This window comes from Vicia villosa, linkage group LG2 (assembly GCF_029867415.1).
Source record: "Vicia villosa cultivar HV-30 ecotype Madison, WI linkage group LG2, Vvil1.0, whole genome shotgun sequence".
Taxonomy (NCBI): Eukaryota; Viridiplantae; Streptophyta; class Magnoliopsida; order Fabales; family Fabaceae; genus Vicia; species Vicia villosa.
The window spans coordinates 27,252,671-27,396,849 of NC_081181.1; the positions used below are offsets into that span (position 1 = coordinate 27,252,671).

Below are 144,179 nucleotides of genomic sequence, written 5' to 3' on the forward strand. Positions count from 1 at the left end.
AAATATGGAAGAGAATTGTATGCGGTTGATTTAAGACTTATGGAGGTTTATCGTGTAGTCGCTATGATTTTATCAAGCTTCTGATAAATCTCCATTGAATTTAAATCCGAGAACATCTTTCACTCACCATCGATCTTTCTTACTTACTTTGATAACATACTTGACAAGTTTCAAGATGGTTATCTTTAACATCTAACAACTAACTTTAATTTCCGCAATTTATTATATTGCTCTTTATATTTTGCTTTATGCTTTATCATTTCATCATATTTACATTCCGCTATTTTTTCTTTGTCCATTTGGACGTATTGTTTATGTTTCCGCTATTTTCTCTTTGTCCACTTGGACCATACTTTACTTTTATGCTAAAACATTAATAAACAACAAAAATCTAAAAAACTCTTAAGGCTCTCTTTTGGACTATTGGTTATTATCCCGAGCATTTTAGAGATTCGGACTTATGGACTTAGTGCCTCTGGACCCTTATTCTGTTATTACTCTGTTGTTATTCTGTCTGTCTGGCATTGGATTGTTGTCTGTTTGTGTGTGCAGGTATTTCCTTGAAAGCCCTTGATGGTTATTTCCAAGGCATTGAGATAAGGATTTTACCCGAAAACAGCCGTTACTCTGCCCGATTTTCGTCAGAATTTTAATGTGCTTAATGCAAAGTGGTGCTAAGATAATAAGTTCATCTGGATCCCCAAGTGGTAATATTTTGGTTTGGTATTGATAAGTCCAAAGGATGGGAAATCTACCTTGACTCACAATGTCAAGTGTTGGCTTCTTCTTCGGTTAGACCGTTTCTTTCCTTAGCTTTTATTTTACGCAATAGGATAGCCTCTTCATCTCCTCCCATTCTTAGATTTTCAAAATCTTCTCCCTTTTTCAAAAACCTTCTTATGTTTGCAATCTTTTCAAAACCTTTTCTTTAAAAATATCTTTTGCTCTTAGTGGCTTTTTCTTCAAAGTTTAGACACTGTTAATTGTCGAAACGAGTGGTTATACCCCACGATTTTGAAATTGATTGATATAATGAGATATTTTCCGCGTGAGAGAGCTAGTGGCATACTCGTTGATTTTATCTGAGTTGGAGCCCTTCTTTCATTTGCGATGCAAAGAACTCATTTGTTCTCATGCTCAAGATCAATGGCGGAGTATTTCTCTCCGACGACGATAAAGTGTTTATTCGTTTTCTTAAAACGTTTTTCCCTTTAAGCGAAACTACATTAGCTCTGACTTCTCCATTGCACCGAGGAGGTATGTAGGCACAAGGCTTAATGCCTTGCCGAGCTTATTTTAAAAATAAAACAAACCCTTTTTTTAGCACACACGACACAGATTTTCAAAAAGGTTCCTGTGGAGTACCACAGATATGAGGGGTGCTTAAAACCTTCCCCTCATATAATCAACACTCGAACCTGAGTTCTCTTTTTGTTTTAAAAAACAACTTTGAGTTTTTCGTTCTTTTCCCTTTTCCTTTGAAAAAATAAAGCGCGGTGGCGATTTCAAAAGAAATATTGAGTCGAGTCTATTCCATGGCTTCGATCTCAGATTTTCCCCGCTACAGAAGGAACATCTAACCTTGGCTTGATGTATAAGAAAATATTAAAATACAAGATATAACGTTTATGTGATGTAGATTATTCTGGAGATAGAATATAATGTAAAAGCACTTTTGGAAATTTTCAGTTTCTGGGTGACAATCTCTTCTCTTGGTCAAGCAAAAGGAAATAACCTATTGCACTATCAACTGTTGAAGCAAAATATATATCAGCGTCACTTTGCAGCACTCAGATGCTCTAGATGAATAGTCAACTTAAAGATTTTTAGATATACGAGAGAGTAACATTCCTATCTTTTGTGAAAATATTGCTGCTCATTCTTCATCCTTCATTGTTTCACTCTCATTCTTCATCTTTCATTGTGTCAACCATACTCGTATCTCTCTAAATAATTTCATCATGGCTTCCAAAACCTTCGTTGGTAATGAGGAAATCCTTGAGGTCACCCATGATGCTCATCCAAGTTCATTCAAGCTACATTCTAATTTAAGTAAATTTACCACAAATGATGTGGATAAAAAGGAACACCTACTGGAATCCAATTGATGTATATGATGCATTATGATTAGAGTTGTTGTTGGTTTTGTATTGGTATGATGATGATCTTGTGATGTGTGATTAAATGGAGATTTTAGAATTTTGCTATGAACAGATGTGAAAGGAATCGAAGGGATGATTTGGGTTTTGATTGGGATTTTGATCGTGTTAGGATGATGTAGTTAATAACCATAGTTTTAGGCATGTATTAGAAGGCTTAAATTTTTTAAACTAATGGAAAAAGTGGGTTTTAGGGTCAAGGAATTCAAACCTAGAAACACAAAATCGCAAAAAAATTCTGCATAAAAAAGCCATGCGTTGACTCGAAGGATCTTTGCATTGACTCATGCATGAAAAATACCCAGTATGCGTCGACCGGAGGGTCGACCTGAGCGAACCCGAGAGGGACAGAATTATCTTTGCGTTGACCTAGGGAGGTTATGCATCGGCTTATCACATACCAATTTTTGACAGATTTTCCGAAGGCCGTAACTTGAGTTCCCGGACTCCAATTGATGCGCCATTCGAAGCGTTGGAAAGCTAACATAATGAATATACCATGGTGGAATAAAATTATTCAGGATGTAGTCTCCTAGTATTTTTATTAGGATTAAGTGATGAGACGAGGTAGTGATAACAAAGTAAGTAAGCTTTTTGTTATGAATTCACGTAACTATGTCATGATATAACTTGATATGTGTTTTCCTTATAACAATATGATGTTATTGAGATGAGGATGTGTATTCTCCTTATGATGAGATAATGATGCATTGGGATGAATTAACAATAAGTATGCTTTTATTATGAAGTTGAATTAACCATGTCATGTCGCTACTTGACTTGTGTACAATGATGTTTGATGTTATTGTGATGATATATGTATGTATGAAACATGTGATGAGGTATGATTAACATGATGAATTGATGTTTTTATGATGATGTGTGTATGTATGAAACATGTGGTGATGTATGATTAACATGATGAATTTATGTTGTTATGATGATGTGTGTATTATGAAGCATGTGATGAGGTATGATTATTATGATGAATGAAGATGCGTCTTGACTAGCCGTGATTGTGTTTTATATGGTGTTGCGCATCATGCATTCATAGCATTTGTCAAGACGAATAGTTCGGTAGTGTTTTACAGGATAATGATCCAATGACAGTTGTAGGACGATCCAGTCCAGTGATGGCCTTAATCCCATAGTGTAGATTAAGTGAAATTTGTCATATGCTCTGATTCCATGGGAGAATCGGTCCTATTGGTGGAGATCTTTGGAAAATAACGATGACTCTGTCATTAGTGATGTTTTGGTACCACATGCATGAGTCTTATGAAGTAGCATTTCATTATTTGTGGCATTGCATAATACTTGGATTAAGTGATGTCTTTGATTGATTCTTGGAAGATCATGTTTGGTATATTTTAGGTGATGTATTGATTGATTCTTGGATTTATGAAGTTGTGACATGAATAACTGGTGATTGTTGTTATGTGATGAAATGTAGTAAATAATGTTATATGATTGTTGTTTCCTTGATATGACTGCTATATCTACTCCTTATGTCTTTTATAGTGATTATGATTTACTCACCCTTTCTGTTTGAATGTTACCTCAATATGGGTAACATGCAGGTGATCAAGTTTAGTGCAGGAAGCATAAGAGGTAGCTTCGAAGTGCTCTATTTAGTTTTTGTTAAGTCTATTGGGTCTTGCTCTGATATGTAACAACGGGGTTGGAATCGATTGATTTTGAACCTTGAGCATTTTGTTATTTTGAAGATTATGTATTACTTTTATAATCATGAAGTTATAAACATGCAGTATGATGATCTTGTCGATGTTTGAACTACCTTTCATGGTAATGATTAATTTATGAAGAAGTTTCTAAGAGATATTTATTCCGCTGCAAAGTTTGAAGTAATTTGATTCATGGCATTAAAGATGCTATTTATGTTTAAATATTTTACAACCCGTGTTACGGAGCAGGATTAATTGTTATATGAAGTTTTATGAAGATGTGACATCCTTGCTTTGTTTTATGTTTATTTATTTATTAAAAGTATTTTTCAAATTCGTGGGGTTTTAGAATGGTGTTACAATTAATGAGGATATTGATCATCGTCCTCAAATAAATCTCCATCGTCTATTTGATGAGTATCAACTCTAAAGACACTACCATTAGTGATCCGCGTGAAACATAAAAACCTTCCATTATAAAAGTATGCTAAATATCAAAAATTGATAATGAAATATCATGAAGCGCTTGAAATTATCTTCATCCACCACTTTAAGGTTTGGAAGGGCATTTTCCATGAAAAGTTCTCTATGATGGATTGCAAAAGCACAAAATTATTTGGGTTTAAGGTTTGTGTTCTTAAATATTTATTTGAGCAAAACCTCATGTATATATCTAACCCTTTTTTGTTTCATATTAAAAACAAATGAAAACAAAAGCAATTGAAAATATCCTGGTACCCAGTACTTGATCTTCCCCAAAATTCAATGATTTGAAGATCCTGTTAGACGATAGGAATGGTCTAGAGGGGGCTGAATAGACCACCTTTTTCGACTTAAGAAAATTTTAGCTTTTGAAACGTGACTTCCCTGAATCACTTAATCGTCTAAGAGCGATTATGTTATCGGGGACCGGATATGTGCACTAAACCGAACGGATGAAAATGTCAAGTTATGAATTACGTTTTAACGAATATATCGATTGTATTAATTGCACACTATATGGTATATTACTCACAATGAGCGTTTTCACTAAAATTTGAACAAAAATTTGATTGAGTAATTTTATCGAACACTTGGTGATCGATATTTTACCTAACCTTAGTTTTTGTTCAACAATGGAAATAAACGAAAAACAAAGGAAAACAAGATAAAGTAAAAACGATAAGGAACACGATATTTGTTTAGGCAGTTCCTCTATCGTCCTCGCAGGAGTACGTCTGCCCCTAATTTTAAATGAAATTAGGAAAGTTTTATTAGATTGCAAAATGTTTAACAAGGATAGAAAGTACCAATCACCAACTACACACATGCAATAAAATTGAATACAAATCGATCCTCCCCTTGATTCAACTTGAATCAAGTTAATGTCTATGATCTTCACCGATCAAGACCCCGATTATTCCTTTCTCAATCCTCCGGTTGTAGCAAGTTTGTTGAGCGGATCTTCAATCCCTCAATCCCTTATGCACGGGTGAATTGATTACCAAAGCGAATCGATCATCAAAAACCTTCGAGCAAAATCTTTGATGAAGAAGGAAAAACCCTAAGGTTTTATACAAGAAACACCCTCAACAATCTTCACTCGAACAAGATGAATGTCTACCGTCGAATCTCGAACAAGACAAATATCTACCGTCGAACCTTATCAACACACGTTCCTTACTTCGATCGAGAAAGATGATTATGTGTGATTCTCGATCAATAAGCAAAAGGTTGAAGATGAGAAGAAGTTGAGTCTATCTTTCACGTTTCTTGTTGAAATGCTTGAGAATGATCACTTGAGTATTTATACCACATACAATGCATAGGCCAACTTGAAAACAGCAGAAAATCATATTTATTAGCGACAGGTCGACCTGCTCTCTACATAGGTCGATCTATTGAGTGTGTTGTACATGAAAATGAGCAATGTGTGACACTTGCGTCGACCTGAAGGGTCGGCGTGCGCATTCCCGTGAGTTCCTCAAACTACCATGCGTCGACCTAAGGAAGCAATGCTTCGACGCATTCTGTTTTTGCACTTGAGTAACCAAAATTTGATGCGTCGACCTGAGGGGTCGGCGTGCGCATTCCCGTGAGTTCCTCAAAATACCAATCCATCGACCTAAGGAAGCAATGCGTCGACGCATTCAGCTTTTACCTGAATTCCTTCACAAAGGACTTGCAGTAGGTCGACCTATATTATGTGTGAGTCGACCTATTGGTGTCTTATGACCAAAAGTGCTTGTTTTGGTTGCATTTGCTCGATTTCTATGATTCCACTTAAGTTGTAGTTGATTCACAATGTTTTGACATCATGAAAACTACACCTTGCCCTCACATACTCCCCCTTTTTGATGATGGAAAAAATTGTGAATCTTTGTCGAGGCGTTGCTTAACCGAAATGCTTGCTCCCCCTTTCTGTATGCTCCCCCTTTCTTGGTGCGTATGTTTTCCATTGCTTGCTGATTCACTCAGTTTTCTCCCCCTTTGACAACATCAAAAAGAGATAGGCGATATTATACATATATGGCGGAATAATATAATTCAATTTTGATCATTACTAAGCTCCTTTTTGCAATCATAATCGTAAAGCAAACATTCACATAAAATATCGCTTAATGATGAAATGAATAATAGGGCAACATAACATAAATAACCAAACACGTATTGAGCACATAGCTCAATTAATATCCTTACACAACCAGAGAGTACGGTAGAACGGTGTTCAGCATAAAATAAAACAAAGACACATAATACAATAAAAATTGTTCATGAAAGTGCGTAAATGGTGAATGCATGAAAAAGACAAAAGAGAACACTAGGCATTAGCATCATCATCTTCTTCTTGAGCCGGTGGTGGTGGTTGAGCCGAATGAACCGGAGGAAATGGGTAGTGTTGCATGAAGGCACTTGTGAAGGAGGAGATTTGGTTGCTCTGTGCATCCAACATACCATAGAGCGTGTTGTACCTTTGCTCTTGAAGTGTTGAGTAGGCTGTAAATTGAGCATCTTGCTCAGTGACACGAGTGGTCAGAGTAGTTAGGCGCTCATTCATCAAATTTTGATTGTCAATTTGTTGAAGACGCATAGCCTCCATCAATTGTGTAATGTTTGAGCCGGCAGTTTCAGCACCCACATCTTCATCTTCATCTTCACCTTCAATATCTTCCTCTTCATCAATGTTCATTTCATCCTCATCTTCTCTATTGAGGTCCGGATTGTTTCCTCGTAGAACAGCTCCATAGGCACCCGTGGCGCGATTGTAGAAGAAGCCCATCATATTCAGTGTCTTCTTTGTGAATTCTTGGTCAATGGAGATGGTCTTCTTGGGAAGCCGCTGAGATGGAATATTGACTTTATTAAGCACCCATTGGATGAGAGATGCATATCCAATAGCGGTGCCTCTACCTGACTCCTTTAATTCAAACATACGCTTCACTATAAAATGAGGCCAATTTACCGGAATTCTACTCTTGATCAACCAAACTAAGTACACTTCTTGTTGGTCAACACAAGAATATCCACCTTGTTTAGGTCGGATGATTCGTGCCACAATCCATTGTAGAATTCTATCAACAATGTTTAAGAGACCTGTAGTAGCGGACCGAGGGAACAAATTGCTTTGAACTATATGGTCAGCATGAGGGCGCCTCAACATGTTATTCAGAGCAACATTGTAGTTAAACTGGGTCAACACGTTGGTATCAGTTACCGTGACGGCATTCTCACAGAGTGGAAATAGACCTAATTGCCTCCAAGTGTTGTCGGTGATGGCGTATGTGGTTGTACCCATCTGAAAGTTGAAGGAACTGCCTTGGAAGTGTCCTTGCATACCATTATAGAAAACCCTAACCAAATCCTCATTGTACTCATGGTTTAGTTCAAGAAAAGTACCCAAATTTTGAACTTCAAGTAGTTCCATTACCTGTTGAAGATGAAGTCTTCGTAGAGTTCCTGTGAACAGCATGAATTGTTTGATGACTTTTCGGTTTCTGAAATGGGAGGAGTATGATTCCACAAGTGCATCAGGAATAAGAGACAAAGCATTTTCAATGTCTGGTTGTGGTTGAGAAGAAGAGTCCTCTCTGCTTGCTCTCTTTCTCAATGATTTGTGGGAAGCCATGGATGAGTGAGAGGGAGGAGATGAGTAGTGCTTAGGGTTTGTGTGAGGGGGTCGGCGCAAGGAGAGGAAGGAAGAGAATGAATTTGCTTTGTGTTCCCTTTTTAAATGTAACCTATTTTTGAAATTTTGCGAATGATGTGTCGACCTATGCAGTGGATGCGTCGACGCATTAGACTTAAATTTTTAAAAATTATTTTTTAGTAGGTCGACTCACATAAAGAGTAGGTCGACCTAAGGCTTTCAAATTTCAAAATTTGGCTGTATGCAATGAATGTATGCATGTTATGACCAAATCCTGCATAGAATAGTCATATTGATGAACAAATTTCAACTTTACCATAGTGATATATTAGCATGAAGTGAATTTAAGGTTGAAACGATATTACCTTTACACAAGGGAGATGAGAAACAAGCCCTCACATATCTTTCAATGAACACTTTAAAAAATTGTGAGAGCATAGATAATAATAATAAATAAAGCATATGCAACTACTCATAGTTGCAACCTATCCGATATACCAAGGACGCCAAGTTCCCTACGGATGTGAAAGAAGGGCTCGGTAGCTAGTGGTTTTGTAAAGATGTCGGCAAGTTGATTTTTGCTATCAACATGCTCAAACACTACATCACCCTTCTCAACATGATCCCTAAGGAAATGATGTCGAATTTCTATGTGTTTAGTTCGAGAGTGTAAGACCGGATTTTTGGTTAGATTTATAGCACTTGTGTTATCACAAAATATAGGAATATGATCAAGCTTGACATTGAAATCAAGTAATTGTTGTTTGAGCGAAAGTATTTGAGCACAACAATTACCAGCTGCCACATATTCCGCCTCGGCGATTGACAACGCAACGGACACTTATTTCTTGCTATGCCAACTAACCAAGGAATTTGAAAAGAAGTGACATGTTCCACTAGTGCTTTTCCTATCCAATTTGCACCCGGCAAAGTCGGAATCGGAATATCCAACCAAAGAGCAATCACTACCTTTGGAGAACCATAAGCCATGCTTAGTTGTACCTACAAGATACCTAAGTATGCGCTTAACGGCTTTTAAATGAGACTCCTTGGGACATGATTGATATCTTGCACACATGCACACACTAAACATAATATCGGGACGGGAAGCGGTAAGGTAAAGTAGGGAACCAATCATACCTCTATACCTTTTTACATCAACCGGCTTACCATGTTCATCCCGATCAAGATTTACCGCGGTAGGCATATGAGTGTCAATGGCCTTGGACTTTGCCATATCAAACCGTTTGATGAGTTCTTGACAATACTTAGTTTGACTCACAAATGTTCCTTATTTTAGTTGCTCTATTTGAAGTCCAAGGAAGTAGTTTAGTTCACCCATCATGCTCATTTCAAATTCTCCTTGCATAAGCTTAGAAAACTCCTTTACAAGACTCATGTTAGTAGAACCAAAGATAATATCATCCACATACACTTGAACTAATATTGAATGCTTTTCATGTCTCTTAATGAATAGGGTGGTATCAACTTTCCCTCTTGAGAAACCTTGATTAATTAGAAAATTGCTAAGTCGCTCGTACCAAGCTCTAGGAGCTTGTTTTAAACCATACAAGTGTCATACCCTAATTTTTGACCCCCCTGAGATGACATATCTTCAGGATTTTCATCAGGCCAAAGCAAGTACCCAGAGCAGTCACTTCTTCATCTGGCATTTAATCAAGGATGTTCAAAGACAAGAAAACTCAGGCAAAGGATCAATCAATAGAAGGATTGGTCTCTAACACAATCATAGGACTCAAAAGTTTCACTTTGATATTCATCTATGATTGATTAGACACCCAGTCATCTGAGTACAGGTTTACTCAGGTCACCAGACTAGGGTTTTTGAGCCTATCAAGGACTGAAATCAGGGATCACCTTTGGGAAACCCTAAAAAGCTCCAAGACATCTATTAAAGACTTCAATCATCTTCAAATGATCCATACAATAAGATCCACTGGACATCAAACCTCAATTCAAGATCCACAGTCACCAATTTCATCTGGTCGACAATTAGGGTTTTTAACCTAATTCATCTGGATAGTTGACTTTTAATCAGGGCATGGATCCAAAACTCAAGACATGATTTAAGAACCTCTACTACCTCAATATAACCCATTTACATCACTCATTTGAGGAGAAGATCTTAATTCCACACAAAAGTCCAAAATCTCACTTTATCTGGAAAAAGTCAACTGTATGGGATCACCTTTGACTTTTAAGACTTTTGGTCAAACCATGACTTTCAAAGATCAAAATCATCAATATATGGATATTAAAGTCATTTTACCAAAGAAATTCAAGAAGAATCATCAAGGAGCAAAAAGTCGGGAATTAGGGTTTTTGAGGGCATTGTGGGAACTCAAAATTTCACCTACACAACTCAAAAAACTTCCAACATGAAAGTTGTAGATCTTGCAAAATAAAACAACATCTTACATAGGAACTTTTTTCAAAAGATCAACCATTTAAGAGATTTGGAATTTTCAAGCTTTAGGTTATAAAAACTTAGAAATTTTTCCAAGTGTTTTAACCTAGTTTTCATCCAACTTTGGGCTCATTTTTCACAATTTTCCCAAATGATTCTGAAGAAACCCCAAACTAATGATTTGAAGTAGATGTTTAGGGCTTTCCAAATTGTGCTCAACCTTCTCCAAATTCATTTTGAGCTAGGAGTTATGCTTGTTTAAAGTTGGCCTCATAAGGTGAAATTATAGGTCATGTACAAATTGGAACTTTGCAATTTTGTGCAATTAGCTTCACTAAGTGATGCTACACGACCTCTAATACATCTGCAAGCATACCATACATCAATTTCCATCATTGCATAAGGATTGAAGAAGATTCCCAAAAACAAAGGCATATGATTATGTAATGATTGCATTTTTGAATTTATGGCAAATGGTGAATCATCAAGGAATCTTGCTCTAAGCCAATTAGAACTCTCCTCTGCATCAGAAATGTTCCCTAAGATCATACAAGATCAATGGTTGGGGAAGCTAGCCCGAAAATGCATCATTGCATTTGGGATATTTTCAAAATTTCTTCATGGCTAAGAAACCAAACTCACTTCACTAAGCAAGCTTGCTATGTTCAACTGCTCTGAACCATTTGCCTATAAATAGAGGGGTCTTTCTCATTCAAAAAACACACCAAAGCAACAGAATTCTTGCTTTCTCTCTTCTTTCTTCATACTTAAGGTTTTCAAAGGTTCTTTGGCAAGAAGACTCGGATTCTTCAAACTAGAGCTCTTCCTTTGGAATTAAGTATTCAAACACCTTAGGGGAGTCATTTAGAGGTGATCCAAACCTCTGAAACACTTTTGTACGTGGGGAATCATCATCTTCACCTCTCACTTGGAGCTGTTGCAGTTGGGGTCGAGCAAGAGGTTCTGGGCACTTTCAGTCCAAGTTAAGCATCTCAACACCTTCCAGGAGGATCACTGAAGCTATCTGGATCGTTGTAACAACTCTGCAACACACTTTGATCAGAGCCAAATCTTCATTTTTCAGGTAAGTTTCAAAAGCTTCAAACTCTATGATTCACGCATGATAAATTTAAAATGAAGTTACCAGTTGGTTTCTGCACCTTCATAGATCATTAGCCCTCAACCAATTGCATCAAATCATGCATATATAATATTTCATGTTTAATTTCAGTTTTAGGATTCTTAGTGTTCATACTTGCGAATTTTATGTTACACTTAGAATAAATGAAATTAAAGGACACCATCATGATCCTCGTCCAAAAACGAGCAAAATCCATCTTTACATCTTTGAATTTAGTTGAGAATTGAGGGAGATAGGATTTCCAGAAATTGAAATCGTGAGGTTGAAGATGAAGTTGCTTTCCGCGCGTTTTTTTGAATTCTCAGAAGCAAGTTTAAAATATAATCAATTGGAAGCGTGTTTTAAACGACTAAAACGTTCAGCTCACTTGGTTACAAGCGCCTCTCACTTTCTCATGCCTTAGGTCTGGGGTTCGATCCCCCCCTCAGACCTTTTGTTTTTATTTTTCATTTTAACGCACGTGTTTTATATATAACCAATTGGAATCCCTCTTTAGTCACACTGAGCGTGTAGCTCAGTTGGCTTTGTTTTGTGTGGTGACCATGGGAGCGTGGGTTCAAGCCTTGGTAGTGACAAAACAATATTTTTTATCACTTTTTCCATTTGATTTCTTTACAACTTTAAACAATTATTTAACCTTTCAAATTAATTCATTTTAATTTCATTTTTTACACACTTGTCATTTAATATATCTATTTTGTGAATAATCAAAAAAATCATAAAAATATTATTTATTTCATATATTCTTATTAGGTTTAAAATAGTATGTTTTAAGTGTTTTCTTAAATACTTTGAAAATATATATTTTCATTTTGTTTTAACCTAATTACTTTGTGAATAATTTTATGATAAAACCCTAATTATTTAGGTCTTAATTAGGTATAGATTTCATCTTTGCCTTAATTAAGTTGACTTTTGTCAATGTTCAAAACTGTTTTCAGTCTCCAATTAAACGGATGATTAAGGTTTTCAAACAACAAAACCTTATATCATTTCAATCATTTTCAACTGTTTCTTATAAACAGTAAATCATTTTTAAGTGGGCCTCTAATAGAGTGTAAGTCCCAACACCTTTTTCTTTTCATAGTTTGTTTTCAAAAACTGTATTTACAAAATCTTCTTTATGTTTTCAAAATATTCTTCTGGTATTTGAAGGGCATTATTCCCGGTGAAACTCTTCAGATACCTATGTGACCTTTGTCCATCTTCACTTCTTCTGTTTTCAAAACCTTTAACTGTTTATAATAAATATTCAACTGTTATCAAAACAACAAAAATTACTGGTAAGGCTTTGTACATACTTCTTCAAAGGCCTCCACTCCATCCAGGTTAGGCTTTACAATCTTTCAATTTACAGTCTTTATTTTAAATTATTGTCAAATATAGAACTGTATATATATATATATATATATATATATATATATATATATATATATATATATTAGAACTACGTTTGAGTGTAAACCCTAGGACAGTTAAACTATATATATATATTATAGGAATATGACATAGGATTGAGAATGTCTTCCCGGTGAAGGCTCTTTCCTAATTAGAGATCTGTAGTTCAAACCCCCAAGATGAATTATTCCCGGTGAAACATCTTGGCAAAAACCTTAGAATCCAAAAAATAGGACACATCCACCCAAAGAGGAATTATTCCCGGTGAAACCTCTTACCCATTTGCTTAAAGCCAAAATAAGTTCAAAATCACATAGCTTTCTCTTGTGCTATAACAAGGACCCTCGATGACCCTCGATTAGCCTCCTCTTGGGCTTTGTACAAGGACCCACAGGCTTCTTAAAAGCATTTCCAGCTTCCTCTTGAGCTTGTATACAAGGACCCATCAGGTTTCTTACAAACATAGGAACAGGTCTTTAGTCACCTCTTAACATACCCTGGTGAGTTTCTTCCAATTTAAACCAGACTTTAAACAAGCTAAGTTTGTCTCAATTTTACATTGAGTACACATTTTGGAATGAGAGACATGGACAGTCTCTGTCACCCTTATCTTCATCAATTTTCCTTAGCAGAGTGTAGGATCCATGTTTGCTTATCCTCAGCAAGTGTCAGCCTTCATCTTGGGCTTTAAACAAGAAGTCTCATTAGATAATCTTTCTGCCATCATTTTAATATAAAAACCCCTAGAAAGGGTTAGCCCCCAAAGTCAATTAATAAAAACCTGTTTAAAAGAATAAAAACCCTTGGAAAGGGTTAGCCTCCAAAGTCAATTAATAAAAACCTGTTTAAAAGAATAAAACCCCTGGAAAGGGTTAGCTTCCAAAAATCATTCTTTTCAAAAGATAAACTCACCAGCTGAGACAAAATCCCTGGAAAGGGTTAGCTTCCAAAAAAAATCAGTTTTTTAATAAATAAATCCTTCAGTAGAGTCAAAACCCAACAAAAATAGTTAGCCTCAACCTTGGGCTTCATACAAGGCACCAATAAAACTCCCCTGTTAATAGTCAGCCTCAACCTTGGGCATTGTGCAAGGCAGATAATAGAGTCTCCCCAGTGAGTCCTTCATCATTCAGGTAGCCACAACCTTGGACTTTGTACAAGGCAGATAGACCATACTTCATGTGTCAAAGATTCCTAACATCTAGGATCTTTTCCCTATTAGAGTCATTCATACTCAGTCAGCCACAACCTTGGGCTTTGTACAAGGCAGAAAATAATATTTTTCCTAGCTAGAGTCAGCCTCAATTCTGGGCTTTGTACAAAATACAAAGATTCCTTGTAATTAACCCCCAGTGGAGTCATCTCCCAGAGTCAATAAATAAAAATAATCAAAAAGCCTCAAGCTTGGGCCTCATAAAAGCCAGCTAAAAAATCAAATCTTTCAAACAGTAGATAGACATAGCTTATCTCTATAAAGAGATATTTCTCCTATCTTACCACATTCAAACAAACATTTCAATTTCAATTTCAAACATTCTCCCATTTAGGACTCTGAAAGGCATGCTCTGAGACAAACAAACCCAGACTTGTACACTTTCCCTAATTTGGATGAGAATCTTTCTTTCATTTAAGAGATACTAGCATACTTGCAAACACACAAGTAAGGTCACTCTCTTAATGAAATGAATTCAATCATTATGTCACTCTTTTAAAATGTTTGTGGTGGAATAGTAGAAATACCTCTCTATAAAGATGACTTCATGTCTCTTTACTGTAAACAGAGATTTAATTCAAGCTTCAACCTTGAGCTTCAAGCAAGGCACCCAAAAATAATTAATAATTAATTAGTTCCCCGAACTACATTAAGCTCTGACTTCCATTAGGGATATGTAGGCATGAGGTTCACAAGGAATCTCAGCGAGCTAATAAAATACCAAAAATAGTCAGTCTGTCTGTCTGTCTTTCTTTTATTCAATCAATTCCTTCTCCTAACACAAAGGAGAAACTTTCCCAATAATCATTAGCAGCACAAACATATTTAGACACAGATAAGGTTCCTGTAGAGTACTACAGATATGTAGGGTGTTTAAACACTTCCCTATGTATAACCGGCCCCCCGGACTCCAGAATTTCTAGTCTAGGTGAAATCCCCACACTTAGCAAACTCTTAGGGTTTAGTTGAGATCTTTTTTTCCCTTTCCTACTCGTAGGGCAATAAGAAAGTTCGTGTGATCTCGTAGGAAGAACTGAAATAAAATTCCTCCCACCACGGGCGCATTCTCCTTCCAAATTTCGCGTGAAGGGTCTAGCGTGCCGTCCTCCCAAGTGAAACGGGGAGGTAAAAAAAACGACAACCACAGAAAAATGGCGACTCTGCTGGGGATATAAGTGTTAAAAACCTTGGTTTTTCATCCAAACCAATGGTTGACCTGTTGCTGGTCCAGCCCCAATGAGGAATTAGGGATGCCAAATTCCCCCTCAAACAAGAGAGGTCCTGCCTAACCTCTGTGTCATATCATGTGTTTGCTGCATTTATATTTGTTTATTTTGTTTATTCTGTATCGGGAAAGGGCTTGATTCCCCCTTGTGGTGAGAAATCATATACCCGGATTTGAATGCAACATAAGATAGGATGGAGGATGTCTTCCCGGTGAAGACCCTCTAATCTTGGTTCACAATTCTACTCTTGGGATTTGCCTGGCTGGTTGTGATTAACTGCGCCACTGCATTCCGAGACTGATTTGTACCAGGAGGACCTAGAAACCCATTAACCCCACTTAAAGCCTTTTTTAGGACGTAGAGCGGTGATTACGAAAGTAATTGTCACGCAGATACTACACTCAGAGAAAACTCTCTTATAGATACCAATCAATGTATCTTTAAGGTTGAGCAAAAACTCTGAGACCCCTAGAACCCGTTCTACAGGTACAAAAATCCTTATCCTTAATTTACCATTGGGGCGAGGTTTGCGTTTTGACTTCATGACCACTATACCCTTCAACGCCATGTTTGTTTAAAACTCTTGTGTGTGCATTCATGCATTCATGCATCATTCATTAATAACAACTAAAAACAAAAGAGTCTTTTTCGAGTCGTTTTTCAAGGAAACTAAATAACGAACGTTTTAAACTTCAAAGAAAGAGAGAAACGGAGAAAGGACTTAAGGATCTATAGCATGGATTACGGAAGAAAGAGAGCTAGGAAATACACCTTCAAGATTCCCCAGGTCGAGGAACTGGGAAAGCTCGGAAAACTGGTGGTCAACCCCCAGGCTTTCAAGGAGAAGTATGGAAAACTTCTGCCTTTGCTCAATACCAACATTGTGGATGGGATCCTTCCCACCTTGGTACAGTTTTACGATCCAACGTATCACTGCTTCACCTTTCCAGATTATCAGCTCATGCCTACGTTGGAGGAGTACTCTCGTCTGATTGGAATACCCGTGTACGCGCAAGATCCGTACTCCGGTTTGGAAAAGAATCCTGACGACATTATCATTGCTGCAACTACTCCTTTGAACGTAGTCGACATCAGAACTCATATGGTGAGTAGAGGAGGAATTCAAGGATTGCCTTCCAAATTCCTGCTTGATCAAGCTCGGTACTTCGTCAGCATCCAAGATATGAGCGCTTTTGAGGAAATCTTGGCTTTGCTTATCTACAGATTGTTTTTGTTCCCTAACATTAACGATTTCGTCGACATCAACGCAATTAAGATCTTCTTAATTGGAAATCCAGTTCCAACCTTGCTTGCGGATGCTTATCACTCTGTGCATTCAAGAAACCTGCAGCGAGGAGGATTAATCACATGTTGCATACCGTTGTTATACGAATGGTTCGTTTCGCACCTACCAAAGTCTAGCACTTTCTGGAACATGAGGGATGGCCTTTACTGGTCACAGAAAATCACGTCCCTCACTCATACGGACATTGAGTGGTGTAGTCCTGACAACGACGAAACCAAGATCATCTTCAGTTGCGGAAGTTTTCCCAACATACCCCTTATTGGAACTAAGGGAGGAATCAGTTACAATCCAGCTTTAGCCCGTCGTCAATACGGCTATCCCATGAAAAATATACCAAGTAACATCCAATTGGAGGGTCTGTTCTTCAAGAACATCGACGATCATGGCAACATGCTGAAGAAGGAAATTGTCCAAGCCTGGCGTCTTGTTCACAGCAATGGGAGAAGATTGTTAGGAAAACATCTTTGCATCTCCCTGGATCCTTAACTTCAATGGGTACGCGTCAGAGCATTCAAGCTCAGGATGCCATATCAGCATCAAGAACCCATTCCCCTAAGGGAACCAATATACCTTTTCTCCACCGATGTTGAAAAACTACAAGCGGCATTAAACAAGGTATGCCAAGAAAGGAATGCTTGGAGGAACAAGTATCGAATCGTCAACACGGAAAATGTTGAGATTCAAAACATCCTAAGAAGGAAGGATGAGTTACTTGAAGTGCTCGATCGACAAGTGTCACAAACGTCACTTTCTCATCATATCCCTCCTGCTTCCTGGATCATCGATCAGCTCACATCAGAGAATGCTCAGCTCAAGAAACATAAGAAGATGTTAGAACGTGAAGTCGGCTCTTCGTCAAAATTTTAGAGTCCTTTCTCTCAGTTTCTCTGTATTTCCCTTTTCAAAGTGTGTAAAAAACGGCGTTTTCGCTTAATTAATAAAAGTTTGATGTTGCATAACGTAATTATGGTGTTTCCTTGAAAAATAATAACTTAATTACATATCATGCATCGCTTTAGTTATACGCACTGACACGAGAATTGTCGCGGATCTAATAGTCACTTTCCTTTCTCCAGAAAGAGAGGAGGAGAAGGAGGTGAACCAAGACTTTCAAGCTGTCTCATCCATACAACACTCGTTCAAGTCGCAAGAAAAGAATGGAAGACTTTGAGCAAGAGAATGGAGAACTCAGAGAAGAGGTTAATACTCTCAAAGATGCTATTGAAAGGCTCAATAGTATGGTAGAAGCCCTGGTAGTTGCGCAGAATCGACCAACGCCAGAAGAACCACAAAGGACTGTGGTTTCCGAGATTGTTTCTACTCCTATTCCTCAGTATGCCATGCCACCCAACCGACCTTGGGGCATGCCGTATAACTTTACTCCAGAAGGGTACATACCCCCAGTTTCTGAAGTTCAAAGAGCTACAATGGAGATGCAACCACCGGAGGGTTACAAACCTCTGGAAATTGAAGTTCCAAGAGCAACGGCAATGGGTTTCACACAACAGAATGCTGAGATTCCAAGATCTGCTGTCATGGCTTCTCCACAGCCGATTATGCATACTTTTCCTCCACCGGGCGGACAAGTATATCATCACGCTCCAAGTGAGGATGCTGGCGTGTATGAAAGATTGGACGAGTTCCAGGAACAGTTTCTGCAAATGTAGAAGGAACTCAAGACTCTTCAAGGACAAGATCTATTTGGAAAGAATGCTGCAGACCTCTGTCTGGTTCCAAATGTTAAGATTCCTCACAAATTCAAAGTACCAGATTTCGAGAAGTACAAAGGGAATTCATGCCCACAAAGTCACCTCGTAATGTATGCTCGAAGAATGTCAACTCAGACTGATAATCAACAATTACTCATTCATTATTTTCAAGACAGCCTGACTGGTGCTGCACTCAAATGGTACATGAACTTAGACAGTTCAGAGATTCGTACTTTTCGAGACCTCGGAGAGGCCTTCGTCGAACAGTATAAGTACAATCTGGATATGGCTCCCGACAGAGATCAACTCCGGGCCATGACTCAAAAGGATAGAGAAAGCTTCAAGGAATACGCTCAAAGATGGCGTGAAGTTGCTGCACAAATCTGTCCACCACTTGAAGAGAAAGAAATGACAAAAATCTATCTCAAAACTTTGAGTCCATTTTACTACGGACGAATGGTTGCAAGTGCACCAAGTGACTTTACCGAGATGGTAAACATGGGTGTACGTTTAGAAGAAGCAGTTCGAGAAGGACGCTTGAACAAAGAACCAGAATCTTCTATTGGTCCAAGGAAGTATGGAAGTTCTTTCCAGAAGAAAAAGGATCAAGATGTCAGCAATGTCTTGCACAAAATCAAGAAGAAATTTCAACCTCAAGTTGCAGCAATAACTCCGGTTGTTAACTCAGCGCCAGCTTATCAACCTCAGGTTTCGCAACAACAAATTCAACAAAGGTCGCAGCAACCTCAGCAGCAGGTTCGACCTCCAAATTACAACAATCGGGCTCCAAGGTATCCTGCCTTTGACCCAGTACCAATGCCGTATGCGGAATTGTTTCCAACATTACTGGCAAAAGGACTCATTCAGACAAGAAGTCCTCCAAATCCTACAAACAGTTCCTCACCATGGTATAAGGCTGACCAATCTTGTCCCTATCATCAGGGGGCACCAGGTCACAATATTGAGAACTGTTACCCTTTCAAGATTGACGTCCAACGATTAGTGAAGAGCGGAATGCTATCCTTCAAAGATACTAGTCCAAACGTCCAAGCAAATCCTTTGCCGCAGCATAAAGAAGCTTCAGTAAATTGGATAGATCAACACCCTAACGTCATTCAAATCTACGACATTCGTCAGATAGGGGAAAATCTTGTTAAGATGCACGCTAAACAAGCTGGGTACGGCCATGTACCACCTCACAACTACTTCACATGCGATATTTGTCCGAAGAATAATCAAGGATGTGCCGTAGTTCAAGCTGCATTACAAGAACAAATGGACTTAGGATGGATTCAACATATCCGAGTAAGAACTGAACATGACATCAACATGGTTCAAGGATGTCCAGGAGAATACAAAATCTACAAAGTTGAAGATCTTGAAGGATCGGTAGTCAGGTTCCATAAAACTTTAAATGGACTTGCCTACTTTGGAACAGATTTTCATCCTTACAGTAGATGCAGAATTTGTCGAAGAAATTCACAAGGATGTCTGCGCGTTCGCAACGACATCCAGAAATTGATGGATGATAATACCATTACAGTTCTTGCCAACAGGGAAGATGATGAAGTCTTTACCGTATCTCCTCAAATTAATCAAGTTGAACCAATGCAAGTTAAGTATGATAGCAGGAAGACAGCAGTTGCTCCGCTAGTCATCCACTTACCAGGTCCTGTACCGTATGAGTCCAGCAAGGCTATACCATACAAGTACAACGCTACATACATTGAAAATGGTAAGGAAATACCATTACCGTCTGTTGTCAACATTGCTGATGTTAGTCGAGTCACCAGAAGTGGACGAGTCTTCAACAGAACAACAGAAAATGTGGAGAAACCTTCGGAGGAAGTACCACATAGGCAAGACAATCATCCGACCAATGTTGTTCAAGAAAAAGAAAATGATGAGATCTTGAAGTTAATCCAGAGGAGTGAATACAACATTGTAGATCAATTACTACATACTCCGTCTAGGATATATCTTCTCTCCCTACTATTGAGTTCTGAAGCTCATAGGGAAGCTCTACAGAAAGTTTTGGAACAAGCTTTTGTAGAACCTAGCGTCAACATGTTGTTCAGAGCAACATTGTAGTTAAACTAGGTCAACACGTTGGTATCAGTTATTGTGACGGCATTCTCACAGAGTGGAAATAGACCTAATTGCCTCCAAGTGTTGTCGGTGATGGCGTATGTGGTTGTACCCATCTGAAAGTTGAAGGAACTGCCTTGGAAGTGTCCTTGCATACCATTGTAGAAAACCCTTACCAAATCCTCATTGTACTCATGGTTTAGTTCAAGAAAAGTACCCAAATTAAGAACTTCAAGTAGTTCCATTACCTGTTGAAGATGAAGTCTTCGTAGAGTTCCTGTGAACAGCATGAATTGTTTGATGACTTTTCGGTTTCTGAAATGGGAGGAGTATGATTCCACAAGTGCATCAGGAATAAGAGACAAAGCATCTTCAATATCTGGTTGTGGTTGAGAAGAAGAGTCCTCTCTGCTTGCTCTCTTTCTCAATGATTTGTGGGAAGCCATGGATGAGTGAGAGGGAGGAGATGAGTAGTGCTTAGGGTTTGTGTGAGGGGGTCGGCGCAAGGAGAGGAAGGAAGAGAATGAATTTGCTTTATGTTCCCTTTTTAAATGTAACCTAATTTTGAAATTCTGCAAACGATGCGTCGACCTATGCAGTGGATGCGTCGACGCATTAGCCTTAAATTTAAAAAAAAAAAATTTGAGTAGGTCGACCTAAGGCTTGAAAATTTCAAAATTTGGCTGTATGCAATGAATGTATGCATGTTATGACCAAATCTTGCATAGAATAATCATATTTATGAACAAATTTCAACTTTACCATAGCGATATATTAGCATGAAGTGAATTTAAGGTTGAAACGATATTACCTTTACACAAGGGAGATGAGAAACAAGCCCTCACATATCTTTCAATGAACACTTTAAAAAATTGTGAGAGCATAGATAATAATAATAAATAAAGCATATGCAACTACTCATAGTTGCAACCTATCCGATATATCAATGACGCCAAGATCCCTACGGATGTGAAAGAAGGGCTCGGTAGCTAGTGGTTTTGTAAAGATGTCTGCAAGTTGATTTTTTCTATCAACATGCTCAAACACTACATCACCCTTCTCAACATGATCCCTAAGGAAATGATGTCGAATTTCTATGTGTTTAGTTCGAGAGTGTAAGACCGGATTTTTGGTTAGATTTATAGCACTTGTGTTATCAAAAAAGATAGGAATATGATCAAGCTTGACATTGAAGTCAAGTAATTGTTGTTTGAGCCAAAGTATTTGAGCACAACAATTACCAGCTGCCACATATTCCGTCTCGGCGGTTGACAACGCAACGGACACTTGTTTCTTGCTATGCCAACTAACCAAGGAATTTGAAAAGAAATGACATGTTCCACTAGTGCTTTTCCTATCCAATTTGCACCCGGCAAAGTCGGAATCGGAATATCCAACCAAAGAGCAATCACTACCTTTGGAGAACCATAAGCAATTCTTAGTTATACCTACAAGATACCTAAGTATGCGCTTAACGGCTTTTAAATGAGACTCCTTGGGACATGATTGATATCTTGCACACATGCACACACTAAACATAATATCGGGACGGGAAGCGGTAAGGTAAAGTAGGGAACCAATCATACCTCTATACCTTTTTACATCAACCGGCTTACCATGTTCATCCCGATTAAGATTTACCGCGGTAGGCATATGAGTGTCAATGGCCTTGGACTTTTCCATATCAAACCGTTTGATGAGTTCTTGACAATACTTAGTTTGACTCACAAACGTTCCTTCTTTTAGTTGCTTTATTTGAAGTCCAAGGAAGTAGTTTAGTTCACCCATCATGCTCATTTCAAATTCTCCCTGCATAAGCTTAGAAAACTCCTTTACAAGACTCATGTTAGTAGAACCAAAGATAATATCATCCACATACACTTGAACTAATATTGAATGCTTTTCATGTCTCTTAATGAATAGGGTGGTATCAACTTTCCCTCTTGAGAAACCTTGATTAATTAGAAAATTGCTAAGCCGCTCGTACCAAGCTCTAGGAGCTTGTTCTAAACCATACAAGGCACGCTTAAGTTTATAAACATAATCAGGATAATCAATGTTTTCAAATTCGGGAGGTTGAGATACATAAACCTCTTCATTAATAAACCCATTTCGAAATGCACTCTTAACATCCATTTGATAAAGCTTAAAGTTTTGTGAACATGCAAATGCAATTAACAAGCGTATTGCCTCAAGTCAGGCGACCGGAGCATAGGTCTCCTCATAGTCGATCCCTTCCTCTTGGCTATACCCTTGAGCAACAAGACGGGCCTTGTTGCGAGTGATGATACCATTTTCGTCTAGTTTGTTCCTAAACACCCATTTAGTGCCAATTACTCGATGGTCTCGCGGAGGGGGGACAAGGTCCCAAACCTCATTTCTCTTAAATTGGTTTAGCTCTTCTTTCATAGCTAAGTACCAATGCTCATCGACTAATGCATCTTTGGAGTTTTTAGGCTCAATTTGAGAGACAAAAGAATAATAAAAACAAAAGTTACTTATCCTTGACCGTGTTGTCACCCCTTTTGATATGTCTCCTAGAATGTTCTCCATGGGATGGTCCTTAGAAGATTTCCATGCAGGAGGAAGATCACTCTTCTCGCTTGGTTGGTCTTCCACTTTCTCTTTAGGTGTTTGATCCACTTCCTCTTCATTATTCTCGGGTAAGAGGGATTCTTTATCTTTCTCAAGCTTGGCATCCGGATCATTTAGTAAACTCTCAGTTGAGACACCTGCACCATTAAGAACACTACCTTTTCCGACAACTTTCGGACAAGACTCATCAAAAGAGACATGTACGGATTCTTCAACAATATGTAACCTTTTGTTGTATACTCTATAAGCTTTACTAGATTGAGCGTATCCTAGAAAGATAACCTCATCCGCTTTTGCATCAAACTTGCCAAGATTTTCCTTTCCATTATTTAGAACTAAGCACTTACATCCAAATACATGAAGGTGAGAAATATTTGGTTTTCTTCCTTTCAAGAGTTCATAAGGTGTTTTGTTTAGAATAGGACGTATCAAGATCCTATTTAAAACATAACAAGCCGTATTTATGGCATCGGCCCAAAAATATTTTGGAAGCCCATGTTCATTGATCATAGTTCTCCCAAGTTCTTCCAACACACGATTTTTACGTTCCACAACACCATTTTGTTGGGGAGTTCGTGGTGCGGAGAAGTTATGATTAATGCCATGATTGCCACAGAACTCTTCAAAGAGATGGTTTTCAAACTCACCCCCATGATCACTTCGGATGGATACTATGTTAGTGTTCAATTTATTTTGAAATAACTTGGCAAATTTCTCAAACGCGGAGAAGGTTTCACTTTTGCTTGCTAAGAAAATTGTCCAACAATACCTAGAGAAATCATCAACTATGACAAACCCATAATAGTTTCCACCTAGAATTTTTATTCTAGATGGTCCAAAGAGGTCCATATGGAGAAGTTCAAGAGGTCTTGTAGTTGAAACAATGTTTTTAGATTTAAAGGAGATCCTCGTTTGCTTCCCCATTTGGAATGCATCACAAAAGTGATCTTTGGAAAACTTTATTTTAGGTAGGCCGGATACTAAGTCTTTTGAGACGATTTTATTTAGCAAATCAAAGTTGACGTGAGCTAAACGTCTATGCCAAAGCCATGAGTCTTCACTCATAGTTGCTAGACATTTTGCTTCAATCAAGGATACATCATTTAGATCAAGCACGTATACATTATTTACCCTCAGGCCTTTGAACACATCATCTTTCTCGTCATCATTTCTAGTTATGCAACTTTCTTTAGAAAATGATACCGAGTATCCTTTGTCGCATAATTGACTGATGCTAATAAGATTGTGTTTAAGGCCCTCAACTAGAAGGACGTCAGAGATAGTAGTAGAAGAGGGATTACCTACACTACCTTTACCGAGTATTGCTCCCTTGTTGTTATCACCATAGGTCACAAATCCTTTCTTCTTAGCCACAAAGTCATAGAATAAAGATATGTCACCCGTCATATGTCTTGAGCATCCGCTATCTAGAAACCATCTTCTTTCGGATGGCTCAAGACATTCCACCTACAAATTTAAACAACGGAAATAGGTACCCAATTTTCATTGGGTCCTTGTGTGTGAGTGAAACAAAGGTTGCTCTTGGGAGTCCATTTGAAAATGCCTTTGGGAACCAAGAATCTCCTAAAGCGACATTTTTTAATGGTATGCCCCCTTTTGCAACAATATAGACATCTTGAGTTTGAGTTGTCATAACATTTACTAGATTGATCTTTTATCACATAAGTGTATCGTTGATACGGATTTATCATACTATTTTTGAAATGTGATCGATCAATAGCATATGTGATTTTTGGTTGTGAGGCCTTGTCTAATTTGGCTTTGATAGTTTTAACTTCTTTTTGCCAAATGTGACAAGTTTCACATCCTCCCCACTTAAACCAAGGACTCTTGTCAACAACGCTTGTGTCTTTGATACTTTTGATCATAAATTCCTTGAGAGTTTCTAATTCCTTTTCGGAATCGGAAACTTTCTTCTCAAGGTATTTGAAAATTCTTTTATTTGAAGCTAAGCGTTGAAATGCTTCCTTAGCTTCATGATGCAAGGTATCAAAGGCATGCTTTAATTCAAAATAAGACATAGCATCAACATTATTATATTTATCATGACTTACAATTTTCTTCTTCTTTTGATGTGCCATGAGACATAGGTTGACGGTTTCCTCTTCATCGCTTGAGCCTTCTTTGCTAGAAGAGTTACTATCACTTTCCCAAGCGATATAGGCTCTTCTTCCTTTTGTCTGCTTCTTTTGAGGTTTGCTCTTTGTCTTATCTTTCTTAAGCGAGGGGCAATCCAGTTTGTAGTGACCCGATTTACCGCAATTGTAACAAGACCCTCTAGATTTAGTCTTCTTATACTCATCTTGCTTGTTAGTCTTTGATTGACGTCTGTAGTCAACTAGATTGTTGTCTGAATGCTTAATTTCATTCTTTCGAAGATATTTATTGTATCTTCTTACGAATAATCCCATATCTTCATCCGGACTGTCATCTTTGTCACTAGACTCACTATCACATGTATCTTTGATGTATGACTTAGAACTTGAAGCCTTTAGAGCAATAGACTTCTTTTCGGTGTCCTTTGACTTTTCTTTCTTTTCTTTCTTCTCGTGCTTGTTTAGGTTCATGAGATCTTGCTCATGTTCTTCAAGCTTTCCGAATAGAGCCGTGAGATCCAATGTAGAGAGATCATTGGCTTCTTTGATTGTTGTGACCTTAGGTTGCCATTCCCTACTAAGACATCTCAAAACTTTGTTAGTAGCTACGGCATTGGGAGTAATATGTCCCAAAGTGTGTAATCGATTGATAATGTGAGAAAATCTCTTTTGCATATCCGCAATGGTTTCACCTTGCTTCATATGAAAGAGATCAAACTCTTGCGTTAAGGTATTGATTCTAGCTAGCTTAACATCATTAGTTCCTTCATGGGCGACTTGTAACGCATCCCACATTGCCTTAGCCGTTTAGCAATGCGACACACGAAAGTACTCATCGACCCCTAAGGAAGCTATAATCATGTTTCTAGCTTTCCAATCATACCCGTAATTCTTTTCATCTTTGTCATCCCATTGTGCTTGAGGTTTAGGTCTTTTGATGCCTACGTCGTTGGTTATGGTGATAGCCATAGGACCATTGACGATGACATCCCATATTTTTCTATCAACTGAGTTGATATGAATGCACATACAGTCTTTCCAATAACTATAGTTTTCTCCGGTGAAAACAAGCGCTTTATTATACGCCCCTTTTTGACCGCTCTCCATTTTCTAAAAAGTTATATCAAGCACTAGAATGAACCGGAACTCTGATACCACTTGTTAGACGATAGGAATGGTCTAGAGGGGGGTGAATAGACCACCTTTTTTGACTTAAAAAAATTTTAGCTTTTGAAACGTGACTTCCCTGAATCACTTAATCGTCTAAGAGCAATTATGTTATCGGGGACCGGATATGTGCACTAAACCGAACGGATGAAAATGTCAAGTTATGAATTACGTTTTAACGAATATATCGATTGTATTAATTGCACACTATATGGTATATTACTCACAATGAGCGTTTTCACTAAAATTTGAACAAAAATTTGATTGAGTAATTTTATCGAACACTTGGTGATCGATATTTTACCTAACCTTAGTTTTTGTTCAACAATGGAAATAAACGAAAAACAAAGGAAAACAAGATAAAGTAAAAACGATAAGGAACACGATATTTGTTTAGGAAGTTCCTCTATCGTCCTCGCAGGAGTACGTCTGCCCCTAATTTCAAATGAAATTAGGAAAGTTTTATTAGATTGCAAAATGTTTAACAAGGATAGAAAGTACCAATCACCAACTACACACATGCAGTAAAATTGAATACAATTCGATCCTCCCCTTGATTCAAGTTGAATCAAGTCAATGTCTATGATCTTCACCGATCAAGACCCCGATCATTCCTTTATCAATCCTCCGGTTGTAGCAAGTTTGTTGAGCGGATCTTCAATCCCTCAATCCCTTATGCACGGGTGAATTGATTACCAAAGCGAATCGATCATCAAAAACCTTCGAGCAAAATATTTGATGAAGAAGGAAAAAGCTGAGTCTATCTTTCACGTTTCTTGTTGAAATGCTTGAGAATGATCACTTGAGTATTTATACCACATACAATGCATAGGCCAACTTGAAAACAGCAGAAAATCAGATTTATTAGCGACAGGTCGACCTGCTCTTTGCATAGGTCGACCTATTGAGTGTGTTGCACCTGAAAATGAGCAATGTGTGACACTTGCGTCGACCTGAAGGGTCGGCGTGCGCATTCCCGTGAGTTCCTCAAACTACCATGCGTCGACCTAAGGAAGCAATGTGTCGACGCATTCTGTTTTTGCACTTGAGTAACCAAAATTTGATGCGTCGACCTGAAGGGTCGGCGTGCGCATTCCCGTGAGTTCCTCAAAATACCAATGCGTCGACCTAAGGAAGCAATGCGTCGACGCATTCAGCTTTTACCTGAATTCCTTCACAAAGGACTTGCAGTAGGTCGACCTATATTATGTGTGAGTCGACCTATTGGTGTCTTGTGGCCAAAAGTGCTTGTTTTGGTTGCATTTGCTCAATTTCTATGATTCCACTTAAGTTGTAGTTGATTCACAATGTTTTGACATCATGAAAACTACACCTTGCCCTCACATATCCAACATTTTATCTTCACTAACAAATTAATTTTTACTTTAATATTTTGTGTTAACAATGTAATATTATGGGTAAACAAATGTAGTTTGTAAACACTTTTATTTATTAATATTCTGTGTAAATAATGCAACGAGTTTTTTTATAAAAAAAACAATTTATCTAACCCTTCAATTTTTTGATAAACCGAGAGGTACGATGCGCTAGTTTTGAAAATAATAAAAGTTCAGAAACTGGGGTTGAAACACATGTGTAAATAACTTTACCCCTCATTTTTTAAAACACCGAGGGGGAAAAGTGGCAACTTTTCATGACGCTTTTGTTACCTCTTTTCTGTAGCCGGGGTTAAATGCATTTCGCATCCGAGGTGAAATGTGTTTTTTGTATAAGTGATATGGACTTCATGTGGCCTATGCAAGTGGAAAGCCCTGGTGTAAAAAGATATGTCTTTGTGTGTGTGTGGATTATTTTTCAAGATACACTTAGATCAACTTTATGAAAGAAAAATCTGACACTTTTGATGTGTTCAAAGAACTATGTCAACACCCTCAAAGATAAAAAAAAGGTAGTGATATAGTAAAAATAAGGAGTGACCATGGAAAGGAATTTGAGAACTCCAAGGTCTCTAAGTTTTGTTCCTCTCAAGGGATTGGTCATGAATTTTCAGCATATATCACACCTTAGTAGAATGAGGTGGTTGAATGTAAGAATATAACCTTGCAAGAGTCAGCTAAAGTCATATTTGATGCAAAAAAATATACCTTAATATTTTTGGGTAAAAGCCATGAACATAACCTATCACATTCATAATCGAGTAACCATAAGATCAGGAACCAAAGCAAATCAGTACAAGATTTAGAAAGGGAGAAAACCAAATATCAAACACTTTCATGTCTTTGGTAGCAAGTTCTACATCTTGACAGATCGAGAGAAAATAAGAAAGTTGGATCCCAAGAGTGATGAAGGAATATTCCTAGTTTACTACACCAATAGCAGAGTATACATGGTATATAACAAACATACCAAGACAATGATGGAATTAAAATTTTTTGTCATTGCTTATACTCCTGAATATAAGAAAGAAGTTAAAGATGAAGATAATGTATCTCCTCAATAGACTAATGTCCCAATAGATGTCCCATACAAGGAGTTTGACATTGAATTTGGAAACATAACTGCTGAAAACCATTAAACCAACAAGGGACCATCTATCAAAATTCAGAAATATCACTCTATTAAAAATATCATAGGAAATCTAAATGAAGGAGTCACCACCAGATCCAGAGATATGATTTCCAACTCTTGTTTCATTTCCAAGATTAAACCCAACAACATCAAGGAAGCCTTGAGTGATGAATTTTTGATAAATGTTATGCAAGAGGAACTATGTCAATTCAAAAGAACAAAAGCTTGGGAATTAGTTCCAAGACCTGAAGATGTGAATGCTGTTGGTACCAAATGTATTTACAAGAATAAATATGATAAAAGTGGTAATGTAACAAGGAACAAGGCTCGTTTGGTGGCTCAAGGGTACATACAAATAGAAAGAGTATATTTTTATGAGACATTTGCTATAGTGGTTTGCCTTGAGTCTATTACATTGTTACTAGGAGTCTTCTGCATGTTTAAATCCAGAGTATACCAAATGGATGTTAAGAGTGCATTCTTGAATGTGTATCTTAATGAGGAAGTCTATGAAAAGCAACCAAAGGGATTAATTGATCCTAGCTTTCCAAATCATGTGTACAAGTTGAAGAAAGCTCTTTATGGTTTAAAGCATGCTCCAAGAGCTTGGTATGAAAGATTAATTAAATTCCTGATCAACAATCGATACAATACAAGTGGAATAGATAAAACCTTATTTTTGAAGAATGATAAAGGAAAACTCATAATAGCCTTGATTTATGTTGATGACATTGTCTTTGGTGGAATTTCAAACAAGATGGTAGAACATTTTGTTCATCAAATGCAGTTTGAATTTGAGATGAGTCTTGTAGGAAAACTCACATACTTTCTTGGTTTGCAAGTAAAGTAAATGAAAGACAACATCTTTGTATCTCAAAGAAAGTATGCAAATGGTATAGTGACGATATTTGGGCTTGAAAAGGCAAGTCACAAGAAAACTTCTGCTGCAACACATGTGAACTTAACCAGAGATGAAAATGGTGTTTATATTGATTAAAGTATATACAAAATCATGATTGGTAGTCTTCTATATCTCACATTAAGAAAACATGATATTACATTTTTATGGGTGTTTGTGCTAGATACCAAGCTATATCCAAGGCCATTCATCTCAGTCAAGTGAAGAGAATCATGAAGTACATGAATGGAACTTGTGAATATGGTATTCTCTATTCTCATGATACTAACTCTATACTAGTAGTTATTGTGATGTTGATTCGACTGGGAGTGCTAATGATAAAGAAGCACATCTAGTGGATGTTTCTTTCTTGGCAACAACTTAATCTCATGATTCAACAAAAGTAGAATTATGTCTCATTATCTATTGTAGAACTCGGGAACATTGTTGCAGGGAGCGGTTGCACCTAACTGCTTTGGATGAAACAGATGTCGAAGGAGTACAATGTCAAACAAGATGTCATGATATTATACTACGACTATTTAAGTGCTATTAATATTTCAAAGAATCATGTCCAACACAATAGAACCAAACACATTGACATTCGTCATCGTTTCATCAGAGAACTTGTGGAAGATAAAATGGTAAACCTTAAGCATATACCAACTGAAAAAAAGTTAGTTGGCATATTCATTAAAGCTTTAGATGCAACTCAGTTTGAAAAGCTAAGGGGAACTCTTGGTATTTGCATATGTGATACTTTATAGCAATTAATGTAGAGGAGGAGTGCAAGAATAAAAATATATTTTCTCTCTATATATCTCTCTATCTTATGATCAAGCAGGAATCTTGATGAGTAAGATGTTGTCTCAAAGAAAAGAACAAAGAAGGTTGTTTCATTCTAAAATCATTATTTCAACCTAAAATAATTGTTTCAACTTAAAAACCTATAAAGCTTCTCCATCTAGATTTATCCAGCCCTTTGAGGACAAGAAATCAATGCGGTAACAATAATCTGGCCATGAGAGTCGTTGTGCTAAAGTGTTAATTCTAAACTCATGTCTAACTCGATTCAGGAGGATAGCTTGATCAACCATCTTGTTCATCTTGAACTACTTGATCTATCTGTAGCATTTTCCTGACTTCAAGTGTTGTCATCATCTAAACTAAGTAACTATTAGTTAACTTGCATATTTGTGATCCATAAGCTTCACCATCTTGGATCACTTCTTGATTATATCTACAAGCACATAGATCCATATTCTTCTCTTTTTTGATGATGACAATGCATCTCTCAAGGATTTGGTAAAAGAGAAAACAAATAGAAATTTTTTGGAGTGGTCAAACTCCTTCTCAAATGAGTAGAAAGTATACTTTACTCCCCTTGGAGAATATATTTATACACCTTTATCATTATCAAAAAGGCGAGAAAAGATGTTAGACAGTAATTGTGAATTGTGAGTATGCAGGCACATAGTTTGCATAAATCAAACATATTTTACTAAAGGAAAAAGCATATAGTTCTAATAAATAGGATGAGTTTAATTAAATGGGGATAACTTTCATTAATATAAAGCACGTAGAGAACAAATAAGAACAAGAAATAACATGGAAAATAAGATATTAAAGGAAAAAACAAGCAAACAACTAAAAAATAACTAATTATCCTCCTCATATTCATTGCTAGATATGATCGAAAATATTAGTTGGATTGCAGTGAGCTTATCGGTGAGACATCAAATCTTTGGATTAGTCCTCCTTTGCATCCTCATCATTTCTTGTTGATTCTCAAGGATGTTGTTGAGGATAGTGTTAGAAGAGTAAGTAGGAGGGATGTTATGATCATAGTCCTCCAAATTTTCTACTTGAGTATGTGCTCTTGGTGGTGCTTTTGGAGGTAGTTGAATTAGTACACCATTTTCGACTTTTATCCTTATTAAGCTTAGAGTGTTTATTCCTATTCCCGAGTGTTTAATCTATGATTCCTCATTCTCTAAATCAAATCCATTTTGCTCCAATATTTATGTGACTAATCAACTATATGGTAGAAGCTTGTTCTTCTTTTTGGTCCCTACCATATGATGGATCACTACATCAGCCCAATTCTTCTCAACTCTATTAGGCAAAAACTAACTAAAACTATATCAGGTTTTTTATTTGCTAGAGTTACTTTTCCTTGCGGAAAGAACATGACTCACCACATAGTAAATTAAACTAATATTCAAGCGTATTATGCCAATGATGAAGGGAGTAAGAACTATAGAGCTTGGATTATCTAAAAAAGAAATATAAACCTCTATATAATTAAAATTATTACCTTCTTCACAATCATCATAACTAAATTCGATGTATGGAAGATTGCAAATGAGTGTGAAATCTTCAAGACTTAGCCAATTTGATGTTTCTTAACTTCAGAGATAAGAACCCCATCTACGTAGTTGAGGTTGGCTTAAAACATTCTCACCATAGTGGGAATTATTTCTTTAGATACTTCATAGATGAAGTGATTTAAGCCTGCTTCCACAAAATCTTGAACACACCCACAACATTAGAAGATATTCTCTTCCAAGTAGCGAGAGTCTAGTATCCTTCTTTCAAAATAGTAACAATTAAAGTTGATTTTTTTATTTTGGGTTGAGAAAATTTATGAGTGGTGAGAGAATGAGGCTTCGGAGATGTTTGACTTCTTTGGTGCCATTGTTGATGGTGAATAGATGAAGAGGAAAATTTTCTCTAAAACACTTAAATATACTCACAAGAAATAAGGTAGAATGAGATGAAAATAAAGAAGAAAGAATACCCATTTATAGTCATTGCCTAATCGATTAGAACACATTTGTAATCAATTATATCATTGAATGTGTGTAGTTGGACATTGGGAACTAGCTCTTATGCTATTCTCCAATTCCCAAATAAAATACTTCTTCAAGCTAATCGATTATTTTGTGTAGGGTGTGCCAATATTGAATTTTGAAGTCTTCTAATTGATTAAGCCCTAAGTCTAATCGATTATTTAGTGCATTTCCATCCTCCTTGGCCCTTTTGGGCCTTCGTTCGAGATTTTTGCTTTTATGGATAACTTTTGGAACCCCTTTTCCAAAACTTCTAAAAACACAAACATTCATCAGTAGTAACAACTTAAAAGGGTATACATCTTCAACGATCATAAGTGTTGAGAGCCATCCTTAATGAAAATAGCTTTGATCATGTGCGCTGAAATGCATCATCAATGAACATACTTAGATCACAAGCATCAAATATCACCAGGAACCCCATGTTTACTTAAGGGTATATATCTTTTTTTGCACAACCTCATTTATTATGCCCCGAGGCTTCACTAAATCTGCATAGCTTCCTTGCAAAATAAATTAGATTTTCACCTTTAATACCCAAATCCTTTTGGGTCCTGGTGCGTTAGTAGTTCTAAGAGGTCTAGGGTTATTACCTTTATAGCTTCTTAATTTATGAAATCAAAAAGTCTCTTTGTGGCCAAACCTATCATAATAAGAACACTTATAAATAGACAATTTAATTTCTTATTATTAACATATTTACTATATGATCTATTGAATTTAAATCCTAATCTAGTTTTATTCAAGGAAGGCCTTTAATTGGATATAATCAAATCTAGGTTTTCTTTTCCCCTAGTAAATTTACTTTAGGTTTCGTGAAGATCTTTCACTTCCTTTTTCAATGAGACACAAATCTCATATTTACAAGCTTGGTTTCTAATATTGGCCACATTTCATATCTAAGTGTTTCATTACTATTCTCTAGAAATTTAATGTAGTCTTTAAGATCTATGTTACACTTTTCAATCTTATCATGTTATTTGATTATATTAGAAATTAATTTTAAAAGTTCCTTGTATGACAACATTGTTACCTCACAATCATTTATTCGTGAGAGGCTCTTAAGAAAATTTGTTCATTTTCTTCACTAGGAGAAGATTCTTTGAAGATTTTACCATAGGTTGATTCTTCAATATTTCTTCTTGATGTTGAGTCTCTGAAGATATTTTTGGTCGAGAATTCTTTCTCATTTTTTTAAGACTCTACTAGATGAAACTTCTTCTTCTTTAATTTCTCCATTGGACATTGAATCTTTTGAGGATCGTTTTATTACCGAGATTGTTTTTTCAAAGGAGACACTAGACTAGACTTTTATTTTTCTTCTTTCTTGAAAGAGTTCTTTGATGACGTTACTAGAAATTCTTATATGTTTGATCTCATTCCTTCCTCTTATAAGAGTTTGATGAATTAATTAAGTTTCTCAACAATTTCTTCCTTCTTAGATTTTTCTAGAAAACTGTAAACATTTCCATCTCTCAATTTAAGGATGGGATTAGGTTTCGGACTCAAATTTTTAACTCTTAGATATTTGTTAGAGAAGGAAGTTTTCACAAGGTTTACAAGATTTCTAAAGTTAGAGCATCATTTGTGAAAGTAATTCTCACATTCATATTCTTGTCTTCGTGTGTTCATTGCCTTTTGTTCGATACTTAAATATATTCCATAGATCATTCAATAAGTGTCCCACATTTCCATGAAGGAATTATAATTAAGAAAAGAAATAAATTTATTTTCATTTAACTATGACTAAAATTTTTTTAGCTTTTAAATCAATTTCGAACATTCTCTTGTCTTCTAGGGTTCAATAAGAAACATGTTTATATACTACTTCACCATTAATATATTGAGTATGATTATTTCCCATAATTCAATATCAAAACATTGAATGCATAGTTTAAATCTATCTTTCAAAAATTTAAACCTATCACCATTTAGCGATAGAGGTGTGTTTAAGAAATTACTCTTGTTAAAAGAAGTGTTGGAAGTCGTCTTCATCCTGAGGGAAAAGAATTAAAATCTAGAGAATTATACAAGTTCATCCAATAAGATATAATCATGTCCCCAATAATTATTCTTGGGAGTATCCACTAGACTTGAGAGTCTTTAGAAATTTATGCCCATGAAGCTATCTACACAAGGAAATAAAGTTTTACACAGATTAATCTTAAACCAATCAAAGATTTTACACAGATTGATCTTAAACCAAAAAAGATTTTACCATTTTACTTGTTTTCTAGATTAGATTTCCTGCTTTCTAGTTAGATTTACAACCTTCTAGTATTTTTCATGTTTTTTAAGTTAGTTTATCGAGACATTACATGTACTGTCAAGTCTTTATGCCTGATTTTTGTTGTCTATTAAACTTCTTCCATTTTATTGAGCCATGTAGCGGGGAAAAGCTGATATCGAAGCCATGAAATTGACTCGAATCAATATTCCGTTTGAAATCGCCACCGCGCTTTATTTTTTCAAAGGAAAAGGGAAAAGAACGTAAAACCCCAAAGTTTTGTTTTTAAAACAAGAAAGAGATCTCAGGTACGGGTGTTGATTATATGAGGGGAAGGTTTAAAGCACCCCTCATATCCGTGGTACTCCACGGGAACCTTTTTGAAAATCTGTGTGTGTGTGTGTGCTAAAAAAGAGTTTGTTTTATTTTTAAAACAAGCTCGGCAAAGCGTTTAGCTTTGGGCCTACATACCTCCTCGGTGCAATGGAGAAGTCAGAGCTAATGTAGTTCCGCTTTTTTGGGAAAAACGTTTTAAAAACGAATAAACATTTTATCGTCGTTGGAGAGAAATACTCAGCCATTGATCTTGAGCATGAGAACAAACGAGTTCTTTGCATCGCTAATGAAAGAAGGGCTCCAACTCGGATAAAATCGACGAGTATGCCACTAGCTCTCTCACGCGGAAAAGATCTCATTATATCAATCAATTTCAAAATCGTGGGGTATAACCACTCGTTTCGACAATTAACGGTGTCTAAACTTTTGAAGAAAAGCCACTAAGGGCAAAAGATATTTTAAAGAAAAAAAGTTTTGAAAAGATTGCAAACATAAGAATGTTTTGGAAAAAGGGAGAAGATTTTGAAAATTTAAGAATGGGAGGAGATGAAGAGGCTATCCTATTGCGTAAAATAAAAGCTAAGGAAAGAACGATCTAACCGAAAAAGAAGCCAACACTAGACATTATGAGTCAAGGTAGATTTCCCATCCTTTGGACTTATCATTACCAAACCAAAACATTATCACTTGGGGATCCAGATGAACTTATTATCTTAGCACCACTTTGCATTTAGCACATTAAGATTCTGACGAAAATCGGGCAGAGTAACGGCTGTTTTCGGGTAAAATCCTTATCTCAATGCCTTGGAATTAACCATCAAGGGCTTTCAAGGAAATACCTGCACATACAAACAGACAACAATCCAATGCCAGACAGACAGAATAACAGCAAAGTAATAACAGAATAAGAGTCCAGAGGCATTAGGTCCATAAGTCCGAATCTCCAAAATGCTAGGGATAGTAACCAATAGTCCAAAGAGAGCCTTATGTGTTTTTTAGATTTTGGTTGTTTATTAGTGTTTTAGCATAAAAGTAAAGTATGGTCCAAGTGGACAAAAGAAAAATAGCGGAAGCATAAACATATGTCCAAGTGGACAAAGAGAAAATAGCGGAATTATAAACGTCCAAATGGACAAAGAGAAAATGGCGGAATGTAAATATGATGAAATGATAAAATAAAGCGATAAAGCGAGAAATATAAAGAGCGGTATAATAAATTGCGGAAATTAAAGTTAGTTGTTAGATGTTAAAGATAACCATCTTGAAACTTGTCAAGTATGTTATCAAAGTTAGTAATGAAGATCGATGGTGAGTGAATGATGTACTCGGATTTAAGGTCAACGGAAACTTATCAGAAGCTTGATAAAATCATAGCGACTACACGATAAATTTCCATAAGTCATAAATCAATCGCATACAATTCTCTTCCATATTTGATCTTTTATCGAGTCGGGACAAATGTAGGAGAATTCTCCATGTATCAAGATCATCAATTAAAAGAAATAAGAAGGAGAAGAAGAAATGATCTAGTCTTTATCAAGAATCCATAGAATTCTCAAGATATTAAGACTTTCATCGATCAAAAGAAAAATATGATGAAAATATAAGAATGAAAACATAAATTGATCTAGTCTTTATCAAGAATCCATAGAATTCTCAAGATATTAAGACTTTCATCGATCAAAAGAAAAATAAGATGAAAATAAGAATGAAAACATAAAAGATAATCAACTCACACTATCATTAATATCATTCATCCATTTTGGTGGATTAGGTCATTTCAAACCTATCAACACCCTAGATCCAATGATATTAATGAAGTGGAGGAAGTAGGAAGCCAAAACAAGCATAAAAAAGGCAAAAAAACACATTCTGCCAGCAGGAAATCGATTTACCTCTGTAGGAAATCGATTTCCTGAGTGCGGAGTTCAAATTTTGAAAAAAAATAAGGTGGAAATCGATTTCCTACAGAGGGAAATCGATTTCCTGCACACAGCATTCAAAAAATCAGCATTAGGAGGCATAAAACTTGACTTAAGCAAACATACAAACACCTTATGATCACACATCCATTGGAGCACGAATTTTCCATCAATTCACCATCAAATAGGACCAATATAGCATCAAAGATGCATCACACATAAGCACAAAAGAATCACATTATGACGGATGAATAAAGATGAAGAAAATTACCAAATCTTGAACAAAACTTAGATCTACTTCAAGAATCACCAACACAAATCTTGATCTCTCAACAATTGAAGAAAAAAGAGTGAAATAGATGGTGGTTTAGCTCAAAGTTTGTGAGGTTCAAGATGTGACTCACAAACTTTATGAAAGAACAAAGAGCTTTGGTGAATTTGGTAGGGATGAGGAGAGAAATTGCAAGGGGTTTTTTGGCTCTCAAAGCTTGAGAAATGAGAGAGTAGTGGGCTCTATTTATAGGATGAGAGCAAGAGTAGTGGTAGTTTGGTCTTTTTGCATTTGGTAATTAGCTTGTGTTTAATTGGTGATTAAAGTGGTATTTAAATGGTAAGAAATGGTAAAATGAGGTTTAAGTGGGTTTAATGAAGGGATTAATTTTGATGAGGTGGAAAATTGGTAAAATGATCAAAAATAATCAAAGAAAAAGGTGCCAAAATGATGTCAAGCTTCCCTCCTTATATTTTTTGAATTTCGCCTTAAGGAAATCGATTTCCCCAGGAGTGAAATCGATTTCACTCTGTTCCAGAAGAGAATTTGGCGCAAAATACACTAGGGAAATCGATTTACCCAGGAGGGAAATCAATTTCATGCTGTCCAGAATGTGATTTTGTTGAAGATTGCTGCAGGGAAATCGATTTACCCAGTAGGGAAATCGATTTCATCAGTCAAAAATTTGAAAAATGCCTTGTTTATTGCATGTCTTGGCTTGGTACCTACAAAACAAAAGCCTACAAAGAAACAAAGCAATGTTTTTGGTATTTGGGTTAGTATAGTATGCATACAAGGTAAACAATCATTGGTGCTTGATGGTCCCTCTTATTGATGAGGTGAGTGCAACACCACAAACAAAACTTCCAAGTGAAGCTCTTGATTAGTGATTGGGATATGAATGATATAGGATCTTAGGGTCAAAAATTGGGGTATGACAAGCCATACCGAAATTTTTTGAACAAAGAAACATTGTTTATTTTGAATTTATGGACTATTAGGCGAACTTGGGACATGATATAGAAACGAGAAAAATATCCTAAAATAATGATATCGTGGTAACACTATAAGTCTCTTAATTATAGAAATTGATTTGGATAGTTTTTATTCCTAAGCCTTAGAATCTCACCCCTAATGATTCCTTAAGTAGTTTATTCGACCAATCGGCACCATCTAAAGCATACTCTACGTAGGGAAGCCGATGAATATAAGTGAATGATCCTAAAAATTAAATGCTTTAATTCATAATAAGGGAATGCACTTATTAAGTTAGGTGACCCTCGCCCGATCATTTAATCCAATGCTTATGGAACCTATAAAAAATAAAATAAAATAACCCATTGTTAGTTGGTTTAGAGGTATTTGGTGTTGAACATGGTAGGGAGGACCCGCAACTAAAATTGGGTAGATAAAAAGGGTTACCAAACTTATGTACCAGAACCCTGTGCAAAAAGATCATATTCACTAATCGGTCGCCTTACTATGAGTGTGTACGGATAACGGGCTTAATGTGACTGCGCCTGAATGAAAAAGGACAGAAAATGGGATGAGTAAATTAGGATTTGGCATAGTAACATGATGCGGATTGGTTTGTGTAAGAGAAAGACTTCTGACCATAAAAATATGGAATCTGTTACTATGATACCCTTGTTTCTGTGACATAATATATGTTGATGTGACCTTGTTCAAAATAAAGTCGTTAGATCCAGAATAATTATTTTAATGATATTGTTTACTTCATTATTTTTCTTAAGGATAAGCAAAGTTTCAAGTGTGAGAGATTTTGATGACACGCAAATACATCGTTTATTCGACTTGATTAATGCATGTTTTTTAGTTGTTTTGAATTGCATTTGCACTATTATGTTGGTATTTAGTTTGTTTTCAGGTATTTAGTCATTTTAGAGGCGTGTGCGAAGAAGCGAAGCAAAACAGGCGAAAAACAATGGAGCAATTTACACGAGACGTTGTCCGACTGTTTTGGCCATAGCTCCTGAACCGTAAATCATAATGACACCCCGTTTAAAGTGTTTGAAATCTTACACAGAGACCTACAATCATGGAAAATATGAAGGCTGCGGGCCGGACCTCCCTACACGGGCGCCATCTTCCCGAAACATGGAAACTTCCATGTTCCCACGACCTTCCGTTTTGCAAAGGCCGCAGACGCGGACCCCCCTTGGCAGACGCCGTCTTCACAAAATGAAATCTCTCCCAAAAGGAGTTCAAGGGAACTCTTCTAAAACCATGCTTTGAAGTTCCTCTATAAATAGGAGTTTTCGTTTCATTTGCAATCATCCAAGCTTAGTACAATCTAAGCCATATACTTCACCATTTGAAAGCTATAATCCTTCACATCAGGGGGTTATAGCAATTATTCTTCTATCAAGTTTGGATCATTTACTTTGAAGTTATTTATCTTTCCGCCGTTTACATTCTTTCGAAGTTTATTTCAGTTGTATCAGATTTAAGTCTCTGTTTGGAGCAGGTTGTTAATTTATTTTGCATTACGCTTTATTTATCTTTCCTTTACTTTCTGTCTTATTTACCACACTTATTTCTCTTCGTCCTATGTTTACTTTCGCACTTAAAACCATTTACATTTTATTAAACATATCCCGCTAATTTACTAGTGTTGGGATGTGAAGATCGTCAACAAACGACGCTGAACATGTTGTCTCTTTAGGATTTCTTAATGGGCTGTTTTTAATTTATATACAATCTTTCTGCACTTATTTTAATCTGCTTACATGAAAGTGAAGCGGTTAAACATTGGGTAAGATCGAAAGTCGTCTGACACAAAAGATTAAGATTGATTTGTTTTTGGTTACCAGATACCGCGAAAGCACTTTGTTAGTTAATTAGGATTGTTTAATATTGCTAGAAGGAAGTTTAAAACTATTTACGAAAGCATGTCGTTTATAGGTTTAGGATCTGGTTATTTATGTGAAAGCCTTTAACCCTTTTAAGTTAAACTTTCCAGTTAAAGACACTTTTCAACTAGGTTAAGAGTTTGATTTCTTAAAAATAGGTTCACTACTTTAATGCCATAGGCAATGTTCATATGTGACAAATGAACGGGTAGATTAAAAGAGTCAACTCGATTCTGAATCACGAAAGCGACAGTTCCTGTTAAATCAATTCTTTTCAAAGTCAAAAACATTGCCCTGTAGGAAATATTAACAGAGACAGTTAGAGTATTGTTTGTTGATGTGAATTATGTTCCAGTATTGTTATTTATTTGAATTTATTAAAGTTATTTACTTCATCACTCTTACTCTTAAATACTTATTTGCTTTTCCTTAGATAAACACTGTAACAATTAGTAACGATAGATTTGACTGTTGGTCTCTGTGGTTCGACAATCTTTTATATTACTTCGATAGGTTGTGCACTTGCAGTTAGATTTTAGACTCACTAAACAGACTGATCATTCTCAAACTTACTAAGCTTTTACACCAGATTAAACTCATAAACAAAGAGATTTTTTAGCTGTGTTTATCTCGAAAGGATATACCTTTTAGCCGGATTGTGCTCAAAAACCTTTGTGGAGATTTTCACTAATTGGTCATCACGAACCAAAAGAGAGATTTCCTTCAATGGAGAAATTCAGGAACCAACTAGAGACTTTCTAAAACAATTCCCCAACATAAACAAGAGCTTTTAAATGGTTTAGCTCACTACCATAGTAATAACTTCTTATGGAAGAATCATTTAAACAAGACAAAAATTCACTTTTGGTAAATTTGAAACTTTGCCCTCGCCCAAAACTAATATCCTCTCTTAGACACAAGAATGCTCTCGAAGCACTATGGCAAAAATATGTGAAAAATATTAAAGATTTAGAGAGGTGATAAGAAAAATCTAAGTGAGTCTTTTCACGTTTTCTGGATGTTTAAAAGTGATAGAGAAGCTCTTTATTTATAGGCCAAGGCTTGGTTCAATTTGGAATAAATCCATGGGCCAAACGAATACTCTAATCAATTAGGATAATCGATTAGGAAACCTAAATAATCCATTGTTGTTGTAACTCCCTAAACCCAGAAAACTCTTATTTAAATAAAATCATAAAAAAATACTTATTTATTCAGCAAGGGTTTCATATCTCTCTCTCTCTTTCTTTCTCTCTCTCTCTCTCTCTCACACACACACACACACATACACTCACTCTCATAAAACCTCCTTCTAAAAAATTCTTAGAATAAAACAACAAAAAATCAAAACATGTTTAACTGAAATGTATCATAAATAACATAACTCAAATTCAAGCATAAGGAAAATAATCCAATAAATCTCAAAAAAGAACACAAGAAAATAAAAGTTATCCTGACACAATGTTACATATCAGAGCGACACACAGGAATACTAAAACATAACTCAAAACGATAAATAAAGAAGAACACAATCTACAACATTCCTCAACACAGAAGTAGCTAACACCTCTTTACTTGAGTATCTGCAACACCAGCACAACGAACAACACAATAAAAAATAGAGGGTGAGAATAAATTCACAAATCTTATTGGTGTATAAAACAGAGAGGATAGTTTTAATAACATCAGTATCAATCACATATTTTAGGTTCACAATAAAAAACAATCACAGTACAGGTATGCAATGTAATGTAATTCTCCTCCAAATGCATGTGGTAACAAGGTTTGTAAGTCAGAGTTATGTTACTGATTTCTCCCCCGTCTCTGGTTCCTCTTTAAACCTGGTTCCTCAATGAACCTAAGAATTGTCATTTGTTCCTCTCTGAACCATGACCCTTAATAGACCGAAGTCCTAACTATATGTAATATACATGAATGCATGAAATGCAACCACAGTATCAATGTAATAATCAATTACCCGTTCCTTTATGAACCCACAACTTTGCCAATGTAAGGCCAACACTGTAGTTCCTATGAACTATCTTACTCAACATAATATATAACTACAGCTCAACTCAATACATATAAGTATATAACATTTTTCATAATACTCATCAACACGACTCTGAACACATCAGATAACTCAAATTAAACTCTAAACATATCAATTGTAACTCTATATAACTCAATAACTTATTTTTTAACACTTTTAATTATGCATAACTCAAAACCAGCTCTAAAGTGTCATATACCTTCAAATCCAACTCTTAAAATGTCAAAAGAATCTAAACTAATAAAAACAACAGTAAACAGTCAACAAAATCCAAACTACTAGAAAGTCATCAAACCAGACCACAAAACCCGACCCGCTGACCTGTCGCCGCACGCCCGCCATCTTCCGAACCATATGCGTGCACCTGCTCACCACTGCTGATTGTGACACCTCTGTTGCATCGTCGACCGCAGCTCAACTGTGGCGTCATAGCCCGATCGAGCTGTAGGGCTTCTCCTTGCGCGTTGCTTCCAACCGCGGCTCTGTCGCCACGTTGCGGCTCAATCACGCTGTTGCATATTTTCCACAGGCTCTTCCTTGCAACTGCGGCCTCTTTCGCGCTCGTCCTTGCGTATCCACCGCAGCCCTGCCGCTACACCTCTACCGCGCAACTCCCTGCCTACTACTGATCGCGATAAAATGGGTTATGTCTGTGATTATGACTGCAAGTGCACAGTCTATCGCGTAGTTTTAAAATATATCGAACCCACAGGGACTAAGAATCGACCTAATGCAGTTAATCGTTACTACGTAAATCTAAGGCTAATATCTGATTGATTATGGTCAGACGGGGAATTAAAAGGAATATAATTTAATTAAATAAGCGGGTATATTATTGGTATGTAATGGTCGGACGTCGGGGACCTAGTAAACTATCGACGTGAATCGTAATTTAAAATACTCTTTCTGTAGAAGTAACTTGTTTAAAAACCTTCCTCTCACACTCTCGTGTTTGTTGATTATGATCTCATTATTAAACCTAAGTGAGCGCTCTAGCTGTATCAAATAAAGTTTAAAAATGATTTTTGAAAACCGATGAAGTCTAATTAACCTTAAATCGCTCTCGCAGTATTTAAGGTTAATGTTTAATTTCTACTGTCCAATTAAAATCTCAAACTCTCGTTTTTATTGACCCTAACTTCTATTGTTTTTAACTCTCGTTACAAAACAGTTAAATTAAGCATTAGAAATTAATACCAGATAGATAAATTTAATTAATAAAATACGTCGACAATGTTACTCGATTTCCTCGTTTATGTGACCTTACATACCGATAAAAATAATTTAGCCGGACATTGTTTTAACAGACAAAACAGAACAGATATAGCAGGTATAAAATAATCCGGACATAATTCTAATAACTAACATAAACAGACAATAATAATGTAAAGCAATTAAATGAACCTTAATTAATATAGCAAAATCGAATTTGAAACAAAGCAGCACTGGTTCTTGAATCCGGTCCTGAATTGAGTTCTTGAAAATAAATCTGATGCTAAACTAAAATTAATTCTGAAGCTAGCAATGAAAACTAAATCGCAATAGAATTTCCGGTGTGGAAATCTATTGCAGGAAGTGGGTAGGAAACAAAAATAGAACTTGAAAAATAGCAGAAGAACTAAGTGACGGCAGTAGGGTAAAAATGCGTAACCCTCTCAATTAATCTTGAAGGGTATTTATAGAGCTGCCTCAGAATCTTATGTTGGAGTTTGTTTCGTCTCTGTTGTTGTTCTTTCGGAGGAGAAAATGGAGGAGAGTAAAAACTGCGTCTCTTCTGGGCCTGGGTGTGTGACAAACGTCACACACTATATTTAGGGGAGGTGCCGAACGGCATGAAGGGGGGGTGCCGACCGGCAGGCACTTCAGTGTGCCCTCCGTCACGTGCCTGACTCCTCTTGCGCGTTGGGCTTCTTTTGTTCTGGGCCTTTTTCTTCTTCCTATTTACACCTCCTCATTTAATAGGCATTTTAAGCAATTCTTCTCCATTCAAGCTCCTTTTTCTGATTATTTCTTTTGCGAGCTTCGATTAAATAAATTCCTGAAAACAAATAGAAATACCGGCATAATACAATATAAAATAATAAAATCGAAATAAAATAGAATAATAATGCATGTAAATTAAGCTAAATATACGATACATTTTCGTGTTATCAAACTCCCCTACACTTGAACTGCGCTTGCCCTCAAGCAAACAATCAAGAAAAAGATTTTACACATGCATGACAATCATCTCAATTCGTACGCAGTCGCTGCGATACTTTGCTAGAGATACAAAAGCTCAATATAAACACTAAGGATACAGTGACGATACTAGACAACTCCAGCTCATGCAGACCAATTCAAATCATGCTATTACAACTCATCTAGACCCTTTTGCTAGATTTTGCTTGTTTTCATTCGAGCACAATCACATTAAGCCCTTTATCTTTACACGCACATAGTAGAGTAACCAGTTAGTGACTCTGATCCTTATTAGCACGGGGCTCTGGCACATTTCTGTGGTACCCAACTCTTTAACCAATTTTAAGTTGCGGGGGATCGAACCGTAATTCGCCCTACCAAGTTCAATACCAGATACTTTTGAACCAACTGACAATAGGTTTCTTTAATGTTCGTGAGATATACATCCTTTGGGTTAAATGACCGGGTGAGGGTCACCTAGCTTAGTCAGTGCAATCTTTTAAATTCTTTACTGAAAATTTTTCAAGATCATTCACTTATATTCATCGGCTCTCTACGTAGTTTATGTTTAAGACGGTGCCGACTGCTGAATAAACTACTCGAAGCTACTTTAAAGCTAGAGGTTAAAGACTTCGGAATAATAGGTACTTAAATTGAATCTTGCATAAATCGGAGTTCTAGAGTGTCAAGACTATAGCAATTTTGTTTAATAGTGCTTCGGTTTCTAACTTAACTTAAATTGTATATCTTGTACTTTTTGAGCGTGTCAGGCTATGTATATAAAATAAAATATTTATGGTTCAAGTAGGCGGAGAATTCGACAAACGGAAAGATACTCGCATATATTAAGCTCATAGTACATGGGTTGTAATGACAAGAAATTTTTTTTAAGGGAAATGACTAAAAATACTGGAAATTAAATACTAAGAATTTAAATCTAACGAAAATAAAATGAAAAGCAGCAAGCTTTCTCCTCCACACTTAAACGTTGCGTTGTCCTCAATGCGACTTTGTGTGGTAGAAACGGTGAAAACTCACTACTCGTTTCCTCTTCCTCGTTCTCTCACTCGGGTTCGTGCTCTTCCTCCTCTTAGACCTTCATCGCCGTCTCTAGGCAGAACTATCCCAGCATGGTACACATACTCATGTAACCCCTCAACACGACATGTCAAAAAATGCATTTCTTCCGTGAGGTCTGCAATGCTTTGATCATTCCATTGCGCATAGTCATGTTGATCTCTTTGCATTTGACGCATCAGTGTCATCATTTCATTCTGACCCGCCTCAATCCTTTAATGACACTGGGTTTCTTCCTCGTGGTTGCGTATTATCTCTCTATACACATCATCTAGTGTGACTGGTTGATTCCTTCTTCGAGGTTGAGGTTCAGATGGTCCAGCAACATTTTCAGGATTGGGTTGGGGGTTCTCATCAGGTTGGGGCTCTCCTTGATCCATTTCTTGTTCAACCTCATCCACATTATCTACATTATTTTGATCATCCTGTATGTTTTCACCAGGAGCAGGTGCGTCGAGATCATAGATCCAGTTGTCTCTGCGGTCTATCTTAGTGATCTCGCTGTTTGGCAGTATAACACTACGAATTTCCCTTTTTCGTACCATGAGGTTGATATCCATAAAAACGGGTGGTAGAGAAGGTAGATTTTCGAGCCTATCATTCATGTCGAGGGCTCGAGCTATACCAGTGATAAGCCATCCTATACAGAATGGTGTGTTTCCTTCTCTTGATATGAGAGCTTGAATATGAGACATAAGGAAGGTGATGGCATTGATCCGATGATTGGCAAAAGCACAATAAAAGAAGTATAACTCCTTACCATTGACTTTGTTGTTGTTGGTTCTTCCAAAAATAGTATTTGCTAAAATGCGGTGGAAGTAACGCATAACCGGGTTATGAATTTGAAAAGAGAAACACATGTCGGGAGCGACATTTTCATTACCGGATATTCGACGCCAAACATTATTTGAGGTTCTTGGCTAGTCAAGCTTGGGCGGAATTCTATAGGTGACACCCTCAACACGAGTGAATCCAAAGATCGCGCTTAAATTTTCTTGATTCATGGTGTACTCTCGGTTGAATAGTCGGAAAGTAGCGGTTCCGATAAGGTTGTGAGAAGCGTCGGTGGGTGTGTTGTAAATATACGAGCTTAGGAACTCCATAGTTAAAGCCTCGTATGTGGGGAAGTCTAGTGTGCTTACGAATGATAAACCCGTTTTATTGAGTAATATTCGCACACCGGTTTCGAACAGCCCCAAACTTCGCAAGCTTTCAATATGGGCGAATCTTGATGCTACCACCCCTCTTTGAGCGAAACTTCGGTATCGGTTTCGTTGAATTTCTCCCGCTTCTCCGTTTCGGAAAATGACACCTGGAAACCCTTCTTCGTTTTGGTTGTTGAGGTTGGCCATGATAACTTTTCTGTTGGAAGTGTGAAAGAAATTTTTTGGAGAATTAGCAGAAAAAATGCTTGTGGTTTATGGTTCTGTTTGTAGCAGTGGAGTATATATAGCAGAGTAAATGAAAGAGTAGTCAAAAGAAATTGAATGTGAAGGTTGAAAGAAATAAATGGTAAGGTTTGAATTAAAGTTGAAGAGCAAATTGAAACTGTTGGAAGTTTGAAAATTAGGACAGACTGAAATGAATGAGAACGCAAATACGTTCTGCACATTTAAAGAGGGTGACGAACGGCACCCCCCTAGGCCTGCCAACCGGCACAGGGCCCACTTTGACGAATGGCAGAGGCTTCAGGCATGCGTGAAGGCAGACTATGTTGGTTGCGTGGTCTGTTGTGCTTGCATGCTTGCAGAGATTCCAATTTTGACCAAAACGTTCATGTGATGCTATTGGACCAACATAATTCACATAAATACTTTTGACTAACACTAAAAGTATTATCATGAGGTGCATGTAAGTTTTGGCAGAGTAAATAAATAGCCTATATCAGTACTAATTTTTCATAACAGTATCACAATAAAGCATAGGTAGCAGACAGATATTTTGCTGTGTTCCACTCATTCATTAACAGCAATATTTATTTACTAACTATAGCAGTGAATGAACACATACATTAGCACACAGCAGAAACAAAATTTGTGATGCACACACAGACTTAGCAGATAAAATAAAGCAGAAAAATAAAAACAGAATAAAGAAAATACTGAATTTTATTAAAATCAAAAACTGAAAATTAAAATTTTGTCTTAAAAATAGAAATACTAACTAATTAAAATACCGAAATTGAAAAACTGAAAAATTAAAACTACTTAAAGCGGTAAATCCTAACTAAGCATTCCTTTCCCCCACACTTAAACTAGACGATGTCCTCATTGTCTAAATGTAACAGTTAGAAATAAAAATTAGCGGTCTTCGATTAGCCACTTTTCGGAGCGGGGATGGACTGAAAGTGTTGATAAAAACTGTCGAGATTTTCCGTGACCAAATCCATAAATCCGTGGAAATCTCCTCGGAGTCTCCCTAAATCGGTACGAAGTACAGCAACGTCGTTCCAAAGGGTCTCTATAGCAGCAGCATGGTCAACCATAGGCACATCCTCATCAGGTGTAGTATCAATGTCATGGTATCCAGTCGGTGTCCTCGGATCACTTTCTTCTTCCTCGAAATCATTCTCACCTTGTCCTTCCAAGTCATAAATCCAATTTTCTTTCTTGTGAACACTCGTGAACCTAATGCAAGGTAAAGCAAAATTATTAACCGGCTCATAGTTCACGAGAAGCTGATAAGGTGGAGACTCGTAGTTGCTAATCAGGCTCTTGTTGAAGCAAAACTCCATGTCCATGGATTTGAATCCTCCATAAGGAATCAATCTAGCAAGCAGGCCTCTCAAAGATAAAGCATGGGCGATCTTAGTAACAAGACCACCTACAAGGATAAGACCGATGGTATCTTGGGCTAGAGTAGCCATCCTAGCAAGCATAAATGAAACTCCCATAACCGGTCTGGCTTGGAAAACACACATCATAATGCCTAGCTCATCCTTAGTCACCAAAGTGTCGCACAAAGGTTTTCCAAAAAGTGTGAAAGCTAGAATCATGTGGAAATACCTAATGGCGGGATTGTGGATTTCTGAAGAGAGACGTAGATCATTCCGGTTTTTACCAGATATGATACTCCAAAAGTAGTCAACTATGTTATCAGGGAAGTAGTCATCATCGACTTCCATTAAGGCATCCATGCCTGTAGGATATCCTAGTAACTCGGCCAACTGACGGGTGGTGAAGCGGTAGGTGAATCCAAACAATCTGAATGAAACTCTTCCTCTGTTGAATCCTAATCCAAGTCTAGGCTCATATCGGAGGGAACTCAGAAACTCTAAGGTCAGGTTGCGGAAAGTGGGTGTATCGGTGGTAAGGAGATCCTCCCATCCAATCTGATGAAGCATAAAATGCACACTTTCCCGGATACCTAGAACTGTCAGAGTCGCATCATGCGAGAAAGCGGTGAGACCCATCTCACGTTGTGCCAGAATCTCATATCGTCTCTGCTGATCCTCACTCCCAAAAGTAACTACTATGTTGTAACACCCCATAATTTCAGTTTATTAATTTAATTTGGATTTAAATTAAATAATTGGAATTTTAGTATTTTTATTTGGAATTATTTGGAAAATGGTGAAATATTGACATTTGGGCCTAGAGTGGTGATTAGCAGAAGAGGGGATGTTGACTAAGCAAGCCCATTATAATATTTATTTTATTTTTCATAAAATAAGGAATTTGGGGAAAAGAGGAAGGAGAAGCAGGAACTGAGTCTGAAGAAAGGAGAACACGTGAAAGTGAGAAGAGCCAAAGGGGAAGAGGACCTTCGAAGTTCGACTCTGAGGTAAGGGGGGATTCTTCGGGTTAGTATTCCTTATGTGATTGTAGGTAGTATGATTGATTAGGATTGTGGTCCAGTTCAATCGTACGTGTCGGGTTGGGAATTTGTTAGGTTTTGATAATCTTGTATGAATTGACATGATTTTGTTGATACTTGTGATATATGATGTTAATGCATGTCAATAACTTGTTTGAAATGTGTAATTGTGTGAAAATCAATGATAATTGTGTGTATGTTCGTATGTACCTGAAATTGGGGTTATGGGATAGGGTAAAAGCTGTCAAAATGTTGAATTTGGCTGTGCAGGTACGTAGGAACCGGTTCCCATGTGGGACGAACCGGTTCCCCCTTGTAAAAACAGAGAAATATGGGTTCTGGGTAGCTGGGAACCGGTTCCCATGTAGGGACAACCCGGTTCCCCATAGTAAAAATCAGAGACGTGACTTTTGAGACTGCCAGGAACCGGTTCCCACGTAGGGACAACCCCGTTCCTGCAGCATTTTTCTAAAAATGTTTTATCTTTGAAAACTCATAACTTTTGATCCGAGTATCCGATTTATGTGCCGTTTTGGGCGTTGCGAAGCTAATGAGATGCTTTATCTGATGAATTGATAAAATGGGCAATAGCCAACTTTACTTTTTAAACTCGATTTAATTATTAATGAATTGAAAGATAGTATATGTATATGTGCTTATATATATGACTATTGATGCATGTTCTGTATTGGTGATGAGATTGTGATATTCATTGGGTGATGTTGGTTTATAACATGTCGTAAATGAATACATATTTTGTGATTATTTTGTTGGGTTGTTTTGATAATTGGTTACATTGTGTGCAATTATGTTAGATGTAACGATGTATGAACGTGGTGATGATTGATGAATTATGAATGTTAATATACTGTTAATATTAACATGTGAACTGTGGTGAATGTATGTGTGATATGTTTGTATGAATGCTAAGAATATATACATGCTTATTGGTGATGATTTGGTGATGATAATGAGACGATGTGTTACATCGGATTGGTGATGTTGTAAGCATGTTATATGTTGCATTCATTGGCATACATTTTTGGTGATGGATCCCGGTGATGAAAGTGGATCAAAACGGTGGGCATGATTCCCAGTGTGGGGAATCGGTGCTGGATATTTTGGTGAGCATGATTCCCAGTGTGTGGAATCGGTGCTGGATATTTTGGTGAGCATGATTCCCAGTGTGTGGAATCGGTGCTGGATATTTGGTGAGCATGATTCCCTGTGTGTGGAATCGGTGCTGGTTAAACTGTATCTCAGTGATGAGGATATCAGTTGGATGGGTATATCCCATGTATGGTACCACATGCATAGTGTCAGTTTAATCATATGCATTGGTTATAACATGATTGGATGGAATTCAGTGTTATGCCTTGGTGTGTTTATATGATTGATGTATTAAGAATATGTTGTTAATATAACTTGATCATTGGTATAATTGATGAGTTGTGGGCCGATGGCCAATATTGTTGGATTGATGTTTACTTGTTGTAATAATTCTGATTATATGTATGATTGAGTGGATGATAATTACTATGAGATTTTATTGCTTATGATTGCATAATGCTTATTAATTCGAATGAAACTCACCCTTACTTTGATGATTTCAGATTAAGGATGTAGCGGCGTCTTGATTGGGTGAAGATAGCTTATAGGCTAGCCCTTAGTCCGTGTCGAGTCATGCTCTGAATGTAACACTGGGGAACGCTAGTTTAGAGACGAGTTATTATGTCGGTCTTTGTTGTTTATAATTGTATTAGAGAACTTGCATGAATGATGATGATTATGCAATGTTATGAATTATAATCCGCTGTGTTGAACATGAATTGTATTTATGTTAAATGGTTCCTCGTGTGGCATGACAAATGACTATAGTATTTTATGTTAAAGAAGTTGTGACATCCTTGTATTTCATGTTTACTCTAAATTTTTATTATATTTTCCGCGGGGGTTTTAGAAGGGTGTTACAATAGTGGTATCAGAGCATTGTCGGTCCTTGCGACCAGAGTCTTGTTGTTAATTTCCTTTCGGTATGCGACATGTGTGTGAAACACTGTCGGTACTCAGTGTGTTCTAAATGTTTGCTTGCAGAAGTGGGATTGAAACTAGTGGGGGAGAAGTCATGCTTCTCGGATATGTCTCAGATGCAAGATGTTAGAGAGATGCGTGGGGCAGTAGTACAAGAGTGTGGAGTTATTGTTTTCTGAAGCGAAGGTGACATGGACTGAAGACCGTGGTTGTTGTTCAGTCGGAGTGTCTCGGAGTAGATGATGGTTATTTCTGAGAAATGGAATTTGGAAGTTGTGATGCCTCAAGTGCTACTGACGTACTGCGATGTTGTTGTATGAGTAGCCCTATGTAAAAGGTTGTTGTTGAAGCAGTGATTAAAAGAAGTATTGTCGTAGACCTTGTCGTAGGATTACTAGTAAGTAATTGAGATGATGGGAGAGGTTATCGATGTTGTTGAGAAAGTTTCGAAGTGCGAGTAATGCAAAGAGACGAATATGATCTCAAGGATAAGAAGGTTGATGATGGCGTACATGAATTTGGTTTCAGGATGTTGCAGAAATCGAACTTCAGCGATGAAATGTGTTGTTTAAGTTATAAGAAGTTTGGAAGCGAAGAGATGTGATAAGATGATGTTAATAATGAGATTAATTTGAAGAGGATGAGTTTTGGAGCAGAATTTTCGTAAGCAAATCGCAGGAAGATTGCTGAATCGTTATGAAACTTCGAAAATTCATAACTGGAGTTCTGGACATCCGATTTGAGTTCCGTTTGAAGCGTCGGAAAGCTAACGAGATGAACCTTGTTATAAAAATGGTTGCAGCAGCTGTAACATATTTAATTGTGTTAGGATGATGTTAGAAAGAGGTGAAGTTACGGTTACACTTGTCCTTAGAACTAGATTGTTCGTTGGTGCGGCATGGGATGTCAGTGTCAGAGTTAAACAGAATAAAGGAATAATGAGGAGGCTTGTTGAGAAGCAATCTTAGAGATTAAATGTGCCAATTGAGAAGTTTTGGAGATGTCGTATAGAGTTTCGTTGCATGGTATCGGTATTGTATCTTGGGTAACGGTTGGAAACATTCATATCTTGAACTTTGAGTATCGGATTAGGGTGTCGTTTGAGACTACGAAGAGGTGAGATTATGTTATAACTTGTGGAAGAGTTATAAATACAGTAGAGTGGTCCTATGAGGAGATATTATGATGTTGGATAAAGAGGCCTAGACCAGTGTTGAAATAGGAATGCTTATTACCGCGATTGTTCGGAACGAAGTCGAGTAGAATATGTCCTTAATAAATAAGCGGATAAAGATGATTTAAATATTGATGGATTTGAGTGATGAAGGAATCAGTAGAAAAAGTGAAATAGACTTTGGAACCATTTGTGGTATATTGTGATGCGTCGTTGATGGGTTTGGATGGTGTATTGATGTAAAATCAGTAAGTAGTAACTTATGCGTCGGGACGATTGAAAGCGCAGAAAAGGAATTATCTGACTCATGATTTAGATTTGGCAGCCATGGTTTTGTTTTGATGTTGCAGTGACATTATTTGTATGGTTCAAGGTTGCCTCTAAAATTGTCGATACTGATGGTGAAAGAGTTGGATTGAATTGAACAATTCAGAGAATTAAGTTTGGTATGTGAAGGTGCTCCTACTAATGTTGGATTGGGTATGCTGAGACTGACTAATGGTATTCTAGACAAGATTAGAGAAAGCCAGAAAGCTGATAAGTCGACCTTGAATTACAAAGGTAAAGACGGCGAATTCAGAATTAACGAGGATGGTGTAATGAGGTCTAGAAGTCGCGTTTGCGTTCAAGATGTTACCGGGTTGAGAATTCTAGAAGAAGGACACCGTAGAGAATTAGACAATGTTAATGAGTTGAGTATAAACTCAGGAAGGACACTATTATGTAGTAACAACGGTTTATGCTTAAACATGATTGTCGGCTATCTATTGACAAATTGAGGACTTGATCACCCTTAATCTCTTGTTGATAGTAGGCGGAGTCATATAGATAGTATGAGATTGCTTGTTACCTTAATGGTATAAGATGTGGTGAAGGTTGAGAGGTGAGAATAACCACTCACCATATTGTGGGAACTTATGAGGAAGTGAATATGAAGGGGTGCAAAGCATTGGACGGTGACTTAAGACGAGTAGTCGTAGTCGTACAGCGAAAGTATGATGTAAAGTGGTGTTATGAGTGCTACTCGTGAGTAGTGAGAATTAATATGTCGGGGTTCTACATGGAGAATATATGTTGATCTATAGGTTGGATTTGGAATCTCGTAGACATAAGGATGTCGTGCCAAAGGATTAGAACCCTTTTGAATAATTGTCGAGATGATGGATATCCTATTATGGTTGAATGTAGTTAATGAGTATGTGTTCGAAGAAGTTAAGACAACGAGTTGATACTATGTAATGCCATAATAATTTTGTACTGTTGTAAGGTGTTATGTAAATTTATGAATATAATGTGGAATTATACTCTGCGAAGGACGAAGTTAATCTGATTCTTAGTGGAGAGTGGGACTCAATTGAGCTACCTTGTAAGCAATGGTATATTGAGGATAATGAGCTATGTAATTATAACTACTGATGTGTGCTTGTTCCGATAGTGGGAATGTTTTTAATAGATGAAGTAACTCGGGAATTTGCTTTGAGTAAGTGTAAGTATTACTTTATCGCTCAATTGCAAGAGTGTGCCTAAGGTTGGTACGTGAGTAAATGGAATCCATTACTACAGTGTTGATCAGTTGCGATCATACCATGGATTATGTAATTGTATTATTCAGTTGTTGAGTGTATTGTATGGATCGTACCTCGAAGTTTCATTGTCGTTAATCGTTGGAGTATAGCGAGTGGTATACCCTGGGATGGCCAGATGCGAAGTAAGGGCGGAGATTGAATGCATGAGATATGCTGGTGTTGGTTATGTCAGATGAATTTTGAGACTCGACTAAGAAGGTGTTAACGGAGAATGGGAGAGTCAAATGAAGTACTCTTATCTGGGACTTTACTTGAAGTATGTTTTCGAGGACGAAAACTCTTTTAGTGGGGGAGAGTTGTAACACCCCATAATTTCAGTTTATTAATTTAATTTGGATTTAAATTAAATAATTGGAATTTTAGTATTTTTATTTGGAATTATTTGGAAAATGGTGAAATATTGACATTTGGGCCTAGAGTGGTGATTAGCAGAAGAGGGGATGTTGACTAAGCAAGCCCATTATAATATTTATTTTATTTTTCATAAAATAAGGAATTTGGGGAAAAGAGGAAGGAGAAGCAGGAACTGAGTCTGAAGAAAGGAGAACACGTGAAAGTGAGAAGAGCCAAAGGGGAAGAGGACCTTCGAAGTTCGACTCTGAGGTAAGGGGGGATTCTTCGGGTTAGTATTCCTTATGTGATTGTAGGTAGTATGATTGATTAGGATTGTGGTCCAGTTCAATCGTACGTGTCGGGTTGGGAATTTGTTAGGTTTTGATAATCTTGTATGAATTGACATGATTTTGTTGATACTTGTGATATATGATGTTAATGCATGTCAATAACTTGTTTGAAATGTGTAATTGTGTGAAAATCAATGATAATTGTGTGTATGTTCGTATGTACCTGAAATTGGGGTTATGGGATAGGGTAAAAGCTGTCAAAATGTTGAATTTGGCTGTGCAGGTACGTAGGAACCGGTTCCCATGTGGGACGAACCGGTTCCCCCTTGTAAAAACAGAGAAATATGGGTTCTGGGTAGCTGGGAACCGGTTCCCATGTAGGGACAACCCGGTTCCCCATAGTAAAAATCAGAGACGTGACTTTTGAGACTGCCAGGAACCGGTTCCCACGTAGGGACAACCCCGTTCCTGCAGCATTTTTCTAAAAATGTTTTATCTTTGAAAACTCATAACTTTTGATCCGAGTATCCGATTTATGTGCCGTTTTGGGCGTTGCGAAGCTAATGAGATGCTTTATCTGATGAATTGATAAAATGGGCAATAGCCAACTTTACTTTTTAAACTCGATTTAATTATTAATGAATTGAAAGATAGTATATGTATATGTGCTTATATATATGACTATTGATGCATGTTCTGTATTGGTGATGAGATTGTGATATTCATTGGGTGATGTTGGTTTATAACATGTCGTAAATGAATACATATTTTGTGATTATTTTGTTGGGTTGTTTTGATAATTGGTTACATTGTGTGCAATTATGTTAGATGTAACGATGTATGAACGTGGTGATGATTGATGAATTATGAATGTTAATATACTGTTAATATTAACATGTGAACTGTGGTGAATGTATGTGTGATATGTTTGTATGAATGCTAAGAATATATACATGCTTATTGGTGATGATTTGGTGATGATAATGAGACGATGTGTTACATCGGATTGGTGATGTTGTAAGCATGTTATATGTTGCATTCATTGGCATACATTTTTGGTGATGGATCCCGGTGATGAAAGTGGATCAAAACGGTGGGCATGATTCCCAGTGTGGGGAATCGGTGCTGGATATTTTGGTGAGCATGATTCCCAGTGTGTGGAATCGGTGCTGGATATTTTGGTGAGCATGATTCCCAGTGTGTGGAATCGGTGCTGGATATTTGGTGAGCATGATTCCCTGTGTGTGGAATCGGTGCTGGTTAAACTGTATCTCAGTGATGAGGATATCAGTTGGATGGGTATATCCCATGTATGGTACCACATGCATAGTGTCAGTTTAATCATATGCATTGGTTATAACATGATTGGATGGAATTCAGTGTTATGCCTTGGTGTGTTTATATGATTGATGTATTAAGAATATGTTGTTAATATAACTTGATCATTGGTATAATTGATGAGTTGTGGGCCGATGGCCAATATTGTTGGATTGATGTTTACTTGTTGTAATAATTCTGATTATATGTATGATTGAGTGGATGATAATTACTATGAGATTTTATTGCTTATGATTGCATAATGCTTATTAATTCGAATGAAACTCACCCTTACTTTGATGATTTCAGATTAAGGATGTAGCGGCGTCTTGATTGGGTGAAGATAGCTTATAGGCTAGCCCTTAGTCCGTGTCGAGTCATGCTCTGAATGTAACACTGGGGAACGCTAGTTTAGAGACGAGTTATTATGTCGGTCTTTGTTGTTTATAATTGTATTAGAGAACTTGCATGAATGATGATGATTATGCAATGTTATGAATTATAATCCGCTGTGTTGAACATGAATTGTATTTATGTTAAATGGTTCCTCGTGTGGCATGACAAATGACTATAGTATTTTATGTTAAAGAAGTTGTGACATCCTTGTATTTCATGTTTACTCTAAATTTTTATTATATTTTCCGCGGGGGTTTTAGAAGGGTGTTACATATGTCATCAGTGAAATCCATCTCTAAAGTTAGAAAAGAGGTTAGTACCCTGAAAGTTTTTTAAAATCAGAAAGAAAAGTTTTAAGTAGTATGATTTAATACAAAAAGAGTTAGTATTTTGAAAATAGAATGCAGAAAGAAAAGAAAAGAAATTTTAATAAAACATTAAAATCAAAATAATTTAAAACAAAATTAAAGTTAAAAGGTGGGTTGTCTCCCACGAAAGCGCTTTGTTTAACGTCGCAAGCTCGACGAATCGATGGTTAGTTCGTCGACTCGACGATTATCTCTACGAGCTTAAGACTATCAGTGTAGTATTTGTTTTCAATAATATGGTAATGTTTTAATCGCTGCTCGTTTACAACGAAGCTATCGCTCGATTTTCCTTTAATTTCAACAGCGCCACTCAGATATACTTTGGTAACTTCGAATGGACCAGACCACCTTGAACGAAGTTTTCCTGGAAAGAGCTTAAGTCGAGAATTAAATAGTAGCACCACATCTCCTTCATTGAATTCCTTCCTTGAGATGCGTTTATCGTGCCACTTCTTTGTTCTTTCTTTGTAAATCCTAGCATTCTCGTAAGCATCCCATCTAATTTCCTCCAACTCGTTAATATCTAATAGCCTCCTTTCGCCTGCGGCGGTGTATTTTAAGTTTAAGGTTTTTATTGCCCAGTAGACTTTATGCTCTAGTTCTATCGGTAAATGACAAGATTTACCGTATACTAATTTGAAGGGCGTGGTTCCTATTGGTGTCTTGTAGGCGGTTCTATACGCCCACAGTGCTTCATGTAACTTAGTTGACCAATCATTCCTAGATGTGGCAATAGTCCTTTCAAGTATTTGCTTGATTTGTCTATCCGAGACTTCAACTTGTCCACTAGTTTGTGGGTGGTAAGGTGTTGCTACATAGTGTCGGACTCCATATTTCACTAAGAGTTTTTCGAAAATTCTAGATATGAAGTGGGATCCTCCGTCGATAATGACTGACCTTGGTACACCAAACCTCGGAAGATGATATTCTTGAACAGCTTAATCACTACTTCTGCATCGTTTGTGGGTGAGGCTACAGCTTCTAACCATTTAGATACGTAATCTACTGCGACAAGTATGTAATTATTTCCAAAGGAAGATGGGAAAGGTCCCATAAAATATATTCCCCACACATCAAAGATTTCTACTTCTAAAATGCCCTTTTGTGGCATTTCATCTCGCCTAGATATGTTTCCAGTGCGCTGACAGTGGTCGCAATTTCTACCAGCGATGTCGACATCCTTCCACAGGTTGGACCAAAAGAGACCGGCTTGCAGAACCTTAGCGCATGTCTTTGATGTGCTTGCATGCCCACCATAGGGGGCATCATGGCAATGATGTATTATACTCTCTATCTCTTCTTCCGGAACACATCGGCGGAATATCCCATCAGCGCCTCTCTTGAATAGCAAGGGTTCATCCCAATAGTACTGTTTAAGGTCATGGAAGAACTTCTTCTTTTGTTGATAGGTCATGTCAGGCGGAAGCACTCTCGCTGCTAGGTAGTTGACGAAATCAGCATACCATGGCAGTGTGGTTCCGGTGCTTAGTATCTTAACGGCTTTGGTTTGCGCTTTAGGTTGTTCCAATGTGTCACTTTCGGATTCTAAGTGTGCTATTAAGCGTTCATAAGGGAAATCATCGTTGATTGGTGTTTCTTCTGTTTTAATACCTTCCATCCTAGATAAATGGTCGGCTACAACGTTTTCGGTTCCCTTTTTATCTTTGATTTCCAAATCAAATTCTTGTAGTAATAGGATCCACCTTAATAGTCTAGGTTTTGCATCTTGTTTAGCTAGTAGATACCTAATGGCTGCATGGTCAGTGTAAACTATTATCTTTGCTCCTATCAGATAGGAACAAAACTTGTCTAACGCGAAGACCACGGCCAAGAGTTCCTTTTCGGTTGTGGCGTAATTCATTTACGCAGGATCTAAGGTCCTACTTGCATAGTATATTGCGTGGAGTTTCTTATCTTTCCTTTGGCCTAAGGCTACTCCTACAGCATAGTCGCTTGCATCACACATAATTTCAAACGGTAAATTCCAGTCGGGTGGTTGCATTATGGGTGCGGATATAAGGGCTATCTTTAGTACTTCAAAGGCTTATAAACATTCATCGTTGAAATTAAACTCAACGTCTTTCATTAAGAGGCTATTCAGAGGTTTAGAGATCTTAGAAAAGTCCTTTATGAATCTTCCATAGAAACCTGCGTGTCCTAAGAATCTCTGTATTTCTCTAACTGTTTTTGGGGGTTGGAGGTTTTCTATTACTTCGATCTTTGCTTTATCGACTTCAATCCCTCTTTTGGAGACTACATGTCCAAGTACAATCCCTTGTTTAACCATAAAGTGACACTTTTCCCAGTTTAGGACGAGGTTAACTTGTACACGCCGGTCCAATACTTTTTCTAGATTAGAGAGGCATCCTTCAAAATCCTCCCCACATACAGAGAAGTCGTCCATAAAGACTTCCATGATGTTGTCTATGTAATCAGCGAAAATCAACATCATGCATCTCTGAAATGTCGCAGGGGCGTTGGAGAATCTGAACGGCATCCGTCTATAAGCGAATGTTCCATAAGGGCATGTGAAGGTTGTTTTCTCTTAGTCATCAGGGTGAATTGGGATTTTAAAGAATCCTGAGTAACCATCCAGGTAGCAGTAATAGGAATGTTTTGCTAAGCGTTCGAGCATTTGGTCAATAAAGGGAAGAGGGAAATGGTCTTTCCTTGTGGCTTTGTTTAATTTACGATAGTCAATACACATTCTTGCTCCAGTCACTTTTCTTTCGGTGATAGATTCGCCTGACTTGTTTACAGTAACTGTTATGCCTCCCTTCTTTGGTACACAATGGACCGGACTTACCCACTGACTATCCAAGATTGGATATATAATTCTTGCATTCAGAATTTTAGTAACTTCATCTTTAACTATTGTGCTCAGGATAGGGTTAATCCTTCTTTGATGTTCCCTAGAGGTTTTGCAATCTTCTTCCGACATGATGCGATGCATACATATGGAAGGACTTATTCCTTTCAGATCAGCAATGTTATATCCTAACGCAGATGGATATTTCCTTAATACTTGTAATAGCTTCTCGGTCTATGTGGCTCCTAGCTCTGCGTTGATTATTACTGGTCTTTTGAGCTCATCGTCTAGGTATTCATACCTAAGAGTCTTGGGTAATGGTTTAAGGTCCAAGGCTGTTTTCTTTGGGCAAGACATAGGGTTGGGTGTTAAAGCTAAGCATTCGCTTAAATTATCGTCTCGATATTCCGGATGCCAATTGTCATCTTCGAAAATCAGAGGCATCAGAATCTTTATAACTTCAGAGTAAGATTCTTCTGATAATCCTATCTCTCTTGCACATTCATCAATAACATCCACCAGATAACATGTGTCCTCTATAGCTGGGGCTTGAAGGAATTGTGTTAAAATAAACTCGACCTTCTCCTCACCTACTTCGAATGTCAACTTGCCTTTCTTTATGTCTATAATAGCTCCAGCGGTAGCTAGAAAAGGTCTTCCTAAGATTATAGGAGTATTGACGTCTTGCTTTATGTCCATAATTATGAAATCCGTAGGGATGTAGAATTGTCCGATGCGGACGGGTACGTTTTCAAGAACACCTACGGGATACTTGACAGATCGGTCAGCAAGTTGTACTGAGATCTTGGTTGGTCTTAGGTCTCCCATGTTTAGTTTCTCGCAAATAGACAAAGGCATTAGGCTAATAATAGCTCCTAAGTCGCACAGAGCTTTGTCTATGACGAATTTTCCTATATTGCAAGGTATGGAGAAACTCCCTGGGTCTTTCAGCTTAGGTGGCATTTTATTTTGAATTATGGCACTACATTCGGCAGTGAGTGTTACGGTCTCGTTGTCTTCTAATTTCTTATTATTTGATAGGATTTCTTTTAGGAACTTAGCATATGAGGGCATTTGGGTAATAGCTTCAGTAAACGGAATTGTAATGTTCAACTGTTTAAGAAGTTTGACAAATTTTTTAAACTGCCCTATGTTTTTAGATTTCTCGAGTCTTTGAGGGTATGGGATAGGTGGTTTATAAGGTGGCGGAGGTATGTATGGCGCTTCTTTTTCCTCCGTCTCGCCTTCCTTGGTCTCTTTCTCTTTCTGATCACTTGGTTTATCCTTGGGTCTACTTTCCTCCTCAGCTGTCTTACTAGGGCTTTGGAACATAACAGGGTTTTTAAGCCTAGGATCAGTCGGTTCGTCCATCTCTCTACCACTTCGCAGAATAATAGCATGAGCATGTCCTTTTGGGTTAGGTTGTGGTTGTCCTGGAAATGTCCCAGCAGGTGCGGTAGTAGGTGCTTGTTGTTGTGCCACTTGAGAGATTTGTGTCTCAAGCATCTTGTTGTGAGTGGCCAACGCGTCTACTTTAGTTGCTAACTGTTTGATTTTCTCATTAGTGTGCACGTTCTAATTTATGAAATCCTTATTACTATGAGTTTGAGTGGCTATGAAATTTTCCATCATTAATTCTAAGTTAGACTTCCTAGGGACGTTAGGAGTAGCGAATGGTGCCTTTTGATATCCAGGTGGTACACTGGGTGCTTGACCAGGTGCGTACAAAGCATTATTGTTCTTATACGAGAAGTTAGGGTGATTCTTCCATCCTGGGTTATACGTGTTTGAGTAGGGGTTTCCTTGAGCATAGTTTACTGGTTCGAGGGAAACTCCTGCCAAAAGATGGCACTTGGGGGCAGCATGTCCAGACATCCCGCATATTTCACAATTGGGGGAAACAGCAGCCACGGCGGCTACAGGTGCTACAGTGAGGTTTTCGATCTTCTGAGTTAGGGCATCGACTTTGGCGTTAACGCGGTCGAGGCTACTTATCTCGTACATACCACTCTTCGTTGAAGATTTCTCTCCAGAAGTTTTCTCTGATTGAGCTCTCTCGCTTCCCCATTGATAATGATTCTGAGCCATACTATCGATAAGTGCATAGGCATCAGCATACGCTTTGTCCATCAGTGTGCCACCTGCAGCGGCGTCAATTGTAAGTCTCGTATTGTAGAGGAGACCATTGTAAAAGGTATGGATAATTAACCATTCTTCTAATCCATGATGTGGACAGAGTCTAAGCATGTCTTTGTATCTCTCCCACGCTTCAAATAAAGACTCGTTGTCTTTTTGTCTAAACCCATTGATCTGGGCCCTTAGCATGGCGGTCTTACTAGGTGGAAAATAACGTGCCAGGAAGACTTTCTTAAGTTCATTCCAGGTCGTGACAGAATTGGCGGGTAAAGACTGGAGCCAAGCTCTATCTCTATCCCTCAATGAAAAAGGAAAAAGGCGCAGTCGGATAGCTTCCGCACTGAAAAATGAAGGTTAGGGTCTTCCGTCGCATTTCCAGAAAATTGATTTTGTTGTACAGCTGAAAACAACGATGGTTTTAGCTCGAAGTTGTTCGCCTCAATAGCAGGAGCAGCAATGCTATTGTGAGGTTCGGCTTGCGAAGGAATAGAGTAAGATTTGAGAGGACGCGGCTGTTCTCCCATGGTTGATTCTTCAACTGGTTCAGAAGTAGGAGTAGGAACAAGAGTGCGAGTACATCGTAATCGACGTGATACAGTGATAGAACGCTCCGGTTCGGGAATTGGCAGCGCTAAGTCTTCACTTCGAGAGAGAGTACTTGGCATGCACAAAGGGATTAGAATAATTGAGTTTCCTTAGTCTCTACAATGTAACAGTTAATTACGATTATCGACTAAATTAGTCCCCAACAACGGCGCCAAAAACTTGATCGCGACAAAATGGGGTATGTTTGTGATTATGACTGCAACTGCACAGTCTATCGCGTAGTTTTAAAAGATATCGAACCCACAGGGACTAAGAATCGACCTAATGCAGTTAATCGTTACTACGTAAATCTAAGGCTAATATCTGATTGTTTATGATCAGACGGGGAATTAAAAGGAATATAATTTAATTAAATAAGCGGGTATATTATTGGTATGTAACGGTCGGACGTCGGGGACCTAGTAAACTATCGACGTGAATCGTAAATTAAAATACTCTTTCTGTAGAAGTCACTTGTTTAAAAACCTTCCTCTCACACTCTCGGGTTTGTTGATTATGATCTCATTATTAAACCTAAGTGAGCGCTCTCGCTGTATCAAATAAAGTTTAAAAATGATTTTTGAAAACCGATGAAGTCTAATTAACCTTAAAGTGCTCTCGCTGTATTTAAGGTTAATGTTTAATTTCTACTGTCCAGTTAAAATCTCAAACTCTGATTTTTATTGACCCTAACTTCTATTGTTTTTAACTCTCGTTACAAAACAGTTAAATTAAGCATTAGAAATTAATACCAGATAGATAAATTTAATTAATAAAATACGTCGACAGTGTTACTCGATTCCCTCGGTTATGTGACCTTACATACCGATAAAAATAATTTAGCTGGACATTGTTTTAACAGACAAAACATAACAGATATCGCAGGTATAAAATAATCTGGACATAATTCTAATAACTAACATAAACAGACAATAATAATTTAAAGCAATTAAATGAACCTGAATTAATATAGCAAAATCGAATTTGAAACAAAGCAGCACTGGTTCTTGAATCCGGTACTGAAATTGAGTTCTTGAAAATAAATTTGATGCTAAACTAAAATTAATTTTGAAGCTAGCAATGAAAACTAAATCGCAATAGAATTTCCGGAGTGGAAATCTATTGCAGGAAGTGGATAGGAAACAAAAATAAAACTTGAAAAATAGCAGAAGAACTAAGTGACGGCAGTAGGGTAAAAATGCGTAACCCTCTCAATTAATCTTGAAGGGTATTTATAGAGCTGCCTCAGAATCTTGTGTTGGAGTTTGTTTCGTCTCTGTTGCTGTTCTTTCGGAGGAGAAAATGGCGGAGAGTAAAAACGGCGTCTCTTCTGGGCCTGGGTGTGTGACAAACGTCACACACTATATTTAGGGGAGGTGCCGAACGGCATGAAGGGGGGTGCCAACCAGCAGGCACTTCAGTGTGCCCTCCGTCTCGTGCCTGACTCCTCTTGCGCGGTGGGCTTCTTTTGTTCTAGGCCTTTTTCTTCTTCCTATTTACACCTCCTCATTTAATTGGCATTATAAGCAATTCTTCTCCATTCAAGCTCCTTTTTCCGATTATTTCTTTTGCGAGCTTCGATTAAATAAATTCCTGAAAACAAATAGAAATACTGGCATAATACAAAATAAAATAATAAAATCGAAATAAAATAGAATAATAATGCATGTAAATTAAGCTAAATATACGATACGTTTTCGTGATATCAACTACCGCGACCCTAAACTCGATTTTATTATTTCTGCCCTTTTTGAGAATTTTTAACTTTTTTCTAAATTTTACGATTATCAACTCTTTCGCCATATTGAACCCCCAACTGCCTCAAAAGTACAGAAAGTTAACCAAGGTTAATAGAACTCAAAAGAAAAACAAAGAAATTCATATATGCTCGCCTTATCAAAAGGCACAACCATTATTCATTCAATCAATCTCGCCTTATCAAAATGCCTCAACAAGGTTATCAAAACAAGGTCAACAATAATCAAGTACAATCTTCCCTTTACCTTTTATGGATCAAATGCTAGAGAGGTTGTCAGGTCAAGATTTTTATTGTTTCTTAGATGGCTATTCCGGGTACAACCAAATTTCGGTCAATTCGGAAGATCAAGAGAAGACGGGTTTCACTTGTCCCTTTGGAATTTTTGCTTATAGACGGATGCCCTTTGGGTTGTCTAATGCACCGGACACTTTTCAAAGATGTATGCAAGCCATCTTTTCCGACCTCGTTGAAAAGACAATGGAAGTTTTCATGGAAGACTTCTCCGTTTTTGGAGCATCCTTTGATATTTGCTTGAAGAATTTGGATACCGTGTTGAAGAGATGTGTTGAAACCAACTTGGTACTTAATTAGGAAAAGTGTAATTTCATGGTTACCGAGGGCATTGTCCTTGGTCATAAAGTGTCATCCAAAGTCATTAAAGTTGATCGAGCAAAAGTAGAGGTCATTGAAAAGCTACCACCACCGTTGAATGTGAAAGGAATTCGAAGCATCTTGGGTCATGTGGGATTTTATCGGAGGTTTATCAAAGATTTCTCAAAGATCGCAAAGCCATTGTGCAACTTGTTCAAAAAAGGTAAGCCTTTCATTTTTGATGATGCATGTTCATTAGCTTTTAATGAATTGAAAAATAAATTGACAACTGCACCCATAATCATAGCACCCGATTGGAAACTTGATTTTGAATTAATGTGTGATGCTAGCGATTATGCGGTAGGTGCAGTTTTGGGTTAAAGGAAAGGAAAAAAATTTCATGCTATACATTACGCTAGCAAGGTTCTTAACGAAGCACAAATCAATTATGCAACCACTGAAAAAGAACTGCTAGCTATTGTGTATCCATTAGAAAAATTTAGGTCATATTTAATTGGTTCGAAAGTTGTTGTTTATACTGACCATGCAACTATAAAGTATCTACTTACCAAGCCAGACTCCAAGTAAAGGCTCATTAGGTGGATCTTGTTGTTGCAAGAGTTTGACCTAGAGATTTGAGATAAAAAAGGAGCGGAAAACTTGGTTGTCTTTGTAGCGGGGAAAATCTGAGACCGAAGCCATAGGATTGACTCGACTCAGTATTTCGTTTGAAATCGCCACCGCGCTTTATTGTTTCCAAAGGAAAAGGGAAAAGAACGAAAAACCCAAAGTTTGTTTTTAAAACAAAAAGAGAACTCAGGTTCGGGTGTTGATTATATGAGGGGAAGGTTTTAAGCACCCCTCATATTTGTGGTACTCCACAGGAACCTTTTTGAAAATCTGTGTCGTGTGTGCTAAAAAAGGGTTTGTTTTATTTTTAAAATAAGCTCGGCAAGACATTAAGCCTTGTGCCTACATACCTCCTCGGTGCAATGGAGAAGTCAGAGCTAATGTAGTTCCGCTTAAAAGGGAAAACATTTTTATAAAAAAACGAATAAACACTTTATCGTCGTCGGAGAGAAATACTCAGCCATTGATCTTGAGCATGAGAACAAATGAGTTCTTTGCATCGCAAATGAAAGAAGGGCTCCAACTCGGATAAAATCAACGAGTATGCCACTAGCTCTCTCACGCGGAAAAGATCTCATTATATCAATCAATTTCAAAATCGTGGGGTATCGCCACTCATTTCAACAATTAGTCGTGTCTAAACTTTTTGAAAAAAAGGGCCACTAAGGGCAAAAGATATTTTAAAGAAAGGTTTTAAAAGAGATTTTACAAACATAAGAAGGTTTTTGAAAAAGGGAGAAGATTTTGAAAATATAAGAAGTGGGAGGAGATGAAGAGGCTAACCTAGTGCATAAAATAAAAGCTAGGGAAAAGAACGGTCTAACCGAAATAAGAAGCCAACACTTGACATTACGAGTCAAGGTAGATTGCCCATCCTTTGGAATATCGAACACTAAAACAACACATTACTTGGGGATCCAGATGAACTTATTATCTTTAGCACCACTTTGCATTAAGCACATTAAAATTCTGACGGAAATCGGGCAGAGTAACGGCTGTTTTCAGGTAAAATCCTTATCTCAATGCCTTGGACTTAACCATCAAGGACTTTCAAGGAAATACCTGCATACACAAACAGACAACAATCCAATGCCAGACAGACAGAATAATAGCATAGTAACAACAGAATAAGGGTCCAGAGGTACTAAGTCCATAAGTCTGAATCTCCAAAATGCTCGGGATAGTAACCAATAGTCCGAAAGAGAGCCTTAAGTGTTTTTTAGATTTTGTTATTTATTAGTGTTTTAGCATAAAACTAAAGTATGGTCCAAGTGGACAAAAAGAAAATAGCGGAAACATAAACATAGTGTCCAAATGGACAAAGAGAAAATAGCGGAATGTAAATATGATGAAATGATAAAGCATAAAGCAAAATATAAAGAGCAATATAATAAATTGCGGAAATTAAAGTCAATTGTTAGATGTTAAAGATAACCATCTTGAAACTTGTCAAGTATGTTATCAAAGTTAGTAATAAAGATCGATGGTGAGTGAAGGATGTTCTCGGATTTAAATTCAATGGACATTTATCAAAAGCTTGATAAAATCATAGCGACTACACGATAAATTTCCATAAGTCTTAAATCAACCGCATACAATTCTCTTCCATATTTGATCTTTTTGATTCGGGACACGAAATATTGCGCTATGTTAAGCAGATCGCCAAGTGATTTATGTAGAAATCACCCTACAACGAGGCCGGTCAACAATCTTTGTGCTAATGCATGCTAGAAAACAATATGTAGATCGCTCTCCAAAAGCAATACCGCACGAAAAGAAAAATGAGGAGTGATCTAGTCTTTACCAAGAATCCATAAGAATACTCAAGGTATTAAGACTTTCATCGATCAAAAGAAAAAGAAATAAAAGATGGAACCACATTAAAAGCTCCTTTCATCCATAATTTCAATCACTTAATTTTGCGGATTTGGATTCTCATCCTATCGACGCCCTAAGTCCATTGATATTAGAGAGAAATTAGGCATCTAATTTGTGATTCAAAGAAAATATCAAAAGAATGGAGTAGAAGAAGAGTTAGAACCAAAAACAAGTCAAAAATAGCAAAAACAAACATTCTGCCTCACTGGAAATCGATTTACCTCTGTAGGAAATCGATTTCCTGCCTGCAGAATTCAGATCTGGCGCAAAAAACAGAGTGGAAATCGATTTCCCTCTGTAGGAAATCGATTTCCTGCGCACAGTTTTCAAAAAAAACAGCATTATGAACCATAAAACTTGATTTAGACAAACATACAAACACCTTATGATCACATATCCATTGGAGCACGAATTTTCCACCAAATCACCATCAAATAGGACCAATATAGCATCAAAGATGCATTGAACACAAGCAACAAAGATCTACATCTTAGAGTTTAGGAATTTACCAATTCTTGAAACAAATTTTTGGAGTAACTTCAAGAACAAGCACAAAGTGTGTAGATCCTTCTAAATTGGAGATGAACAACCAAAGAAAAGAGAGAAATGTAGGAGGTTTAGTTCAAAACTAGTAAGATTCAATGTGAATCTCACTAATTCTATGAGAATGAACTTTGGGTGAGGGTTTTGGAAAGGGTGAGAAATGAATTTGCAAGCAATTTTTTGGCTCTCCAAGCTTGAGAAATGAGAGAGTAGAGACCTCTATTTATAGGATGAGAGCAAGAGTAGTGGCAATTTGGTCATTTGCTCTTGGTTAATTAACTTGTGTTTAATTGGTACTTAAATGGTATTTAAATGGTAAAAATGGTAAAATGAGGTTTAAGTGGGTTTAATGAAGGGATTAATTTTGGTGAGGTGGAAAAATGGCAAAGTGATCAAATAAAAAGGTGCCAAAATGATGTCAAGCTTCCCTCCTTATATTTTTTTGAATTTTGCGCACAAGAAATCGATTTCCCATAGGGGTAAATCGATTTCCACCTTCAAATTTCCAAAAAATGTTTTCTTGCACTGTTTTGATTTTTGCCCGATCTTTTACCTGTAAAATATAAACAAAAGAGACAAAACACATATTTTTTTGATTTTGGTTAGTATGAACAAATAAAAAAGCTAAAAGTGCTTGATGATTCCCCTTAGAGATAATCACAATATCAAAGATAGAGCCTCACATTGGTGCTCTTGATTAATGATTAATATGCAATTGATGTATGATTTTAGGGTCAAAAATTGGGGTATGACAGTCTTTTGTGACACATGTTATCACACACACACACACATGAGGTATCCATTGATTGATTGCTTAAGTTTTTTGTTGAAAATCCAAAGGAATAGGAATGGTATTGACTAAAATTGTCAAGGTACTCAAACTCTTTTCCAAATCTATTTTATTTTGGGTTAAAGTATTTTTAAAGCTTTTCACTTGTTAAAAAATGATTTTGTATTGTTAAAGCTCAACCTTTTCAAATCCACCCTTGGTTTTGTATTGTTAAAGCTCAACCAACCTTTTGTTTTGAAACCTTGGCACTAAGAGGATAATTATTCCCGGTGAAACTACTCTTAGTCCATTGACCTTGTATTGTTAAGGCTTTGTCCCTTTTTATTTGGTTTTGTATTGTTAAAGCTCAACCACCCCTTTGTTTTAAAACCTTGGTACTAAGAGAAGAATTATTCCCGACGAAACTACTCTTGGATCATTGACCTTGTATTGTTAAAGCTTGGTCCCTTATATTAAAAACTTGTTAAGTATTGTTAAAGCTTAACATTTTAAAAACCCGTTGAGTAGTGATAAAGCTCAAAACCCAAAAAGATTTTGGCCACTTTGGCCCCCTTTTATTTTCCTTTTAAGAGGAACAACAAAAGCTCTGACTTCCCTTTTCTTAAAATGGGTATGTAGGCCTAAGATGTGATGTCTTATCGAGCTCACTTTCAAAAACTTCCTTTCCCATCCCTGTAACGCCCGAAAATTTATTTATTCGCTTAATTTAGACGTTTGTGATGTTTATTGAATTTTTGCGTTTTGAAGCGATTTAGTCGGTATTAGTTCGGGATAGCGGATCGACATTTAATCGAAAATTTTAATATTTTTAGTATTAGAAATATTAATAAGCTAATATGTGTTAGAACAAGATTTGTTCTTATCAATTATCTTAGTTTTGATGATAACAATAATATGAATTTTGCTTAAGATAATATGGTACTCTAATCCAATGCAATTTCCCTTTCAGGAAATATATATAAAGAGTACGCATAATTCAGCGCTCAGAAGATGTGTCTCAAATGGTTCAGCATGCAACATCAGAACATGGTCTGGCAAGACATCAGAAGATGGTCGAAGCAGAATCAGAACATGGGTCTATGGAAGCATCAGAAGAACATGAGATCAGAAGCACTGAAGATCAGAAGATGGTATCACGCTCAGAAGCACTTCAAGGTCAGAAGATCAGAAGATGCTGTGCACCAAGCTGTTTGACTCTGATGATATTCAAACGTCGTATTCACAAACATCAGATCAGAAGGAAGTACACGTGGCAGACTACGCTGACTGACAAAAGGAACGTTAAAGCTACTAAAGGCTACGTCAGTAGACACAGCGTGAACAAGGCTCGAGGTAGTTGACAAAAGCGTATAACATTAAATGCAAAGCTGTACGGAACACGCAAAGCATTAAATGCATTCAACGGTCATCTTCTCAACGCCTATAAATATGAAGTTCTGATAAGAAGCAAGGTTAACGATTCTGCACCAAAACAACTCATATCAAACTTGCTGATACGCTGTTCAAATCTAAACTCAGAATCTTCATCTTCATCAAAGCTCACTACATTGCTGTTGTAATATCTTAGTGAGATTAAGCTTAAATTGTAAGAGAAATATCACAGTTGTGATTATCGCTTTTAAGAAGCATCTGTAAACTCTTGAATAGATTACATTAAGTTGTAAGGAACTAGAGTGATCAGTTGATCAGTATACTCTAGGAAGTCTTAGCAGTTAGCTGAGCAGGAAGTCTTAGCAGTTAGCTGAGCAGGAAGTCTTGGCAGTTGGCTGAGCAGGAAGTCTTGGCAGTTGGCTGAGCAGAAAGTCTTAGGAGTGAACTAAGCCTAGAGTGATCGTGTTGATCAGTAGACTCTAGAAAAGTCTTAGGAGTGAACTAAGCAGTTGTTCCTGGAGTGATCAGGTTGTGATCAGAAGACTCTGGAAGACTTAGTTGCGGCTAAGTGGAAAACCATTGTAATCCGTGCGATTAGTGGATTAAATCCTCAGTTGAGGTAAATCATCTCTGCGGGGGTGGACTGGAGTAGCTTCGTTAACAGCGAACCAGGATAAAAATAATTGTGCATTTTATTTTTATCGCTCAAGATTTTAAGTCACACTTATTCAATCCCCCCCTTTCTAAGTGTTTTTTCTATCCTTCAATATGTAGCGTTTTGGGAATTTTCTGAGTAATTGAGATTAGACCGTAAATATTAGTTATTGAGTATTAACCGATATATTAAATAATTGAATATTTTGTTTTAATAGAATAATAGTGGAATATTATTAGAAGTAGCAATTTGATTTATTTATTTTATATTGAGGAGAATAATGGGCCTATTTTATTTAAGTGAGGAATAGAAATGTGGTGTTAGTATATTAAGCCCAAATATGTTATTAAATGGAAAAATAGGTTTTTAGTGTAGAAAGAGGTTTAAAGAAGAGTAGAGAAAACCAGAAAAAAATATAGAACCATTTGGAGAGAAAGGGGGCTAGGTCTTGAAGAGGAGAAGCAAACTTAGAGAGGTCCCAATTCAAGTGCCAAGATTGTAGAGTTTTCTTCAATCCAAACAAGAGGTAAGGGTGGGGTTCTCTTCCTATAATAGGGCTTATGAACAATTATATGTTGGAGATTAGGGATTTAGGTTTTGCTTTGCCGTATTGATTTTGTTCATCATTGTTGTTTGATATTGTTTTGTGAAATGAGAAGTAATGAGACATGCCAATGCTGTTCAATAATTTTACATAGGATTAGAAGTGGAATTGGTTAGATAGAATTATACTGTGTTTACGTTTTCCTTCCGTCGCTGTTGCTGCCTGGTGCGTTAAAGTTGCTGCTGTTGTGTTATTTAATGAGAGGCCCTTGTCTTAGAGGGACAGCTCATCATGTTGCTTCTACTTTGTTACTTAATTCCATGTTATACCATTCAGCTACTTTTATTCATTTCATGAAATTTTAGTATGTGTTGCATAATGTATCTTACTAAGTGACTACCTTTACTAACTATTAAACTAAACTGTGATAAATTAGTTGGAATATGTGAGCATGAGAAACCTATGTAGTAGACAATTAGAACATATACTATATTTTATTGATACTTAAAGATGGTATAGAATATTGATTTAGGATCTACACTAATAGCACTAAAATACCTTGTTATCCCCTGTTCCACAGTAGCAAGAGTAAGTTGGTATTTGGAAAATAATAACAGTAGTAATTATAGAACTAATAAACAGTCCCGTTCGATCGAAATAGCCGAATTAAGCGATATAATTAGTTGTCCGGAATTTAATGAAAATTGACGTGGTAGCTAAGTTTAATTAGTATATTAACGTGGTGGTGTTATTTTGTCGAAATTGTGATATTAATCGGTCGATTAAATTAATAGTTGAATTAATTTTTAGTAAGCCTATCTAATTAGAATAAATTGAACTTAGATTAACTATTCGGTTTAGCGGTAAATTACGGTATCTTGTGAACGTGACCGTGAATGTGATTGTTGTGAATATCTTTGTGAATCTTTTGCTAATGATATCGTCCGTTGATTTGATGAGTTGTCGGAATTGTTCCATTGTTGTACGAAGTTGTTGTACTATGTGTGAAGTGTATTACCTTTAATAATCGGTGATAATTGTGATATGGGTGTGTGCCTTGTGACGAATATTTTGTGAAGTAAATGATGATGATGATGTTGTGTGATGTTTGGTTCATCGAGTCTCATACATTTGCATATTTATTATGACGGCCTGGATTGGCAAATTAGTGACGAAGGCTTATGCCTTGTGCCTCTGAATTGGGCAATTGGTGACGGGGGCTGAAGCTCCGATTGGTACCACATGCATATACATGAGTCATGTCCCATGTGTCTTATGTGATTTATACATTGTGACGTTTTGTGACTATATTGTGATTGTATTTTCGTGACTTGTTATATGATGGAAGTATTTGAATTGTGAATTAATGACTTGGTGAGTAATATGAGGATATCAATACTTGTGAATGCGATTAACCGAATATGTCTAATTTCTGATATATAATTTATCATGCGCTCAATTATATGAATTGATATCTCACCCTTTCTTTGTTTCGCCGTTGCCTTTATATTGGTAACGTGCAGGTGATTCGCATTGAGAGGAGGTTAGCCGAGTTGGTCTTGAGTCATAGTCGCTCTGATACGTAGCACTCGGGGGGACGAATGCGTTATTTTACTTGCTATTGACTTATCATGTTTTGGCAAATACTTGAGTTGTTTATTTGAGATTGTCACCTTAATTGTGTTAATTGTTGAATTAAGATGCTATGAATCCTTGAACTAATTGTTGAGTTTCCGTTGCACTTCTATGGAAGTTGATTCATGTTAAAGTCTATCATTCGATGTTGTCGGTTCTTCCGTATTTGGTGAATGCTATGTATCCGCTTTATGCGACGAGGTGATTTGTCTTTGAGAATGAATATGTGATACCTCAATTGCTTATTTTGTGAATTTTTATACTCTGATTTTATTTAAATTTCATGGGTAGAATTGGGGTGTTACAATCCCCACACTCTTTTTAAACAAGTTCACATATGCTTTTCAAATATATGTACACAAAAACAATAACATTTTCAAAGAGGTTCCCATGGAGTACCATGGATATGAGGGGTTCTTAAAACCTTCCCCTTGTATAACAAACCCCCTTACCCAAATCTCTGTTAACTTTATTAGTTTTGATTTTAAAAACTTTTGTGGGTTTTATTCGCTCTTTCTCCCATTCCTTTTGGAAACAATAAAGCGCGGTGGCGACTTTGTTTTAAACAAATGAGCTAAGTCTTTCCCATGGCTTTAGTCTCACCAATTTCACCGCTACACACATGCATATTGGCGAATGTGTTTTATAGCATTCCCATTGCATTGCGATTATGAGTATTGTTGCTTTGTGAGAATAATTTAGAGAATAAAACTATGTGTTTTTATTTTAACTATCTTCTTGTTTATTTGCACTGATAACATTTGTAAGGATTATTCTCACCCCCTTTTTTATTTTGTGTGTGGCTTTTCGCCTATGTTGCAGATTCATGTTGCGTGTAATGCTTTCGAGTTGAGGAATGGTGGTCACTACCTTCTTCTTTGTGTTCAGTTTTGTTTTAGTATCCTTTGAGTTGCTCTGGTAATGTAGCACATGGGATGGGACGTTATTTCTTTTATCTAGATGCTTATTGAGTTGTTTGTCATAAATTATTGTTTATTTTGAGCTATTTTGATTTATGAGACTATGTGATGATGTTGCAAAATGTTTAATTCAATAACATGTGTTTTATTTGAGAATGTGTGATACCCTTTGGTGAATATATATTTGATTTAATTGAATTATATGTAGAGTCGGGAATATGGTATTACATATTACTTCATACTTGTTCTCAGGACTCTTTGTGATAACCATGGATGTTTGTTGAAGTGAATAACATTGATGTCTACGGGCTCCTCCCCCTTTTGCTAGACCAAATTGCACCTCGGTTATGTTGTAAGGCTTAATGTTTACGTCAGGCTCCTTCTAGGTCATCATATATAGTCATCAGTTCATTGTGTATGTTAGGGTGCTTAATTTTCAGATGGAAGAGGGAGGCCACTATATCTATAGTTGCTGAAAAGGGCCTTCCTAAGATGCAATTGTAGAAACTTTTATAGGGGACCACCAGGAACTGTAAATCTATTATTTGGGTGTCCCTCCCTTCTTTGAATGTGACCATGAGCTCTATAAAACCTCAAGGGAAAGTTACTGTCCCATTTAAAGGGATATAACATATCTCTCATCAATACCAACTTCTTAAAGAGCTCAACATATGTGATGTCACATGATCTCCCTTTATTAATGAGAATCTTCGAGGCAACAAAATTGGCTACGGTTGTCGTGACCACTCTTTGAATTCCATGTTGTCACATTCTCGTAGTATCTTTCATCTTGAGGTGTTAAGTGGTCTGTATAACAAGAATCTAGGACATGCCCCTCTGTGTGTATCTTTGTCCCAGTTTTCTAGTAGAAGTCGTTTTCATGTCGGGTTCTCTACTCATTTGTTTCTCTTTATGTGTTCCTTTACATTTTTTCTTCATAGTTAATATAAGGTTGGGCTCGAGTAAGGAGGTGTCTCATGCTCCTCAAGCCTTTCAACCCTAACTTTTCTTAGAACAAATATTCCCAAAAGGGTTTCCTTTTTTCCTTTGGTGGATTCGGTTGGGATGGCTATTATTTTAGGGATTTTTTTTCAATGTAGTGAATTTTCCTATATATTCATCACACAACTTTCTCCAAGAATTGATGGAACTATCCCATAATGTCTTGAACCATGTCATGACGACTTCTTTGAGAGCTAGTACAAATAGTTTGCATTTTATGACACTTAAGACATGATGCTAGTCGAGCTTAATGTCTACATACTATATGCGTTTGTCTGAAACCCGAAATCCATCTTCATTGTACAACTTTGTTGGTTTTTCAAGGGACTTAGTAATCCTACTATCAACAATGTGTTTGGCGAAGAAGTTTTTCGACGACAAGGATGAGCTTTGTGGATGGTTTGTTGCTCATTTTTCCTTTAAGAATTGTGTGATAGGGACTGTCTAGGGAGGCGATCCTCGGGAGAAGTGTGGCTATAATCTCCTCCGTCCAAGTCATGAGGAGAGGAGTTACCGGCTCAAGGACAACAATGTGCATGCGATTTGGGTGTCCTTTTTTATTACAACGCGGTGTCGCCAAGTGTGATATGTTCTCATTATGATTTTGTTTGAGCCTTGTTTCTTAAGTGTGCCCTAGAGATGTTGAACGTTTAGAGACATTTCTGGTCCAAGAAATTCCACTTGCGACGAAGGTTGTTTTGATGTTTGACCTTTAAATAGTTGTTGCAAAAGTTGAAACAACACTTAAACCTCGAAAGTTCACTGCTCACCTGACAAGTAGGTTGGGATATGGTGAAAAGTGGCGGTTGGAAAAGTCACAAGGATCAGACTTTCTGTCCCAGGCGGAATAGATGAATCTTCAAAAGTGGAGATGAGGACCAACATGACGACATCGGTTGCAGGGGCAGCATTACAATGAGCGATCAATTGAATTTCCTTGAAAGCTACCATTGCTAAGGATTATGAAAATTTGTGGTGATCAAGTCAGTTATCATAAACAATTGTAGTGGCGAAAGAAAATAGATAAGAGGGATTCCACGTGGAATTTCATGAGAATCAATAAATTTTTCCCACATATGGCGTCACCAATCCAATATGGAACAAAAGGATAGCGATCTGTTTATGAAGTCCGTCGGGGAAGCTCTCTAGTGTGGCATTGAGTGTCTCTGGTAGATAAAGAGGGGGTAGAACTGCAAAATTAGCACTACAATGCTTCAAGTCATTAAGGTCAGAGAGGTATAACTTGACAGAACAGAATGAATCCTAACTTGGTGTGGCGTGAAGTACACTTTTATATGGACGACAGTTAGAACTGTCCCCGGTGAATATGCGACATCAGATGTGGAAGACCGCCAGATTGACTTCAACGATTGAAATTAACGCAGTACCTAACTTCGTTGCATGACTACTTAATGAGAGTCTACATGTTTATCGGTCCAAGCCGCTACATCCGCTATAAAATAACAAGTATCATTTTAAATAATAATGCTTAAAACGTTTTATTTATTGGCTATTGATGAATAAAAAAAAGTTTTAGTTAATTTTGAAATTTAGAAATTAAACAGAAATTTCTAAATGAAGTCTTATTTTAGATACCCACGTAAGGTAGTATATATAACTTTTCCTTCACATGCATAATGCAAAGTACATAGAGCCTAGTTTGGAAAATAGTAGTGTAATCCTTGAAAACACTGAGAATCTTAGCATAAGTAGCGTCACGGGATAGATAGAAATGGAGAAATTCTCAATGTTGAACAAAAAGTCAGAGAAATATGGGATGATTCTTTGTCTTGCATACTCAATTCATAAATGCAATCCCACAACATGAACAGTGAGTACTCAAGCACTTTTCATTTTGAACAAAGAGAGTAATGTGGACCATGGTTTGATTGGACAGGCCAAAACATGAAGTCTTTGATTGACTGTCACTCCTATCCCATCAACAAGCAGCATCTTTCTTTGAACCATTGAGAGAGTCCATGACAAAAAGGGACAGTAAAAAGGTCAGGTAGAACTTCTATTTATAGAAGTTGATCTCTCTATTATTCATGCCTAGTTGCTTTTAGGGCTCTAGGTTATTTTATCAATGACTTATATGCAGTTTCCACTCTCCTATACTTTCTAGTTGCTTAATAACAAGAAGAAACTACATAGCATGATTTAACAATAAACAGTGCTAAACACATGAATTTGAATAACCGGTACTATAAGTTTAAAGCCGTGAATTTTGGAGATATCACTTATCACTTGTACTTTTGCATGTAGCTGATTTGATGTTACACTGAATTTTTCACTACCATCTGTTAAACTATAATTATCAAATTAATAGGAGAGATATACTTTATCCATATATCCTTTTCACTAATGATATTGAAATTTACATCTCCTATACACAAGTTATTTTTGTTAAAAAAACATGATTAATTTAATTTTGTGGATAGTTATTTATCATACACTCTATTATATATGGTTTGATATCTCACCCCTTTTGTTTGAGTGTTACTCCAATGTTGGTAACGCATAGGTAATCCAAAGTGAATGTTGTTTACCTTCAATAGTTTGAGTCTGGTGTTGGTCGCTCTTATACGTAACACTCGAGGGGATGAACGCGTGTTGTTTTATTGTTGAATTTACTTCAGTTGTTGAATCTTAAGTTGATTACATGAAGTACTTGTTGTTATTTGTTCATCCAACTTTTAAAGTGTTATGTATCTATATTACATGCGATTGAATCATATGTTAATTGTTTTTAAAGTTGAAAAATGTAGCATCTTATTGTATGTTGTTCTCTGATTTTATTAATATTCGTTGAGTAGAGAAATGAGGTGTTACATTCATGTTCTTTGTTTGTTGTTGTTGTGAAGTCAAGACTCTCCATCTATTTTGTTTTGATTAAGACAAAGTAATAATCAACTGATCATGGCAAAAGTATGGAAAAAGCCTCAAGTGCATTTAATCAAATTAAGTACTCAAGATTCATCATGTGTAAAAGCTAGCATCAAAGAATGCAAGAATTATATTTTGAAGACTAGCATTGATCTTGATTTATTGAGGTATAAGCATGCAATTCATATTGATAAATTAGTGCTCAATATTTTCCATAATTCACTTGCATGCATAAGTCATTTATGTTAAAGTTCTCAAATTATCATGCATAAAAATATTTGACTTAAATACATAAAATGCTTATTTTTTTATCATGTATTGTAAAATTTATTTCTCATGTTTAAATCATTTTAAATCACTTTCAAATATATTATTTTTCATGTTTGAACCATGTTAAATCACTTTCAAATACAATATATTTACTTGGATAAAGCAATAAATATTGCATAAGGTTGGTTCAAATATTTAGACAATTCTTTAAATATTTTATACATTTTTATCTTTAAAATTCTTAAATTATCATGCATACAAATGTTTGATTCAAATGCATAAAAAATTCTTTTTCTTTTTTTTTAAAATGCTGTCAGCACTTGTTAAGTTGGGTATGTTTAACTGACTTAACAAAATCTGATGTTGTTTGAAATTTAAATAATTATTTGAAATTTAAAATTGCTGCGAACTTGTTAAGTCAGGTATCCGTTTGAACTGACTTAAAAAGTCCTGTACGAATTTTAAAAAAAAAAACAACTTTTTAACACCTCTTCATGAAACCTTTTCATTTTAAATTGACTTTTTTTCATGATATTTTTTTTATGACTTCACCATGGTTCATAAAGGTGTTATGCTCTTATAAATACATTAAATTTCAAATTATAAAACACCTCTTTCATCTACAATTAAAACAAATTAAATTCATTTCATGTTTCAAAATTACAAGTGTTTTCATATCAATTTTTAGTGAAACTTTCTACACTTAATTTTTATTGAAAATTATCATAAGTTTCATATCATTCATTGAACACTTGTATACCATTGAGAAAATTGTATGCTTGAAGGAGAAGATCAATTTAACTGATTGATAAATACTCATCAACTTTATTACTCAAATATTTTTCAGATTTGGTTTGTAAATTATTGTAGTCCAGGATTGTTGAAAACAATTAGTAGAAAGGAAAGGATTGTTTTCTTGTTCTACTTGGTTGGTTGTTCTTGCTGTCCAGGATTGTTGGAAGCTAGAAAGTCATTAAGGGAGGATTGTTCTCTTAATGTACTTAGTGGAAATCCAAGAGGATTGTTCTTGGTGGTTTTGTTGTTAGAAGATTGTAGGAGGAGTCTTGGTATAGGCTTGTACAAAGATCTAACAATAGTAAAATCTCTTTCATGTTGAAAGGGCACTGGAGTACTCTCGGATTGTAAGGGAAACCAGTATACATCATTGTGTTCTTTACTTTTCCGCATTTATCGCTTTCATCACAAATCTGAACCAGAAAAGAAAGAAACGCATTTCCTAACTCATGCACCAAAACCAAAAAAATAAGAACAAGTATTCTAAAATTGGATAAATTTTCAAAGTCCTAATTCACCCCTCTCTTAGGTGCACTCTTAAACTTACAGTTGTGTTGTTTTTTTGGTTGTTTTTCTTATCTTTTGAATAGTTGCTTTTGTTTGGATGTACTCCCAATATACTCACGCGTTATTGTTACTTTGTTAGTGTAGTACAAGTGAAACTCAATCGAATATCAATGAATTGTCTATCTTCTTTTCTTTGATGGTCATCTTATATTATAGTAATTCCAACTCAATCAACAACTAAAGTCAAATAAGGATCATTAAGATAATTATCCCATATTAACGTGGCCTCTTAATGGTAATTGGAATCTTATTTTATTGTCAGATCATGGGCCACAATGGTACCAATCAGCCATAAATGTGTATTCACGTATTACATGTCTTCATATTCGAACGTTTCCTCCATATTTGTTTTGGACAAGAAGGATTTTCCCGATCCACTAGTTATCTTAATATAGCACGGCCCACTCTTGAATCCCCACCCATAATACATCAGACACGTACACAAATTTTCCCAAGCGCATTAGTTGTCTTAGGAGCGAAATACTTTTTTGAGACCTACCAAGCGGTCAGATATTTACATAGTCTCTCAAAATGTCAGACATTTATATAGTCTTTTAAGCATAAGTCGTGTTAGGGGTGAAAAGTTTTTCTAAAACCTAATTAGAGGTCAGTTTTGAGTCGAATGGGCTAAAATGATCTATTTTGTCTGATTCGACCCTTGTTATCTTGGGGCAGATTCTTATTAGCTTGGGTGGCCTATAAAGGTGTTTTTTTTTATTTTTTTAATTATAAATATGATTATTTAAATATATTGCACATAAGTTTTTTACAAATTAATCTCTTTTGCCTTATTCTTATTTTATCATTTTAACATTGCAATTTGTATCTTTTTAAATTAAATTTTATTTATTTTATAATATTTAAAGTAATATTAGTTAAAATATTTTAAATTAGAATAAAATTAAATACTAATATGTAAGGTTAAATTGTGGAACTTAATATGAATTTATTAAGTGTGTTGTCTTAAGATGATGTAGTTTAATAATTTGGAGTAGACCACCATTGAAGTCTTAAAAAATATATAGCCGGTCAAGTCAAATTGGGTCTAAAACATTGAAGTGTGAAACAAAAGAGTCCTGTATTCACATGGTATCCAGGGCCACTTAAACATGCTAAACCGGGTGACAGCATAACTGGTTTTAGTCACCTTGTCCTTACATAACCTGCAGAGGAAATAACATTTTCCCAGACACACATTCAACAAGGAACATCCTCTCCAATCCTGTAGTGTTTACACATTACATATGTTATTTACAATATAACAAAGATAATTAAAAGGCTTTGGATTCTATAACACAGTGACTGAATGACATGGGCCAAACAAAGTACGAGAAGGAACTGTAGCTCATGGGGCTCGTGCATGTTTTGTGAAATTGGTATAAGAGAGACTTGACTGAGGGAAAGACAAAGATAGGTTTTGCCAATTTCTTGCTCTCTTGTACGAGAATGGAAACATGGACAAACCCAACAGTGGTATCTCTGACTTTACTACCCACCCTCATCATTCATAGGTCACACCTTAATTGCATTTCTATTGCACCTAATATTTATTGCTCTTACATTACATTTCGTCTCCCCAAAAACTTTCTGGTCATACATTTATGTTTGACTCCAATTTAGACTACATTACATTAACTCTACTTCTCAGAGTTCTGTAATCTTGTTTGTATTTGTATTGTATTCAAGCTGGTGCATGTTTGATATAGGTGTAAGATTTTTAGAATTAGTGTGAATCACTGTAACACCAAACATACATTTAGTTAATAGTTGAAAGATAACAAATTGTGTTTGTTTTTTAGACTGATGGCAAGGCCCGCGAGTTCGCGATAAGAGGTTCAATAGCAAGTATCACACGAAAAGACGCGTGGAATGGGTGAGACTTGACCCTAGTTGAGGAAATGTGATTTCGGCATCCAGCGTACTTTTCACTGTTGAATTTCATCAGACGGTCACCTACATGTGGCACCAATCTCATGGAGATAGTTTTAACCATTCGTCTTATATAAAACACACGTGTGTAATTTCAGGTATTCTCTGATTCACACACTCAAACTATTTTCTCACTTATTCTCTGATTCACACACTCAAACTACTTTCCCCCTCTTCCACTTCGTTATACCCAAAGTTCACTCAACTGCATCAGAACTCAAGTCCATTCGACCTCCACAAACTTCAAGTTTTAGTACAGAATAGTGGTATATTGTGTAGGAATCAAATTATGATTCCCATAAATTACAACGAGGAACTACCATCTCTCCACTAGATCATTGATCTCTTTTCTCTTGGATCATCGATCTTCTCTTTTTCAAAGCATAGATCTTTTTCCCGCATAGGTCATCGATATAGTTTGTATTGTCATGGTGCCATCAAAAGTCACTCGTTCGTCGTTGCACGCAACGCCACTAATGCACCAAGTGATGTAACTAACGCTCCAGATCCGATAAGGGAAGCTCCACTTCTTCCATCGAATAAAGATGCTCCAGTCCTATTTACTCTTCCTATGGTTTCAATATTGCAAAATGGTGATAACACAAAAACATAGTATATTTTGACTCAATTTGCATGCATTTTAGTGCCGATTTTGTGTTTTTATTGTATTACGGTGGTATTATAAGTGGTTTTCATGTACATGTTAATCGGAGACTTGTGCGAGCAAAAATGGAAAAAATGGCGAAAACGGTATAAAAGGGAATCCTGATTTTGTCTTGACGGGCCCATAACATGCTGACATCCATCAGCCTCTAGGCCAAGCGCCCGTCAGCCTCAAAGGAAAAGAAAAAAGGGCGAAAATGCAGGATGACGCTCGTCAACCCTCAGAAGGCAAGGCTGACGCCCGTAAGCCAGAAGGAAAGTGAGATAAACAGCAAAACACGGGTTAACGTCCGTCATACTGCACCTAGGCCGACCCTAAAGCTTGTCATGACGTTGTTTTTCGGATTTTAAGCCTCACTCTTTACAACCAAGTCTTCCACTTTCCATGTTTTTCTCCATTAACTCCTACGTGTTTTGAGAGACTCGAGTACAAATTTTATTCTTTAAATAGGTGTTTAGAATTCAGTTTTAGGGGTGCAAGTTTTTAGAGTTTAAGCCGAAAATAATCAATTTGTAAAAAAAAAAAAGCACTTATTTTTCACACTGAGAAGTAAGTACATATTAGGGTTAGTTTCTGAAGATTTGCAAGAGACATTTGGATCGTTTGCATTGTAATCTTGCTGCCATAATTTTATTTAAATATTTTTCAATATTATTTTTCAATATCGTTTTCAATATTTTATTTAATTATTTAGTATGTTTAGTATGTATGGAATGCATTAATTAAAGTAGCGGTTACCTAATAGCTATGTTCGACTAAACTTTTAGAGTATAGAATGTGAGGACTGTCGTACTGACGGACTCGATAAAATTAAAAAACACTGAGTTTTCATTAAAAAAAGTATTAGTAAAAATAGTGACAAATCTTTATTAATTAATTAGGAACTATTAGTTTTCAAAAAGAAATTTCGAAATTGTAACTTGTAACGTGCGAAAGCAAGCAATTACAATTTCCAAATTCAGTGTTGCGCGATAGTTTTTTAAATTAAATTTCTACCAAAAATATTTTTTAGATTAAATTTAGGTGCTGGATTATATACGAGTCCTAAAGGTACCCGAAAACTACATTTCAGTCTCCGCTTTCATTAATTATCAAACAAGTTTATTTTAATCCATTTGAAATCAAAACCTTCATTCATAGCCTTAGATTTACACATTAGAAATAGATAACGGTACGCTTGATTATTAGTCTCTATGGGTTCAACATTTTTTGTATTACCACTATATTTTCGTGCACTTGCGAAACGTATCAAGTTTTTGGCGCCTTTGTCGGAGACCAATTTAGTCAATATCATAACTCTGTTGCTGCACCGTATAGACTAAGGTGTTTTTTTTGTTATTTTTCCCCCCTTTATTTTTCAGTTGTATGCCAAGTACTCTCGTTTCCGAGGACGAGCTAGAACAACATATTGACGAAATCGAGTGTTTTCTTCATCTCAGACGCCGAATAGAATAATTATGCTTTCATTTCAACATCTCGGATATGGATATGAACGATAATCGTCCTCTTAAAAACTATGTCGTCCTATCTCAAGACGAGCCACACGCAAGCATTGTCCTCCCTGCCATCGAGGTAAACAATTTCAAGTTGAAACCTTCACTACTGCAAATCGTGCAGCAGAACCAGTTCTCTAGTAACCCTATGGAGGACCCTAACTTGCATGTGTCCGTGTTTTTGCAGCGCACAACACAGACACGTTGAAAAGCAATGTTATAAATCCAAAATCCATTCGACTTTGTCTCTTCACATTCTCCCTAAGGGACAGAGCCAGAACTTAGCTGCAATCCCTGCCATCATATTCCATCACTACATGGAATGAACTGCAAAAGGAATTCTTAGGATGTTACTTCCCACCAAGTAAAACTGCTATGCTAAGGAGTCAAATAAACGATTTCAGGTAGAAAGATGGTGAATCGCTTTTCGAAGCTTGGGAGATGTATAAAGATATGATGAGGCTCTGCCCGCATCACGGTCTAGAGCAGTGGTTGATTATTCACACCTTCTACAATGGTCTTTTGTACAATACGAGACTGACCATATACTCTACAATAGGCGGCGCACTAATGGACAAACCCTTTCAGGGAGCCTATCAGCTTATAGAAAATATGGCTCATAACTACTATCAGTGGGGAAGTGAGCATACTTTTGTGGAAGTCCCAGTCTAAGGGCGGCATGTATGAAGTTAATGGCAGGGAGATATCTAGGGTAGCAAATATTTGTTGACTTTCTTGTTCCATCTTTCATTTTCTTTTGTGTTCCATATTCCAGCTTTCGTTTTGGTTTTGATTGCTTACAGGGTCAATCACTATTTGTGCTTCAATGTCAAAGAATGCAAGTATTTTAATGTTAAACAATCAAAGCATTGGCATAACAGGATCATAACAGTCAATCACTATTTGTGCCTCAACAACAGCATATGCAATTGGAAGCATTTGATCATTTGGGTCTCTCCCTATGGTAGCTAGTATTTGTCCACCATAGTATAATAGGTCTACACTTGAAAAAACTCCATAATCATGAATTCTTCTATATTGCTCCCTAAATAAACCATCCACAATATCAACAACAAGTGTTTTTGCTCTATATGCAAGTGTCTTGTTGATCCCTACATTCCACTTTTCATGTGTCTTCTCCATAATATCACTCAACTTCAAATTTGGAGTCTCTCTAACACTGCTTTGAATCTTTTTGCCTAACCATTTGAAATTAAGGAACCTAACCTTGTAGTACTTACTACATGTATGCTTGTCCACAATACTCCTCAATTGCCAAGTCTCTTCATTTTTTATATTAGCACAATATGCCTCCCATGGACAACCTTTCTTGCATCTCACTCTTATCTTTTTTTTGTCATTTTTCTTAAATTGCAGGTTCCTTCCATAATTTATAACACATGTTCTTATTACATCTTTAAAATCATCCCTTCCATTTTTTTAGGAAGCTTGAAAGTTACAAAATCGTCTTTTATAATCTCATCATTCTCACTATCATACTCACGAGGTAACTCATCACTATAATACTTCTCACTGTCACTTAATCCTCTAAAATTAACCTTTACGATCTCATCATCGTCATTCATTTCATCAATTAAACCCCTCCCTTCACATGATCCTTCCGCGTCCATTTGTTTAATTGGTCTCCCCACATTGGCTTTACCCTTCCCCTTTCCTTTTGTCTTGCCTTTTTCCTTTCTTTTTGCCTTGTATTTTGCCTTTCCTTTTGCCTTGCCTTTTGCCTTTATTTTCTCTTGGTTTTCACATGGTATTTCCTCATCATCAACTGCTATCTCTCAATCAATTCCTATATCATTTCCTGAGTCTTCAACATTGACATTCAAGACATTGTCTTCACTACCCTCCATTTCCACATCTCTTTGGTTACAGTTTACTCCCTCAACATCTCCTTAGTTACAGTTTACTCCCTCATTGGGACCCTTAATTTCCAAATCTCTTTGGTTATATTTAACTCCCTCAACATCTTTTTGGTCCCCTCATCACCCAGATTCACTTCCATCTCAGCGGCCCCCTCATCACTCAAATCCACTTCCATATCATTGGTCCCCTCATTACTCACATTATCTTCCACCACACTTGTCCCCTTATCCAAGTTGTATTCTTCATCCATAACATTTTTAGACATGGTTGGGACCTCATTCAAGTTGACACCTTCATCCACAACATCTTCAAAAACATCGGGAATTGGGTGTTCTAGTGAAAGTATAGGTTCCTCAATAATGTCAGGTTGTAAAATAGGATCAGTAACGTATAAATGGCATGTCCCAATCATCAATGCAATTGCTTTCATCCTCTTTGTTCCCTTATCATCTTCCACCCAAAAAAATGACGTTAACATTCATTTCATCATAATACCAAAGCTTATCTAATATTAGATAACCTAACTTTTTTAACTTGTCCAAATTTTCAAAATAACTTCAATAATCAGGATCAACATCCCAAATTGTCTCTAACCCTATATAACATGTCTTGGTAAAATTAGCAAACTCAAAAAAACTCACGAGAATGATGTACAATGCATTGAAACCTCTTCTCCATGACCTATTCAGCTACAGAATTGGTGAGGTCTCATCTTCAACGGAGAAAGGGCTTCAAAGTTTGGTTTCATCTTCAACGGAGCTAGTGAGGCTTTCTCTTCAACGGAGCTAGTAGTGTTTCATCTGCAACTTTCGTTTCTTCCCTCTTCTCCTTCGTCTTCAAAATGCAAATGGTGTTTTCCCTAAAACATTTAGGCTTTGTTTCTTTTTTTTATTTAAAAATTTCAAGTCAATATAAAATAACCAAATTCCATGTCATATTCTAAATGTCTAACAAGGCAACATTTAATAGGAAAATTTCTTTACCCACCTCCTAACCTTCTTGGTTACCTCTGGCGAATTTACAAAAATACCCCTTGTTTCGGAAGTTCATTTTCGAAAACGTACTTTTATTGAAAAAAAGGTGTTTTCAGAAATGCATCTCCGAAAAGGTGAATATTTTAATGAAAAATATTGATTTCGGAGATGCATCTCCGAAATAAAGTTGTTTTTCAGAAAATTGGTGAATTCGAAAGTTCATCTCCGAATTCACCCCCCTTGGAGGAATTCGGAAATGCACTTTCGGAAAAAGGTCTGGACAGAAGAAAAATAACAAACAAGAACGATTGGCTTTATTTAATCGGATGAAGCTTACAACGATCACATTACATAAGATTAAAGTTACATATTGTTAAACACGGGTAGGTGAGGATGAGTCAACATTTTGATAACGTCGGCCCCCGATCTTTGAAGTTTCGCGTCCAACTCGATCGGACCCTTCGAAGAAAATCGGTCGAACGTTGTCCACAAAACCGCTAAATCTTCGTCGTTCTTGATCTCAAAAGGTGTGAACTCAATGTCTCCCTCGTCGTTAAGCGATGGCGAGCGGTACTCGAGCTTGACAACCTTTCGATTTTCGGGATATTGCAATAGCGTGTGGAGCGACGTTATCAACTCCGCAAACGGCGTGTCGCGCGAGAAACGAAATTGGAACGGCATCGGGTAGCCGGTGGTGAAGTAGACGAATGCTAGGTGGGGGTAGGTTTGTGTCATTTGTGTTTCTAGGTGTGAAGAGGATGAAGAAGAGTGTGTTATATTTATAGACTTATTGGAGTAATAATGGCCCAACAAACCTTATCTTGCACTCAGTGGATGTTTCGAAAATGAACTTCCGAAAATTGGAGGCAGACTAGTATATTACGGAAGTTCATTTCAGAATTATGCAGAAACAGGCATAAATTTTGCATTTTGTTGATTGCTTAGTGTTTTGTGTAAAAAATACAAAAGGAATTCAAAATAGACATAAATTAGACAATGATGACATAAAACATACTTATAGTATATATGTATTGAATCAGTCCGATTTTACATGATAAACAACAATACATACAAAAATGGTCATTACAAACAAAAAACGATCTGGAACAAACTAAAATTCACCGAACCAATCAGTGGATCCTAAGTCCAAAATAGGTTTGTTCTTCGACCGCTCTCTATTTTGCCCGCGCTCTTCGCTCATCATTTCTTCAAACTCCGCCATTCTTGAAACGAAAGGATCCGGCCAAGTCTCCGCCTCATTTGAACGATGTGCCGTCCATTGACAAGAAGTAGCCGGTATAGGACACCCCGGTTTCAAAAACACTTGGACGAAGTGTCGCGATCGTAGATACCCGATGCATATGATGCGGCTCGACGCGTCCAACGGCGGTCGACTATGAAGTGGAAAGAAAGTCTCACTTAGTGCAAACCTCGTCAAATCGACACACACCATATCATATGCACTTCCTATTAGATGACCCATATCGGGGAATGACATCCACTTCGAAATCGGAGCGATACCGGTAAGTGATGGAACAAGTGAATCATGAATTTTCGCAAACTTTTCTTGATTTTCATATAGTCGGCCATAGATGTCCCGATACGAAGTCAACTTCGCAATAAGTTCCTGTCGGACTAAAGTGTGATTATTTTCCCCTTTACCGAGCAAACCCGCAACGGCCCGATATCCACAATTGTCGTCGCCTCCAACATCAACGATGTTATCGATATATTTGTGCATAAAAAGTGGCATCTCATCAATGTATACAATGGGTGATTTTTTGATCGGTGGTGTGCGAGGTGGCTTCGAAATACGGGCTCCTTTGTTACCACTACACTTGGACTTTGGTGTCGGTGAATCCGGGAATGATGCATCAACATGTTCAAAGTAGGAAGGAGATCGTTTTGTTGATGTGTCTTCTTGTGTAACTTTGGACTTTTTCGGTGCACCTTTCGTTTTAACCGGTTGAGATGGCGGTTTCAAATCGGTGGTCTCCGGAAATGCAATTTTTCGCAATTGTTCTTTTATATGCATTTTTGTTGTGTCATCCGCTTTAGCAAACTTCTCCATTATCACTTCCAACTCGTCGGAGATGGTGATTTTGGAGTCATTTTCTTTCGGCGGGTCAAAATCATCAAAACGAAGCTTCTTCCAATGGTCGGCTACCTCATCCATGCGTATTGGTGAATTCAACTTCTTCTTTTTTGAAAGTATACAAGCACATGGAAGACCGTATGTCTTTCTAATGGTACACCCACATGAAGAACTATCCGGCCCCGTGGTCTCCGACCGCTTCGCTTCATGAAACAAAAAATTCAAACTCGTTTGGGATATGTTGTAAATCAATTGGGAGAATAAAATTTGGCCCTTATACCGATGTTCCATAACCGTCTTGCTCCGACCGAACGATGTTTGAATTTCATTGTGTTGATTTTCAAGCATTTGGTTCATGGTGTCCCATCCCCGACACAAATCTCCCTTGCTATCACCCAACCACCTCTTGAAGACCGCATGTGCGGATTCAACTCGGTTAGTCGTGGTGCAACCAAGATGTCTAACTCGATTTGTCCAAGCGCACACGACTTTTTCTCTGACTTTGTCAAGAATGGTGGATTCGACGTAATGACAAAAAGTCTTAATGGAACCACACAAAGACCTAAAGTGTACCAATTTCTCGGTATACACCTCTTCGGAGTATGCATCTAAAATTTCCCTCCATGCCGCCATTATCCTCTCAACCACAACACCGGCTTTGATAACTTTACCGTTTTCATCTGGCCTATCTTTTGTCCCAACCGTGGGTTTCAACTTACTTCTCACGTTGCAAGTTATGTGATACCGACAAAGTAACGCGGTCGATGTCGGGAAGACGGTATCAACCGCATTCATCAAAGCATTGTCCCGGTCGGTGACAATGACTTCTGGCATAACCTTTTGATCAACCAACAAAGACTTGCATATTCCCAAAGCCCATGTAAAGTTTTCTTCTTTTTCACACTCCAAAAAAGCAAACCCGACCGAATAAGTCTTGTCTGTCGAGGTCACACCGACGATCTCTAGAAGAGGAAGCCTATACTTGTTTGTCTTGTATGTCGAATCCATGACAAGAACGGTTGGAAATGTGTTGAACAATTTGATACTTTCGGGATGAGTCCAAAAAATATCACGCACCGTAACTTTGTCCTCGGACGTTCGGAAGCTTGACACATATTTGTTATCGCCTAATAGTTTCAAAAGTTGTTGCATTTCCGACCGAGGGCCCATTTTCAAAACTTTGAGATTGTGTCGTTCATTGTAAACTTGCTTGATATTTGAAACGCTATCTGGTTTTTTACGCTTCAAATCGGCAAGTATGTTGCGAGGCGCCACTTTGACTATCGTTAAATCCGAAATCACATTCTTCTCTTCGCGAGACAAACGACACGCCATTGGATGTCCGTGTAACTTGAAATCCAAGGCATGATTATGAATTCCACAAATTACGGTTAAACGCCACATATCATCAACCCTCTGAGTCGCCCGCAACTTAAACAGACACCCGCACTTTCTCGATCCCGTGTCTTCGTGTTTTAGCACCCGGTTTGATTGTGCATAACTCCCACCCCATTCGCAATTCAAAACAACGAAAGCCTTCCGCCTACTATTTCCATTGTCGGACCTTAAAATTACAATTCCAAATCCAAGTTTACTAGCTTCGTTCCGAACCCAATCAATCAAATGCTCGCGACTACCGAAGCTCCGATCATTTGTAAATTGTTGCCGAACATCAACCGCATTGATCATAGGTCGAACGTCGATAACCGAATCGTTATTAACGTTGACAACTTCCGGAACTACTGCGTCATCGTCTTGCACAATGTTGTCCGGATGCACCATACCTAACATATGCAAAAATTAGCAAAATTGGCCAAAACTGTTTTTTTTAACTGCCAGGGCATATTTCGGAAGTTCATTTCCGAAATTTGTTAGGTAATATATTTCGGAAATGAACTTCCGAACCATCGCAGGTTTCATCAGAATTTTGTTGAATCAATGTAGTGAAATAGGGGGTGAAATGGGAGATGTTTACCTCAAATTGTAGCTTTCTATGCTCCCTTTAACATGATCAACGGTTTGAAACTTATTTTTGAGACGAAAAATGGATGGAGATTGATTGAGTTTTGGAGAGGGTTTGGAGAAGTTTTGGAGAAAAAATGATGAAATAGTGAAGGAGGGAAAATTGTATATGCAGGAATATTTTCAGAAATGAACTTCCGAAATATTCACGGTTTTGAATTTTTTTTTACTTCGAAAATGCATCTCCGAAAACACCACTTTTTTGGTGTTTTCAGAAATGCATTTCCGAAATGTATGAAAAATCTTTAAAAAAAAATAACTTCAGAGATGCATCTCCGAAGCAGGGATAATTTTGGGATTTCGCTGGGGGTGACCCCCATAGGGAGGTGGGTAAAGAAATTTTCTTTAATAGTTTCTTGTCAAAACCTAATAGAATGGACCATTTAAGGTAACGGAATGTAAGTTATAAGACTAAGTTATAAGACTATTAGGTAATGTTTTTTAGTTAAAGGACTAAAGCAAAACATTTAATTAAGTCAAGGAACTAAAAGACGTTTTAAGCCTATAATATACTTTTATACTTTTAGAACTTTTAATTGTCGCTTAACTTAAAATCTATAAATTATGTCTTATTAATAATGTCAATTTACTTGAAAGATAAATAAATAAAAATTGCATATATTTATAGACAAGAGATCGACAATTTTACTTTTAATTTAAACCAATTTAAAAAATTAAGGTAGCAACTATTGGCTGCAAACACCCATTAATTTGACTCCTATAAAGATTGTTCTTTCATGATGCACTGCTCACTTTATAGCCCTAGTATGCAGAACGAGAAACCGGGTAAGCTAGAAGATTCTAAAACCTATAGGAAATTAACCAGACTTGAAGATTATCAGATCTATATGCAAATTAGCATTGAGTACCCAAACGACACAGTTGTTATTCTTATGCATCAGTATGCTACAAACTTATGATATTTCTTTTTCATTAATAAATGACACAATTGTGTATACAAAGAACCTGGTCAATGAAAAAAACAAAGTAATAAAACCAAAACTGATAGTTGCCGCATACAAAACAAATGGAGAAAAAACACTCAATAAAGACGGGAACACAGCAGCAGAAAGAAAATAACTTTCAGACTACAAACAGATTTCCCAACCTGAACGATAGCAAAATACTCGTTTCAACTATTTTTAATTTTCTGTTCATGGTAGTATCGATGAATCCTTGAGAAGACACTTGATTCTCATCTTTGCAGTATCATTTGAATTGCAGTTTGTTGAGGCTGAGTCAAGCTCTGCAGTGCAACAAACAATACATTGCACAAGTTTAGCAACATTCATCGGTATATCTCAAAAGTTGCACTTTCTAAAATAAAAAATTAATGCTTCATAACCTTGGAAATATGATCTAAGAGCTGTCTGTCAGACTGTGAGAAGTTAGCAAAGAACTCCACAAGGTAATTTACCAGATTTATCTGTCAGTAGCAACAAATATTGTTAACAAATAAATGCATATGCAGGTTAATGCATCTTATTAAACAATGAAACAGACTCCAATTCAAGACCTGATTAAGAGGATCCGCGACATTTAAAAGGTCATCTTCATACTGATCATCTTGATCCTAGTGATTTAGAAGCAAGTTCAGAAATATAAAAATGAAAAAATATAAGTTCAGCTTAAAACTCGGACAAGATAGAATCATAATAGTGATCATGGTGTGACAATAATGGTAAATCAACCAAACCTCGCTAAATACTTTCGCCATTGCTTCAAGATGTTCATATGTGGGTTTTCCCAAAGCCGACACTGAATGAAGAAATTCTTTATCATTTTCAATGCCATCTGTTTGAACTTCTTCCCAATCACTATCCTGTATGAATAGTTTATATGCAGTAAGCTCATTAATCAGTGTATACTTAGCACACAGTTTATATGCAGTAAGTTCATTAACCAGCGTATACTGAGCGCACAACAACATTCATTAACCTACCTCATCTTCACCAGCCAAAACTTGTTCTTGTATTTCAGTTAATGCATCTGCCAGTAAAGCCACAATCTGCAAGATATTCAAAGATATACAAGTTATATTAATTACATGGAACTCCACAAGTATATACCATTATTGGTAAGACCTCTTTTTGTACAAATTTGTCCTTCACAGCCCAATTCATTTTCAAATTTAAATTAAAAAACATACAACATAAATTTTGAAACTGAACCTTGGATAACCTCAATTAACATAGATATTATGAAACTAAAACAAGCAAATTAAATTTAAATGAGTATTATATTGTATAAAAAATAAAAACATGATATATATATATATATATATATATATATATATATATATATATATATATATATATATATATATATATATATATATATATATATATATATATATATATATATATATATATATATATATATATATATATATATATATACAACGAAGCACAATAAATAAAGTAGATGGACAGACAATTTGGTGTTTGTCTTTCTGCTACTACAAACAAATGAATTACCTTTGTAGGAAGTGGCAACATTACCCACTGATCTGGAGCTGATTTAGCTTTTGATCTTGTGGTTATTCCTGTGCCAGACTTCACATGACAAAGAAGTTAGAAAAACTCAGCAAGCAATGTTAAAACCAAAAATAAATGATATATAAATAATATCACGGTAATACCTTAATCAGATGACCTTGAACTTGAATTTTTTCCAGTTCATTGTGTCTGCTGTTTAGCAACAAGGCCAGAGCACTTGTAGTAACTTTTATTTGATAGGCCCCCTGTATCTCACCTGCAAGCATATATTATGTGTAGAAGATTTATTTGTCATGCTCGTGTGCATATATGTGTTTTACTTTTATTAAATGCCTGTACCTCACCTGTAATCATATATTATGTGTAGAAGATTTATTTATCATGCTAATGTGTGTATGCTAATGTGTGTGTATGTGTTTTACTTAATGGAGAGATGCTCTCGGCAAAATCATACAAGAGAGTAACAAACCTAATCAGATTTTACAGCTATTTGTGTTTAAAAAATATTACAAGGTGGCAAAAAGTAACAGGAGATTAAGGATGTTTTTGAGCTCATCGCTCAATTGACATCACATGATTGAATAACTACACAATCAACTTATTTTGTATAGAGCTTATTATCGATTCAGATGGCTAGATTATTATTAACTCAAGTAACTAAGATCTCTCGAGTGCTACATAGCAAACACCACAGCACAAGGACGCTCACCTTGTTGCTTAGCCCATTCTGACATTACATAAGCAAAGGAATTATTATGTCCCTCAGCTGGAACCGAAATTAGCAAATCAATAAATTGTCCAACATTAGGAACACTCATGTGTACCTGCGTTTAACCAAACATTTGAAAAATTATTTATGTGGATGAAGGAAAAATGGAAGGCTTCTTAGCAAAACAAATAATGTCGTACAAAAGAATATAAGAGAAGATGACAAGAATGGAAACAATAAAATAAAAAGTATACTCCAAAACACAAACTCCTAGCCAAACAAATTATGTCGTAAAAAAGAGGTCAAGATAAAATGACAAGAATGGAAACAATAAAATAAAAAGTAAACTCCAAAATAAAAATTCGTAGAATCATAGCTAACATATAATAATTATTGATGCAAGAGAAACAGAGAAATGGGGAAAAATGGGAAGGTGAAAAGTAGCATTTTAGTTCTATAAGAACATTTCTAGAAGCATTATCTAGTAGTATACAAGTTTTATAAATGATCATTGCTGGAAGTACTGGCTTTCCACTTCTGTAGACAATTAATAACCATAGAGATTTGGGACAATTTACCATAACCATATAAAACTAGCAGGGGAATCATTCTAAATCAATCTAAACAAGTTGTTATATTCGTATTACCAATCTGGCAAAGACAACGAGCAAGGAGCTTCTCAGGGAAGCAATTTGAGCAGATTGCATACGTCTGACAAGAGCAGCAACCAGGTCACGTATATGTACAGCCATTTGTGATGGTAAATGCAATATGAGTTGAAGAATATAACTCCCAGCAAAAAGAGACCCAGAGCTTTCCAAATTTGGGTCTAGTAGTCTGTTCAAAGTTAACAAGGAATCAAGCAACAAATGAAAATCAGATAAGAGTACACAGACATACAAAGTAGAAAACAGAAAAAGTGAACAAAACAGTAACTAATCAGTTTACACTTTTTGTATTGATGGTTGAATCATCCACTCATACTCCCAGTCATAAAAATGTGAACAAAATAATCCTAACAAACAAATAGTAGGTACTAATAACATAAGTTGTAAGTGTATATGCACAGTCGCATGTGTATAAAACAAGGCAGCAAAACCATTTTTCAAAAATAAATATAAATGGTAGTGAGTATTAGAAGTTAAGCATTTACCACACTGTTTCTCCTTTTCTTATCTAACAGGATTGCTCAATACAAATAGCATAAAGTTCAATAAATAAATAAAAAGTATTTTAACATCTATTGTGTATAGTTGAATTAATAATTGTGTGAGATAAGAAGATTCTAGTAGCTACTCTTCCCTTTCTGTTTGCCACGCCGGCATAATTAACCTATAGTTAGATAGGATTGAGTGTAGGATGGGACACATTGGGTGTAGGATTAGGCAATCTATAAATCCCTAGATTCAGTTATGACGGGATAATAACAAATAATTGTAACACTTTCACAAAGAACGAAATACAATTTCTCTTAATTTTCTCTCATCTAACAATAATTAGATGGATTAGTCATACATATGTATTTTAGTCGATATAATTTAGTCTGGAACTGGAAGAACCTAACATGTCAAACTATGATAGAAAGGATATTTTAAGCGAAAGCGGTAATTAATTTACTGTGAAACTTGAAATAAAAGTCAACTACCTTGAAGCTACATCAAGTAAGCTTCTCATAGTAGATCCAGAATCAGGTCCCCAGAAAAGAAGTTCTTGTTTTCCCCCAGATATAAAAGCAGATAAACATTCCGTAGCATTCTGCTCAAGTAAAAGTCAATTCAAATATTTCATTCTGTGTTGCAAATTTGCAATAAGAAGTCATGGCCAAATCAGGTAATAAAATAAGATATATAAATATATATTTTATCAAACAAACTGACCTGTATTTCACTATGCTCATCACTTTGAAGGATAATTCTAATAACAGCATCAAAACAGACATCATATATTGCTTTCACTACATCGCCAGGGGAATTCTGAACAAAGATATGACATACAGAGATTAGAAAATTGTAGGATAAATACATTGTACAGAGGTCAAACTTCAAAGCTAATTAATGAGTTTAAGTTTAAAAATAAAAAATGAAAAACAAATCCATGGAAGTATACTTGCCTTCAGTAACATTGTCACCAGATCTAGTGAACCAGCTACCAAACCATCAGCCTGCTCTTGGGGCTATAAAAACATTTAAAAAGTGCATAAATAACAATGGGTATTATTTTAAAATTGTAAATTAATCCTGATTTTAATAGTCATACTTTATTTAAAATTGGTCCAATATATGGTAAGATTCTGGAAACCAATGGATGTATACATCCAGGAATGCTTTTGATTGCCTGAAAAACAAATTTCATCAGAAGACAATAAATCACCTCTAACAGTTGAAAAAATAGCTTCCAAATCGATGGTTAATGGTTAAGAATGTAGAAGCTAGCCATATATGAAGCATGATCAGTAATAAATTCAGATAAAACAAACATCATAGAGAAAGCTCATCGTTGCAGCTAAAGAGTGGTTTAAGTTTGAATTGGTGTTTCAAGTTCATAAAATTTTTAATGACCACAAAATGTCAATCATTACATTCTCCACCAGAAAACAAACAATATTCTGATACCAAGTGTTACAAACCGATATATATGGAGTAATAAACTGTAAAGCTTGTGTGACCGAATGATAGGACCTAACTGTTGCAGAGGATAATAATATGCATAAATGGAATGATAAAGACAAATGGAGTGTTTGTATTGATGGATTAACGGAAAACAGAATGAAGGAACCAACTATTCCTTCAATTCCCTGAGAGCTAGGCTTACCCTTAGAGAGAAATAAATTCCCTGCACTAACAGAATATTCTCCATAATTCCCTCTCCCACTAACCTGCCCCATACAACAGAAAAGACTCATGAATTTCCTCCCTTCTTTGCAGGCTCATCTTTTCTCTTTCTTCTTATTTTTCCTAACATATACTCTCCACATCTTAGGAACACCTTGTGGACTACTAGCCACGTCATCATTTCTCCTATTCTCCTCATTAAGTCCACCAAAGTATAGATATTTAGTACCCAAGATTATCTAACGGCTCAAAACATTTCTTCATAAGTAAGCTCTGTTAAAGAATGAACTTATAACTTTTTTAACATATCAACCTTACCTAATTGTTCATGAAATTCTTTTTGTATAGCATGCAACCTCAGTTAAATAAAACAATAAATAACTAAAAAGCAATAATAATTGTTGATATTTACAAATATATTAATAGAATAGAAAATTACGTAGCATATTACATAGTATATTTCTTTTGTAATTAATACTTAGTTGTGTAATTCACATTCACTATATAATAGAATTTCTTTGGTGCCATTCAGACACAAGGTTTCTTCAAATGTCTCTCATTATCTCTTATTTCTTATGGTATCCAGAGCCTATTGCGATGCAACCCTCCATCGTGCTTACCCAATTGACCCACTGTTTTCTGATGAGATATTTTTTCGAAAACCGGTGAAATTTTACTAGTTCAAAGAATATTTTCACCAACGTCACCACTGCCCTCTCTACACTCTCCCCTCTCTACATAGAGATTGAATGGTTCCAATTACAATATTTGTGTCGCTGACATCAAATTATGGGTTTTTGGTCAAGATTAGACCGTCTCATTATAATATCTGGGACGGTAACTGAAGCTGAAAAACCAAAATGGGAACAAATTGAGGCTCAATTGTGCAGTGTTATCAAGTCCACCCTTCACCCTGACATTCTGATCTTCTGTCCTCATATAACGTGCAAATCAGTTCGAGTCACAAGCTAAGAAAACATGTGTCACTCAACGTTTTTATGGGGTTTGTCAGTCATAGATTAATCAATAGCACTCTTAAAAATATAGAAGGGTCTATTTCAACATATCTTGGTCAAGTTTATTGTGCACTTCATGATATCAATGAGCTCATACCTCCTGTCGAAAGCACTAAAGTTGAACAAGAGAGGGCACGTGCACAATCCAGCACCTTCTTCAGGCTCTTTGCTCTGTATGGCTTGCCTCAAGAGATTAGATTTAAGATTTGGGGTTATGCCATTGTTCCAGATATATCTACATTGGATGAGAAGTAGCCTAAAAAATTTATAAGTGGGAGTCATTCCTCACTTTAGAGGTTTGTTTTTTAAAGATGAGTTTGGCAAAATTCAAAATCCTAACACATATCATAGCCAGTCTACTCAAGTCATCCTCTGATAGTTGGGATAGACAACCCACTATCAGGCCACTTAGGTCACGCTTCAAATTTCCAAACATGGGCATGAACAGAGTGTGTTGAAGGTCTCACTATCAGGCCAGCCCAAATTCTAAAAGGGTATTACAGTCTATTCAAGATTTGCTAGACAATCTACTATAAAGCTACTTAGGTCATGCTCCAAATTTCCACACATGGGCATGAACGGAGTGAGTGTGTTGAAGGTTCCATTATATGTGATATGCCTGAAAATAATTGTTTATATGTGTGGGAGGCATCCCACACTTTATAGGTCAATTTTGTAAGAATGAGTTACATCAAATTAAAAAATCAAAAACATTAAATAAATAATTTAAAATATAGATTTTAATATAACAAGTTACTTGAGAAAAATTGAAGTATTAAAAGTGATAACTACTTTAAAAAATAATATGTAAAAGAATATATCAGCATGTCATTTATGCTCTTTTACTTGTACCAAATAGTTCGCCTGCTAACTTATCCAACATAGTTTTTTCAATTATAAGATTTCAATAAATATTTAACACATATGTTATTATCAACCAGTGTGTCTATTACGTTTGTCAAACTCTGCCATAATATATAAGATCTTCATTTTCATGTAACAATTCTGTGTTTTGCCTTCCTATCTCATTCAATGCAATGTATGTAGGATATCGAGTTACAACCTCAGTCATAACCATTGTTAAATGTTGACAAAATCAAGAAACACTGAAGATAAATATTAACAAAAGAATAAGCATCAAAACCATTACCTCAAGAACTTCAAGTGCATCAATACTGATAAAAGGATCCAAAACATGTGATGCCCATACATTAAGGATTACAGGAGATATAACACGTTCTACTAATGAAGGTGATTCATGGCCTACAATATAAAATGAGGGGGTAAATACAATCAAATGACTAGCTAAACACAACACACAAACAAGTGTGGAGGTATGACTAGACCAGAAATACTCTATTATCAATAATTTAAATATAAGAAAAAGATTCTAACCTGCCTTCACTGCTTCTTGCAATGTTTCAAGTACCATGTGCAAGGTTTCATCTGATGCCTGTAAACCATATTAAGGTGACTACATATACTTGCAATAATAGTAATATATAGGTATATATGACAAAGGGATTTATATTGTACAGTACATGATTAAGAAGATCTGTAAGGGATGAAAATAAACCCGGTAATTGTGGTTGAACAATTTCTTTCTTCGCTTTAGGCAGAAGCTGAGCAAGTGCCCTGCAGGCACCTACTTTTACAGGTGGAGGCCTGTCAAGTTAAAAATCAGAAGAAAGCTTGATGTACAAAGCATACAAATTGACACAGTTTTGCTTACACATTCATTGTAATTGACTTCAATGCTGCATCAAGAGAGTGCTCTAATACTCCACTGCTTATCTGTAAATTAAGTTACAAGTTAGAGAAAGAAGGAGAAACTATCAAAGAAAAGAAAACAGGACGGAAAGCAGTTACCACAGAGGAGAATTTGGCAACTGAAGTAAAAACACGAGCATATAGAAAGGGGTATTCAAGAGAATCTGTGACAAAAGAAGGGGGAAAGTACAATAAAAAATTAATATATAAATATGTGCACATGTATCACAACTGAAGCATAATGGAAGTTTAAGGGAAGAATTGAGATATGACCTATTAGAAAGTCCTCTGCAACAATCTGCTCAATCATGTTCTTCAAGTTACTTGACTTAAACCCTGATTCCTATATGAAGGGCATAAAATATATATATCAAAGTATATCTTAGTGGAAAATAAAACTCATTTACTGAAAATGAAGATGAAAAGTATATCTGCCCAAGAGAGTTAAGAAAACTGAAAACAAAATCCCATACCTGTGTCTCAAGCAGTTGTTCTGAAAGAGATGACAAGGCAAAAAGAGTAGCTTCTCTTATCTGCCACAATTAATATGTATAGCACTGACTTTAGAACTTAGAAATGTTAAGTTCCATGAAATGATTGATGCAGAAGATAAAAAAATTTCTCGTGTTACAAATATGTTTTGAGACCATTGGAATGCATAGCATGGCAATATTAATACGACATATGTTTTCATGCTATGGATGAAATATACAGAAAAAACAGATCTTAAACCACCAAGGAAAGTATAAGGTGCCCTTTGGTTAAAAGTTGAGAGAGGGTGAGTTGAAATGTTAAAAAGAATAGTAAGGGAATCGAGAACAAGGGGAAGAAGATAAAGTTAGGCCATAAACATTAGGAGCAAGGATAAGAGAGGCTTAACAGTCTTGACTGAGGTATCATGAAATTTAAGTGAAGACTTTGGGGAATATTTGGAAAGGGATGTTGGTTTCTTCCTCAGTAATGTTTCTAACAGAGAAATAAGGAAAAAGAACAAAAATACTAGATAAATTCTAGATCCGGGGAAAACAGAAACTCTGCATTTACCCTCCACCAGCTTGGATTGCCTGCCACTTTTCTTATTTGAGACTCGGTGAACCATTGTTTTGCAGCATCTATGATGGCCAGAAATCCTTCGTCGTCAAAAGAATTGACTACCTCTTCCAGTAAAAGCACACCTACAAGAAGCAATTTTCTGATGAAGCTCGTGAATATCTCTACAACTTAGACATAAATCCATACGAATACACCAAATTACAGAAATGCAAAATACAGATTCCATATTGGGGAAAACCCAAAGTTTGCAGAACTCACAAGACTAATTGGATAACTTGAACAGTTTTGGCTACTAAACCAACCAGAATTTGATATCCATAGACCAGAGAGTTACTTCTTTTTTTTTTATATAAAATTTAAATTTGTAATGCATACTGCATGCATCGATGTATTCCAATTTATCTATCCATAAAGATACAATCCGAAATACATCCATTTGTTACCTCTACCAAAAAGGGAGGCTTGAATAAGTGATATTATGTTTGAGACTGATGCAGTTCTTTAAAAATATTCAAAAAGGGTAATACATACAAGGATTAAAGTCATAATTACAACAGACGCAAAAAATAATCATGAACAATAAACATAGGAACTTTTCAACTAACTTGAAATAAACTATATTGTCAAAAAAAAATTGAAATAAACTATAACAATTACAAATGTAAAATGACAAATAAAATGTTAAGGAGAGTTACTGACCAGAAATGCGGCAGCTATAAGTGGCATCCTCTTCATCAGCAATGAATTGGTTGGCATCCAAAGACCACGAATGAACCTAAAAATATCAAGAATAAAAATAGTCAAGGATTGGATTGCAGCAAATTTGGAAAGGAAACAAGTAGAACATCATAATGGCAACACTGTATGGCAGCATAATTTTCACTGTACCAAATCATGTTTTACATCAACCAGCAAGAAAATATGATTGATCCTATTAATAACCAGAATAAGAGATGATCCTAGGGGAGAGATGATAGAACAATTCTCTAAAAGGCCAAAAGGTCGCAAGGTACACATAGTAGAGCCTACCACCATTATTATTCACAAAATCTTAGAATTTTGAATTCGGCCTAACTCAACCCTACAAAATCAATTTGTATGGTGAGCGATGTCTCCCACTCAAATAAATACATTCTCAGCCAGGTCATATCCAATAAAGAACTCTTATCACACACCCACCCTTATGCCCATGACTTGATATCTGGAGCATGACACAAGTGATTTTTTAGCAAGTGGCTCAACAAATCATGGATAGGCTCTGATACCATCTTAGAATTTCTATTGAACCTAACTCAACCCTACAAAACATGCTTGTAAAGTGAGAGATGCCTCCAACTTTTAAACACATTTTCAGGTCATATCTTATCCAATGTGGAATTTATATCCGGAAATAAAGAGGAAAACGGGAAGGCATATGATACGAGAGAACTTGTGTCTGGATTACATAAGTATTAAATATTCAGCATCATTAATACACTAGGCTACTGCTGAACAAAATAATGACAAGTAAAAAGTTAGGAGAAGTGGGTAGGAAGACTCAAATGTTTTACCTGCTGTTCTGTCATTTGAAGAAAAGCAATTGTATAGTACACCAATTCTTTGACATTAGCTGCAACCGCCTATAAAAGCGCAAACCACAAATCAAAATAATGGTGCAATAGAACTCAACTACCAATAAAATATTTCAAGAATGTTCTAAAACAAACCTTTCCTAGTCTTGAATTACCCACAATGGTCAACAAAAGTTCAAACAGCTGTATTAAAAAATAGTTTAAAGTTATTTACAGAAATCAAGGACGTGTAAGCATAAAACTATCCCTGATCAATACAAGTTAAGATAGATCTGAGCCGGTTGATTATTTAAATAGTAAATTACACTATCCCCTATGAGATGCTTAAATTACATTGACCTGTCATCCATTTTGAATAATCACACTCTCCTATCTAAGAGGTTAATAAAGGCAGCCAATGATGTCAAAATCAATATTCTACCTAGGATGGGGTTGGGGGAGAAATATCGTAAACCAAAGAATCTTAAACGGACCATAAGATCAACCTAAAATGCAATCTTACACATATACATATGCATAAACAAACCTCTTGATAATGAGAAACATCAATCGATTTTAATATAAACAAGCTTATAAGGAGTGGGTAACAACTAAATTCAATTGAGCCTGCAAAGGATAATTTTTTCTTTTCTGAATACAATTCTCAAGGTTACAAGTAGCGCTAAATGTGAGCACCCTTCTACCCATTTTGGGACTTCAAGAGACAAAATGTAGATTTGAACATCCTTCCTATTGGATTGGGGACTTCACCGAAAATTTCTTTGAATCATCAAAAATCCTAAAGTCAGTAAAAAGAGTTCAAAACTAGTCGCGATGATGCTTAGAGTTACAAAGAGAGGAAAATAAAGGACTTACAATGCCCATACAAATAAAAATGCAATGTCCTACATCAATCTACAGGAGTGAGTATACTCCTTTGAAATAGAGAGTGCAGCAATGCAACTTAGACATCTTCTAAGGGTGGAAAGTGGATAGTGCAATGATGACTCTTGAAATTCTAAAGAGTAGAAATTGTAATTTTCGATATTTCTGTGTAATAATTGGATGAAACAATTATGAAACACTAATAAAAGATATAGATCCAACATACAGGCTCAATTAAAACATGAATCATAAGGATAAAGGTTTGACGTATAGGGATCAAGATGACAAACAATATTCAGGTACATTAACCAGCTGACAAAAACTAAAATAGGCAGGCAACTAACAAGTCCATGAACTTGATAAAGTAAAATTGAAACAAAAAGCCGTTGAACCCTTACTGATTGAAGTATCCATTGCAGATAAAATAAGTTAGTTAACTCCAACATGAAAACATGTCAAATAGTGAAATATCACTTACATTATCAAAACATGGAAGTAATAAACATCAAAAACTGCTGTTATTGTCACCTGGATAACAAAGGATTCAAGGCTTATTTCTGAGCCATCTGAATCGTATCTTCCCTCATATGAGTCTTCTGTTCCTTCAATAGATGCCAGTTCATAAACTCTCAAAGAGGAGACAAAGGTATTCCACAATGGTCCCAATACAACTACAACAAACAGCATCTTGTCAAACAAACAACAAAATAGAACTAAAGACAAAGGCTAAGGAACAAAATTATGGGACTGAACATACCCTCGAATTCATTTTTAATTAGACTTGAGAAATTCTGAATAAACTGATTCAAACACTTCAGAACCTTAAAGAAGAAAGATGTAATATCATGTTATAATGTAGGAAACTAGGGAAAAAATGTGGAATTCAACTTTTAATAAACCAACCCAACCTCCATTTTGATACTCCAATCATCTGGATTTTCAGATTGAACTGGAATTTCTAGAATAGAAGAAAATTGCTCCATCCATGGTTTAAGAAAAGGAACTATTAGAGAACCTGTTTCGGCCTAAACATTACATCATGACACGTTATGTTATTAAAAAATAAAATACACTAAACCAACAATTAACAAGAACTGTGGACAGTCACTTAAAGGCAAGAAAATACATTATAAACACCACTTATCGCCCCCAGCATAGATGTGCAAGAATAGACTATTGAAAGGGCCTTGGTTCGTATGTAAGTGTCGTATATCTGCATGGAGAAAAAAAAAATGTCATGTGACAGAAGAGGCACAAATTACAATATACACAGAAGATTGGTTTTTTTCCTTTATTTTCTTGTTCTTCTATTCTAAAAATAATGCACAGATCAAGAATTGATTTATCAAAAAAATTAAATTACTATAAATTACTATACATTGTTAAATTTTGCTTCTACGGAAATGCAAAATGCAGAAAGACAAAAAGGAGACTACTACTATAAACAAGACTTGTCAAACCATTCAATATGCTCCTATGGGAGAGATGTCAATGGGAAGAGAAGGCGTGCTAGGATATAGAATAAAGGGGAATTAGAGTTGTTTGAACAACCTGTTAATCAGTTGGTCAGTTGGTTATGTGACTGTTCAGCCAGTTAGCAAATCTTTTTATAGACCACCAATTGAGAGCTATATAAAGACTTCCAAACTAACCAACTTATTAGAGTATTATATAGTAAGGGCATTATTGTAAAACAACTGTGCTGAGTCAGCACAGTTGAGTCACAAGTATATAATCCTGCTTCACTCTTGTGTGTAACTAACTTTCTCTTTCTGTTGAGAAATGAACCAATTCAGTTACATCACTCTCTCTCCTTCTCTCTGCTCTCAATTGCTCGTACAACTCTAAACTACTCTAATTTTCCTTTATTCTATATCCTAACGTAATCACTACGGAAAGGTCATGGATTGTTTTTCATCTTGACATATGCACTTTCATTCATATAGTCCTCCCAACATCAACTTAAATCCTTCCTTCCAAGCCAAACAGCTTTGGAAAAAAAGTAGTCTAAGACTATTATGCTAACATAATTAAAGCATGTGAGAATCATAAAACTGGATAAATAGAAGGTTAACAGAAAAATAAGCAAAATTATAACCTGCGGAGAGGACACAATGGTCAGCAAACTTGGGAATAAAGCAGGTATTAATGTTGGGACCACTCTATCATCCAAGTCAGCAGAGAGAAGAACCAAGCATTTCATAGCTCCATGCACTAGAATAAAATTATTAGAAAAAAATAAAAAGTGGATTACCATATAGAAATTCAACTAGACAGTGTAATGCTAAAACAGCACAATTATTGACCATAAAATTAATAACGAAAGTGAATGATTCAACTAGTTACCAGCATCTAAGTCAAACTTAATTATTTCAATGGTTTAACATCTGGCATATGAAACTTGTGGCAATTGATCCAAGTGTTACATAAGTATGCTAAGAAAAACATAGAGCAAACAATTTGCAAATTCAAGAGAAGTGTTGTATTAGAACTTGGGTTGGACCTAACTCAACCCCACAAAACCGACTTGCAAGGTAAAGAATGTCCACCACATATATCATTATCTAATAAGTGACTCTCAGCAATTATGACTATACGCGTAACCCTAGTACCCTATTAAAATCCCTCCTGTTAATTGTTGAATCGTATAATCTTACAATCTAATAAATGTTTGTGATTATGCTTATACATCATGCTTATGAATGAATTAAATTTACACAGGTATTTTAAGTGATTTAAGGTTTTCTTTATCTTACTAAATCTATTTTATGGCTATGTCTAAGGTGAGTCATCAACTAAATGGTTCATCCATGGACCACTTTTATATGCCATTAGATATTTTTAACGGTTTAGATGATTTAAAAATCAAACGCGAACATATATACTTTCTCATAGAATATCTTTTCCACCTTCTCGTCCTCCTTCATCTAAAGCAATTCATTGGGATTTTGTGGCCACGTGTCTCTACCTACAAAATTCAGCCACAATGAATTTATCCCAATTCACCATGGCTATTTTCCAGTATTGTTTTACCAAGTTTCCATATTCTTCATGACAATTCACCATGGCTATTTTCCATTATTGTTTTACCACGTTTCCATATTCTTCATGACAATGTAATTTGATAATCATCAAATACTGAGTGATTCAGCATAAAACAACATTGAATCATAATAAATCAAATAATCATTTTATGAACAATGACTAGTTGGCAAATAGAAAATTGAAAGGATCAAACAAGTAGTTCTTATTTCCCTCGCATGAGATTTGATTCCAAATCAATTGATCTTTCTTTCATTAGCCCATCAAGGTTGACAGTAGCTTCCCTATCTATTATGAATCTTTTATGTTTTTATTCATATTTTTTAACTGCAGTAGAAAAAATATCCACTTTTGAGCAATTTAGAAGACACATTTAAGTGTGTAAAGATTGTAAAGGGCACAAGGGTAGAGAGGAAACAACCTGATATGACACAAAAACTTAGATTCTTCTTTGGCTTACTTGCAGAAAACGAGATAGCGGTAAACATGGTAGAGAGATAGATGAAATTTGGTGGGACCAGAGAAAGAACGTGGATGCAACAGATTAAAATTCAGTGTGATAATAACTATTGGGATCACATAGGTTTATTTAATCCAATGGTCAAAATTAGTGGGACACCGGTGAGGGATATAAGTGAACCCTCACCCTAGAAGCCACCCTATTTTATATGCATATGTATGAATTTTGTATGCATAAATATGAGTTTTAGAATTTTGTATAATCTTACAATTAGTGTTACGATTCCAAGATTTACGATTTTATTTCTTCTTCCTGATTTTGCGTAAAACCTCAAATTTAACTACCTTGTCTCAACCACACACCCTCGTGCCCAGGACCGAGCATCTGGAGAGTGACCCGGTTTCAAACATAGGCACTACTGCCATATTAGAAATTTAGAAATTGGACTAGACCTAACTCAACCCTTCAAAACCAACTTGTAAGATCCTTCCTAACCAGTGCCACTGCCCAAGACCATATCACAATGTAATGTGGGTCTTTCAAAGTGTTAGCCTGTTACGTACCGAATTTGTGCCTTACTGACCAACAAATGGACCAAATAGAAAATTGGTTACAGACTGCTCGTGTGGTAAATCTGTTAGAAAAGAAATGCAGCTATATTAAGGAAAGGGGTAGCAAGTGGAAGGGCATTCAACATTATTCCGTTAGAAACATTATGGTTTGAGCAGAGAGATAAATGCCCCTTCTTTGGGGAGCTTCTGATCTGGGGTTAGAGGTTAGCTTCTATAATACATCTATTTTCAATTCAATAATACAGTTTCTTTCCTTCTTTAAATCCTGGTTCCTATCACGAAGTGTTGCAAATAATGTAGATTGCACTATGTTGGGATGAATATTTCATACTTTACTTTTCTTCTTCTATAGTATAGATAACTGCTATGATATTGTTTTAGTTATGAGGGCTTGTTAAAAGTCCCACATCGGACAATATATGGTCTGAACATGTGCTTATAAGTAGGGGCAATCCTCACCCTACAGGCCGGTTTTGTAGGGTTGAGTTAGGTCTAACCACATTTCTTAATATGGCTAATTCAATTTCCTTTTTTCTAGACTAGCAATTAATAGGATTGATGTACAGTAGCCTATAATTGGTAAATCAATAATATTCAGTTTTTTCTCATCTCATTGAAGTAAAAGTGCTCCTATCATATAATGTTTTGTATATAAACTCCACAAGTCCAACTTTCACCAAAGGTTTTTCCACAATCAAGCATAGTTTTAACCGTGTCGTATAAAAATCCCACAAATCACCAACTCATAATGAACTGTTTACCTCCATTCAAGTTGGTTTGATTGTTTATCAAATTCAGGAGAAATGGCAACAAATCTGACCATAACTCGGGCCAGTCATACATTGCGATGGACGCCACAGCCATACCAATAGCCGTGCAAATTTTCCGATGAGGGTCATCTAATGCCAATAGAAGCATTCTGCGGATGATATCCTGATGATGTAATACAAAGCAGTTAGCACGAGAAACGTGCTTTTATACAATAAAAGTTGACATGGAAGAAGATTTAGTTGCATCAGTCATGTAACCATTATCTCATAGGGAAGTTAAAGCAGTCCAAAAAGTATGCAATGTGTATTCTCCTATCACTATGATTTCCATAAATTCATATTCAGGAAAATACATTATCTGCAGAGACATATTGATATTGAGATCCTTGAGAATAACGTTGAACTGTTGAAGGCTAAAACATTTGCAAATACTACATTAATTGTCATTGTCAAAGGCTAGAAACATTCTTTTACAAATAACCAAATACAAGGAAATATATGACGTGATGACAGGCTGACATAAACTGAAGGAAAATCTACTTTGTCCAAATTCAGCAAATTATATAATCTGGTTTCAAACCTCCAAATGACAAGCAAAAAGAGTATTTACAATCCGATGGTAAGGTATCCAAACCAAATTAAATCCTTATCAGACACAAGTTACCTTATATTTAATCAATACAAGCTCAGATAATAGTTTCTAGTAATGCCTTGTAGATATCAAGATTGTAATAATATTCAAAATAAAAATGAAAGTGTATTTACCTTTTCATTATCGGAAACCACAGGAGGTTCAAATGAGTCTTCACCCTCCTGCCAATGCTTTTTAACTAACTGCTTAAGAAGGACTGCGGCTAAGTAGAGGACAGTTAAATTATCCAAGATCATAAGCTCATAGAAGGAGGAAAATGAATAAATTGCTGGCAGACATTTAAGTTGTAACGTGAAACCTTTTATTTTAGTCTTAAAAGCATAAGAATCTGTTTGGTATTGGAATAAACTTTTTGTTTTCATTTCGTTTGCATTGTTTCCTACTTTCAAATGTACGAGTAGAAATCAGATAAGAGTAAGACAATGGATGGAAGAGGCAGAGCATAAATGTCCTGGTAAAGCGATTCAAAAGATTGGAAAGCTTGATAACAAGGAAAATATCAATTCTAGCATTATTTCATACCACAAAATATTTATACCTAATGACAAATCAGTAGTTTTTCCTCCACTTCTTATTTTATAGCAAGCTCTAATTCAGTATACATCACGCCAACAATGAAAACAAACATAATGACAGGTTGTAATAAACATCCATTCCAAGAATGAGTCGCAAAAAGTAAACATTCGGGATCTGAATCATAAATCATAAATGTATGTAATCATTAGAAAAAGGATATTTGGCGCAACCCCACCGCAAGCTCCTGGTTTGCAAGGACTTTTGATAATGCACTACCAAAACCTTCAAGAAAATTAACATAATAAATTTAACATTATAATATTTTTCAACCCAACATGTACAGCATTAACAGAAGAAGAAAAATAGCAGCAATTCACATTGCCTTGAAAAGAAAAAGTAAAATTATATTCTATGAAGCTCGGACACCCTTGACACAACCCCGACCCCGACACAGCGACACCGATAATAATTTGAAAACATGAATAAGTTAAATGTAATTACAAGTGTCAGAGCAAGTGTTTGACACTGACACGCCTATTGACACGCCTATTTTCAGAGGTATCGTGCTACATAGATGATGTTGACTTCAGATGGACCTTGTATAGCTAACTTAATTTCAAAAATCCATCACAATTCCTATCACATACACTACTACCCAATGCCACACCATTCAACATAAAGGAAATTGAGCAACACAAAAGCGGCCAAATAAGGGTTTCACGGAGCAAAATTCCCAAACAAGATCATTGAGGCAGCAAACAAAACCTGATTGGCGAGAGGCTTGATCAAGGGACGCTTCAGCAAAGGAGCGAACCTCCTGGTTAGGGTCGAGTGTGGCAGACAGGCAACTGAGAAGCCATTGCTGATCTTGATCCACAACATTGGCCATGATGTGACGAAGACGGAAGGAAAGGAGAAAACCCTAGAGGATGTTAACAGAACGGCGGCGTTTTTGCTTTATGGCTGCTTCACTTTGAGCTTTTTCCCGCTCAGTGGTAAGAGTGTGGAACGGAGCAGGGAAGATGCTTTTTAATTTGTCGGGATGGTTTATAGCAAGCCAAGATAGTGGTAGAAATGAAATTTTATAATTATATATTAAAATAAATATTTATGAATACACCGGATTTCTCAAGCATTTTATAAAAATAGATATATTTTTTCTTTTCTTAAAATATTCTTACTATTTGATCATATATATATATATATATATATATATATATATATATATATATATATATATATATATATATATATATATTCCTACCAATCGTTAGTTGATTCAGTGGTGATTGGCGCTGAATTTGGTAGAGAGAATTAGGGTTCGATTCCACACAATTGCGATTAAGAGGGGGTCGGAACCGTCAGACCGATTAAAACTAATTGTCATTGGATTTTATTAGTTTGGTTCGATTTTTTTCCCAGGAAAAACATAATTTTGAAACCTTTTTTAGATTAAAATCAGAGTTTAGAAAACATTTTTCTATATCTAAGCAGCAGAAAATAAATATTAGAATAAAATGCGAAATTTAAAGAGTTTAAGGGAAGAAGAAAAACACCGAAAATTATAGAAGTTCGGTCAAAAGGACCTACTTCTCTCCCCAAGAATTGATCTTGAGAGTTTCCATTAAATACTTGAGAGCTTTTAGTATGTGAAGCTCATGAACCCCTTTATACAAGGAAATGGTGGTTGTCCTACAACCATGGTAATACAAGATGGAAGATATGATTGTTTGCGTCTTCTCCATTGAAATATTGAGAGTGAAGTGACCAACCTTCCTTCCCAACGGTAGATTGAAGCGGTAAGACTTCTCTCCGCAAAATATTTTAGCACAATGTGGTTTAACGGGATAACCAATAACTTCTTGATAATTTAATAGGCTGATCTTCTAACATATGGTTTTAAACGGGCTAACCATGAACCTAATGGTAAGTTCATCATATCGAAAATCTTCGTCCTTCAAATGAACAAGACTTTATAATAGCCTTAAGGGAAATTCAACAATATTAACGATCTTTAACTTAACTAAATATTAGGAACTGATCACACAATCCCCGATCAAAGCTTTTAACGGGTTTAGATTTCAACAACATGTTTTTATCCCTAAATGAATTGTGTTCATCCAAGATGCATAAATAACATTCTCGAAGAACTTATACAATGCTACCCATCTAGAATTACAAAGACACCTCACTCCCAAAATATTGTTTCCCACAAAAGTATTTGGCTATAAGAACTATTGAGAGAAAGTGGAAAATGAAAACTTAGAGAGAGAGAGAGAGAGAGAGTGTGTGTGTGTGTGTCAATACACAAATCGAGTTATGGATGAAATGAAATGAGAAATGAAGTCTCTATTTATAGGCTTCAAATCCTCCAAAAGAGTAGACCTCATTAAATCAAAATTAATTGTTACTAATCGATTAGACCAATCGATTAATTCATTTAAATGTAACGGCTATGAGTTTCAAAATAGGTAAGAATTGATACAGAGACGTTGATAATCGATTGAGTGCATTTAAATTTCCTTTTTCTTAAAAAAAACGCGTCAATCTAATCGATTAACATAATCGATTAGATCCAGTCAAAAAATATGTTTTTTTTCTTTTTTTAATGCTCCCATCTCTTTCTATGCAACTTCTATATATACTTCTCAAGGTTTATTCTTTTCAAAATATTTTATAAAAAAAAAAGTTTTTAAGTGTTTGCGTGCTTATAGCCATATACTTATATAAAGAATGATTTTTTCTTTTACAAAAGTTTCACTCACTTACTAAATTAAGATAGCTTCCCTAAGTCTGTGTATTCATTATGTTGATACTTTGCTTGAGATCTCCTGAGGCTTTTGATATAATCCAGTTGTTTGTCTTTTTCTGAACAACCTTTGTTGATGTTTGGGGCTTTATTTGAAAACTTTATCAATCCTTTATCAAACCCATAACTTGCATCTTTAATTACTTAAATGCATTGGTTGACTTTCATAATTGTTGCATCTTTACTATGTTGAGTATCTTATTTTATTCTTCACAGTTGTCATTGTAACACCCTTCTAAACCCATATATATTTCGCACGTATAATACGAATTAAATCAATTATAATTGAAGGAGTGAAAAACACTTTAAAAGGGGGAATTGAATAAGGATTGTTTCTAAAAAAAGACAGATAAAAAATAATTGCACAGTTATTTTTATCCTGGTTCGTTGTTAACTAAACTACTCTAGTCCACCCCTGACAGAGTGATTTACCTCAACTGGGGATTTAATCCACTAATCAATCTTGATTACAATGGTTCTTCACTTAGGAAACTTCTAAGTCTCCTAGAGTATACATATCACAACTTGATCACTCTAGGAAATTCCTTTTGCAAAAGATGTAAACAATATTACAAGAGTTTAATGTGCTTCTTAATAAGCTATAATCACCAAGTTATTTTTTTCTCTCAAGATTAAGTTCTAATACTCACTAAGATATCACAATGTTTGTGAGGTTGAAGATGAAGTTCTTTTCTCTTTTTGTGTGATAGCGTTTTGGCAGCGTAATGATACTTGGAGCGAAAGTTGTTAGCTGCTTCAGCATCAGAACTTCTCTTATATAGGCAAAGAGAAATGTGACTGTTCAGTAGCATTTAATGCTTTGCGTGAATAGTACACTGCTGCATTTAATGTTTCACTCTTTTGTCAACTACCTCGAGCCATGCTTCAACTGCTTTTGCTGACTTTGCCTTTTGTAACTTCTAACGTTCCTTTTGCTAGTCAGACAGATTTGACGTTGTAGCCTTTTCATCTTGTACTTGCTTCTGGACTCAGACTATTAGAATACGTTTGAATATCATAGTCTTCAGCGTTGGTGCAGATGCTACTTCAGTCATCAGACTTTGGAAGTGCTTTGTAGCGTGATACCATCAGATCTTCAGAACCTTGCTTCTGACTGCCATCTTCTTATGCTTTCCAGATCATGTTCTGATTTTCTCAAGACCATCTTCTGATGTCTTCAGATCATGTTCTAAAGAAGCCATCCAGATCTTCTGGGTCAGAGCTTCTGAATGCTGATTTTGTGCATACTCTTTTAGACTTTTCCTGAAATGGAAAACGTGAATAATTAGAGTACCACATTGTCTTATACAAAATTCATATATAATGTTATCATCAAAACTAGAAATATTGGTCATAACATTTCATGTTCTAACAACCTCCCCCTTTTTGATGATGACAAAAACATACAGAATTGATATGGATTTGTATCCAGAATATCAGATGAAAAAGACAATACACAGATATAGCATAAAAGCATATTAATTAGAGTGTGTGAATATGTCTCCCCCTGAGATTAACAATCCCCCCCTGAAATTAATACTAGAAGAATTTATAAATAAAAGACTTCCATGAGTATTTTCCATTTCAGAAGAGACTTTCACGTTGAACTTTAATCTTCAGATGATTCAGAGCTTTCTTTCAGAGCTTCCATTGGACAGCTTCAGAGCTTTGAATTTCTCTTTAAGGTTATCAGAGCATCAAAATGACTTGCTTTAAATTTTGTGCAGAGCTTTAAATTCTTGAATCAGAGCATAGCTTGCTTCAGATCTTATAAATTCTTGTATCAGAACATTAAGCTTTGTTTGCTTCAACTTTTGAAAGATTTTCTTCAGATACGTTTCTCCCCTTTTTGAGCTTGTTCTGAATATCACATTCCTGCAAAACTATCATAGACAAAAAAAAACTTTGCAATATTTGTTAGGAATGTTGAGACTTAAGCCCAGCAACTGATATTATAAATCAATTCAAATAACACATTTCTCCCCCTTTTTGTCATAACATCAAAAACATAAAAGATTCAGATGAAAGACACACAGAATGAAGAAAGAAATTTTCATTGATAACCAGAGGGAAGAGTACAATCAGATGCAAAAACAAAACAGATGCAAGAAACAAAGAAAACTACTAAGACACAAGACTCAGACTAATACTGGTTAAGCTTAGAGGCTAAGGCTGCTAGAAGATTCTTGATCTCAGCGGTGTCTTCTGCTTGCTTCCTTGAAGATTCTTCAAATCTTTGCATCCAAGTTCTGAATTCAACATTGGTGTTATCCTGCTTGTCCAGACGATTGAACACTGAAGCTTGATTCTGCTGAAGTTCCTTTAGAGTTTCCAACAATACAGACGTTGAAGGGTTAGTAGAAGAAGCAACAGGATTTTCCTCAGCAGCAGTAGGAACAACAGATGCTGGAACTATTTGACTGTCAGCAACAGGGTTCTCTTCAGCAGGAATCTCTACAGCAGGATTCTCTATATCAGGATTCTCCTCAAGAGGATTCTCCTGGAACCATTCAAACAGCGTTTGAAAGTCTCCTGTCAGAACTGAATAAGGATAAGGAACTAGAGGCTTCTTTTTAGTCAATACAACCATAGGCAGAGGATTGTCCACTTCCATATCATCAGAATCCAGAGCCAAGTCATAAACAAATGGAGCTTCTTCCAGAGGCTTCCAGTCCGAGATGGGATGAAGGTACTTGCCAACATTATACTCTAGAGCTAGTCCAGCAGGATCAGGAGCATCAGCAAGACAGTCATTCTGGATATCCAGAAACTCGGTTTGTACATCTTCAAGGAAAGCCTTCCAGAGCTTTCCAGCAGCCACATGATTCAGCTTGGAGTCATGGGCAACCTTCAGATAATCTAACCATGTTCGTACCTAATGTTTTAATATTTCAAAACGCATATCAACAGAAGGTGGAGGAGGGGTAGTTCTGAGAATGGTGATTGGATCTTCTAGGTTGGAGATGAGATATGGTTCAGAGGTTCTTTCAAACAACAACGAAGTGTTTAAAGAGGATGGTTGAAGGGAGGATTCTGCTTCGTTGTCAGAGTCTAAGACTACAACAACTGGTGGAGATGAAGGATTATGGGGGGTAGTTTAAAAGGGCGAGGGTTACAAAAGAATGAGTCAGATGATAATGAAGATGGTGAAGAAGGGAGATTGAAGTTGCAGAACACTAGAGTGTCAACAACTGGTCGGGGTTAGAAGGTTGAGGTTGAGTTTCAGAAGGTGGGGGTTGAGCAGTAGAGAAAATGTTTTCATGTGGAAAGATGGTGTTTAGAGGTTTTGGATCAAGAATGGGTTCAGAGTTATAGATAGGTTGTTTGCCTTTAGATTTGGAGGAAGTAGAAGATGGAGATTTAGAGGTTTGTTTGGTGGTTTGAGGATGATTTTCTGGTGATTTTTCTGGTGGATATTCTGTTGATAGATGTTCAGAATTTAAAACAGGGATAGGAACAGACTCAGTGATAGAAATACCTGAAGATTTTTTCTTCTTCTTCTGAGGCTTTGGAGGTCCATCACCAACAAACTTTCTCTTCTTCTCCTTCTTTTCTTCCTTTTCCTTCGTCTCTTCTTTCTTTTCCTTCTTGTCTTTCTTCTCCTTCTTCTCCTTTTTCTTCTTCTCTTTTTCTTCCTTCTTTAATGGATCTTGATCAACTAAAGTGGGAAGCACTCTGTTGCTTACCCATACTGGAGCAAACTCAGTGCCTTCCTTTAAACACTTTTCTAGATAGAAGAGGACAGTGTTGGGATGCTCATTCTTGAAGAAGAGCTCAAAATCAGCCAGAGCAGGAATCCTTATGGTCAAGATCTCATTGACCACTCTAGGAGGAACGGCAATGTTCTCTATTAATTTCATCTTCTTCAGATTGTGGGCATTCATAGTGCTCCCACACGTTGCATATAGATCTTTAACAATTCCAGCATTCACCAGATCATCAACTAAGCCAGTCTCAATTAGAATATCTGAAATCAATCTTACAAAAGGAATGATGTTCCTTCTGATCTTTGGAGTCTTCAATCTAGCTTGCTCTCTAGAGTTCCTCACATGATTCCACATGTGGATAAACAGAATATAAGGAAGATCCACCTTTTCGCCGTTACCAATATAATACAGAATGTACTATTGGTCTTGGTTAATATAGTTTGGATAGACATTTGCCTTTCTGTGGTAGATGCAGCCCAGAAGGATCTTGGCCCAAATTCTGTAGGGATCCTTCAAATCCTTGATACTAGAATAGCCTTCTCCAAATTTGAATATTTTAGCATAGACATCATCCCAATCTGTTCTGCCTACGATGGCTCCAACAGCACCAAAACAGTTATCCAAACCTAGCAATCTTCTGATCAGGTTTTCTGTGATGGAGATTTCTTGACCACAGACGAAAGAAAGAATTGCCTTTGGCATAAGTGTTGCATGAACCCAAAACTCTTTAACCAATTCTGGGTAAACAGGTCCAATCAGACGGTTGAAGAACGGTTTGCAGCCTTGAACAATCATGTTGTTCTTCAAGTTGAAGTTGTGTTCCTGAAGGTTATCAAAATCAACCATTGTTTCACTAAGAACTTATAATTCATCCATTGGAATCAGACTGGTTTTTAAGGGAGAAAGAACAGTTTGTTGTTGCTGTTGTTGTCGTTCTTGTTGTTGAGATGACGAAGCATTGTTTTGAGCAGATGAAAAAGCCATTGAAGAGCACTTTAGATTTATGGGTTTCTTAGATTTAGGGTTTAGATGACAATATAAAAGGAGACAAAAATGCATAAACTATGAAGATGATGAGGGAGTTGAAAGAGAGAAAATGAATATGTGATGATTTTATAGACACGAATTTGAAAAAGAAATGCAATGAGATTCTGAATGCAAGCGGTTACAGAACATAAATCAATCACATTTAATGTTGAGAGATGTCAGTGGAGATAGCGTGAGATTTGAAAAGATTTGCACAGTTACCTAGGGCGGCGTCTCATCAACTGCACACAGAATAAACACGTGGTCATCATCTGGAATAGCTGGTGACAGCTGTTTTGCTTTAACAAAAGTTATGTATCATACTTAGACACATGAAACGTTAGCGATAACAGATTCATAGTATCTATATGAACATACACAGTCAGGACATCTGATAGGTAAATTAAGAAAATAAATAAATCAACATCTTGAAACTAATCCACAGATCAGATCATCTCAACAACTTCATTCTGGGCATATATCCATACTGATGTTCTTCAGAATGAATTTAAACTTATCTTCAGCAAGGGGTTTTGTAAAGATATTAGCCCATTGATGGTCTGTATCTATAAAGTTTAAAGAAAGAACACCCTTCTGAACATAGTCCCTAATAAAGTGATGTTTAATCTTTATATGTTTAGCTTTAGAATGTAAAATAGGATTTTTAGATAAACAAATAGCAGAAGTATTGTCACAGAATATAGGAATGTTACTCTCATATATCTGATAGTCTTCTAACTGACTTTTCATCCAGAGTATCTGTGTACTACATCCAGCAGCAGCTACATATTCTGCTTCTGTAGAAGAGAGTGCAATTGTTGCTTGCTTCTTGCTGTACCAGGAGACCAGGTTACTTCCCAGAAACTGACAGCTTCCAGAAGTACTTTTACTTTCAACTCTATCTCCAGCGTAATTGTGGTGTCGTTTTTTTACCTCCCCGTTTCACTTGGGAGGACGGCGCGCTAGACCCTTCACGCGAAATTTGGAAGGAGAATGCGCCCGTGGCGGGATGAATTTTGTTTCAGTTCTTCCTACGATATCACACGAACTTTTTAATTATCCTACGAGTAGGAAAGGGGAAAAAGATCTCAAATAAACCCTAGGAGTTTGCTAAGTGTGGGGATTCACCTAGACTATAAATTCTAGAGTCCGGGAGGTCGGTTATATATAGGGAAGGTTTTAAGCACCCTACATATCTGTAGTACTCTACGGGAACCTTCTCTGTGTCTATGTGTTTGTGTTTGCTGCTTATTATTGGGAAAGTTTCTCCTTTGTGTTAGGAGAGAGGATTGAATTGAATGAAAGACAGACTGACTGACTATTTTTGGTTTTTTATTAGCTCGCTGAGATTCCCTGTGAACCTCATGCCTACATATCCCTAATGGAAGTCAGAGCTTTTTGTAGTTCGGAGAACTAATTAGGGGAATTAATTATTTTTGGTGCCTTGCTTGAAGCTCAAGGTTGAAGCTTGAATTAAATCTCTGTTTACAGTAAAGAGACATGAAATCATCTTTACAGAGAGGTATTTCTACTATTCCACCACAAACATTAAAAAGTGACAGAAAAGCTGAATTCATTTTATTAAGAGAGGGACCTTACTTGTATGTTTGCAAGTATGCCAGTCGCGTGTCTCTTGAATGAAAGAAGGATTCTCATCCAAATTAGGGAAACTGCACAAGTTTGGGTTTGTTTGCCTCAGAGCATGCCTTTCAAAGTCCTAAATGGGAGAATGTTTGAAATTGAAATTGAAATGTTTATTTGTTTGAATGTGGTGAGATAGGAGAAATATCGTTCTATAGAGATAAGCTGTGTCTACCTACTGTTTGAAAGATTTGATTTTTAGCTGGCTTGTATGAGGCCCAAGCTTGAGGATTTTTGATTGTTTTTATTGACTCTGGGAGATGACTCTACTGGGAATTTGACTTAAACTAAGAAGTTTTGTGTTCTGTACGAGGCCCAGAATTGAGGCTGACTCTAGTTGGAGAGTGTTTATTTGATGGATTTTATTTGGTGTTCTGTAAAAAGCCCAGAATTATGGCTGACTCTTAATTGGGGAATATATATATATTGACTCTACTTAGGGAGTATATTATTTTCTGCCTTGTACAAAGCCCAAGGTTGTGGCGGACTCTAACCAGGGAAGTCATTATTTTCTGCCTTGTATGAAGCCCAAGGTTGTGGCTGACTGTTGAGGAAACTGAGTATGGATGACTCTATGGGGAAAAGATCCTAGAGGTTAGGAATATTTGACACAGGAAATGTGGTTTATCTACCTTGTACAAAGCCCAAGGTTGTGGCTACTTGATGATGAAGGACTCACTAGGGAGACTCTATTATCTGCCTTGTACAAAGCCCAAGGTTGAGGCTGACTTTTTAATGAAGAAAAATCTACCAGTGTGGGATCTTTTGACTCAGAGGGGATTTTTGTTGAGAATTATCCTAAGGGTTGACTCTACTGAGGATTGTGCTTTTGTTGAATGAAAGACCCAGGTTGGAAGATTGACACTTACTGGGGAATTAGTTTTTATTGACTGAGACTGACCTTAAGTGAGATTTATCTTTTAAAAGTTGAATTTTTAGAAGCTAGCCCTTTCTAGGGAAATATGACTTTAGAGCTTGTTTAAAGTCTGGTTTAAAGAATAGAAGAAACTCACCAGGATAGGCTAAAAGGTGACTAAAGACCTGTTCCTATGTTTATAAGAAACCTGATGGGTCCTTGTATACAAGCTCAAGAGGAAGCTGGGAATGCTTTTAAGAAGCCTGTGGGTCCTTGTACAAAGCCCAAGAGGAGGCTAATCGAGGGTCATCGAGGGTCCTTGTTATAGCACAAGAGAAAGCTATGTGGTTTTTGAACTTATTTTGGCTCTAGGCAAATGGGTAAGAGGTTTCACTGGGAATAATTCCTCTTGGGTGGATGTGTCCTATTTTGGGTTCTAAGGCTTTTTCAAGATGTTTCACCGGGAATAATTCATCTTGAGGGTTTGAACTAAAGATCTCTAATTAGGAATGAGCCTTCACCGGGAAGACATTCTCAATCCTAGGCCATAGTCCTATAATATATATATATATATATATATATATATATATATATATATATATATATATAGTTTAACTGTCCTAAGATTTTACTCAGACGTAGCTCTAATATATAAACAGTTTATATTTGACAGTAATTTAAAGAAAGACTGTAAATTGAAAGCTTGTAAAGCCTAACCTAGATGGAGTGGAGGCCTTTGAAGATGTATGTACAAAGCCTTACCAGCAGTTTTGTTTATTGGCAACAGTTGAATATTTATTATAAAACAGTTAAAGGTTTTTGAAAACAGAAGAAGTGAAGATGGACAAAGGTCACATAGGTATCTGAAGAGTTTCACCGGGAATAATGCCCTGGCCGGGGCACAAAAAAGAAGAATAGGAACGAAAAAAAACACAGAAGAAATCAAAAACGAAAAATAGATTTCTAAAATGAAATAGATGTATCTAGGGATTAGTCATTTCAAAGTGAGTTTTCCCTAGATACACAATACACCTGTCATTCTATTTTATTTTACAATAGAATCAATTTAAAAAAGACCTAGAGGAGATAGGGCTGCTAGAAGAAGAGTTAACTCACCACAACGGTTCGAAAGCCAAGGAAAGAAAGTGGAAAATTAGGGTTGTGACTGGACACCACATCGGTGAGGATTGCGCTGTTCGAGCGCAATACAGTGGTGGTTGGTTCCGATTCGACAAGGGTATAATGCCTGGTCGAAGGTCGGTATGGTACGAATGAATATTTTTAAACCCGTATGGCCGAGCTTCCTGTAATACCATCAAATTTGGGGAAGCTGATCTGGTAGTCGCTAGCAGAGGAAGGCGTCAGATGCCTTAAGTTGGAAGGAAGTAGCTACCTATGATTTAAGAATTGAGTTAATAGCACATGAGTTAGATTAACCTGGATCTAGCTGCGACTGCCTTTATTATAGTATGACAATTGCTAGCTCTTCTTCGGCTTCCTTTGTATCGTAGCTTTGTTTGGGGAATTCTTTTATCACGCGATAAAAAATGCTTTTTTTGTTTTGGCGATAATAACTTATGGGAGGGTGAATCCCAGGTTCCACCACAAGAAAGAAGGACAATAGGCAGGGCAGGAAAGGCTTCAGTCCGTCCTTAATTGAAACTGAAAGGGAGGGCTCACCCACTTCTAGAAGAGTATGGGTCGACCCCAGTTTCCGGTCCCAGCAAGAGGATGCGCGAACCTCCAAGTCAAGCGCAAGCTTGGAAATTGGGGGGACCATATCCGAGCACGGTGATTGGATAACTCACCTGAAAACCCATCCTAAGACTCTGGATGGGCTTTATAAATGTTTTTGAAAACAGAGAGAAGATTTTGTAAATACAGTTTTGAAAAACAAACTATGAAAAGAAGAAGGTGTTGGGTCTTACACTCTAATAGAGGCCCAAAGATTTATTTACTGTTTAAAAGAAACAGTTGTTTGAAATAAGGTTTTATTGTCTGAAAAAAAACCTCAATCATCCGATTAATATGAGATATGAAAACAGTTTAAATTCTTGACAACAGTTAACTTAATTAAGATAATGACAAAGTCTAATCCTAATTAAGATCTAAATGAATAGGGTTTTATCACAAAAATATTTACAAGAGATTAGGTTTTGAAAATCAAGTGAAATTTATATTTTTTAAGTATTAAAACATACTTAAAATATGTGATTTTAAACCTAATTAAAACATACTAAAATAATATATTTTTATGATTTTTTTGGTATATCCTCAAAATAGATATATTAAATGAGAAGTGTGTGAAAAATGAAGCAAAAATGATTTAATTTGATAGGTGAAATAATTATGTGAAGTTGTAAATAAAATGGAAGAAAATAGTGGTAAAAAAAATATGGTTTGGTCTTGCCAAGGGTTGAACTCACGCCCTCTTGGTTATCAAACAAAACAATTACCAACTGAGCCACGCACATGGACTGATTAGCAAAGGAGCCCATGTGATTATATGTGAAGGCAAAGCATTAAAATGATTTGGAAAATAAAATGAACAAAAGGTCTGAGGGGGGATCGAACCCCAGACCTAAGGCATGGCAAGATTTTGGACGCGCGCTGTAACCATTGGGACACTACGATGAATTCGTAGGTTAAACACAAACCATTCAAAATATAATAAACTAAAACCTCGGAAATTTGAAAAATGGCGCCACCATCTTCATCTTCAACCTCAAGCTTTCAAATTTTTGGAAATCTTATCTCTCTCAATTCTCAACTAAATTCAAAGATGTAAAGACGGATTTTGCTCGTTTTTGGACGAGGATTATGATAGTATCCTTTGATTTCATTTATTCTGAGTGTAACTTAAAATTCGCAAGCATGAACACTAAGAACCCTAAAATTGAAATTTAAAATGAAATACTCTATATGCATGATATGATGCAATTGATTGAGGGTTAATGATCCTTAAAGGTGCAGAAACCAACTGGTAACTTCATTTTTAATTTATCATGCGTGAATTATGGAGTTTGAAGTGCATGAAACTTACCTCAAAAATGGAGATCGTGCTCTGATCAAGGTGTGCTACAGAGTTGTTGCAGTGATCCAGATAGCTTCAGTGACCCCCTAGGAAGGTGTTAAGATGCTTGGCTTAGGTTGAAACTGCCCAGAACTCCTTGCTCGACCCCAACTGATGCAGCTCCAAGTGAGAGGTGAAGATGATGATTCTCCACGTACAGAAGTGTTCCAGATGTTTGGATCACCTCTAAATACCTCCCTTGATGTGTTTGAATACTTACTTTCAGAGGAAGAGCTTTGGTTTGAAGAATCCGAGTCTTCTTGCGAAAGAACCTTTGAAAAACCTAAGTATGAGAAGAGAAGAGAGAAAGCAAGAATTCTGTTGCTTTGGTGTCTTTAATTACTGAGGTATGATCTTCTATTTATAGGCAAAAGGTTCAGAGCAATTGAGGATAGTAAGCTTGCTTAATGAGGGAGTTTTGGTTTCTTGGCCATGAAGAAATTCAAGGAATCTTCAAAATGCAATGATGGTGTTTTCGAGCTAGCTCCCCATCCATTGATATTTTATGATCTTAGGGGACAGACTTGAGGTGTTGAGCTCTCTAATTGGCTCAAGAAAGATTCCAATTGGTGAATCACCATTTGCCATAAATTTCCCAAATGTAATCATTACATAATCACATGTTCTTGTTTTGGGAATCTTCTTCAATTCTTATGCCATGGTGAAAATGGATGCATGGTATGCTTGCAGATGTATCATGGGTCGTATAGCATCATTTAGTGAAGCCATTTGTACAAAATTGCAAAGTTTCAAATTGTACCTGACCTATAATTTTACTTCATGAGGCCAACTTTGAACAAGCATAACTCCTAGCTCAAAATGAATTTGGAGAAGGTTGAGCATAATTTGGAAAACCCATAATATGTACTTCAATTCATTAGTTTGGGTTTTTTCCAAAATCATTTGGGAAATTTGTGTAAAACAGGCCCAAAGTTTGAAGAAAACTAGGTCAAAGGTAATCTTGTACAGTTGACTTTTTCCAGATGAAGTGAAATCTTGGACTTTTGTGATGAATCAAACTCTCCTCCTCAAATGAATGATGTGAATGGATTATATTGAGGTAAAATAAGTTCTTGAGTCATGTTTTGAGTTTTGGATCCATGTCCTGATTAAAAGTCAACTATCTTGGTGAATTAGGTCAAAAACCCTAATTGTCGACCAGATGAAATTGATGACTGTAAATCTTGAATTGAAGTGTAATGCCTTATGGATATTGTCATATGGATAATTTGAAGATAATTGAAGCCTTTTAGTGATGCCCTGGGGCTTTCTAGGGTTTCCAAAATGTGGTCCCTGATTTTATTCCTTGATGGGCTCAAAACCCTAGATTGGTGAACTAAGCAAACCTGAGTCCAGATGATTGGTGTCTAATCAATCATAGGTGAATTAAATGAAGATTTTGAGTCCTATGATTGTATTGGAGACTAATCCTTCAATTGATTGATCCTTTGTCTGAGCTCTTTTGTCTTTGAACATCCTCGATTAAGTACCAGGGGAATAAGTGACTGCTCTGAGCATCTGTTTTAATTTGATGAAAAGTCTGGAGGTGTGACATCTTAGGGGGGTCAAAATTAGGGTATGACAGATGCCCCTATTTAAGTTTCTTTCATTTGGAGGGAGGAAGATTAACATCTTGATCTCTCCTGTGTGAAAGAGACTTAAATACCAAAGAATGCCCGAATTTTGGGCGTCCTTGAGATGTTGCATTGATAATGAAGTCCTTGTGCATTACTTGATCTCGTTGTCGCACTCTGCGGGGGATCGGGAGACATATTCCTATAGAAACGTGTTTACGTAAATTCTGGTGAATGGATGGCAATGTAGAGTGCGCAATCCATCCTCTTTAACTAAGTGTCGATACTTAGAAAAAGGTAAACCACCCCCCTTTGTTTCGGATGTCCGATCGCGAAACTGGTCTCGGTTATGATTTTGGATGATATCTCAAATAAAGAGAAAAATCTCCAAGGGTTTGTTTCCTCATCAAACTTCTCACCAGTGTCCGTTGGAGAGATGCCATTTGATGGATGACAAGAAACTTTATCATACTTTTCTTCAATGTGATGTCTTCGAAGGAATGCCATATGATCGTGCATCCATTTGAGGAGCTAATAACTTTGCTCGAAAGTGAACGAACTGTTTTCGGGACGAAAACTGCCGTTCATCGACTTATACTGGGTAATTAACAAACTGCTTTCTAGTAGGAAAACTGCCATTTGTCAATTCTACTGATGAATCTGAACTATCTTTTTTTGAAGAAGACTGCCATTTATTGACTCCGCTGGGAAATTAACAAACTTTTTTCCTAGGAGGAAAACCGCCATTTGTCGACCCTGATGGGGGATGAAACATCTCGGAAGCAGAAAAACTCTTTCTTGCAAAGAAACTGCCATTTGTCAATTCCTTGGGTACTAAACAGACAAACTGTCTTTCTTGGGAAAGACTGCCATTTGTCAATCGCTAGGGGAACAAATTGTCTTCTGCTGAAAGAGACTGCCATTTGTCAACCCTGCTGAGGAATCCTTAAGCGGAACGAACTGTCTCCTGTGAAAGAGACTGCCATTCGTTGAACCGGTTTAGGAAAAAAAAGTGAGCAAACTGTCTTCTGCAAAAAGAGACTGCCATTTGTTGACTTTAAATAAGGAATCCTAAAACGAAATGTCTTCGTGAAGAAGACTGCCATCCGTTATCTCCGCTTGGGAGAAAGTGAGCAAACTGTCTTCTGCTGAAAGAGACTGCCATTTGCTGACTTTAAATAAGGAATCCTAAAACGAACCGTCTTCGTGAAGAAGACTGCCATCCGTTATCTCTGCTTGGGAGAAAGTGAGCAAACTATCTTCTGCTGAAAGAGACTGCCATTTGCTGACTTTAATAAGGAATCCTAAAACGAACTGTCTTCGTGAAGAAGACTGCCATCCGTTATCTCCGCTTGGGAGAAAGTGAGCAAACTGTCTTCTGCTGAAAGAGACTGCCATTTGCTGACTTTAAATAAGGAATCCTAAAATGAACTATCTTCGTGAAGAAGACTGCCATCCGTTATCTCCGCTTGGGAGAAAGTGAGCAAATTGTCTTCTGCTGAACGAGACTGCCATTTGCTGACTTTAAATAAGGAATCCTAAAACGAACTGACTTCGTGAAGAAGACTGCCATCCGTTATCTCCGCTTGGGAGAAAGTGAGCAAACTGTCTTCTGCTGAAAGAGACTGCCATTTGCTGACTTTAAATAAGGAATCCTAAAACGAACTGTCTTCGTGAAAAAGACTGCCATCCGTTATCTCCGCTTGGGAGAAAGTGAGCAAACTGTCTTCTGCTGAAAGAGACTGCCATTTGCTGACTTTAAATAAGGAATCCTAAAACGAACTGTCTTCGTGAAGAAGACTGCCATCCGTTATCTCCGCTTGGGAGAAAGTGAGAAAACTGTCTTCTGCTGAAAGAGACTGCCATTTGCTGACTTTAAATAAGGAATCCTAAAACGAACTGTCTTCGTGAAGAAGATTGCCATCCGTTATCTCCGCTTGGGAGAAAGTGAGCAAACTGTCTTCTACTGAAAGAGACTGCCATTTGCTGACTTTAAATAAGGAATCCTAAAACGAACTGTCTTCGTGAAGAAGACTACCATCTGTTATCTCCGCTCGGGAGAAAGTGAGCAAATTGTCTTCTGCTGAAAGAGACTGCCATTTGCTGACTTTAAATTAGGAATCCTAAATGTGGACAAACTATCTTCCGGAGAAGATTGCCAACTATCGACCTGTTGGAGAATCCTGGTTGGTGTAGCAACCGGCTTAAAATTTTAGAGTCGCCACCATTATTTTTATCTCAAGGGAAGGGAATTAAATGGATAACCCTATATTTTTAGAGATTCTAAGTTCGCGAGTTAATTAAATAAAGGGAAGGTGTTAGGCACCCTTTATTTCCCTTGTACTCAAGGGGACCCCCTCTAGATCTAGGTTTTTTTTCTAAGGTTTCGAAAGCATTATTTTCATATTTAAAAGAAATGGGATTTATTTATTTATTAGGGGACTCGCTTCAATTTTCGATTGAATGCCTACGTATCTCCTTATGGAGAATCAGAGTCCCAATTCGTAGTTCGGGTTTGGTTTGTGTTTTTTATAGGATTGTATAATTACTTTCAGATTCTTCTTTGAATTTCGTCCGGTTTAGAAAATAAGGTAATTGTGGGCGTAGTTCGAAGTTTAGTAAAAAAACAATTGCACAATCCTTTTTTTATGAAATTAATATTGACTTGGTATTAGTAAAAAAGTTTTAGATATTTTGAGATTTTTAATTTGATGTATCTATAATAATTGAATTAAAATTTAGTAAAATATGTATTAAGAATGTATTCCAATAGAAAGTTTAAGTTAAAAAAAAATAGATATATTTTAAATATTATCTTCTATGAATATAGTAAATAAATTAGATATTAGTAATTTGTAAAAATTAAAATAAAATAAAAATTATATGTTAATGAAAATAGAGGAGATAATAATACTGAAATAAATATTTGATTAATAAAATAATTAGGTCTAAATGTCAATTTGAACCTAATAAATTAGGGAGGTGCATTTTATCTTATGATAGTAAAAACCAGAGTGCAAATTGTATAAGGAACCAGGCCCTGATGTAAATCTGGGCCCAATAAGCATCGGGGGTACGAATTACATAACTTTTGTAAATAAATAGTAAAACAGGGGTACGAATAGCATTGGGCAAGGCCCATTTCTAATTAGTGTACATCCCATGGATCCAGTGTAGGCTGGACCATGGAGATTATGGTGGGGACGATTGATCTAGAGCGTTGATTTGATCAAAGAGCTCCCGAGATTTAATCCTAGGGCGTTAGATCGAGGTATACAAAACGGAAGGCTATGATTATATATTGACTGAGGGAGTACGACAAAGTGCACACATAGGAACGTAGAGGAGTGTTTTATTTGTTTTCCATTTTATTAACGATCTGTTCTCTTTCTATTTCCCATTCTCTCTCTCGTTTTTTTTCCATCAACGCACACACAACAACAAGCTTCAACCCAACCCAGATTTTCAAACATATTCAAACCCCTTAAACCCTAAATTCCCCAGAAACCCCTAATGGAACATCATCAATAATCAGTCCTCATAAAAACGCATCCATAAAGCTAAGTTTTAGGAGGTTACCTTATATGCCGTGAATCTTTGAACAACTCCGTTTCCGGTCCTTGTGAGTTCCTTCTCTAATCCTTTCTTCTCTCTTTTCGGATGCAAGACGAAGGTGGCGGCGTAACAATAGGAAGATGAGGATCGAGGACGATTTGGAGTTTCAGGTATGAAACCCAAATCGAGAGCGGCGGCGGATGCTTGAAGTTTCAATTTCGTGTTCGCGGTATCAATCGCAAAGGCTTTGATCCTTCTTCTACTCTTTCTATTTCATTTATTTTTTGTCAGATTTTCGGTCTTTTTTCTATGTGATTTTTTTCTCCCTTCTGAATTAGAAATAGGGTTCAATTTATAGATTTTAGGAATTGTATAGATTAAGAAATTATTGAATTTGTTGTTATGAAATTAAATTGATTTCGATTTGGTTTGTAATTAGAATTTTGAATTAGGAAATTAGATATTTGAGCTTGTTCATGATTCAGATTCGTTTTTTATTCAGTCTCCATTATTAGGTATTTGATTCGGATTTTACTGTAAGTTTAGGGATTTGGATTGAATAATTTTAATTTATTGCTTTGTAACCGTTCTTGAGATTCATGAGATTCTTTAGTATTAATCTCTTTGTCTCTGTTTTTTTTTTAAATTTGGAAAGGAAAGATTGGATTTTCTGTAATTGACTTGGTGAGGATCTCCTATGATTGAAAAAAAAAACGTTTTAATTTTCTGAGATTTCTGAAAAATCGTGACTTTGGATTCCGTTGGTTTTGTCACGGGTAAAGGTTCGATGAAGATGTATGAAGCATGAAAATAGTAACAATTGAGTGATTCTTTTTTCTTTTCTTTTTTTAAATAAAATAATTTCATATATACCAATTTCTAATATAATATTACTAATAGTAATCAAAATTTAAAAAAAATATAGAACAAATTTTTGAATTAAATTATTTGAGTTTTAAAAGGAAAAAATAGTAATTGAAAATAATAACACTAATAACTTTTTTAAATAAAAAGTAATGTTAACCAAATCAAAATAATAACTAAACCAATATTTAATAATAACACCTGACGTTAGAATTAAAAAAAATGCCAAAATTGGATTAAATATAAAATGGTTACCATAATAAAAAGATATTATTCTAAAAAATAACAAAATTTGAATAGATCTAAAATGATTATAATACTAAAAAAATAAAAAAATAAAGATTTCTAAAGTGGCAAAATTTTAAAGTACGACAATGTAAGGATGTGGGGATTTGAAACTGACTATTATTTTTAATTGACTTAATCTAAAATATAGGAACTATCCAAAATAATAGCAGCTCATTTTAATGGACTCATTCCTTTTTTTTTTTTAAGAAAATAATTATAATAACTATACTAATTTCTAATACCATAACTAGAATCAAAACTTAAACAACATTAAAATTTGGTTTTACTATTTTCCTTTGAAATAGTAACCCAACAATAATGCTAATAATAGATATATCTTTTTTTTTTATAAAGTATAATAAAAAGGTAATTAAATTGGACTAAAAATAATTAAAATAGTAAAAGAAGGTTAACATTCTAAAAGTAATGAAATTTAAAACTCATATGAAGGGATCGAACTCATGACCCTATGCTTGGAAGTTTTACCTCTTACCAATTGTACTATTTGATTTATTTGAAATATAAAGACATTTGAAATGATATAAAGGGCAAGTAAATATTTGTTACAAATAATTTAAAATACGCTATATGTTTTGGAATATGCCAAATAAATTAATGTCAAAATGTTAGTAAATATAAACTATAAATTATGAGACTCCAGTTTAAAACAATTCGATTGTTAGAAATATGGCGGGCAAATTTGGGGTATGACAGCTGCCCCTATTTAATATTGTTCGATCGAAGGGCGCGAGAATACAGAGTTCTCGCGCGTTCGGATCGAAGAATTATTAAATACCGAAAGACCCCAAAAATTTGACCAGAAGTTGGAAAGGATGATCTACTAAAGCCTCGGGACTAACATAGCAGATTTGTGTGGTAGATTTTGCGTATTCGTCACGACCTAGAGAACGAATAAGACATGTTTGGATAGTTCGTTGTCGTTTATGGACTGACACAACGAACTCTATCGTAGTCACTATGCACTTACCACAACCTAGAGGATAAGTAACATAGATCAGATAACCCACTGCTGCTCAGCGAACTATCTTGAACTCCTTTATATCTTATCACAACCTAGAGAATAAGAAATAACAGGTCCCAACTCTTTTAAGATTTTGATCCTAGTAGAGCTTGAGAAAGATGGAGACTTGACTTGCCACGACCTAGAGAGCAAGTAGTCGCCAATCTATTCTTTATCTATCACGACCTAGAGGATAGATAAAGTTTGTGTTTAACCAAGATTAGACAGTATAATGATTGTAGATAATCATACCTATGCTAACTGGTAAACGTTCTCACCAAAATGTTTGCACCAAATGTTCCCCAAGTTGTTCACATCACATGTTTACCTCAAATGTTCCCCAAATGATTCACACAAAATGTTTGCACCAAATGTTCCCCAGATTGTTCTCACCAAGAATTTGCACCAAATGTTCCCCAAATTGTTCTCACCAAGTATTTGCGTTTAACCACAATTAGATAGTAAAATGACTGTAGATAATCATGCCTATGCTAACTGGTAAACTTTCTCACCAAATGTTTGCACCAAATGTTCCCCAAATTGTTCTCACTAAGAGTTTGCACCAAATGTTCCCCAAATTGTTCTCACCAAGTATTTGCACCAAATTGATCACTGCCAGGGGACTAACGTGATAAGAAGGAAAAACATAGATCTCGCACATTTATCGCAACCTAGAGCATAAATAATGCCATTTTAAATAATTCATTGCTGCCCAATAAATCATATCGTAGATTTTTGTTTATCTGCCACGACCTAGAGGGTAGATAACAAAAGGGAAGAACTCACTATTGCTTGGAGACTAACATAGCAAGTTGTCGTAGATTCTGGATTTACCACTTCCTAGGGGGTAAACATAGCTGATAGTTCATTACCGCTGTGAACTGTATCGCAGATTCATATACCTATCACAACCTAGGGGATAGATAAAACAGGTTTTTGAACTTACTAACGCCTGGAGTGGGACTAATATAGTGAGTTATCGCAGATAAGACATTTCTACCACAACCTAGGGGGTAGATAATGTGGGTTTGGAGTTCGAATTGATAGTTGAACAACTAGATCGCAGATATGCTGTCTAGTGTAACTGGTTTGTGACAGTTGTGTCTGTTCTCAAACTAGTCTTGATATTTGTAATAGTATAACTGAACTTTGTTAAGCTTGGATATTGAAATTTTGTAAGTGTCTTGGTTGAGGGATAGGCCTCGAGATTATTCGCAGTATGATGCTTATGATATGTCATGCAAATGCACCAAGTGTTTATAAATATTTTGCAGTTGTGTAAAATGTCCTCGTTGGATCATTAGATCTTTTGTTCAGAGGAAATGTGCATGTCTGATTTCGAACTTCGCTTGTGCTCTCCTGTTTGATTCGTAGTTGAACATTTTGAATTTGTTCCTTTTGAAGTTGATTTGAAAAATCATACCAGACGGGACTGGGTTTTGAAATAACATCGGTAAGGCTACCGAGAATCATCAATTAGATGATTGGGTACTTGAATATGTACTTAAGCTTGACTTGAAATTGGCTATTTTGAAATTTCTCTTTGAAATTTACCTTTGAATGTTCCGTCTCGAAATTGTTCACCTTTTTTGAGAAGCTGATATTGGAATCGAGAATTATGCTTTTGAATGCTGATCTTGGAATCTTGCCCCTTGTTGTCTTGAGATTGATTTTGAAAAAAATTGCTCTTCGTACGTTGTCTCGTAGTGGTGCTTTTGAAATTTTATATGTTGGCCATCCTTGTGAAACCTGAGTAAATTTTGAATACTCGTGTGCTCCAATGAAGTGTTAAATGCGTATTGGGAACCATGGATTTCCCATTGATTTTCTTTCGATTTAAAACACCTTTACCGTTTTCAACACTTTTGATTATTTATGTCCACGTAGTTTTAATGCATCATTTATAAAAATAATCGTTGTATTTATAAACAAGTAGTAGTGATAATGAATTAGAGAAACTAGAAATGCACCAAGTACGAATTTATAGAAAATTGAATTTTGTTAAGAATGGGGCCTATAAATAGGCAATTGTTTTAAGATGCAATCCCTTGAAAGAGGTAATTACAAAAACGACAAAAATAAGGATGGCAACGCAATTGGGTTTCAACATTGCTATACTCCTTATGTCTATGATATCTCAGATACTTCGCTTTTGAAGGATAATGATTGGCTTGATTCCTCCCTTCATCAGTTACTGTTGGGGAAAGAGTCCTCGGATCACAGTTCTTTTGCTTTGTTTGTTTTTGTCATTTGAAATAAAATCCCTTATTTTTGCCTGGATCGCCCTTTACGGGTTTTCAATCCACCGGGATAGTTGTGTATATATTTTTTTTTGTGCCCCTAGTTTTTGCCTGAACCGCCCTTTGCGGGTTTTCGATCCATCGGGGCGCTCATTTTTGCCTAGGTTGCTCTTTCGAGTTTTCAACCTAGCGAGCTTGTATATTTTATGCATAATTTTTCTTTTGACTGCGTACGAGTTTAGTTGATATATCCAATCTCCACCGTTCGTTGTTGTTAGTGGTTAAGCTCCCTAAAGGAAGGTCTTCTTGGTATGATAAGGCTTTCGTAGTTGAGCCTTTATTCTTCCGTGCGTATCGAGTCGAGGTAGTAAAGTCTTATCCAACATCAAGTTATCTTTTGTATTCGAGGGTTCTTTTGTAAAAGGTTTTTTCCCATTGTTCTTGATATAATTGCCCCTGACATAAGATAACTAAGTGTTTTCTTTTTATGAGTTTCGCTTTTGATCGGGTCGTGCCTGCACCAATTTGGATTCTCCAAGCTTAGTTTTCATGAGTACTCATGGTGATTGAATTTTCCCGCGTACTGTTTTATGCCAATATAGAGGACCATGGTTGCCCCCATTTTCTGAAGTGTATTATGTTATACCCAACCGTGCCCCAAGGATTTGTGGAAGAAGTCGTTTTTGTGTCTCCATAGTCGTTCTTGATTCGATTACATCCACGAGTGAGGGTATCACATACCGAGATGTGTTGTCTACCCGTACTTTGATGTGAGGTAATATGCAATCATATTTGTTTTAAAGTTTTGATAATCCCCACGTATACAGACTTGGTCGTCTTCCTTTGATATTTGTAATTTGTTGTGGATATTTTGTGACTACTAGAAGACTTGTGTTGAATGTTGAGACCTCTCCATGAACCTTGAGTGTAATGTTTGATTCTGTTAAGCTTTGTGTAATTAGTGGGCAATCTTCTTCGGGTGCCATTTTTGTTTGCTCCAGTACTAGGGTCAGGGCATGGTATGTTTTGCTATAACCAAGTGAAACATGTTTGTACATTTGCGCAGACATTTATCCTTATCCAAAGAACCTCTATTTTAACCTCCTTCTTGTTTTCCTTAGTGCTAAGGTTGACTACCCCGATCGCTTCTTAATGTGGTTGTATTATCTTTGACTCATGTGTTAGCTGACTTCTTCAAGGAGTTCACAATCTTCTTCACCATCCCCTTCGACTTGGTTAATCAGAGGATCACGGTCATACAGGAAGATAGCAGCATTGTTACCAATTGATTTAGGAGAAGATATAACATTTGTTTATTAAATGAGAAGTGTATATGAAAATATTGCCATTTTGAAAAGAAAGGGAGTGAAAGAAAAAATGATCTTAAATTGAATGCAAACACGACTTTTGTTAAGAATAAACAAAGTTTTAAAACAACGTGGGTGCCTTTATGAGTTACCACTAAGCTTTGGGCAAAGCATAGGGATTTGAAATCAACCAAAATGCTTTAAAAAGAAATAGATCTCTGGGATCTCCATGGTAATCCAATTTGTTGAGTTTCTTCATTTGGAGCATTTTTGATGACGAGACTGTATACCCATTTATTATCAAGCAACGCTGGATAGCTGCGCTTGAACTGGGTAGTAATGAGAACCTTATGGATAATTGGAAACTGCCTTATTCGATCTTTGTAGTTGTACTACCTTTATGGATGCGGTAGTGTATACCATGCTTGTTTTTATCATATGGGATGTTTAAAAACTTGCCCCATTTTCCTTTTTCCCCTAGATTCTTTGACAGTTTCTGATTTCCTATTCTCCACTAGTTGCGAGTAATAGCAACACATGTCTCTAGATTGTCGAGACTGGTATGGCATTAGGTTTCACGAAGATGTTACCCTCGGCTAGAAATGATCATTGTTATCTCGACTATGCTTTGTATCTTTTGACTTGGAGTTGGTGGTGACTGCCCCTGTGTATCCTTGGTATGCCAACGTAATAACCTGTCTCAACAGTAACGTAGGATATAAGTGACCATGTCTTTGTTATAAGGTCCACTTCTTGAGATGGAGAACCTTTAACACTATCCAAGTTTGTGGTGCTTAGCCTCCATGTTATGCCTCATTAAGGTGAGCTTAGACATCGTATTTAGAGATGCCCCATTGTCAATCAACGCCTTTAGTATGTGGACGCGCCCACCTTTGTTCAAAAGTGTGGAGCCTTGATTATGAATCTCCTTTGTGGAATCAATTGTATCAACCTAAAGATGCTCTTGAGATTGTACTTGTGATTACTCCAGAAAACAATGATATTTTTGATTTCGTGGTTGGAACTTGAGGATTTACACCAATGTATGTTGAGACACAGGGCTTCGAGAGCGACGATATGCTTGAGATCTTTGTAAGTGCTTTGGTCAAATCTTTTGTATTATCTTTTGACACTTGGCATATTTTGAATGATTAATCTCCTCGTGCATCTTGTTTGGGTTCCGTCATCATTTTGCTTTTGGCTAAGGCCTCCAAGTGATTGCATTTTATAGGAGCAAGAATCGTATACACAACGATGACGCGTCGTGCCCCTTGTTGTTGATGATGACAGGATTTTGGATTTATTGGAGGTGATCTTTGTAGTCTTGACCTCCTTAACGTAGGTAGTGGGGATATCCCCCCACAATATACACTTTCTAACTTTTTTGAGGAGACGAAGTTGACGTGGTGATTTCCTCTTTATCAGTGCAATGATCCAATCGAGGAAATATACCCTCTTCTTTTTTTTTGAAAAAGATTTTTGAAATGCATATGCATGCAAAAAATAAATTTTTATTCATTTATTGTCTTATCCACAGGAATCATTCTTTACACTTTTTTTTTAGGTTCTCATTTTTTATGGTGAGCATCTCAAGAACATAATATATTGAAACAAAAGTACTTTTTATTGAATGAAGAAGAACATAATAATTCTCCAATCGGGAATACAACCAAAACAAATACTGAATGTGAAAAGCAGAAACAAATTACTGAATAGGAAAAACATAAGCAAATTGCAGAATACGAAATAAAAAAGAGAAACTAAAAACTCTTAACGACGTTTATGAATTTCCTCCCTAAAATTGTCAACCATCTCTCTACAAAGCTTGAGGAAATTTTCGACTTCTTTTGGAAGAAGGATCATTGTAGCTTCAGCTTCTTTCAAACTTCTTGGGATATCATCGATGAGGTTGTTCGCCAAGAAGGCGAGCTTTTCATGCCTGTCCTTATACATCATGTAATCCTGGTAAAGAGTCGGGATTATGATTCTATTATCCTCCCCAGCTCGGGCCATGATCTCATATTGTCCTTCCCAATATTCTTTTTCAGCCCTTATCGTTTCATATTGGTCTACTAGCGCATAGAATTCTTTCCGGAAGTCCTCTAATTCTTGAACCACTTTTTCATTATTTTTCATTTGTTGGGTAAGACTCCCTTCAATTTCCATTCTATAGACTTGTTCCCCCATCTCAGATTCTTGGCTTTCGCGAAGTCTAGTGGTGAGGTCTTGGATTTTTTTCTCTTGCTCTCGAGCTTTGCCAACCAACTCTTGGATTTGTGCTTCTAGATCTATTTCAATTGTCCTCTTGTCTTTTAATGCTTGGGTATACCAACCCCTTAGTCTTTCATTCTCCAGATTAGCATCTTTTATTTGTTGATTGTGGGAATCGAGGTTAAAGTTTGCACTTATGAATCCATCAGTTGCCCGCTTCCTTTTGAGCCTCTCTTTGTCCACCTGCTCGTTATTTTTTTGAATCTGTTCTTCTTTCTTCTTAAGCTCGTATTGTAGTTGATTTTTCTCGTAATAAAGGTCATAGAGATCATGCTCTAGCCCTTCTTTTTCTCTCTGAGCTTTTTCAAGGGAGGCCTTTAGTTCTTCCACTTCTTCCACTGACATAGGAAGCGGATCCGGTACATCTGACTTATACTCCGGATCAATATCAAATGGTAACTTGTTGATTTGGACCCTATTTATAACCCACTGAGTATAGGCTTCTCTGGCCACAGCGTTGTTCTTACTATACTCTTTTTTATGCACTTTGCCCCAAGCTCGAATGATACTCTGAAGTAGCTTTGGATTCTTTTTACCCATGTCATGAAGCAACAACTGTTTCAACTCTTCTTCGGAAGGTTTATCTTCTAAAGGATGCCCAAGTTGACGTAAAGCCAAAGAGTTGTTATAGTTGATACACCCTCTTGTTCTAATCAACGGTATATTAGGAAATGTTCCACATTTATAAGCAACTTTTCTGATATCCAACCTTCTAGCATACCACAGTATAGAGTCAGCATTAAGAGCCCTCAATTTTTGAGCCCATCCATGTTTATCCAAGTTCGGAATCAAATAATCATCCTTATAAAGATGAGACATGAACCAAGAAAATAACAAAGGAATGCAACAGCGTAGTGCCCCTCTTCCTTTTTCATAACGTGCATTGATGGCATAATACACGTCAGCCAACAAAGTTGGAGTAGGATCTACGTTCAACACTTTTACAGCCCAAAATACGTTGATGGCGGCGGGGTCAACATAATCAGCATCATTTGGAAACAGAACCAATCCAAAAATCAACAACGCCAAGCAATCCTCACAAGCCTCCCATTCTTGTTTTTTTGCAAAGGCGATAGCCATATCTTCCAAATATTGTCCTTTTACTCCTTGAACTTTTCCCTTTGCTTTATAATTAGGCACAAAATCAGAATACGATATTCCCAATGCCTTAGCTAAATCCTCAACCTTAGTAGTTTGACCAATTCCCACATAGACATCCTCTTTGATTTTGGAGAATCCCAAAATCCTATCAAATTCTTCCAATGTAGGCGCTAGTTGAAAGTTTTGAAAAGTAAAACATCTCAATGGCACATCATAAAACTGGATAAGGGCAGTAATAGCATCTATTTTCACATTCTCACTAAGTAAGTCAAGGATTTTTCCGTATTTACGAACAAAGCTCTTCATGGATTTGTTGGGTAATTCCTTCCTAATTTGCTTCATCTTTGTCAAATCTGGAAACATGACACTGATATGGATAGTCGGTTTCTTTTCTTGATTCATTTTTTTTTATGCTCGCCAAAACCTTTCTTCTTTTTTTTTATATATATATTTTTTGAAGAATTCCTGTGAATAAGACATAAAAAAATGAATATTTTAAAATTTAAATGCATGCATGTATGATAATGTAACTCGGTGGTGAGATGGTGATAATGGTATCCTTAATAGGCAGGTTCATAAGTTCGTTCTAAGGATATTCTACCCTCCCCACTCAGGGTGGCTTTGCTAAGGGTATCATGAATGACGCTAAAGGGAAAGGCACCGTGGCCTCCCTTAAGCGGAGCCTCTTTGTAGACCGAGACTTATCTCATAGGTCGTAAAGGTCTCACCATGATGTTTTATTTTTGGTACAAAGAGTCGTTGGTCAAATCCAAAGTCCTGACTCTAAGAGAGGCGAGCCCTCTTGAGACATTTCTCGGAATTTGACCGACTCTAGGCGAAGTTGTCGCAAAGACTCGTAGGGATGTTAAACCCCTTTGGCCAATTGACAATCCTTCTCTTAATGTTTCTCACTTTATTCGAAATATGATCCCACCAACAAAATATATATATATATGAAAAACAAACAAAATAACAAATAAAACAATATAATAAATAAAACACAATATGAAAAATAAACGAAAAAAATAATAAAAACCCCAACAGAAAACCTAGACCTAAAGGTAGGGAATACTCTATTTTATTTGTCCCCAGCAGAGTCGCCAGCTGTAGCAACCGGCTTAAAATTTTAGAGTCGCCACCATTATTTTTATCTCAAGGGAAGGGAATTAAATGGATAACCCTATATTTTTAGAGATTCTAAGTTCGCGAGTTAATTAAATAAAGGGAAGGTGTTAGGCACCCTTTATTTCCCTTGTACTCAAGGGGACCCCCTCTAGATCTAGGTTTTTTTTCTAAGGTTTCGAAAGCATTATTTTCATATTTAAAAGAAATGGGATTTATTTATTTATTAGGGGACTCGCTTCAATTTTCGATTGAATGCCTACGTATCTCCTTATGGAGAATCAGAGTCCCAATTCGTAGTTCGGGTTTGGTTTGTGTTTTTTATAGGATTGTATAATTACTTTCAGATTCTTCTTTGAATTTCGTCCGGTTTAGAAAATAAGGTAATTGTGGGCGTAGTTCGAAGTTTAGTAAAAAAACAATTGCACAATCCTTTTTTTATGAAATTAATATTGACTTGGTATTAGTAAAAAAGTTTTAGATATTTTGAGATTTTTAATTTGATGTATCTATAATAATTGAATTAAAATTTAGTAAAATATGTATTAAGAATGTATTCCAATAGAAAGTTTAAGTTAAAAAAAAAATAGATATATTTTAAATATTATCTTCTATGAATATAGTAAATAAATTAGATATTAGTAATTTGTAAAAATTAAAATAAAATAAAAATTATATGTTAATGAAAATAGAGGAGATAATAATACTGAAATAAATATTTGATTAATAAAATAATTAGGTCTAAATGTCAATTTGAACCTAATAAATTAGGGAGGTGCATTTTATCTTATGATAGTAAAAACCAGAGTGCAAATTGTATAAGGAACCAGGCCCTGATGTAAATCTGGGCCCAATAAGCATCGGGGGTACGAATTACATAACTTTTGTAAATAAATAGTAAAACAGGGGTACGAATAGCATTGGGCAAGGCCCATTTCTAATTAGTGTACATCCCATGGATCCAGTGTAGGCTGGACCATGGAGATTATGGTGGGGACGATTGATCTAGAGCGTTGATTTGATCAAAGAGCTCCCGAGATTTAATCCTAGGGCGTTAGATCGAGGTATACAAAACGGAAGGCTATGATTATATATTGACTGAGGGAGTACGACAAAGTGCACACATAGGAACGTAGAGGAGTGTTTTATTTGTTTTCCATTTTATTAACGATCTGTTCTCTTTCTATTTCCCATTCTCTCTCTCGTTTTTTTTCCATCAACGCACACACAACAACAAGCTTCAACCCAACCCAGATTTTCAAACATATTCAAACCCCTTAAACCCTAAATTCCCCAGAAACCCCTAATGGAACATCATCAATAATCAGTCCTCATAAAAACGCATCCATAAAGCTAAGTTTTAGGAGGTTACCTTATATGCCGTGAATCTTTGAACAACTCCGTTTCCGGTCCTTGTGAGTTCCTTCTCTAATCCTTTCTTCTCTCTTTTCGGATGCAAGACGAAGGTGGCGGCGTAACAATAGGAAGATGAGGATCGAGGACGATTTGGAGTTTCAGGTATGAAACCCAAATCGAGAGCGGCGGCGGATGCTTGAAGTTTCAATTTCGTGTTCGCGGTATCAATCGCAAAGGCTTTGATCCTTCTTCTACTCTTTCTATTTCATTTATTTTTTGTCAGATTTTCGGTCTTTTTTCTATGTGATTTTTTTCTCCCTTCTGAATTAGAAATAGGGTTCAATTTATAGATTTTAGGAATTGTATAGATTAGGAAATTATTGAATTTGTTGTTATGAAATTAAATTGATTTCGATTTGGTTTGTAATTAGAATTTTGAATTAGGAAATTAGATATTTGAGCTTGTTCATGATTCAGATTCGTTTTTTATTCAGTCTCCATTATTAGGTATTTGATTCGGATTTTACTGTAAGTTTAGGGATTTGGATTGAATAATTTTAATTTATTGCTTTGTAACCGTTCTTGAGATTCATGAGATTCTTTAGTATTAATCTCTTTGTCTCTGTTTTTTTTTTTAAATTTGGAAAGGAAAGATTGGATTTTCTGTAATTGACTTGGTGAGGATCTCCTATGATTGAAAAAAAAAACGTTTTAATTTTCTGAGATTTCTGAAAAATCGTGACTTTGGATTCCGTTGGTTTTGTCACGGGTAAAGGTTCGATGAAGATGTATGAAGCATGAAAATAGTAACAATTGAGTGATTCTTTTTTCTTTTCTTTTTTTAAATAAAATAATTTCATATATACCAATTTCTAATATAATATTACTAATAGTAATCAAAATTTAAAAAAAATATAGAACAAATTTTTGAATTAAATTATTTGAGTTTTAAAAGGAAAAAATAGTAATTGAAAATAATAACACTAATAACTTTTTTAAATAAAAAGTAATGTTAACCAAATCAAAATAATAACTAAACCAATATTTAATAATAACACCTGACGTTAGAATTAAAAAAAATGCCAAAATTGGATTAAATATAAAATGGTTACCATAATAAAAAGATATTATTCTAAAAAATAACAAAATTTGAATAGATCTAAAATGATTATAATACTAAAAAAATAAAAAAATAAAGATTTCTAAAGTGGCAAAATTTTAAAGTACGACAATGTAAGGATGTGGGGATTTGAAACTGACTATTAATTTTAATTGACTTAATCTAAAATATAGGAACTATCCAAAATAATAGCAGCTCATTTTAATGGACTCATTTCTTTTTTTTTTTAAGAAAATAATTATAATAACTATACTAATTTCTAATACCATAACTAGAATCAAAACTTAAACAACATTAAAATTTGGTTTTACTATTTTCCTTTGAAATAGTAACCGAACAATAATGCTAATAATAGATATATCTTTTTTTTTTATAAAGTATAATAAAAAGGTAATTAAATTGGACTAAAAATAATTAAAATAGTAAAAGAAGGTTAACATTCTAAAAGTAATGAAATTTAAAACTCATATGAAGGGATCGAACTCATGACCCTATGCTTGGAAGTTTTACCTCTTACCAATTGTACTATTTGATTTATTTGAAATATAAAGACATTTGAAATGATATAAAGGGCAAGTAAATATTTGTTACAAATAATTTAAAATACGCTATATGTTTTGGAATATGCCAAATAAATTAATGTCAAAATGTTAGTAAATATAAACTATAAATTATGAGACTCCAGTTTAAAACAATTCGATTGTTAGAAATATGGCGGGCAAATTTGGGGTATGACAGTTGGGAAATCCAAAAAGTGGATAAACTATCTTCTTGAGGAAGACTACCATTTGTCGACCTTGCTCGGGAAGAACAACAAAAGTGAACAAACTATCTCTTTGAGGGAGATTACCGCTTGCTGACTTGCTGGGGAATCCTCGTGTATGAACCGTCATCACAAAGAGGAAGGTTCTTTCACAACTCGTAGGGGAATCTTGAGCAGATGTCCAAGTGATTCAAGTAATAACAGGATCAAAGCCTATACTAGTCAATATTAATTATGCAGACATTTGATATAATGCGTGAAGCATGCATGAGTGTTATGATGATTATAACGTGAATGTGAATAGAATTGTCGCGAATGTGAAATCCAGTGGTACGACTTGAATCTTTGTTGATCAGAAGATGTCTTCTTCTTGCTGTTTTGCACTCCATTGGGGATACCAGGTTACCAATTGTGCGCTGTTAGAAGTGAGTGAAATGACTTTAAATAAAGATCCGTCATCAGGAGATGTTCGCAAAGCGACCTCATGGGGAAATTTTGGTTCCCGGAGTCTCAACCGTTCTCGGAGAAACTGTTTGCATTCTTCCTATTGTTTGTAATCCTCAGAAAGAAATTTCACCTTTATTTTTGCAAGTAAATTCATTTTATTTTATGAAAACATTTGTTTCAAGAAAAATGACTGTCAGACTTAAAAAAAAATGTAATTTTAAGAAACTGAATAAGACTCGATTGCAAAGAAAAGGCACAAGGCTCAAATTATTATTTATGGAATGGTAATCAGCCAAATGCTTGATCCCATGGAGTATTTACAAAGTTGGAAATTGGTAATTTTTGGGAAAAGGGCTACGATGAAACGTGACGACCGTTATCTTTCCCTTCCACTCTGAGTTGCGCTGTATTCGTGCTTCGTAGAAGATGACCCATTGATGATGAATACTCCGCTTATGGACTTCGAATGATCAAGTATGTCCTGAACACAGTTACTTGCCATATATCCCTAACTTTTGCATAGACTACCCCTTCCAGGTTTTAAGTCTACCGGGATTGATTATATATTTTTATGTCTCTAACTTTTGCCTGAATCGCCCTTTCGGGTTTTCGATTCACCGAGACGCTCTTTTTTGCCTAAGCCGCTCTTTGAGAGTTTTCAACTTAGCGAGCTGTTCTTTTAATTATTTAGGCGAAGTATTTCTTGATTGCGTCGACGTTCATAGGACGGGTGAATTCTTCTCCATCCATAGTCGTGAGTATTAAGGCTCCTCCCGAGAAAGCTCTCTGTACAACGTATGGGCCGTCATAATTGGGAGTCCATTTGCCCCTAGAATCTGTGAGAAAAGATTGAATCTTTTTGAGCACAAGGTCGCCTTCTTTGATTGTGCGAGGTCGAACCTTTTTGTCGAAAGCTTTCTTCATTCTTTGTTGATGTAGTTGTCCGTGGCATAAAGTTGTCATGCGCTTTTCTTCGATTAAGTTCAACTCATCGAATCTGCTTTGACACCACTCAGCTTCTGTTAATTTTGCCTCCATCAAGACTCTCATTGATGGGATCTCAACCTCTATGGGTAGCAATGCCTCCATGCCATATACAAGGGAGAAAGGAGTTGCTCTAGTCGAAGTATGTACAGATGTACGGTAACCATGAAGAGCAAACGGGAGCATTTCATGCCAATATTTGTAAGTGATAACCATTTTCTGAATGATTTCTTGATGTTTTTGTTAGCCGCTTCTACAGCCCCATTCATCTTTGGTCTGTAAGGAGATGAGTTGTGATGTTCTATCTTGAATTCTTCACAAAGCTCCTTCATCATTTTGTTATTCAAATTTGACCCTTTGTCAGTGATTATCTTGCTAGGATTGCCGTAGCGACATATGATGTGATTCTTGATAAACTTGACGACAACCTGTCTTGTAACGTTTACGTACGAAGTTGCTTCGACCCATTTGGTGAAATAGTATGGCTACCTGTCGCGGGTCAAAAAATAATCGCCACGAAATTGTATCGAACAGAGTCGCCACCAAATTTTATTTATTCCAATGGGAAAAGGAAAATATTGATAAAACCCACAAATGAAATGAAATGGACAAAGATAGTCTTCGCAACCAAATTTGGGTTCGGGAGTCGGTTAAGCAAGGGGAAGGTATTAGCACCCCTCACCTCCATCGTACTCGAAGGGACCCATTTAGTTATTCTTATGACTAATTGTTAGCATATTATTTACTTGCGTTCTAATTATTATGAGATAGAAACAAAATTAAAGTTTTTTATTATCGTGCTCGCCAAGACATTTGTATCTTGTGCCTACGTATTCCCTAGTGCAATGGGAAAGTCAGAGCAGTCGTAGTTCGGGGTAAAACTACGAATTTTTGTTGTTTGATTTTAATGAACGACGTATGAATCGCTCTTTATGAAAAGGTGGTGCGAACTAAGTTAAAGGGTCTTTAATGGAATCAAAGCATTCAAACAAAAGCTTAACGGCCATCGCCTAAATGTTTTAGAGCAACTTGTACAAGTACGTACAAACCCCTCTTGATTCATCCATTATAGACCAAACTCAATTCGATTTATTAGAGTTTTCTTTTAGATGTAAAAACGAGTAGGAAGAAGAAAAAAAAGTTTGATATTGACCAATATCTGTTTATGAAAATAGAATTTTAATGAGTTAAAAAACGCTTACTTTTAGTGTTTTGTTGAAAGATGAGACAAATCGAATTTTTAGGGTTTTTTAATGGAATCAAAGCATTCAAACAAAAGCTTAACGGCCATCGCCTAAATGCTTTAGAGCAACTTGCACAAGTACGTACAAACCCCTCTTGATTCATCCATTATAAACCGAATTCGATTTGATTAAAAAAACGTTTTGTAGAGAAAGGTGAGACAAATTGAATTTTAAGGAACTTTAATGGAATCAAAGCATTCAAACAAAAGCTTAACGACCATCGCCTAAATGCTTTAGAGCAACTTGTACAAGTACGTACAAACCCCTCTTGATTCATCCATTATAGATCGAATTCAATTTGATTTAAAAAAAGTTTTATAGAGAAATGTGAGACAAATTGAATTTTAAGGAACTTTAATGGAATCAAAGCATTCAAACAAAAGCTTAAAAGCCATCGCCTAAATGCTTTAGAGCAACTTGTACAAGTACGTACAAACCCCTCTTGATTCATCCATTATAGATCGAATTCAATTTGATTATTTTTTAAAGAAAACTTTGGAATTTTGAAAATGGGGAAGGAGCATTTTGTTTAAGAAAAGATTTTTGTTTAAGAAAAGACGCTTGGTGTTGACCAAGATTTTTCGTTATGACATTTTTGAGTATAAAGCGTAACGGGAAAGAAACTTGATGTTAATCAAGTGTTTGAAGTTATTTTGAAAGGGTAGATTTTAATCCCGTATTCATTTTTATCTTGATTAGAAGGAAATAAAGTTTTAAAGCAATTGGCAAGAGAAATAATAATCAAACACAAGATCAAATCTACAAGAATATAGCAAACAATTTGTGCAACATTTATAGCAAGATTATTTATAAGAGATAAGAAACTTAAGAAAAAAAATGATCATTTGAAATATTTTTTGAAATAAATTTCTAAATATACATCTAAAGACATAATATTTTTGGTCTTTTTATTTTGATAAAAAAAACTGTGCTTTTGTTTTATCAATATTCAAGAAATTACCTATTATAATTAAAACTAAAAAGAGATATGGCCCAGGGGGTTTATCCATTGATTTAGTGGTGCAAGGCCCAAGAACTAGTAATGAAGAGAAAGGAAAGAAACCTTAAAGGAGCTGGATCGAACCGGGTATGATCCGGATCCGCCCCGCCTTGCAGAATTTGCAATTGGGTTGAGAAACCCTAAAAATAAAAGAAGGAAAAGCGGCTACCCCTT

General features: G+C 36.2%; 2 protein-coding genes, 1 long non-coding RNA gene and 2 other non-coding genes across 7 annotated transcripts in view; 2 read left to right on the forward strand and 3 right to left on the reverse strand.

Moving 5' to 3' along the window:
• Positions 1–59,931: 59,931 nt before the first annotated feature.
• Positions 59,932–61,203, reverse strand: LOC131648751 (uncharacterized). The gene has a single exon (XM_058918481.1). It carries the CDS (start codon positions 61,201–61,203, stop codon positions 59,932–59,934), a length of 1,272 nt encoding a protein of 423 aa, XP_058774464.1.
• Positions 61,204–61,915: 712 nt separating this feature from the next.
• On the forward strand, positions 61,916–62,022 carry LOC131654389 (small nucleolar RNA R71). The gene has a single exon (XR_009299430.1). It is a non-coding gene; the product is annotated as a small nucleolar RNA R71 (small nucleolar RNA).
• A 21,693-nt stretch (positions 62,023–83,715) lies between these two features.
• On the reverse strand, positions 83,716–83,822 carry LOC131654415 (small nucleolar RNA R71). Its single transcript, XR_009299455.1, has one exon. It is a non-coding gene; the product is annotated as a small nucleolar RNA R71 (small nucleolar RNA).
• A 7,397-nt stretch (positions 83,823–91,219) lies between these two features.
• On the reverse strand, positions 91,220–109,699 carry LOC131649758 (uncharacterized). 2 transcript variants are annotated; one of them, XM_058919514.1, is made up of 33 exons: positions 109,402–109,699; positions 108,857–108,918; positions 108,234–108,326; positions 107,460–107,631; positions 104,723–104,838; positions 103,751–103,837; positions 103,533–103,649; positions 103,382–103,445; positions 103,153–103,295; positions 101,896–101,943; positions 101,740–101,808; positions 100,889–100,964; positions 100,181–100,311; positions 99,610–99,669; positions 99,410–99,479; positions 99,236–99,300; positions 99,099–99,160; positions 98,908–99,031; positions 98,762–98,819; positions 98,517–98,629; positions 95,776–95,853; positions 95,630–95,692; positions 95,397–95,492; positions 95,165–95,274; positions 94,167–94,356; positions 93,520–93,634; positions 92,954–93,066; positions 92,790–92,867; positions 92,255–92,320; positions 92,009–92,134; positions 91,829–91,885; positions 91,658–91,738; positions 91,220–91,558 (listed from the first exon to the last, which is right to left on the reverse strand). In XM_058919514.1, exons 1-33 carry the CDS (start codon positions 109,523–109,525, stop codon positions 91,508–91,510), a joined length of 3,078 nt encoding a protein of 1,025 aa, XP_058775497.1. In that variant the 5' UTR covers positions 109,526–109,699; the 3' UTR covers positions 91,220–91,507. The 2 variants fall into 2 exon arrangements, with proteins under 2 accessions (XP_058775497.1, XP_058775498.1); XM_058919515.1 differs by lacking the exons at positions 107,460–107,631; positions 108,857–108,918; positions 109,402–109,699.
• A 34,469-nt stretch (positions 109,700–144,168) lies between these two features.
• The window catches only part of LOC131646037 (uncharacterized), a 1,808-nt gene continuing 1,797 nt past the window's right edge, over positions 144,169–144,179 (forward strand). For both annotated transcript variants that reach the window (XR_009297264.1, XR_009297265.1), the window contains exon 1: positions 144,169–144,179. This exon is cut by the window's right edge. This is a non-coding gene — a long non-coding RNA (uncharacterized LOC131646037).

Bases quoted from the DNA above. Each gene is read 5' to 3' on its own strand.
- LOC131648751 (XM_058918481.1), bottom strand. From the start codon at position 61,203: ATGCTTGAGACACAAATCTCTCAAGTGGCACAACAACAAGCACCTACT.
- LOC131649758 (XM_058919514.1), bottom strand. From the start codon at position 109,525: ATGGCCAATGTTGTGGATCAAGATCAGCAATGGCTTCTCAGTTGCCTG. The intron at 101,944-103,152 runs GTGACAATAACA...TTTTTAATACAG, and splicing joins TTGAATCCTTTGTTATCCAG to CTGTTTGAACTTTTGTTGAC. The intron at 98,630-98,761 runs GTTAGAATCTTT...TTTATATTGTAG, and splicing joins GCAAGAAGCAGTGAAGGCAG to GCCATGAATCACCTTCATTA.